Source organism: Anguilla anguilla, chromosome 7 (assembly GCF_013347855.1).
Source record: "Anguilla anguilla isolate fAngAng1 chromosome 7, fAngAng1.pri, whole genome shotgun sequence".
NCBI classification, from domain to species: Eukaryota; Metazoa; Chordata; class Actinopteri; order Anguilliformes; family Anguillidae; genus Anguilla; species Anguilla anguilla.
In genome coordinates this window covers 27,789,660-27,933,838 of record NC_049207.1, presented here as the reverse complement: position 1 = coordinate 27,933,838, position 144,179 = coordinate 27,789,660, and the positions used below count along the sequence as shown (strand labels likewise).

General features: G+C 40.9%; 1 protein-coding gene and 3 long non-coding RNA genes across 11 annotated transcripts; 2 read left to right on the top strand and 2 right to left on the bottom strand.

The window, feature by feature from the left end:
* Window positions 1-6,889: 6,889 nt before the first annotated feature.
* On the top strand, window positions 6,890-8,504 carry LOC118231340. The gene is made up of 2 exons (XR_004766041.1): window positions 6,890-7,303; window positions 8,309-8,504. It is a non-coding gene; the product is annotated as an uncharacterized LOC118231340 (long non-coding RNA).
* Window positions 8,505-58,318: 49,814 nt separating this feature from the next.
* On the bottom strand, window positions 58,319-69,577 carry LOC118231421. 4 transcript variants are annotated; one of them, XR_004766058.1, is made up of 4 exons: window positions 69,036-69,577; window positions 59,885-61,421; window positions 59,343-59,435; window positions 58,319-59,027 (listed from the first exon to the last, which is right to left on the bottom strand). It is a non-coding gene; the product is annotated as an uncharacterized LOC118231421 (long non-coding RNA). The 4 variants fall into 4 exon arrangements; XR_004766057.1 differs by lacking the exon at window positions 69,036-69,577 and having other exon boundaries at window positions 59,885-60,040; window positions 60,147-61,751; XR_004766059.1 differs by lacking the exon at window positions 69,036-69,577 and having other exon boundaries at window positions 59,885-60,884; window positions 60,984-61,751.
* Window positions 69,578-81,885: 12,308 nt separating this feature from the next.
* Window positions 81,886-85,453, bottom strand: LOC118232598. Its single transcript, XR_004766347.1, has 3 exons — window positions 85,327-85,453; window positions 82,610-83,184; window positions 81,886-82,388 (listed from the first exon to the last, which is right to left on the bottom strand). It is a non-coding gene; the product is annotated as an uncharacterized LOC118232598 (long non-coding RNA).
* A 1,647-nt stretch (window positions 85,454-87,100) lies between these two features.
* On the top strand, window positions 87,101-129,531 carry adad1 (adenosine deaminase domain containing 1 (testis-specific)). 5 transcript variants are annotated; one of them, XM_035424586.1, is made up of 12 exons: window positions 87,101-87,176; window positions 93,412-93,589; window positions 93,994-94,131; window positions 99,697-99,864; window positions 101,649-101,723; window positions 102,637-102,762; window positions 106,559-106,682; window positions 106,819-106,989; window positions 107,366-107,598; window positions 108,274-108,523; window positions 121,200-121,332; window positions 128,896-129,531. In XM_035424586.1, exons 2-12 carry the CDS (start codon window positions 93,412-93,414, stop codon window positions 129,007-129,009), a joined length of 1,710 nt encoding a protein of 569 aa, XP_035280477.1. In that variant the 5' UTR covers window positions 87,101-87,176; the 3' UTR covers window positions 129,010-129,531. The 5 variants fall into 5 exon arrangements, with proteins under 5 accessions (XP_035280477.1, XP_035280478.1, XP_035280475.1 ...); XM_035424587.1 differs by lacking the exon at window positions 87,101-87,176 and adding an exon at window positions 87,296-87,314; XM_035424584.1 differs by lacking the exon at window positions 87,101-87,176 and adding an exon at window positions 88,036-89,072.
* The last annotated feature ends 14,648 nt before the right edge of the window (window positions 129,532-144,179 follow it).

Below are 144,179 nucleotides of genomic sequence, written 5' to 3'. Positions count from 1 at the left end.
CATGCTTTTCATTACTGATGTACTGATTTCTACACATTTTATTGGTTGACTTATGTTTTTTGGACCAATAAATTACTTTTCTTAGCAGGCCGCTCGTGTCGTCTCATCGCAGCCTTTGAGCTGGGTAGTGAATAGTTTTTGGAGTAGCCAGCCAGGCTACTCAGGGAACTCAAAAAAATGTCCCCTAGCGGACTCGGATTTTGGACCTCGGTATTTCTAAAACCCTGGGTACAGGGTGCACCATGAGTGCAAGTGTATACCGAAGGTCGTTGGAAAAACTACAGAACATAGGTCCGACAAGGTCCAATTCTCATAAAGTATCAGCTACCCCGAGCCATGAACATAGCTCATTCAAACAGTAAGCATAAAGACCAATATCCATTGCGATGCCTTGCATCACAGTCACGTCAGGCACAGAAGATTTGACTAGGAATAATTCAAATTCAGATATCTGAAAATGCCATTTTCACTAGTCAAAACGAAATTCCAGATATCTTTAATTACTATTCGGAATGTGTGACGAGTCGAATGGCGATTCTTGTGACATTGTAGATATCTTTAAAGGTATTTTGACTCGTCAAATATATATTTGCAGATATCTTAAATTATCGTTCTTACTAGTCACATTGTAATTATTTTAGAGATATCTAAAATGTAATTATGGATAGTCAAGCGAGGCCATTAAATGTTAAGAGGGCTTGCCATAATCATCTGTACTAATTAGTATCAGCTAAACGGTTAATCTTAGAATTAACCATTTAGTTACGCCTTGGCGGGGGCATGCCCCATACCTATACAGCACCGAGAGTTTGGCACTTTTCAGGGTTCCCCACAGAAATAAACGCAACAGCCTCAGCCCTTAAAAACGTTAAATTCTGTACATTCTGACCCCATTTCAACAGACAGATTTCATAAACAACTTCACATGTCCACACAATAAAGCCCCAAACTAAGGGGATTTTGTGTTTTCTCCTCCTTCTTTCTTATTTTTCCTGCCGCCTATCCCACTAACAACATGTCTCCCCTTTGGACATTTTACCGACACCAGCCAAATCTTCACCTACACAACCCAATCAAAAACTTGCATACACACGCAAAATACCCATATACCTTTTTGCTCATTTCCAATTTAAACAGCTAGTCTGCCTGTGGCCTAGTGGGAAAGGTTACAGTCTTGGGAACATGGGGTCCTAGGTTCAAGCCCAGCTAGGAACACGTTTCTTTAACCTGCTTTTACCCTCACTAATAATTGTCTACTACTTCTCAATTATTGCTTTTGCACCATATCTACCAGCCGTTCACCGAAGGTATACACTGCATTATGACGTACCGCCTGCACGTTCAGTTATTAACCGGCTACAATATTGCAAAGCCATATGGGTTCAACGGGAGCTCTTCTGTGCTTACTGGCCTCTGTTCTTCTTTAAAACCACGGACAGGTTTGCTAATGACATTTCACGCATTGCATAGCTATATCATGGTGCTGCACTAACAAAGTCACAGACTGGTAAACCTCCGGTTGAAGGATTGAATTAACGTTTTCTTATGCTTATATTTGCTTTACCAAAACTCACTCACGGCCACCCATATGCATTTCATGGCGGCAAATGTATTCCTTTTATTTAAAAGTTACACCAGTTCACCACTGTGCCATTTCTACTAACTATATTTCTTCACTTGGCTACGATACAAAACCTTATCAGCAAACGCCACGTTTCTACATTCATGTTACCTCGCCCTCGTCTCCATCTAGCCACATATAAACAATTACTACGCATGTACGTTCTGCAACTCCCCATTAAAACATTACATTTAAAATCATGACTCACTCATAATTATAACCACTACTACTCGACATGAGAAAATCACCTGAGTGCAATGGATTTCACACGTTACTTAACCCTCCACTTCAATGACTATGGCTTTATACAGACTGTTATATATACCGCTCAGTAAGGAAACTAAGCTCGCTCATGGTCACTTCATTTACTTCGCACTATAGTCTGTGATCATGTCAACCTTCACCTACATGCCCATTGTTTCAACTACGCAATTTCATCATTTCTCCTAATTTCTCTCACACTGTTGTTAGTTTCTCATATGCAAAGCCTGCTGGGACATATGCGTCCGCTCCTATTCTCCACTATCAAGTTTTCCGGTTCTAGCTTAGCAAAACAGCGAAGAGGATTCCTACCTGCAAATAAGCCTATCAAAATGCCTTATAAACCTTACAAACACTAAAAGTGCATCTGCACGAATTAACAGACAACGGAGCAGGACAGAGTACACAATTTGCGACCTAGGGAGCTCTAATTCTACGGGCTTGCTCATTCTTTTATCAATCAAGGCTCGTTGGATGGCCCTCAGATCCGTGAGTACATACACTAGCTATTTCTCAACTGCGCTTCTGTTGTGTTTACACTTACGCCACCGCACCCTTTGTCACAGCCACTGTTTAACATATATAGCAAACCGAAACTGCTAAACGGTACAGGCTCATCAGACTGTACAAATTCACACAAGGATAGCCATAATCCACAACCGTTTCCTACAGGAACATGCTGTCTGCACTCTGTTTTCAAAAAGTAGCAAGGTCAATATTTGCTCAATAGCAATTTATTTGCAGAATCACACGAGGGAAAATCTGTGAAAAGTTTGAAGCTCATTTTTAATGCATGAAGCATTCTTTTTCCCATATGCGAGTCTGCAAATAAATTTTTCCATTTTTTGAAAATGGTTTGCGGAGAGCATGTTCCTCTATTTTGAATTTTTTCTCACTCACTTTTTTTCAACACGTACCTGTTGCTCAAGATAGTTTCATTATGTTTGTATAGCGTGACAAATTCTCTCCTCTTTAGAAAAGTTTTTCAAACCATTTCAAAAAAGACTACACTGCTGACTTCAGTCTGAAATGCAGTTGAAATTAAGAAAATAAGTAAATAAATAAAAGACAAGTAAATGGTAAACATGTTGTCATGCACCTCCAACTTCCTTTGGCTGGGAGACAATTACTTTATGCCTAACGCTGGTTTAACTGAAATGAGTGAATTCTACGCTGATGTGTTGGTTTTTATACTTTTTTGCATTCGCAAATGGACCAAAAATATTTCTCTATGATTTTTGACAAAAATAAATTAATTAAATGTAGAAATTGTTGTGCTGACATTGACTTGCTTTCCCCGTTGGTCAGGTTTTCAGTGGGTGGGCTAGCTGGTGTCCAGAGGACCCTAAGAACAATAAAAATTATTCCTATGTGTAATGATGCTCTTTCCACTTGCACATTGTTTTTAATGTCATAGACTGGACTTAATTATTTATTTTTTTAATATGCACATTGACTGCTGGGTCGCATGTATACCTAAGTCCCTACTACTTAAATTGCTTGCATTTCGCTTAATTGTGCTATTTATACATTTCAGATTATTGTTCATTGTTAAGCTTTATAAATGCCTGCGCTGACAAACAGCATTGATGTAACTGTCTGCACATTAAGCGTACTAATGTGCTTATGCTAATTCAGTAACGTCAACACTAAATAGGCAATGTTGAAGTGCTGCAAATTATTTTTAAATTGTAATGACAAAACACAGGTATTGACAATGCCGAGATAACTACACTAACCCCTGGTTAAACCGCACGTCTAGCTTGTAACAAGTAAAATTGTGCCACATTAGCTAAGGTGACTTAAAGTAATAATCTTGAAGATTTTCATTAAAACAAATGTCTGTTAAGTCACTATCTATCGCCGAATTAGGTAACACAATGGTGATTGAGCCTATTATTATTAATAATTAATAAAATTATTAATATAATATTAATTATTATAATATTAATAATTCATGATTAAAGAACTGGGTGTCTGTGGCGACATTCCCGGGAAAAAATCACAAGCGGCGCATAGTTAGTGACGCGTTTTCCACCACCCATCAGTGGTTGGTCCGCCTGAGAGGGTAGGCGGAAACAGGCTCGCTCTTCAACTCACTTGTGTGTGAGCGGCGTACTGTTTTTTCCGGTATCTGCATGTGTTACAATAACAGAGAAAGCGGGGGTTGGGGGAGTTATGGAACCCTAAAAAGTTTTTGTGTAACATGAGAGATCATATTATTTGTTGATGTAGATTTCATATTACATTTAATGACAATGTAACTTTACTAAATTACAGCTACTAAATTAGCTAGTTGCATAGCTAACGCTAGCTACCGGACCATGTCAAGAAAGACAACATTAGTTTAGACAATGTTGCGCACAGTATCCATCTCTCATATCAGGTAAAGTTGTGTTAGCTAGCTAGCTAATTGTGTAATTAACACAATCTAATGTCAGCTAACAATTAGAAAAAACGCTAGCTAACGCTAGCCGACCTCGCAAACCGTCTCTCGAATGCAATGCTACCTTGTTGCAACGTTGCAGTGTAGCTAACTTAAGGCCAGTTCATATCAATGATTCGCAACGAGACTGGATGCAACTTGCAAAATTCCAAGTCGTCTGATTGTAAAGGTTCTAAAACTGCACTTGGCGATTTGACAAGGTCGGTCTTTTAAAACCTCAGGGCAGGCAACGGCTCTGCTACCAGCCAGTTCACACCGCTGCAATTTTCTCTGCGACATTCTAAAACCGTTTCGCCTCATTGCGAATCATTGATCTGAACTGGCCTTAACGTTACCGTTATTTACATTGCCATCGAGTTCATCAATGTATTATAATGATCGGAATAAAGCCGAGGTATGGGGAGCAGAGCCGGGTCTGATTTGTGAAGACTTCACGAGAAAACGAAATAAAAACATACAGCAGTATGGATTAGCATTGTTATTATTTTATCACGCTTCCCCGTATGTTCCTTCAGCCTTTATGCCCTTTTTGATGAAATCTCCTTTGTTTTTGTTTTATTCTTCTTGTTCTGATTGCTAATTTAACACCCAGCTCAGCTTTATTCTCGAACAGTTTAGTTAGCAAAACCAGAAACACCAGGGGTAACATTTTGCAAGGCAGTTGTTTCAAAAATACCGCACAACAATCATTCACGAGAAAGAAAATGTTTATTGTGCACAAGATACATAATTGCACACGCCACAGTGAATCCCGTGGATTCTTCTCTGCAGTGCTAAGATTTTTGTTGTAGCCAGGAACTCACACACATTGATTCAACTAATCAACAGCCTGTTGATTAGTTCAGTAGTTGAATCAGGTGTGTGAATTCCTGGCTACAACAAAAAGCTTCTGTTAGGTGGGTCCTGAGGCCTGGAGTTGAGAACCACTGTCTTAAGTGACTCAAAACTCAAAAGCTCATCATTATTTATCTTCATTTGGAATACTCAAAATACGGTGTTTACATGACCCAATTGAAGTTAACTTCAGTTTTGATTACAACCAATGTGATTCACATTACTCTTTATTGGTTTGAAGTAATAAACAGGCTAGGAATTAACCAATAATAATAATAAAAATAACAATGCATTAACAATTAATGAACACAGCATATGAATAGATATTTGATATAGTGCAATAAGGTGCAATAGACTTAGACTTTTTATTGCTTTGAAGTAATAAACGGGCTAGGATCAACTGTAGACAATAGACAATAACAATAATAATGGATGAACACAGCATATGAATGGATAATTGATTTAGTGCAAACAGGTAGTAGGATCAATTCTAGACAATAACCATAATAATGAATGAACACAGCATACGAATGGATAGTGCAATAAGGTGCAATACAGTTTGGGGGGGAGGGCATTGGGGGGGGGGGGGGGGGGGCAATTCATGTTGATTTAACAACACTGAGATATTTAGAACACAACTCTACAGGGTTCATACACTTTTTCACCAATGATTTTCAATGACTTTACCATGACTTCTCCACAACCTTTAACTGAATTTCCATGACCAAAACAAATGACTTTCTCAGTGGGACGATTTAAAATTATTTATTGTAACACTAAGTAAAATTAGGTCTGCATCTGAAACATATGGCGCCTCTCTAAAACAAATAAACACCAGACAGACACACTTAGATACATTCTCTCATATTTTAATTCGAATAGTTTAACATTTTTGTCAAGGTCTCAAACAGAGCTTGAAATTGCGACCATTTCGGTCGCATATGCTCCCGATATTTAATCTGTGCGACCTCAAAATATAATTGGGAGCATTTGTGCGAGTGCAAATAATTGTTCTGGTGCGACCTTTTTTTTCTTTCTTTTTCCAGTCGAACGGCTCTTTCTCTGTACATTCACTAGTTAGTACACTCAGTATGTGCCTTGTGAGCTGACAGTGACCCTTCTAACCAGTCGTGAGCTTGACATTCTTACCTTTAATGCTGATTTTAAATTGGTTAATATTAGCCTTCAATCACTCCCTTTCGCTGCACTCCACTGTCACGCGACACAGAGAGCTAACGCATTAACTAATGTTACCTGAAGACAAAAGTTCATGTTCAATTTATTAGCGTTATCGAAAGCTGAAAAGTTGAAGCGAACGATTACGGCATTTTTTTTGAAACGTTAGTGTTTTGTGTAGTGACAAAATCGTCAACAATTTTCGGGACCATGTGGGCAAAGTAGAAGGTGCGCAGCCTTGTGATATGCTGCTGAACAAAGGCTTGGTTGAAGGGTACTTGGAGTTGTAGGTGTTCCAGATCACCAACATGGAGTGGTTAAGCCCCGTGCAGTGCATGTCCAGTCATAGGCAACCTGGTACTCTCCGTTGGCCATTTGTGTTTCGCTGTTCCTTGCAGCCAGTGCTTCGGTGAGCGACTTGTTCTTTCCCGTCACTGGTGATTTGATCTCCAGCAGCGTGTCGGCGTTAATGACTCCATCAGGACTTGCTGCAAGCCATGGCTCCCCTGGGCACACCACCAAACATTTGGTTTCAATGCTGTAGCCCTGGTCCTGCAAGAACTGCATGGCAAGTTCCTCACCCTCCGCTCCATGAGGTGTTGCAGCATTACCATGGAAGGTTGGGTGTAGTTGCTCTGACAGAAACTTGTCAGGTGTTGTGGTGGGGTGAATTGGCACCTTTTTAACTGTGCTTGCTGTAATGTGTACCGTCCGCATATCACACCAGAGCTGTTCTTGGCTCTGTGCTTTGGTACGCTGCTCAGTCTCCGTCAGCTGGGTTGTAGGCATGTGGATGTATTCATTGTAAAATGTTCTGCATTTTAAACAAGCCAGTGGTGTGTGATGCTCATCATGGGGTAGGAGCAATGGAGATGGTGTTTTTTCCACAGATTGAGCAGAGGGATCAGCATTGAAGCAGAACTGCAGGAGGCCATTGCCCGGGAAGGTAAAAAATGCTCCCATAGGTGAGACAAGTGCACTCTTCCTCCAGCCTTCATGAGTATTGAAGAGTGTGACTTCATGAGAAGGTTTGGTAATGGCAAAAGATGATGATAATGATGATGATGTTGAGGGCCGGTAGAATTTATTTCTGTTGTGTCGTTTGAAGCACATGTCCTTAATTTTGCGCTGACCAGCATTTGTTTTGGCCCCAGTGTTCCACTGATTCTGTCCATCTGTACAGGCAAGCCCTGTTTTCCCGTCTCACAGCATTTTCTACCTAGAGAAAGAGAAAGACACTAAGCATACTGCAAAAAAGCACAACATCCAATTCTAGAAACGTATTGATAACACTTCTGATTCATAATAGCTTATTTCATATCTTTCAACACAAATGTTACAGTGGCCATCACACTTTTAAAGAAAAACAAAACAAAAAAACAAAACAAATTGATGGCTAGTTACATGGGCAGAGGAGGGGTTTCAAGGAAGGCTATTTTGTTTTTGCAAAAAACATCTTTTGATGAGAGGCTAATTAAATTTGAAAACCGTAACATAGAGCTCCATCAACACTAACGTTAGACTGGCCACCACACTATTAAATTAAAAAGAGAATTAAAACAACTCATACAGCTATAAAGCTAATGTCAGTAGGCAAAGCTCCTGGTCAAGATGGTTTAACCTCAAACTTTTATACATTTTTTTGGGAAGTGTGGCATGGATCGGGGCATGCCCCCACAGTGCCCCTCTCAGCCTTATAGGCCTCAGCTAAAACCTGCCACCAGGCCAGCTCTTCGGGACCCGGGACAGCGCCACACTATGAAGCCCAGCCACAGGACCCTGGAGAGCGGCAGACTGGAAATTCCCCAACTCCCTCCTTTGCACTCAACACACTTGCAATCAATGAGGCAACACAGCTGCCGCCACTCCAGGGAAATGGCTGGGGGCTTAAAATGAGGCCTTTTGAGGAGAGGGGTTTTGGGCTGCAGGAGAACTGTTGAAAACTTTGTAACTTTCTCCCTACTTTTCAGAATCCGGTGGAGACGCAGGACCTTCCTGCTTTGGAGAGGGATCCCCCCAGCGCTCTCCCGGACGCGTTACTCCTAATTTTGGTTGCTTTACTTTAATTTAATTCTGACAAGAGACTTTAGTGGTTGAGTTTGGTTTTGGGTTTTTGTATATAGTTTTTGTTAAATAAAAGGCCCTGTTGGGCTATTTTTCCCCAAACCTCCAGTCTGTGTATTTCTGTGCCGCCCCGCCTGCACCGTCACGCCCAGTGCGGTGCCACAGAAGATATAAAAGAATTGTTATTTAATGCCCTAAAAGAATGTAATAAAAACAAGTTAATGTCGACCATGAAACAAGGTATTATTACTTTACCTAAACCTGGTAAGGATAAAAGATATATTGATAACCTGAGACCAATAACTTTATTGAATGTGGATTACAAACTACTTACGCATATTATGGCCAATCGGTTGAAAGAGTTTCACTTATTATCTGTCCTATACTCACTATCAGGGTTTCTTAAAGAAAGGTCTATTGGGATGGCAGGTATGCCATCCCGCCAAGTTACGCCTTGGCGGGGGCATGCCCCATATATACCTAATACAGCACCGAGAGTTTGGCACTTTCCAGGGTTCCCCACAGAAATAACCACAACAGCCACAGACACTCAGCCCTTAAAAACATTAAATTCTGTACATTCTGACCCCATTTCAATAGACAGATTTCATAAACAACTTCACACAATAAAGCCCCAAACTAAGGGGATTTTGCGTTTTCTCCTTCTTCTTCTCTTTCTTCTTCTTCTTCTTCTCATTCTTATTTTTCCTGCCGCCTATCCCACTAATAACATGTCTCTCTATTGGACATTTTACCGACACCCGCCAAATCTTCACCTACACGACCCAATGAAAAACTCGCATACACGCGCAAAATACCCATATCTTTTCACTCTGAAACATTCTCAGGACAAACAGCTAGTCAGCCTGTGGCTTAGTAGGTAAGGTTACAGTCTTGGGATCACAGGGTCCGGGGTTCAAGCCCAGCTAAGAACGCGTTTCTTTAACCTGCTTTTACCCTCTACAATAATTGTCTACTACTTCTCAATTATTGCTTTTGCACCATATCTACCAGCCGTTCCCCGAACGTATACACTGTATTATGACGTACCGTCTGCACGTTCAATTGTTAACCGGCTACAATATTGCAAAGCCATATGGATTCAACGGGAGCTCTTCTGTGCTTACTCGCCTGTGTTCTTCTTTAAAACCACGGACAGGTTTGCTAATGATATTTCACGCATTGCATAGCTATGTCATGGTGCTGCCCTAACAAAGTGACAGACTGGTAAACCTCCGGTTGACCGACTGAATCCCGCCTCGTCCTCAGGCAGATAATTTCCTCTTTTACACTAACGTTCTCTTACGCTTATATTTGCTTTACCAAAACTCACTCACGGCCACCCATATGCATTTCATGACGGCAAATGTATTCCTTTTATTAAAAAAGTTACACCAGTTCACCACCCAATCAAAAACTCGCATACACAGGCAAAATACCCATACCTTCTTACTCTGAAACATTTCCAGTTTAAATAGGTAATCTGTTTGTGGCCTAGTGGGTAAGGTTACAGTCTTGGGATCACGGAGTCTTAGGTTCAAGCCCAGCTAGAAACACATTTCTTTAACCTGCTTTTACCCTCACTAATAATTGTCTACTGCTTCTCAATTATTGCTTTTGCACCATATCTACCCGCCGTTCACCGAAAGTATACACTGAATTATGACATACCGTCTGCACGTTCAGTTATTAACCGGCTACAATATTGCAAAGCCATATGGATTCAACGGGAGCTCTTCTGTGCTTACTGGCCTGTGTTCTTTAAAACCACGGACAGGTTTGCTAATGATATTTCACCCATTGCATAGCTATATCATGGTGCTGCATTAACAAAGTCACAGACTGGTAAACCTCCGGTTGAAGGATCGAATCCCGCCTCGCTCTCAGGCAGATAATTTCCTCTTTTACACTAATGTTTTCTTACGCTTTTACATTTTCTTTACCAAAACTCACTCACGGCCACCCATATGCATTTCATGACGGCAAATGTATTCCTTTTATTAAAAAGTTACACCAGTTCACCGCTGTGCCATTTCTACTAACTATATTTCTTCACTTGGCTACCGTACAAAACCTTCTTATCAGCAAACGCCACGTTTCTACATTCATGTTACCTCGCCCTGTTCTCTATCTAGCCACATACAAACAATTACTACGTATGTACGTTCTGCAACTCCCCATTAAAACATTACATTTAAAATCATGACTCACCAATAAGTATAACTACTAGTGCTGAACATGAGAAAAGCACAACAGTGCAATTGATTTCACTCGTTACTTAACCCTCCACTTTAACGATTAATGCTTTACACCGACTATTATATATAGCGTTCCATAAGGAAACTAAGTTCGCTCATGGTCACTTTATTTACTCCGCACTATATTCTGTGATCATGTCAACCTTCACCTACATGCCCATTCTGCTAAAAACATATTGTTTCAACTACGCAATTTCATCATTTCGTCCTAATTTCTCTCACACTGTTGTTATTTTCTCATATGCAAAGCCTGCTGGGACATATGCGTCTGCTCCTATTCTCCACTATCAACTTTTCCGGTTCTAGTTTAGCAAAACAGCGAAGAGGATTCCTACCTGCAGATAAGCCTATTGAAATGCCTTATAAACCTTACAAACACTAAAAGTGCATCTCCACGAAATAACAGACAACGGAGCAGGACAGAAGGGTATACAAGTTGCGATCTAGGGAGCTCTAATTCTACGCGCTTGCTCATTCTTTTATCAATCAAGGCTCGTTGGATGGCCCTCAGATCCGTGAGTACATACACTAGCTATTTCTCAACTGCGCTTCTGTTGTGTTTACGCTTACGCCACCGCACGCTTTGTCACAGCCACTGTTTTACATATATAGCAAACCGACACTGCTATAAACCGTATACGCTCATCAGACTGTACAAATTCACACAAGGATAGCCATAATCCACAACCGTTTTTTACAGGGTCACTTCGCATTTCTCACTCTCATAATAAAACGCTTTGCAAAAAGAAATGATATCTCATAAAAAACACGTTTTCAACGTACAAAAATGCCAAGTTACTCAAAAGTATTGATACCAAAATGACGCCAAGTTACTGTACTACAAACAATATAGGCTATCTTGCCTCACCGAAATTACATAAGATGTATTTCAAAGCAGTGCTACCCAATATTTCCTCAATTCTTTCAAGTCACTTGGCCCTGTGTTTTGTAATCTTACCATTTTACAATGTCATGCAAACTTTGTGTCAGATCAAAGAGTCAAATATTTCGAATTGCCTCATGGAACACATAGAATTCATGTAGAAAACTGCTGCTGAGTAACTGCAGGAAGCATATTTCTCCAGAAAACATGTTTATACTTGCTTCTGAACTGAATTTGAGTACATGTACAAGTTATTGTATATTTGCTACGTACAATAAATACTGCATGTAAAACACATATTGTACATACATACATAGAGTACTTCTTTATCCGCATGGGGACATTTCCCTGGCAGCATCTTACATTCACATTCACGAACACACACTTATACCAAGAAACATACTATCATTCACGCAACAGAAAGCCTGGGCAGCGAAATACATACATACCAATACAAATTGGACATATACACGCCTATTCAATCAATCTTGACTGTGAGAGAGCCATCCACACATATGTTTGGCCTGTCCATGTAGTGCATGCTTATACACACAGGGCCAAGTGACTTGAAAGAATTGAGGAAATATTGGGTAGCACTGCTTTGAAATACATCTTATGTAATTTCGGTGAGGCAAGATAGCCTATATTGTTTGTAGTACCGTAACTTGGTGTCATTTTGATATCAATACTTTTGAGTAACTTGGCATTTTTGTACGTTGAAAACGTGTTTTTTATGAGATACACAATAACATTAGGCTGGTTTTTGATTTACTCGATTATAATTATCTGATTGAAGACAATGGTTTCATATTGTTTTTAGATTTTTACAAAGCCTTTGATTCAGTTGAACATCCATTTATAATGAAATCTCTAGAATATTTTGGTTTTGGTTCAAAATTTATTAAGGTAATTAATATGATGTATAATGACATCAACAGTTCAGTTTCTCTCCCTAAAGGAACATCTAAAAGATTTGAGGTTAAACGAGGGATACGAAAGGGTTGTTCTTGTTCTCCTTTATTGTAATAGATTGATCTTAAGGGGTTAATGTTCTAGCTTAACACAGACAGATGTGATTGGTTAGTGAGGTCACATGTTGTTTTAGGGAAGTTCAGTGAAAAGACTAGCCTAGCACGTAAGAGAGACTTGTGTGTACCGCCTAAAAGTTTTTCAGTAAAATTACGTTACTTAAAGAGATTATAATCAGAATTAGAACCAGATACCTCAATCTCCCTATTTCACCAAAAGCTAAAGAAACTCATTTTAAAATGATAAATTATATTTATCCTTGTAATGAGTTTCTGAAAGATTCAACATTGATAATGGACTTCATTTATATAGTGCTTTTATCCAAAGCGCTTTACAATTAATGCCTCTCATTCACCAGAGCAGTTAGGGGTTAGGTGTCTTGCTCAGGGACACTTCGACACGCCCAGGGCGGGGATCAAACTGCCAACCCTCCGACTTCCAGACAACCGCTCTTACTCCTGAGCTATGTCACCCCCCCAAAAACAAACATATGTTTTGTAATGCTGATATCGAATCTTTAGAACATTTGTTTTTTACCTGTAATTTTACCAGATCTTTTTGGGAATTGTTTCAAAATTGGATAATTGAAAAGGACCCTAAATCACACAAATTAGAATATAAGGATATTAAATTTGGAATTATAATGGAGGACAAAAAATAGGAAATTATGTATAATACCCTGGTAATTATGGCCAAACAATTCATCCATATATGTCGATTTTTTAATTCCAAACTACGGTTTCCATGAATGAATTAATAAATGTTAAGAAAGCTTTGCCTTGGATGTTTACAATAACTTACATATATTGATTTCTGATTAGACCTCTTTTTTTTCTTATTTCTTTTTGCTTTGTGAAATACTAGGCCTACAATAATATATAGCTCAGTCTGTATGTTACACTCTTTGTATCACCTCAGTAACTTGGGTTTGTCATGGCCAGATTTTGTTTAAATAATAAAGTAAAAAAAAAAAAAAACATGGGATGAAATATGTCGTGACAGTGCCGCCATGTCGTCCATTTGGAGCCAGAACCATAGAGTTCTATGGTCTGAACACAGTGTGATTGACAGTCCATTGACCATCAAGCTTGCTTCACTTACCCTAAAGTGGTTGCTGAACTAACTTGAGGTAAGCCAACTGTCTGTCGTTATGTTTTATAACATATTATCAAATGTTTACAGAGTTTAATATCCATCCGTGACTGTACTGTTATTTCATCGCATTATATGTATGAAATGAATAATGTAATTATGTTCAGTTATCTTCAATTTATATCTATCAATTTCAGTAAAACACCAGCGAATATGCTTAGCTAGCACACCAGCTTGCCAGAGCTAGGTAGGCTAACCATGGTTAGCACATGGGGCGACATAGCTCAGGAGGTAAGACCGATTTGGCAGTCGGAGGGTTGCCGGTTCAAACCCCGCCCTGGGCGTGTCGAAGTGTCCTTGAGCAAGACACCTAACCCCTAACTGCTCTGGCGAATGAGAGGCATCAATTGTAAAGCGCTTTGGATAAAAGCGCTATATAAATGCAGTCCATTTACCATTTATTTACCACATGCATTAGCAATAAATGTCCCATATAACTGCTGTTAACCTAGCAAGTTCTCACCGAAGCTTTTCACCAGTCAGTTAGTCTAATGAGCCAATAACTGTTATACCAGTGCCGTTTGTGGTGTTCACTCGCTGGGTGACACTAGCTAACCTTTCACAAGTCATGTTAAACAAGTAGAAATGAAAACCGTCAGCGGTGGTTAACACATCTACCAAGTATTTTTATAATCGATTTGTAGGCGTGAATTTTGAATTATTTGTATTTTCTTGTTGACCATTAAAAGCAATGGAGAAGAGCCAACGTCCTAATTGTGAAATTGTGTGTACCCACCGTTTACAGCAAAGTTAAAATGGTCATGGCAAAGATCTGGAATAGTACTCAGATTTAGTCCTTTGAACGAGCACAGGTTAGATAGCCTTTTTGAGTTTATAATTTATTTTGAATTTATTTGATCTTCATAGCATGGTGTGATGAAGGAAACTGTGTTTATCTATAAATGGATTATTCAGATCGTGGGCAGACTTTTTAATCAAGGAAAATGATTGAAAGTCAAGACCAATAATCAGCTTAAGGTGAAGTTTTCTGCCTCCTCAGCCACCACTGCTGTGCCTTCAGTTAAACTAGTTAGTACTAGTCAGTTAAATAATGTGTGTAATAGAACACAACGTGCCACACCATATTGCCACTATAAAAATGGTTATGTCTAGATTGTGGATGTCTTTAAAATCTTACATCCAGAGTACATATGAGTGCATTTAGCACGGTTCCTTTTGAATGAGAAGTAGGGAATGAGGGAAGAGAGAGCACAGAAGACCATAGGGACCATGTCTGATCTGTCAACAGTTTTCTGTTTTCTAAGTTTTGCATTTCCTCTACATAGACTTTACAGTGGACTGTGGAGCTGCACCACTGTTAAACCATGGCAATGACATGCCAGTGAAGTTCTTTTGACCCCAAGTACCACTGCTGGAAACAAATGACAGGGAAACATTTCAACTAATAAATTGTTGTAATTAATGATTTTACTTGTTTTTTTGATTGAAGGGTCACTATTTGCCTAAGAGTTATACAGTAGGCATAAAGTGAATTTGTTAATTTTTTTTTTTTTTTTAATGTAAAGGATTAAAGGATCCAAAGTAAACCATTCAAAATGATGAATCATGAATAAGGTCAACTGGTACGACAACTATCCTCTACATTTTTACATGTCGTACAGCAACTGAAGTTCTGAAATAGTACTTGCTCTGTAGTAGAGACTCAGTCCTTTTATACAAATGCTTTTGTCTTTTAAAATAATTTAAACAGTCACTCACACTTGGTAAAACAATGAGTAAATGTGTAAGGCAAACCCCCAGAAGTAAATAAATAACTGAAGAGACATCATCCTATAATTGTCAGGCGAGGGTGCGGGAGTGGACCCAAACGCAGAGTAAAAATCGAAAATCCAAAAAATGGGGAAAACAAGACTTTAATAAACAGAGAACAGGGAACAAAGGGACTTGCAGGGCGAAACTTGCAAACAACGAAAAACTTCAAAAATTCACAAGAAAAAACAAAAAAATACAAAAACCCAAAAACGAGGGAAAACAGGGCAGGCAGGGCACAGGCAGACAAGCAACAGGTGAACAGGAATCAGGCAGGAACAGGTACAAACAGGTCGCAAGGCAAACAAACCAAACCAAAGCAAAAGATTCCAGCGCCTGAGTCGGGGAGAGGGAGACTTAAATAGAAAGACGCAGACGAGACACAGGAGGGCACGATGAACAATCAAGCCACAGAGAGGGAGGGGAACACGAGACAGAACGCAACTAATAATTGGATAATGGGAACCAATAAAACAATTAACAGAACACAAAACCGAGGTGCCGCCATCTGGCGGCCCAACAGAGAAACAACACAGGGGGAAGACACAGAACCCTGACAGTACCCCCCCCCCCCCAAGGGACGGCTCCTGACGTCCCAGGAGGCCGACCCTGGGAGGGGGTGAACTGGAGGGCGGGGACAGGGAAACAGAACACAGGAAAACTTGGGACAAAACTCAGGAACTGGGAAACAGGAGACACAGGGCTGGGCAGGACCCGGGCGACACGGGGAGACTCAGGGCTGGGCAGGACCCGGGCGACACGGGGAGACTCAGGGCTGGGCAGGACCCGGGCGACACGGGGAGACTCAGGGCTGGGCAGGACCCGGGCGAAACTCAGGGCCCGCACTCGGGCGACACGGGGGAAACTCAGGGCCCGCACTCGGGCGACTCGGGGGAAACTCAGGGCCCGCACATCGGGCGACTCGGGGGAAACTCAGGGCCCGCACTCGGGCGACACGGGGGAAACTCAGGGCCCGCACTCGGGCGACTCGGGGGAAACTCAGGGCCCGCACATCGGGCGACTCGGGGGAAACTCAGGGCCCGCACATCGGGCGACTCGGGGGAAACTCAGGGCCCGCACATCGGGCGACTCGGGGGAAACTCAGGGCCCGCACATCGGGCGACTCGGGGGAAACTCAGGGCCCGCACATCGGGCGACTCGGGGGAAACTCAGGGCCCGCACATCGGGCGACTCGGGGGAAACTCAGGGCCCGCACATCGGGCGACTCGGGGGAAACTCAGGGCCCGCACATCGGGCGACTCGGGGGAAACTCAGGGCCCGCACATCGGGCGACTCGGGGGAAACTCAGGGCCCGCACATCGGGCGACTCGGGGGAAACTCAGGGCCCGCACATCGGGCGACTCGGGGGAAACTCAGGGCCCGCACATCGGGCGACTCGGGGGAAACTCAGGGCCCGCACATCGGGCGACTCGGGGGAAACTCAGGGCCCGCACATCGGGCGACACGGGGGAAACTCAGGGCCCGCACATCGGGCGACACGGGGGAAACTCAGGGCCCGCACATCGGGCGACACGGGGGAAACTCAGGGCCCGCACATCGGGCGACACGGGGAAACTCAGGGCCCGCACATTGGGCGACACGGGGAAACTCAGGGCCCGCACATTGGGCGACACGGGGAAACTCAGGGCCCGCACATCGGGCGACACGGGGAAACTCAGGGCCCGCACATCGGGCGACTCGGGGACTCAGGAAACCAGGGGGACTCAGGAAACCAGGGGGACTCAGACAGGGGCAAGGCAGACATACAGGACTGGACTGGGGCGAGGTAGACACAGGACTGGACTGGGGCCAGGTAGACAAAGGACAGCAACGAGACGGGGCACGACAACACTGGACTGGGTAGGGCAAGACTGAGAGGGAAACAACGGACTGACAGACACCGGCACAATAGGGAGACCTACAAAGACAGACACAGGGACAAGCAGGCGGGGAGGCACACGGCGACACCGACGGACACACAAAGGGACAGGCAGACAGGGAAGGCGAGGGGGGAGCCCAAAAACTGACACAGGGACAGACACACAGGCAAACAAGACAAAACACACGCGGAACGGCACACAGACAGACAGGCAGACAGGCGGGCAACCACGTTTGCCGATGGGCTGACGGCCTGGGGGGCAGACAAACAGGCCAACAAACTGGCTGACACACATGCGGGTAGACTAACAGACAAACAGGCGGGCAGACAATTAGACAGGGGGGCCGGGGAACACACGGACACACGGTTGGGAGGACGGACACCAAAGGGAGAATGGACACCAGGCGGAGTGACGAGACCGGGGGAGGGACGACCACTGGGGGGAGCGACGACACCGGGGGAGGGACGACCACTGGGGGGAGCGACGACACCGGGGGAGGGACGACCACTGGGGGGAGCGACGACACCGGGGGAGGGACGACCACTGGGGGGAGCGACGACACCGGGGGAGGGGCGACCACTGGGGGGAGCGACGACACCGGGGGAGGGGCGACCACTGGGGGGAGCGACGACACCGGGGGAGGGGCGACCACTGGGGGGAGCGACGACACCGGGTGAGGGGCGACCACTGGGGGGAGCGACGACACCGGGTGAGGGGCGACCACTGGGGGGAGCGACGACACCGGGTGAGGGGCGACCACTGGGGGGAGCGACGACACCGGGTGAGGGGCGACCACTGGGGGGAGCGACGACACCGGGGGAGGGGCGACCACTGGGGGGAGCGACGACACCGGGGAAGAGACAAACACTGGAGGACGAGGGAACACTAGAGCACGAGGGAACACTGGAGCACGAGGGAACACTGGAGCACGAGGGAACACTGGAGCACGAGGGAACACTGGAGCACGAGGGAACACTGGAGCACGAGGGAACACTAGGGGGCGCCGGAGCTACAGGGGGCGCCGGAGCTACAGGGGGCGCCGGAGAACCGGGCAGGGCAGGAGACAGGGTCACAGACCCCAGCTGCAGGGAACCCGGCTGGGCCGGAGACAGGGACACAGACCCTAGCCGTAGGGAACCCAGCTGGGCAGGAGAACTCTCCTGGGCGCGGGGCGAAGCGGGAGGCTTCTCCAGGGCGCGGGCCGAAGCTGGAAACTGCTCCCGGGGAGCGGCGGACCGAACAGGCGGCGATGGCCCCTGCTGAAAGACAGGCAGGGCAGGGGGCCCGGGCAGGGCAGGAGACAGGGACACAGACCCCAGCTGCAGGGAACCCGGCTGGGCCGGAGACAGGAACGTGGACCCCAGCCGTAGGGAACCCAGCTGGGCAGGAGAACTCTCCTGGGCGCGGGGAGAAGCGTGAGGCTTCTCCGGGACGCGGGGCTGAGCAGACAACTCCTGCGGAGGGACAACTGGCAGGGCGGGCGGCTCCGGCGGGACGGCGGACTCCGGTTCGCTAGGCGACGAGTTCCTCTCTACCAGAGGGGGCATTTCTGCAACCCCCCGGAGGTACTCGTCCCAGTGCAGGGCCGTAGCGAACAGAAGTTCGAAGTCCCCGCACTTGTCCACGCCAGAGTACATGAGCCCGCCGTGGAGGGGGTCCCTCATGTTGTCCTTGAATAGCTGGCACACGATAGACTGGGGCAGGTTGGCCTTAGTGGCCACGGTGCGGAACTCACCCACGTAGTCCAGGAAGGGGCGCGACCCCTGGCACGTATCGTGCAGTTTGTCCGCCCACTGGCTACTGGACAGGGGAGCCTGCCCAACGGCAGGACCCGGGCCGGAGGCCTCCCCAGCCACCACCGGCTTGCTCAACACCGGTGGCATGACCAGCACAAAACAAAAAACCCCAAGGAGAGAAAAAAAAAGGGGGGAAGAAAAAAAAAAAAAAACTCTGCTGGGTCCAGATCTGGCTGGAATCTTCTGTCAGGCGAGGGTGCGGGAGTGGACCCAAACGCAGAGTAAAAATCTAAAATCCAAAAAATGGGGAAAACAAGACTTTAATAAACAGGGAACAAAGGGACTTGCAGGGCGAAACTTACAAACAACGAAAAACTTCAAAAATTCACAAGAAAAAACAAAAAATACAAAAACCCAAAAACGAGGGAAAACAGGGCAGGCAGGGCACAGGCAGACAAGCAACAGGTGAACAGGAATCAGGCAGGAACAGGTAAAAACAGGTCGCAAGGCAAACAAACCAAACCAAAGCAAAGCAAAAGATTCCAGCGCCTGAGTCGGGGAGAGGGAGACTTAAATAGAAAGACGCAGACGAGACACAGGAGGGCACGATGAACAATCAAGCCACAGAGAAGGAGGGGAACACGAGACAGAACGCAACTAATAATTGGATAATGGGAACCAATAAAACAATTAACAGAACACAAAACCGAGGTGCCGCCATCTGGCGGCCCAACAGAGAAACAACACAGGGGGAAGACACAGAACCCTGACAATAATCTCACTGAGAAAGACTAAGAAGGACCAGTTTGTGATGCGGCTTTAAAAAAATGAAAGAAGTGAAAAATATTGTTCCTTTCTCACAAAGCAACATGAAGTACAGACTACTACAAAGCCTTTTTTATATATGCTAAAAAAGACAAGTCATGTGTCCTTCAGAGGTGATGTAGCGGGTTGCCTTTGCGTTGTGTTTTCTTATAGAGATGACACAACAACTGCTGCACTGGATCTGCATTTATTACGCTGTACAGAGCGATAAAAAGATTTTTGGAAACAGGTTCACTACTTTGCTCTCAATGGCGCGATAAATGGATATTGTTGGAAACAGGCTCGCTCTCAACGACGCCTTGCTCTCATGGGTCATCAGTCAAAGAGAGAGATCGCATGGTGCACACGTGCACCGATATACAGAACATACTGTATAACAAGATTTTTAAAAACAAAATACAGCACAAATATTATATAGGAAAATAAAATGACATGGAAAATGTACATGCATTATGCACAAAACACCTGTACAGAGCGATAAAAAGATTGTTGGAAACAGGTTCACTACTTCGCTCTCAATGGCGTAATAAATGGATATTGTTGGAAACAGGCTTGCTGTCAATGGCACCTGTTAAAATATCCAAAATGTTTTTCAATGTACGTATGTAGAGCATTTGTACTTTTCCTATGCGGTACAAAATTAAATAAAATATACATTCTTCCGAGAATGGCATGGTATTATCACTTTGGCCAAGGCTGTAGTTGGCTAGCACCATATAGCAACATTTTAGCAAATAGCTATCATAAAAACAAGCACGAAACCGTCCAGACCCACGGCGCACCTGTACTAACTAGTGTTGTGTCATTTGCGAACAATTCGTTCAAAAGAACAAATCTTTTGGGTGAAGGAACTGAACTGAATCACTTCCTGAAACGATCTGTTCATTTCTCGTTCAGTTGAGCTCTCAGTCAGTTGCGAGTGAACGTGAACTGGTCGTTCACTGACTGACTATTGTTCACAGACGGATCAGTTCAGTAATTCGTTCACTGAACGTACTAGGGATGTGACGGTACACTGAACTGACGGTACGGTTTGTATCACGATACAGAGCTCACGGTATAGTACAATCTCGTCCCCAGAGGGCGTGGCTTCGTTCCTCTTGCTGGTAGCGAATGCAAGGAGCGAGGAGTCTCTGGGGAGGAGAATGGGTACGGTATGGAATAATGGATAATAAATGGATAATAATCGAACATCACTTTTAAGTGTGCTGTTTATTTTCAATGAAATAACAAGACTTTTTTTTAATGTCTCAAAGAAGTACCATTTTATCGACTACATTTTATGAGAAAACGATGTAGCCTGTCTACTAGCCAACGTATATCAGATAGCACTTACTCTTTCAAGCAGCCATTAGAACAAGTCACGGTAAAGAAATCAGCATCCAGGGCTAAAACAACCCATTTTGGGAAATTTAGTCAAATAAAATGGCCTTATCAAACACATTCTTTCAAACTAAATTGTTTAGAATAAACAATTAATATAAAAAATAAAGAATAAACAAACGAAAACATTTTATTAAAAACAGGGAAAGAAAGTGCTTGTTTCTTTGGCTATAAAAATATTCTGTGAGAAAATGCTCTATCTATACTTTTTAAATGGGAAAACTAAATTTAATTAAAATAATATAATGTGCTAATATAGGAACCGCGGTTTGCCTGTTTTCATTTTCGGTACTAACCGTCAGCTGTTTTTGGTACACTGGATTTCTTCACACCCCTAATCTTTATCCAACTAAATTCTCAGCTCACTGGCTTATCCTTCACGAACGACCGTTCTCAGTTCAGTAGTTAGCGAGCTGAACTGAACGTTCGTCTATGTTTCAGTTCACTGAGTGGGACTACACAGTCGGAGCTCTGGTCAAGCACTGAACGATTCGCTGAATGAATCTTTTTAATTAACTGATTCTAATGATTCAGTACACTGAAAAGAACTGCTTTGCCCATCACTAGTACTAACTATATAGCTAGCTAGAGTGAGAGCACCTATTATCGACCACCTGAGGCGAGAGACAGGTATCGACCACCTTAACCGGTAGTGTATTTACTTCATATTTATTAGAGAGAACTGGACATTGTTACCTATTAAAATGTAAGTCCTGTAAAAATACACATAATAAACTGTCTAAATATAAAAAACCATATTCATACATGTAGTTATATTAATACAGTCTTATGTACAATATCAACTTTAAGACAAGCAACACACTCTGAATTATCTCATCGCAACCCATTAAAAGCAATGGCGCATACGTTGCTTAATAAATTAAAACTGCTTTCCTAACGGCTATTTTGCGTACTGCAACTTGGCTTACAACTGTGAATATGTACGGATTCCTAGATGTGCTGATAGCGACCACCCTTTCTCATATTAATTTCAAATACGCAAGATATGACACTTATACAGTATGGTAGCAAATTTATGTCAAGTTCCATTCATTTATATGGGGTGATCGATACACATCCCCTTAGCAACCAAAAGCTAGCACTGGACCACCTCTGACTTATTTGCCGGCACAGAAAAAAATCGCGAAAGTACTGAAAAAATAATCACTGGAGGATAACAAGACATTTTTTTCTACGTAACTAGGTACAGATTGTTACCGATATTTTGCCTATTTGCAAATTTGTTTACGTTTTCCTGTCTGTCGAATGAAGGTGGTCGATAATAGGTGCTCTCACTCTAGCTATGGCATGTCCTCACATCTGTAACGTTATTTGTTGTCCTCCGTGTGTCCATACATCTGTATCGGTGGTTGTAGCTGTGTGTCCTTAGCTCCTACTCATGCGTGCAGGATAGCATCCATACGTGCTAACTAGGTTAACTAAAGTAGGCAATCTGTATGCGTTAACTAGGTTAACTAAAGTAGGCGAAACGCTAACATGTTAGGGTTAGCTAAAGTAACATTAGGCGATAAAGCTGTGCTTAAAAATCTCATGCTGTACCACCTGCACATGCGTCCTACTAAACGAAGCACCACCTGCGCATGCGTCCCACAAAACGGCCCTCATCAGGTCGCCCATGAATGAGTGAGTGAGTGACCACAATTTTCCATGCATAGCCCACAGTGGCAGTTCCTGCGCGCCGTGGGAAAAACACATGACAGAATGCAACTTAAAAATACATGGACGGACTATGGGAAGGCTAAACACACTGTCATTGCAAGATGAACTAGAATTGCATGCTTATGTACGAGTTTTAATAAAAATATTTCGGAGGACAAAATGGCGTTACCTTGCTCTCATGGGTCATCAGTCAAAGAGACTGCATGGTGCCAGAGGAATTCTATTTGACCCGGTTCCGGAGCATACCATTATTAACTTAGAATTCTTCACTCATAATTAATACACAAATAATTTACATCACTTGACAATTAATAAAGAAAATACATAATGACGTTGTTGTGGTCTCGTAAGCAATTATAGTGATTATTAAACAGAATGTTAATAATATTTGAGCCCCTTTTAGTAAACGTTCACTTGGTGTATTACAATCCCAGAACACCTTACCCATCAGGAAGCAACCAAGGGAAGTGTGTCTTAATCAAAGACTATATGACGACAAGGCTTTTGGAGTTAAATCTAGTGAAACACAATCAACTCTACACTAGACTCAGTACAACAGGTTAAAATACAGCCTGAAGTCATTTGGCTCAGACCTGGCTCACACTTATCTGACAAACCAAGGAATACAAATTGAAATTATTCATTTGAATAATAACCAACATTTAAAGATCAATGACAAATAAAGCTTTTAAAAAGGTATTTTTAAAAAGTCTTTTCAAAATGGATGTAATTTTTTAAATTATAACATTTTTTGAGTCACATTTTTTGGAACAATGTGTTTAAATAAGTCTCATTTGTTAAATAACATTTCAAAGTGTTTAAATTCATTTTTTGACTGTATTTTTAACTTCACCGCCCAAAAAATATCAGGTGGCGCAACCAAATATTTGTAAAAATATATATATTTTCCTACTATTTATTCTAAGTGAAATATTTGGCAAGTATCCCTTGGAGTGTCTACAGTGCCTAACACATTATTATTTTGTGGTTGTGTTTTGAATTTACAATAATTTCAGATTATTGCATTCTAGTGGCCAGGTATTTAGTATTTTTAGCATCTTACATTTAAAGACAGAAAAATAATTATACAAATATACAAATGAATGCATTCAATACAATAGCTATTCACATCATAGTTATCAACCATTTGTTCACTTTAACCTATTATTTATTGCATTAAATTAATATTTTACCTGGTCGCACCACCTGACAATTATCAGTTGTGCCACCTGACAACATTAGTAATGACTAGAGCCCGACCGATGCCAGATTTTTGGGTCCGATGCCGATCCCGATTTTGGAGAGTCCTAGCCCACCGATTACCGATGTTTTGACCAATATTTTGTCAAAAAATGCAACATTTTCAAATCAATTTGAAAAACTTATATTTTATCAAAGTTTCTATATTTGAGAACATTTAACTTATAAGCAAACAAATAAATAAAAATAAACACACAAATAACTTTTTGATAGATAAAAAAATGTAAAAGATGATATTAAATTAAATATATATATTAACACCATCTTCAAGTGGTGTGAATTCAAAATAATTCCACACGTTGCTTTTACTACTTTCTTTTCCAGCCATCTATAAAAAATTAATTTAAAAAAATCAGTTTTCCAGTTTCAAACATGTATTTTTATGAATATTACTATTATTGTTGTTGTTGTTGTTGTTATTAATTTGTTATTATTATTTCTTAGTATCTATTCTCGGTAAATGAATTATATTTTCTTATTTTATTCCTACTACATGATCTCAAAGAGTAAGACTTTATCTAGCGAGCTTCCCTGTCCATAAGAATTTGGTGGTGAAAAAAACTACAATGCGCTCTGATGCGTGACTAGATGACACACACTCACTTACTAACTTAACTCACGCATTAGCTGTTGACATAGCCTCATTATTTCTTATTATTTATTCTCAGTGAGTTAAATGAATTATATTTTCTTATTTTATTCCTACTACATGATCTCAAAGAGTAAGACTTTATCTAGCGGAGCTAATGAGTGAATCAAGTGTAACGTTAGATGAAACTAAATTGACTGGATGAAATACATAACGTGAGGCTTGTCCATAAGAATTTGGTGGTGAAAAAAACTACAATGCGCTTTTGTGCAGGTTACGCGCGCTAAGTGTTGGTTGATTCACTTCTCCAACAACAATCCTTCTCTCATGTTATCACGACAAAGCTACATAACATGGCTTAAAATGATCCACGTTAGAAGTGTTTTATCAGCGTTTTTACTGTCTGGTTAGCTTGCTACGATGACGCGTGACTAGATGACACCCTCGCTTGCAATAACGCGCTGGGTAGTTGACACAGCATCATATAGTAGCTAATATCGTTATCTCAGATAAAAAAACAAATGTGTGATGCATTCAATCACCATTTTATTTTGGCTGGTTATTTATTTGAGAATACAGCGATGTCCTCTGGAAATGCAGATCCTACGCTGCTTATGTGCTCACTGCCATGTGCTCACTGCCACTTCATAAAGGCTTGCTAGCCAGCTAGCTTGCTAAAGTGAACCAAATATGTTAGCTAGCTCGCTCGATTGATAATGAGGATTGATAAACATAGTGGTCGTATAAACGCATTTAATTAAAAACTTTCACTAAATATACATACCTTTATTGCGGCAATCGAATCTGTGCAGACAAGTCTTGCAGTGGAGAATATTGGATGAAGCACGAGTGACAAACGTCTTATTACAGAAGTAGCGCGTCAACTGCTGCAGTTCACACTTGTATTAGAGCTCCCTCTACTGCACAATTCTAGTAAATAGCAATTACAACGTTAGAACAGACAAGTACAGATAAATAATCAATGTTTTTTTTGTCTATTATACTTATTTAAAAATCGGGACACATCGGCTGCATAACTGCCGATCCCGATGTCGTCAAAAAAGTCAAATAATGGCCGATATATCGGCCAAACCGATATATCGGCCAAACCGATATATCGGTCGGGCTCTAGTAATGACAGGAAATATGCTGAATAATTGCATTTTTATTTCAAATACAAAAAAGTGTTTTAGTCAACAGTCTCTATTGAAGTAAAAGTAGTAAACTGATCAAAAACAGGATACATCACGAGATCACATTCGGTACATAGCAACTGAAAGAGGCTACAGTGCAATAGATTTATTAGATACACTGTACTGGATTGTGACTGAACAACAACAACAAAGTCATGTTTTAGTTTGATACATTTAAAAAGAAACATCAGCTTAAGTCCATTGAAAAAAATAATTTCAAATATCCAAATGCAATTCATCAAAAGTATTCCAAGATTTTAAAACATTAAATGCATAGCAACTGGAATGCAACACTATATAATAACTACATACTAAATAAAAATGGATTGTGATTTAACAACAATGAAGTCATGTTTGACAAAATATTTCAAAACATTTTGAAATGTTAGTTCCACACTGGTAGAGGGCTAATATCCCATTTCAGGTGTGCGTACTAAAGCAGTCCCAGTCTGCATGAGTTAGCTGTGTGTGCCGTGAATTAAGAGGCTCTGGCTTTGAGATCCCTTTGAGCACATCAGTTGTATAGTAAAAAATGATGTCAGCGGGATGGGGCCAAGTGAACTTATTTTTTCTTCCAACTGCTGCTTGCAGCTCACCTCAATCTCATCACCAATTACCTGAAGAACCTGTCCCACTATAACTGTTAAATAAACTGTTATCCAGACTTGCATTATAGTTTATCAAGATGTATTACCTCTCTTTTCTTTTTGCAAGATATTCTTCTCTCGCAGCCAGATCATTTTTAATGTGCTCCCTGTGTCGTGCTGATTTTTCTTTACTTGATAGTGGCATCTAAAATTATTAAAATCTATAATCATGAAAAAGGTTTGAAAATGTATAACATCTTTAACATCTTAAACATTTTATAAATGTAATAGATAATCTTAGAGCTTTAAATAACATTATTTATTTCACATTGTGACATTCCTTGCAGTTGCGCCACCTGACTTACTGGTTGCGCCACCTGACTTTTGCAACTAATTTCAAATTAAACAGGCTTCTACTTAGACGCCTATATTTTGTCTTTGCTATCAAGTTCATACATCAGGGCTCCAGACAAAAAATTTACCCAAGGAGCCACTTAGGAGCCAAATCATTTTTTTAGGAGCCAAAATTTAATTTCCATGTTAAACACAAAATAAATACAAAATAATTATAAACACATCGCATACTTACTTTTTGTCTGCTTCACTCTTCTCCTAAGGCTCCCTCACGCTGTCTGCTCTGTTTTATACAGTCTGTTCTGTGTTCCACACTGTCTGCTCTGTGTGTCCACACTGTCTGCTGTGTTCAGTGCAGTCTGTTCTATTCCACACTGTCTACTCAGTCTTCCACATGTTAACTATGTACAGTGAGTGATTAGTGCTTGATATTTATTCATCAGACTCAGCATCAGTGTCACCAACCATTAAAATGTCCGTGTATCCGATGACGGGTATCCGAAATACTCCGAAATCTTTCGTTTTGCCATAGCTAGCTGCCTATCTCGTTAGCTAATCGACTAGATAACTAAGCATGAATGACCTTGTGCTAGATAGCACAAGACGTTGGGCGATAACGTATGCTACGGCCGTTGTCCAAATTAAAACAAAAAAGAACAGCTGGTAGGCTATTACTGTTAGAATATTTGGTTAACAACACTTTAAATTGTAGCGCTGTGTTCAGTTCAGTTAACCATTTCAATCGAAACGTCGGCTCGTCCATTTCTCTCAGTACCAGAGTTTTTTTTTATTTTCGTGCACGCAGCGCACTTCAATTTCACAGACAGGCTTATAAAGGCATGTCACATAAATCTTGTTCTGTTGAATGGTAGAGGTGAGATGAGTACAGAGCGAGCTGAACAAGCACCTGCTGCGCAATTGCCTATGTCGTCGCTAACGTTTACAAACAAACATAAGATTCTGTTATTACAATTTTTATTTATTTTTTTTTATTTTTTAAGACGTAGTCGCCAAATATATTTAGCAGTGTGAAGCTAGCGACAGTAAGGACTTTCGCGCGGGTCTGAAAATTTCAAAATAAAAGTCCAACGATTAAAAACCACTATTACGTTCTGCAAAATGAAATTAATTCAAGAAAAATCGGACTGCAGTTGTTCTAAAATATGAACTATTCGTTTTCTATTTGTACAATATTAAAACAACTTCGATTTTGAACACAGACATTATAAAACTATTCACAACACTGATATGAATTACAAACAAATATGTCTTACTTTTTTCTATTTTTTCCCCTACATTTTTAACAATGACAATGCAAAATTTTAAATGGAGAATTAAAGACGAAATACACCCATTACTTTTAATTATTATTGTAATATCCAATACAACATTACATCAGTGCATGAGTTTAACTGAATGGTAAGGGAAGAATTAGAGTAATTTAAAATGCATTACTTCAACATTCTGTGCTACCTTGTAACATCAACTATGCAACTTAAAACAAATAAATATGAAAATGTGGCTGGATATTGCACTAGTATGGGAAGGAGAATAGGACAGTATTAACACTTGTTTGTAAAGGTGAAAACATCACACACAGAATATCATGGCTGGGGTATAAGCATGCAGTACATAGGCAAATTTCATTAAATTAAATCGTAATTGCTTTCTGATAGCATAACATATATAATGCGCTGCTGCCTCCCCTGGACATGTTGTCTCAATGATATCGGGGTGTTTTGAAAACCTTGGACCCTCCACTCTTCAGATATGGTGTCACTTATATCAAATAAGTGTCATAGAAAATGTGGCTGAGGTTTGAACATGCAGTACATAGGTGAATTTAATTCAATTAAATCCCAATTGCTTTCTGATACTATAACAGATAACATGCTCTGCTGCCTCCCCTGGACATGTTGTCTCAATGATATCGGGGTGTTTTGAAAACCTTGGACCCTCCACTCTTCAGATATGGTGTCACTTATATCAAATACGTGTCATAGAAAATGTGGCTGGGGTTTGAACATGCAGTACATAGGGCGAATTTCATTAAATTAAGTCCCAATTGCTTTATGATACCATACCAGATAACATGCTCTGCTGCCTCCCCTGGACATGTTGTCTCAATGATATGGGGGTGATTTGAAAACCTTGGACCCTCCACTCTTCAGATATGGTGTCAATTATATCAAATAAGCGTCACAGAAAATGTGCCTGGGGTTTGAACATGCAGCACATAGGGCAAATTTCATTCAATTAAGTTCCAATTGCTTTATGATACCATAACAGATATCATGCTCTGCTGCCTCCCCTGAACATGTTGTCTCAATGATATGGGGGTGTTCTGCTACCTCCAGGGGAGGTAGTTTAGTTGAACCACAACATTTTCTATCAAATTTTTCTGTCATGTTTATTTGATATCTTTGTCATCATATCAATTTAGTGAAGGGCTGTATGCAGTAAATGTTCATTGATAATTCAAGTCTGAACAGATAACTTTTGGTCTGACTCTGGAATGTGGGTCCAAATGTTATCTATTTAGAGTTGAATTAGCACTGGACATTTTATTGTGTACTAACAAACCCATGCCACATAGCTTACTGGCTAATTGTTATAGGATAAACTATCATCTAGAGTTGTTAGAACACCTCAGTGGTAACATGACCTATTAATTATGACAAATATGCTGGAATCAGTTTTATATTCTCCTAAAAAAGCAAGATCATGGTGTTTCATATTTAGACTTACTGCACTTCCAAGAATCAACATGGCAGAAATATAAAAAAAAAGCTTTATAAAAATACACTGCCTTTTTAATCGCTAGTTTAGAAAATAAACTTTGAGATACGCGTTTCTTGCTTTCGCGCAGGCAGACTTTTATTTTGGACGATTTCCGACGAATCTGCCGTATTACTGTCGCTCACTGTCGCTCATTTCACGGTACTAATATATTTTCTGGTCGCATTGGCGACCATTTTAGTGGCCATCTGGAGCCCTGTGCATATCATTTTTAAACAGAACAAAGAGTTTTATGATAAAATAACATTTTCCTTGTTTTACATTGGTTGTACCACCTGACATGGAAAGTGTACCAGCCTACCTACGATTTGAAAGTAGCTACTTTTATCAATATTTGAGAGAGATCTACAGACCTTTTCACTCAGCCATAAAGGTCACATGGGGTTCTCTTGATGATGCAATATCCTGTTTACTGTTATTACCTCTTCACTTCATAATAAAAGTCCCATGTTTACAGCTGTGCCACTCTGACATTTGTGAACATACAAATTGCTGGACAGAAGTTTTTTTAATCATCTCAACAGCTTTAAAACTATTGGTATTTGTAAAATTTGGTTTATTAGAAAGGTTTCAAACATAAAATCATGCCATAGTATTTTATTTTGAATTTATTATCATTAAAATACAATTTTTAATAGTTTTCTTAGTCTGTTCATTTTCACGAACGGTTGCGCCACCTAACATTTTGGAAGTCGACTAGCTAGTTATAGCAAGCAATCTTTGGCTATTTCAGGGGGTTAAGAATGCAAATACCACAGTGAATTGAATGCTGCAGTAGTATAGTTATCAAAAAATGTCTGTGTTTTACATATTTAGCAGTGGTTCACTTTTGGCTGTATTGTGTTAAATTTCTTACAGTTCATGCCGGATTTCCTCGACTTGATCATCTGAAATAATAAGATGTCCATGTGGACCTTCCTGGAGTTTACACTGCATGTTCATTTCTTTGAGCCATTGCTCTCATTTATTATCTGCCTTGTCTGTCCCTCGCTGAAATAACTACAATATAAATTGGTTGCTTACTTGTCATTCAACTCGAGCCACAAATGACATTGAGCTGAATAGCCCGCATTCAGGATCTGAACTATTCGGTTTATAATTGGGCCATTGTTTGGTAATTTGTTTGGTAATTTGTGTGCGTTGTGTGTGCGTAAGCAGAAGGTTCAGAAGCCTAGATCAGAATATTTTGTCCACTGATTCCTGCCTAGAAATTGAGAAAATAAGATGTTGGCATGAAACATAGCCAGCCAGGTCATCCTACAGTAGAGTGCACAGGCAATAGCATGTTCCATAGAATTTGAAGTAGGGGGATTCATGGGCAGTTTCCCCCTGAGATATTTTTTAATCTGGGCCTTAGACTAAAGTATGCATGTGATTATTGTAGTGGAATTTATGAGACAAGCACAGTATGCTGTGACCCAGACATAAGACAACCATGACAGAAATAATGTGATCTATCAGGATTGCATCTAGCCTCCAGCAACCTGTGTAGATACCATTGGGGGTAATTATTAAGAACCAGTACCTTAATGGTAGCAGCTCCTGTATAGCTAGAACCAGTAAGTAGCAGCAGAATGCTGTCCTGCTGCCAGTTTAGATAATGCCAACTAAAATAGAGCTTGTTCACGCAAGGAACAAAAATGTCAGCTATAACTGTACATTCAAATGATACCAGAAATGAGATGCAGAAAAACTACTTAAAGTAAAAGATCAGGAAAAGAAAATGGTCATATCTGGTCTTTAGCCTGTGTTTAGAAAAGGATGGGAAACTTGAAGCAGACTCTTTAGTCGAAAGAAGTGGCTTTCATGTTGCTGTAAAACACAAGGGATTGGTTGTATAGATAACTGGGATAGTCTCTGAGATAGGCCATGATTTTTCATGAAGGACGGGTTACACATAAATAGAAGGAGCTCAGCTATCCTATCAGAAACTACATGGAAAGCATGAAACATTCCCTGACCATGCTGTCCAGTGCCTTGTAATAAATTAGTTTATACTAATAAACTCCACAATTCTGGTCATCCCAAAGTCCCTAGCATAGGGAGGAAGAAATGTATTAATAATACTCTTAAGATTACTGTATGCCAAATATGGCGAATCCTCACCCACTCAGGGGTATTCTATTTTAGTCTTTATAACTCCAGATGTGACCATCACAGAGACTTGGAAAATGGATTAAATAAAGCAAGACACTTTTTAAAATACCATTTACAATACTAACTTAGATTAGTTAAGTTAATATTCATAATTTAAGTAAAATAATGTGGCACAAATGCAATTACATTGGCAAATATGCTAAAATGTAGTTGTTCTCCTGTAATTTGAAATGAAATACCAAGAGATCATATATAAAACTGGTGAAATTATGCAGTACATATCCTGACCACAAGTGTGCAAAATCTGAGGGTAATATGCAGAACTAAAGATCAAAAAGTAAGCAGTGTACCCTAGTGTCCCAAAATGGCAAAATTGTGCAGTGCTATAAATCTTAACATAATCATATATTTCAGGGCTGTATTGGCATAACTTTGTGCTATTGTTGGTTTAATCTTGTTGCTATGACCCAATACAAATTTTGGTGGTAAATAAATATAGTTATGAATTCCCAGGTGGACACTATTGTTCAGTGTGTGTAATGCTTGCAACAATGGTGGCACTTAAAAACTCTATTTATTGTTGTTGTAGTCTATGATGTACTAATAAGCGAAAGGCAGGGTTTGTTGTTTCCACTCATACTGTAGTTTGGTTGCAGGAGCAATGACTGTCTGAGTTGAGGAATCTCTTATGTAAGTTAGTTCAAAGTTGCTCTAGAAGCATCAAACATTGGCAAGCACTTCATGGGCTGATGTTACTTTTTTTCAGTAGTAATATTATTCCAACAACTATTTGGTAGCTAAAGGCATTACATTACATTACATTACATTCATTTAGCAGACGTTTTTATCCAAAGCGACGTACAAAAAGGGCATTTTCATGATCGTAGACAACTGCTGGACACGGGCAGATAATCTTTTTCAGTAGTTACTTCATCAATGGAAAACCAAAAGGTAGCCTACCTTTTTGATGTTATTTCCTGAAACTGTGTTTCAAACTAGCAGACCAATGCTGTAAAAAAAGAAAGTTGTACAGCAGGCTAGAATGAATCTGTTTTAATTATAAATAATAGTGCAAAAAAGATTTGTTGCTTACTTCAAACATCCTCAGTTAACTTTGGCTATTTAAGAACATAGAAATCAGTTTTTTGTATAGACGTCCATTTTTCTTTGTACACCAGACAGTGTCTTGTTTTAATAGACAACAGCCTAATTCAGTATTTTGAATAAAGGCATTTTCATGCTTGAAAAACATTTCGTTGTATTAGGCTACTGTGGTATGAAGAATATAACCAGGTTATCGGAACAGTAATAAACTGATTTTGCATTATGCGGGTGGGAATTATTAAGGCTATGGGTGGACATTAGATAATGCGGCACAGGCGCCGGCTGGAGAAGAACTTAATGTTGCGGTTGTGGGAAGGAGCAGGATGTTGAGTATACAGTATACTGAAGCAATGCAGGTTAAGTTCCTTGCTCAAGGGTACAATGGCAGTGTCCTATGCCGGAATCTAACCCGTGACCATTCATTTTTCCTGTAATTGCTGGGCTTAAATAACTGAGTTGTTAGAATTTTAAAAAATATGTTTAAAATCATTAAAGAAATACAGGCATTTCGTTCAATTTTCTTCACAAAACCTGCATGCCAGAGAGTAGGCAAAAGGTGCTGATACCCAGGCATGAATGGGTTACTCTCACCTCCGCTATTCAGAAATTTAATGACTTTGATATGAATTGATGGGTCAAGCGCTATCGAAACTAATTTCACACATATAATCACACAAAACGAATTCACTGCGATCGTTTGATGAAGATGATTTACTGTGATTAGCCTATTGACTTCAGCATGGGGATCAATAATTGTGGGAATTGGGTTTAGGAGATAATGTGGCGATAACGCCTCTGACATACTTTCAGTTTTTCACTGAAATGGCGACTTTGGGTAAACTCTGAATAGACTACAGGATGGCAAAATCACGCACTTGAATAGAACCAAAGGAAGACCTGGAATTACAAAGACAGAGTCGAAGACAGAGGCAGCAGCCGCCAAAGCATCCACAATCGCAGCATCACCTCGTACACCCATCACTCCTAGGAAGACACAAAAAACACAGTGCCAGGTCGCCAAATGCAGTCAGAATAAGACTAAAGACAACTGCATGAATGCAATCCCTGCTCACACAAACAACCAAAGCTGTGCGTTCCCTGCAGAATTGATGAGTAAGAGCGGGTGCAAGGAGAAGCGTTTTCAAAATTTGTTTTAAAATATTGCACTTGAATTTTGAATTTCATGTTTAATTTCTTTAACTACTTTCTCTATTTTTTGTTTTGCACGTTTTATGTTAAGGTGTACTGTTCAGATGGACCCAAACGCAGGACTCAGACACAGGTATTTCTTAGTGACAAGGAACCAAGCGGGAGGACTGGGGAATATGATGCAGGTTCGGAATGGGAGGAGCTGGGTCGCTGGAACGGAGCAGGGTGCAGGCACTGGTCTTGAAGGGGTAGGGAGCTGGCGCAGGTCGAGTAGCAGCACAGAGCTGGTGCAGGACTTGCCTGGACGAGGGACTGCCACCGGACTGACAGGACGGGGAGCAGATGAGCGGTTGGCGCCGGGCTGGACTTGGCGAGGATGGCCACCGGACTGGACTAGACCGAGAGGCCGGCAAAAGGCGGACTGGAACCGGCAGGCTGGAGAGGGGAGAAACATAGACGAGAAGGAGGACGAGACAAAAAACGAGACCCTGAAGACTGGGAGAGCTGGGACGACAAAAAGACAGGTAACAATTAAACAGAAAACATGAGGAACGTGAGGGATATGACATTTTAGCTCCTTTTTCAATGTGCCTGTAGCCTAATATGCATTGGTTCATTTTCCCTTACCTATATAACAAACCCGATATAAATTAGAAATAAAAATGTTGAAATTGATAAAGTCGTGTCTTTTATTTCAAGAAAATACTTTTGCAACATAATGTTTCATAATGTTTATGAAATTAGGGCACTGAAATCGATGCTGTAATGGTGGATGAGCGGTTGGCGGTTTAAGGTACTAAAAATGCAACCTTTCTAGTGTTAATGAAATTATTTAAACAACAACAAAAGACCGTAGACACCGTAGGTAAAGCCACAGCAGGGTGAATAACATGCGCTATAAGCTGCAAAGAAAATTCAAAGGCCTACACTGCAGTTGGTCCACCTTGCAATTTGGCGCACAAATCGGCGCATCACTTTCATATTCAGATGGTAAATTTATCTGTTGCAGAGCCCTGTGGTCAGAGCTCCGCCTGCCCTCTGGACAATAGGGAGAAGGTGTTTATTGGTATCGAGGTAGTAATGTGTCTGGCAACAGAATGACCGGCGCATTGAGAAAAATTACTCAACACACTATCAAACTAATTTCACACATACACTGTAATTATTTAAAATTCACTTACCTTTTAGTGTTTTTCTCAATGTGCCTGTAGCCTAAATGCCATGGCAAACTTTTAAGTCTTAAATGAGTTTTAAACAATCTATTTGAAAAGAAAATATTTTAGCAACAGCTCTGACATGACAGTAGTCATTAGCTATTTCAGGTACATTCATAATTTGATCAAGTCGGGTACAAATTAAAACCAAAATATACGCAATTACGTTAATAGCATCTAGTCGGTATGATTCTAACAGAGGAAGGGAATAATTGTAACAGTAAATGAAAATGCCCTATAATGTGCGTACACAGGCTTTTTTTCTGCACATACTAATTTTAATCAATGCAACATATTTCCAGTGGTAACGTGAGACCAACCACATCCTTAGGTCATGAAGCACAGGGTCTTATTCATGAAAAAATCATTAACATTAACGTGTAAACGTTAACACACAAGCAACTTTATAACTTATCATGAAGTAAGTTAAGGTAATGTCCACATGAATTAGTTAAGTTGTTTTTGTTTGTTTCTTAACACCCAAGTAAGCTTTGACAAAGCAAACAGTCTACAACACAGATCAATCCTTTGCTTATTATAAATGCCTATGGTCAGGTGGCTGTTTTTCTATTAATAATGTCAGGGTGCGTGGGGGGTTAGGACCCAAACGCAGAGTGAGGGGGAAAAAAAAAAACTCAAAACTCCAAATGGTAGGAACAACGACTTTACTTAGGAAATCCAGGACAAAAGGGAACAAAAGGTCTCGCAGGGCAACTCTTCAAAAAAAAACAAAGTAACTCTACAAAACTCAGGAAACAAAGAAAATCCAAAAATCTGTTTTACCAAAAAAATGGAAAACAGAACATGGGCAGAAACACACGGGGAGCTACTCTCAGGAGGAAACACGCGGGGCAGAAGCATGACCAGAAGCACACACAACCAAGGATCCAGCACCTGAGTCAGGGAGAAGGGAACTTAAATAGACACGACACTGACGAGACACAGGAGGGCACAATGAACAATCAGGCCACAGAGAGGGAAGGGAAAACGAGACAACCCAAAAACAATAATAGAATAATTGAAAACAATAATACAATTAAACAGGGTAAAAGGACAGAACTAAAAACTGAAGTTCCACCACCTGGCGGCCCAAAAAGGGAAACACAGACAAACCACAGAACATGAACATTCAGAAGAATTCAGAAGATATGGCTAACACAGCAAGCTAATTTGATGAACACATTTAACATTAAACACTGAACTAACAAACACAATGCTGAGTAAAATAAATTTCTTCAACAAATAATCAAACACCATTTAAAATGCCTAAGGTCTCTCAAAAGGATATTACATGTAGATGGTTTTCAACACCATGTAGTGTCCCTACTCTCCAAATCTGAAGCCTTTTCCATGACCTCCCTGGGTACAAACCCTCTCTTTTTCTCTTTAGAAGGCATTCTGTTAACATATAACAGCAAAAAAGCATGTTTTTTGTTATAGTATCTCAGAGGCAGCATAACTGCAACAGCTGTTACATTTACTCAGGAGGGGACATCATGTTTTTTTGGTCACCTAGCCTGCAGTTCCGGCTAGAATACAATCCGAAAACCATACTAACTTTTTAAGGATAGGTAACTTTATTAAATGATGTATGATTTGCTTTCAAAAAAAAAAAAAAAAAAGAAAAGAAATATAAAAATATTAATAATAATATCGCCATATAAAAAATTAACAATTATTTACCGTTTTGAAAATGACTTCAAGAACAGATTTTTACTTATAGCTCGCTCAACAGTTTTTTGGAAATATTTCCCGCAAAGATTATCACATTGCTCCATGCCTTTGGGAGGTACTAGAGGACTTAACTGCACATGTACAAACCTGAAATGGCTACCGTTGGTGTACTGTACATTAACCCCTTAGCGCACAAGCCAAATCTTGCCAATCCTTGCCCATTTAGGGGTACCCTATTTAAAGCTTTATAACTCCAGATGTGAACACCACAAAGACTTTTAAAATGGCTTAAATGAAGCAACACATTTGTACAATTTACAATACTAATGCAGATTCATTTATATTAATAATTTTGGAAGACAAAAAGTGCCACAAATGCAATTGTCTAGACAAAAAATCAAAAATGAATTTGCACCTTTTGAGTTTGCAATGAAATACTGAGATTGCATATATACAACAGGTTAAACTATACATGTGCTGGATCAAAAACGTCTTGAACACAAGTTCATAAAATATAAGGGTGGATATGTAGAACTACTATGGATGTATGAAGCAAAAACTAAGCAGTGTACCCAGCATCTCCAAATCTATCCAAAATGTCTGAATTATGCACAGCTGTAAATCACAACATATTCACGTATTTCACTACAAATCAACTGTTTGACTCAAGAAACTCACTGTTGCATCATTTTCAAGTGGGAATTACAAGCTTTCAGTCAGTACAGTGGTCTAAAATATCTAAATATCCAGAAAAATATCCAAAATCTCTCCAAAATTGAATAAAATGCTTTTTGTCCATTATAAAGAATATAAATGAGCCCCTTATGAAGGTTTAAGATGAAACGTTGCTATCAGATTTAAAAAATAATGCAAAAATTTTGTCACACAACGCGGTATAGTACCTAAATGTGTAATAATTCACTGTTGTATGTATTTCTATAGTCTGTACTCATATGTTTTCTTGTATGGGGATGAGACAACGTGAAAACAATTTTCAACTGTCCACCACGTTTTGGCAATGTTCCAACTTTAACATCATCATTGTTGCATGCTTCACAAAAACTATTACACTACTAACTAACGCTAACATTAGTGTAAAATATTATATATTTAATATATTTAAAGACACTCAATTTCAAAAATAACGTATATAACCAAAATATTTTGAGCAGTAATACTTACATAGCAATGATCAGAGGCGGACTTTACCATTAGGCAAAGGTCAGCAATTGCCTTATAGTAGAGGGAATTAAGCTCAAAAAATGGCCAACTCATTATGTGGTGGAAAAGACCCAAGATTCCTAAAATGTGATATAATTTAGACATTTTGGCTTATTATGCTAATGTTAACTTTTACATTTATAGTAAATAGACAAGTATTAAAGGATTTGTCCAAAACAACCCAGAAAATGTTCTTAAATACATTTTAAACAGCTTTAAACACCAAACATAGGCTTAAAAAGCAGTCGGAATGAGATGACCTTCCAAATGAATCCTTTTCTGAGTGGTATATTTTCAATGGCATGTATACATAATTGTTTTAAAAAAACTTTTAAAAGACCCAATGAATGATAATCTATAGATAATTTATTGTTAAAATCTTCATATGACCAGAGATCAAGCTCTCTATTGGGGCAAAACTCATGAGCATTTTAATGCCAAAAAATTGGCTAATTTCTTATGTTGTGGATAGATGCACACATTTGGGTGTAGATGCTATTGGGAATGCATAGAAATGTCTTATCATTGCAAACAAGACCCTGGACCGACCCTGCCCTGACCCTTGGGGAAGGGGGGGGGGGTATGAGGGGGCGGGGCTTAACTAATCAATAAAGGCAGTATATCAGAACAGTGCTCGGTGACTCGATTAGCCATGTATTTTGTGCTGGAAAAAACATTCCCCCTGGATTATGAAGTTCACATTTAGCATGTAACTATCTTAGGTTAGTTTCCCATTGGCACCGAATAAACTTGAGCTGCCATAATTTTTTACAGTTTACAATTTAGGTATTTAGCAGACGCTTTTATACCAAATCATGTTGAACAAGGTATCAGCAATCTGTGAACACTGGGAAAAACAACTGTTAGCTCCTCACTGATAATAACACAGAAGGGTGCTGTTTACAAACTGCAAACAAGTTCTAGCTTCTCCATGGTTTCTTGCTATTCGTTGCATATGTTGTTTAATCTGGTTATCCAACTTATCTATTGCCTGTCTTGCTAGATAACTGTACAACGTGCAGGTATTTTACAGTTGATTATGGTTTGCTTTCATCACCATCAAAAATATAGCATGCCATGTCTTGCATTAGCATTTGTGCAAGCCAATCTGTTTGAATAGGGGTTTGACTGAGTAACGTTAGCACGTTAGCGTGCTATTAGCGAATTGTGAGACAGTGAGTCTTAGGAAAATGGCACCTTTTTGCTGATGGGATACCGTATGCATAGGGACGTGGGGTACATGGGGGTGGGAGGCATGAGGACCTCATGACAATTTTGACAATCCAGTGCAGATGTTTCAGGGGCTGTCCATGTAGGAATTTCCATCTATCGGAATAACTAGGGATGACACCTGTGACACATTGGCTATGTGTCTGTGATTTTGAAAAAATCCGATATTTAAGTTATAATCAATCATGTCATCCATACTGCCCCTGTCTGTCAATGTTTTGAACGGATACCAGCTCTCGACATTGAACTGAATCGGTTTCCCTGCTGAATTGATTAATACTCTGAGATGCAGACAGTCGTAAATGCATGCTGTCAAAGTGTCATGGGTATCAGTTAAAACCTGGTCTCCCGATTCTAGATCCAACTTTGTTTCTGTTTTCTTTGTTTCACCTTTAAACATAGATTATGAGTTGGAGATTCAAAAATACTAATGGATTGGAATTCAGTTTTTAGATTCAGATTTTTATTGTGAATTGTTCAAATATTCACATCATGGTTAGATAAAAACATATCTAAATTATTGTATTTATTTCTAACTTTTCTTTTAGATAAAAAATAGGTCAGAAACATTTTTTTCCAGCATGTACATATTGTTTTTGGAATAATTAATTCAAAAAACAATATTTTGACAAAAGCCTCTGACCAGCCCTAACTATTGAGTTATTGATCACATTAAAAAAAATTAAAAAATCAGTTCAGATTTTATCTGTTGAGCTTAAATATTGAATACCTTATATGCAAATTAGCACATATTTAATGTAAAACAATGAAAACGTCATAATACAAAAAACCTTGTATTTAGACTTTATTCAACTGGTAAAATTTCATTTTGATATGAGTAAAGGAATTTTTTTTTTTCCTATTAAGGGGTGGTGCCTCCCCTTAAACAGAAGGGGGTGTGTCTTCTTACTAATATTTGCTGTGCTTCTCATTTTCTGTTCAGTTGTCATTAGATTTATCTAGAGTAGAGACCTAACTAATTTTGAGTAGCAGTAATATCAAAGTAGCTTAATTCAACAAACAGCCTTTTTAAAGGCTTTCAAACATGGTGTGTGTGATTTGCTCAGAGGGAGGAGGGGGTCTGAGGTGTCCAGCAGATTCTCTGCAAAGAAACGGTGCAGAGGTGTACAGTACTTTCCTTAAGTTAGTCAAAGAATTTAGGGAATTGGATCGGATGCCGGTGGAGATTGATTTCAAAGGTTGTGGTACAGTTGAAGCTTTTGAGGAAAATAAAGCTAAGTGGCACAAGTCATGCCATCTGAAATTTTTATTCACCAAGTTGGAGAAATTACGAATGCGTCTCAGAGACTGAATAAAAGAAAACAAGACTCCGTTCATGAAGACTTCCGGCGATCAAAGTGCCATTCAATTTTAAATGTCCATGTCCAAGTGAGTGCCTGTTCTGCTCTTTGAAGACAGGAAAACTCTGTCTGTTCAACAATGAATCTTGATGACAGTCTACGGAAAATGGCCACTGAAATGCAGGACACAGCTCTATTAGCAAAAATTTCAGGGGGGCACCTAATTGCAATCGAAGCTAAATATCATCTTGAATGTTTTGTTAACTACAAAAAACATACAGGAGTATTCAAAGGTCTGAGAAAAAAAGAGATTTAAATGAAACTGAAAAATGTGTTGAAGCTTTGCTGTTTTGCAAAACAGTTTTTGCTGAATTGGTATCATACATTGAAAGTAGTTTGGCAGGGGGAACATACATTTTCAAACTCTTAGAACTCCATGGTTTATATGAAAGTCGGATAAGTGAGCTTGGTATCAACAAAACAATCAACAAAACCAAACTTAAATTAAAAAATGATGGTTCATTTTGATGAATGTCAGGACCAATCTTGCAGTAATACAACATTAATTGTTTTCAAAGATGGAATGCAGACCATGCTGAAAGAAAGCACCATGGTTTGTGACTATGATAAAGAGGCACTTGCAATGGCGAAACTAGTCAGATCAATTCGCAATGATATGTTTGACTATACAGGGTTTGAATTTGATGGTCAATTCCCACATAGCTGTCAGAATGATTCCGTCCCACCCAGTTTGAAGGTGCTGGTTTCCATGCTACTGAATGGCCCTAATATCACTAATCAAGATAGCAATGTTTCTCAGGCATGCCTAACCATTTCTCAGCTGATACTTTTCAATACGAAGAAAAAATCTGCTAATGCAGCAGGACCATCAGGGTCTTCCAAACTTCACGAGCCGCCTCTTCCTCTTTATATTGATCTTCAAGTTCACACTCAAACGAGAAGCAAGAACATGGTCAATTCCTTCAACACATTGGGAATCAGTGTTAACTACAAACGTGTCCTTGAGGTTGAAACCCAGCTTTCATCTGCTGTGTGTCCAAAGTACATGGCACAGGACCTGGTCTGCCCTGCTATCCTAAGGAAAGGTCTTTTCACTGTTGGGGCACTTGATAACATAGACTATAATCCTTCATCAACCACAGCTCAGGGGTCATTCCATGGGACTGGAATAAGTGTGTTCCAATTTCCAACCTTTTCAAACACTGGTGTCTGTAGAGGGCAAATTACCATTGAACCAAAGGAAAAGGATACCCTCCCTCTTCCTGAGAGGTACACAACAGTTCCCACGGTTACTTGCAATCGAAAGGCTATCTCAGTGCCGAAAGCAAAGCAAACCAGTATCAAGGGTAAACTTGACAATGCAAAAACAGAAGAGGAAAAATGGGCTGACCATGCAACCCTGCTCCTGCAAAGTGATATAATCGATAGAGGAAACTTTATCTCTCGGGCAGCATACTGTGCCTCACTTCAGCCAGACCCACCTGCTATAAACTCACTTTTTGATGAAAAAGCAGCCAGTTTTGCTATGGTCAGACATGGCATGGATGTGCTAAAACAGATTACAGAACACCTCAATCCTGGTCAAGCCACAGTAATGGCATTTAACCAACCACTGTACACCCTTGCAAAAATGGTTCAGTGGAGCTTTCCAGACTCTTACGGAGAGAAGAGTTTGTGATTATGTTTGGTTGGTTACACATAGAGATGGCTCTGTGGCACACAATTGGAGAACTTTTAGAAGGAAGTGGTTGGACAACTGCATTATGTGATGCTGGGGTGGCCACCTCTGGGACAGCAGACTCCTTCTTGAAGGCAGCGCACTTGACCAAAACCAGGCACAGTCATCAAGTATCGCTGCTAACCTTGTCAAAGCTTCAGAAGGATGCATGGCTATTGGAATATACAAGTACTTTCTTTGAGGTATGGAGAGCAGACATGGTGAAAAAGTACCCAACTTTCCAATTCTGTAACATTGTTCTTGAATTTGAGAGACTTGTGATGATTTTTGTCCGTGCTCACAGAATCAGAGATTTTGATCTTTACGTGGAAGTTCTGGAGGCATTGGTCCCTTGGTTTTTTGCACTGGACAGAACCAACTATGCAAGATAGATCCCTATCCACATATGTGATATGAAAGCTCTGACATCAATAAGGAACTGAGTAACTTCTGGTTTTTGGTACCATTCCAAAAAACAGGTTCTCATGCATGCCGATTGATCAAGCCCATGAGCAAAATAATGAGTTGGTGAAAGGTACAGGAGGTGCCACTGGTCTAACAGAGAACCCCACCGCCTTCCGACGATGGATGGTAGTAGGACCAGAGCAGGCTGGACTACTTGTTGATTTTGAATCACAGTACATGCATTCAGATTTAACGTCTTTGCATCTACAGCATGAGCAGAGCTCTTCATACCAGAAAACATATCAAAAACAAGTTTCAAACTTGTGCCGCACAATCTCTGGCATGGGCAATCCATTCCAAGATACATGTCAAGAGTTACTTGTACTGGACACCCGCAACTGTGTAAATGAAGATGTTTTCAACACTGTACGTACCATTGAGAAGTTGGCCACTGCCCAATATCACAAATATGTGAAGGAAGTCATTGTTGATGGGAAAACATCCATTCATCAGAGTATTAAGAGGAATAACCTTCCTCTTTTCAAGAATGCAAAAGCAAAGCCAAGATCCAAGGAGAAAGCTAAACTTTCAGCTTTGAAAAGTGACTGTAACCTCTTCAGTCAACTTTACATTGCTAGTAAGTTTAGAGATGGCAACCTGGATGAGTTCTTTTCTCATGAGAATGCTATTTATCCTCCGGCCCTTTCCAAAGAGGGTAAACTCAATTTGCCATCCCAGAAACTGATCTGTTGGGTCTAATAGCTGCTGATACTTACCCACCAGTACCATCCTCTGTTGATGCTAAAATCATTGATGGAGCTGCTATCGCACACTCCCTGCCTGTTAATAAAGTATCTACCTTTGGTGAATATGCCAGTGATGTCTTCCTGCCGTGGATAGAGCTTCAGTTGAAGGCTTGACATGCTTGACATGGTTTGGGATGTATACAAAAATAATAGCCTCAAAGAATCAACACGAGAAAACAGAGGACATGACCTCCGAAAAAAATGTTGGTGAGATGACTAAGCTTCCCCGCAAGTTCTCTGATTTTCTAAAGAACCGATTGAACAAGGAAGAGCTCTTTGAAATGCTAGCCGAGAAAGTTAACTCCACCACATTTGAACCAGGAAAGCAAGTATATATCACTAAAGATAGGCATGTGCTTTCATTAGGTCCTCTAGCCCCAATGCCAGAGTGTGACCATGAGGAGGCAGACAGTAGAGTATGCATCCATCTAAAAGATTCTCTACAAAAGGGTGCACAGTCAGTCATAATTCGAACAGTGGATATGGACATCATAGTGATCCTTGTTAGTCTGTTTGGACAGCTTGCCAAAGACTACCCAAATATAGGCCTCTGGGTTGCTTTTGCTATGGGGCAAAACTACCAGCAAATATGCATCAATACTATTTTCAAAAAGCTGGGGAGGAAAATGAGTTTGGCTCTACTGGGATTCCACTCATTCACAGGCTGTGATACAACTTCACAGTTCCAGGGCAAAGGCAAAAAAGACAGCCTGGGCTGCATGGAAATCATTTCCGGAGGTGACAAATGCCTTTATTGCTATGACAGCTAATCCTTTTCAACTGCTTAGCACAGGAATCAAACAGTTTTGCATTGCTGGAAAGATACACCTGTGTTCTGTATGACAAGACAACTGACATTGAAAAGGTCAATGATCTAAGGAAGGACCTGTTTTCTCAAAAATGTCTCTCAATGGAAAACATTCCTCCCACACAGGCTGCACTGCTACAACATTCAAATCGAGCTGGGTACCAAGCTAGGATTTGGTCCAAAAGTCTGAAAGCTATCCAGTCTGTACCTTCTCCTGAAAAATATGGATGGACCAAAGTAGCTGATTCCTGGACACCTTTATGGACACTCTTGCCAGAGGCTGCCAGATTTGTAGAGAACTCCTAAAGTGTGGCTGCAAGAACTCTGTTCTCGAAAGTGTCGATGCCGGGATGCTGGGTTACCTTGGAACATGTGAATTGGCACACATTTGAGTCACTATTAGATTATGTCCCTCAAATGAGATCTTATACTGCATGTTAGAAGCTTTTTATTTGTTATTACCTCGTAAAAAGGCTTAAAAACAACCAAGTAAAACAAGACTTTAAAAAGACGAGTAATTTATTTTAAAAACACCAGCAGTACAAATGATCGTTGTGGCTCACCTTCTTCCCCTACTGACAGTCCTTAAATAGCTTGAGCCAATCAATTGCATCTGGTTTCAGTTGCCACAAATTAACAAATTACATTCAATTGGACAATTAAATTAAATCAATTAAACAATAAATACAATCAATTAAATAATTAACAGGCTAGTGAAGGGCCACTCCTTCACATACCTGATGACAAATGTTAGCAACCTTGAGATTGAAATGAGTCCACTTGGGTGCATCATAGGTCAATTGCCAACTGTTTAGACAGCCATTTTGAATTCCTTCAATAGCTCACTTCCTGTTTAAGAGTTTTTGGGGGCACCCAAGGGACATATGTACCAAATTTCATGCTTCTATCCGCTGCATAACGACGTTTCACATAATTCCCCCTACTATTAGGCCCCAAGCTACCAAGGGCCCCATAAAACGCCCCATAAACTTATGGTTAAGAAAGTTTTTTTTTAACTTTTTGCTAATGAATTATGTATAAAATCCATACGCTAAAATGGCATCAGAATGCCCAATTCATGAGTGTCTCAGGGCCTCCTCTCAGTCCCCACTACATTGGACTATTCCATGATCTTACGCATCTGCAGAAATGATTCAGAAAGACAGTAGCCAACTCATGTAGACTGATGAAAAATTAAGCGAAGCTACCACAGCGGTGCTGAAAAAAGGAGGAAGCAGGAGGAAAGTAGAAAGTTTGTAGCAAAACTTCCAAAGGTAACAACCTTTTTCACGGCGGCTACTGATAACACTAACATTACTAAAGAGCAGCAAGAAGCCGCTGCTTGTGCTAACGCTAGTGTTAGCATTGCTAATACTAGTAGCGAAGAGGAGCTACCCGTTGCTGCCGGCAGTGCAAGCCCAGGTTGCTCAAGCGATGCTGCTGCTACATGCTGCCAGACAACCTTACAGGATCCTTCGACTTCAACTGGAGATGGTAACGTAACTGACGAAGATGGCAATACAGATAATAATCAACAACTAGTAAGTAGCAGTCACCCTACTAACCAATGTGTTACACTTGAAGATGACCCAGCACTCTGGCCAAAACAGCTGTCAGACAAAGAGCGCTGCTCAATAGTGCAGAGAGGACCAGTTCAGGTCGAGGACAGAATTTTTCCAAGAAATCAAGAGGGGCACAGATTTACAAGCTAACTATTACATGCAAATGAAGAATGGTGAAAAGATAAGCAGGTCCTGGCTCGTGTACAGTGAAAAAAATGACTGTGTTATGTGCTTTTGTTTCCGCCTGTTTGGAAACCAAGAAAAGAGCACTCAGCTAAGTGGGGATGGGTTCAATAACTGGAAAATTCTTTCAGCCCACTTGAGACAGCATGAGAAGTCTGCTGAACACATCACAAACATCAGAAACTACAAACAAACACAGCTATAGATCAGGTGAACCAAGATCTAATTGCTCTTGAAGAGATTTTAAGAAGATTAATTGCAATTGTGAACCATCTGGCAGTGCGTAATCTTGCATTTCGTGGCCACTCAGACAGGTTGTTTGAGTCTGGCAATGGAAATTTCCTAGAACTGATGGCTCAGTTTGACCCAGTCATGCGAGAGCATTTGAGGAGAATTCAGGCAAAAGAGCTAGGTGACACTTATTTAAGCAAGCATATTCAAAATGAACTAATTTGCCTTGTGGCAAAGTGTACAACTGATGTAATTGTAAAGAAAGCCAAATATTATGCAGTAATCATGGACTGCACTCCAGACCTCAGTCACAATGAGCAGCTATCAGTAGTACTACGAATTGTAAATTGTGAGACCTCAAAAGGTGTCTCCATTCATGAGCACTTTGTTGGCTTTCTTCAGGCATTTGACACAACAGGAAAAGGCTTATGTGAGTCATTTTAGGGCACCTAGAAACACTAGGTTTGGATCTTTCCAACTGTCGAGGCCAGTCGTATGATAATGGGAGTAACATGCAGGGTAAAAAGCTGGGGGTCCAAAAGAGAGTGCTGGAACTGAACAGCAAGTTAGTGTTATGTGTTCCTTGTGGAAGTCACACACTGAACCTTGTTGTTGGTGACGCAGCCAAGTCATCTGTGACATCTATCAGCTTCTTTGGTCTGTTACAGCGACTTCTACACTCTGTTTAGCTCCTCAGTTCACCGCTGGACCATTCTCACAGGACATGTCAAGAACTTTACACTGAAGGCATTGTCAACAACCAGGTGGGAGTGTCGAGTTGAAGCTGTTAAAGCTGTTCGCTACCAGCTGCCTGAAATCGTGAAGGCATTGACTGCTCTAAAGGAGTACGCCACAGAGAAACGGGATGCAGATGTTTTCTCAACAGCTGGAAGCATCTGCCAGGAGATGCAGAGATGGCCTTTTGTGGTAAGTACCATTGTGTGGTACAATGTGTTGTTCCAGATAAATAAAGTGAGCAAGATCCTGCAGAGCCCCAAAGTTTCAGTCGAGACAGTGAGGAAAGAAATCAGGGCAGTGACAGAATTCCTTCAGGAATTTTGAGATCAGAGAGGCTTGAGGTGGAGATGAGCTGGCCAGAGGTGCGCCAGAGAAGAACAACTAGACAGTTTGAGTATGAAAGAAGAGAGCAAACTCAGTCAACTGCAGAAGAGCTCTTCAAAAGAGAGTTTTTCCTGCCTCTTATAGATACAACCCTTGTCACATCAGAGGAGAGATTTTCACACATGGAAACCTTCTATGAGCTGTATGGATTTCTCTACTCCATTGACATAATGAGAAGCACTGAGAAGGGAGGGAAGCTGGATGAATGCTGCCACAGATTGGAGCAGAGAATGGATGATATGCAGAGGACCTATATATAAGGAGAATATCCTTGACATATATCCAAATCTCAGACTTCTTTTCACTCTCCGTGTGACAGTAGCTTCAGGTATGAGAAGTTTCTCATCACTGAAACTCATTAAAACATACCTCAGGTCAACTATGTCACAGGACAGGCTGTCTTCACTTGCTGTTCTCTCTATTGAGCATGAAGTCAGGAAGTCACTGTATTTGGAATTAGTGATAGCAAGATTTGCTGAGGCCAAGGCTCGTAAGGTCAAATATTAGTATGACCATCTAAACTGTGCCTCCCAGCCATACACAATATAGCCTCATGGCATATGACGTAACACAACTTCTGAGAATCCATGAAAGAGATCCATCACTGTTCTGATTACTCTTGACGCAACAATACAGCCCAAGATTCCCTTCACATGTTCCCCACCCACTAAAGCTGAGTTGATTAGGGAGAGAAAGCAAGACAAACTCAACCAATGTAAATAAATAAAAAAATACATTCAAGGGAGAGGAAGAGAAAGACAGGGACAAAGAGAAAAGGTAAACATTTTTAACAGTATATTATGTTTATTATTTTTGTGTCTCCATAATTGACCTCTTATTGTCTTGTGTTTTATCTTCTCACATTAGTAACACAAAATAGAAGACAGAAGACCATAAACAACTTCTATCAGAGAACTTGCTGGAAAACCAAGGTAAATGATGACAACCAATGACAGATCTCCCATGTGAATGGACAATAAAATACAATCTTATCGTACAGAGATCATATTGTTTATGAAAATAAGATTTTACAGTGGGTGCATTTGTTAACCCATTTAGACCTAAAGTGCCCTCTAAAAAAACATTCTAAAACCTAAGGCATTGTTGTAAACAACCTCCTAAAACCTGAGGGTTTTCTGAAAAACTTTTGTTTTTGACAGAATTGTCAACGTTAACTGAAACCTTTATTTCTCAGCCTCTGTTGCAGATAGAAACATGAAATAAAAACTTCTTCTTAAGAACGGTTGGTGAATGAGGCCCATTGTTTTTTTTTCACAGTCTGGACACAAAGTTTTATGAAGATTTCTATGAATTTGACTGAAGTACACACAATGGTATGGGTAACAAGAATAGCCTACCCCTATATACAGCCCGTCACTATGATGTACTTTCCTCAATTTTCCTGTTAAAATAAGACCAGCGGTCATTTGACTGCAAGTTGCTGTTCTAGGTTTGCGTGTCTCGCGGCCCACAGTGATTTGAGTGCTCACATTTGCTACCTGTTGGTACAACAATTAGTTCCTGTGGAAAAAAACTCTCTTGCAAAGACAGTGCCAAATGAAACCATAAACCACTGTAAGTACTACCATTCCTGAGTATTCCAGGGTAAACTTTGGGATACCTCAAGGATCTGTTTTGGGTCCTTTGTACATGCTCCCCCTTGGGGATATTGTGTTAACTACAACTGCTATGCAGATGATATGCAGCTTTATATATCTTTTAAACTAGGCAAAGTTAATCAGCTAATAGGTCTGTATTGAAGACGTCAAGGTTTGGATGACCCAAACTTTCCTCTTGTTGAATTCTGATAGGACTGATATATTGGTTGTAGGTCCCAAAAGATAAATTCCAACAGTTTTCTTTAAATATGGATCGCTTCTCTGTCTCCACCAAAGCAGTTGTTAAAAACCTTGGCGTGACTATTGATTCAGATCTCTCCTTTCAGGCCTACATTAAGAATGTGGTAGCGGCAGCTGGCATGTCTTGTGTGTAGTTGATGTATATGTACAACACTTCCTTATGTGTAACACTTCCTTGTGATGAAAAGCTATTCTAGGATTGGGCTGAAGAATAGCCAGAGTTTGCTGTGATTTGTGTCAGTGATTTGCATAAAAGGCCTCACGGAAGGAATAAAAGCACGTTATATGCACACGTGGCCAGTTCTCTAATCCTATGTTTATGCTCAGGGTTAGAATTATAATCTGGCTTTCTAGAGGGTCTCTCTAAAAATCAATAAATAAATAAAAGGGTGGGGGGGGGTTGGAGGGTGTGACTACAACTGTATTTGTAAGCACTTGTTTTTGTTTCGCCTCTGCTATTTTGACAGCTCGTTTATGAGCGGTGCTGTCGCGGTGTGGCTAGATCTTGTGCAACTGTTTTTGAACCGCGCAATTTACAGTCCCATTGATCCATACCTCCCCCAAATGCACACCAGTTGTCTTTTCAGAGAGTAAGAGAGTCTTCACCTCCTTACAGATGAGGCATCCAATATTGCCTCCTTTGCAAACAACGAGGGGTTTCGTTCTTTCCAAGTTCTCCATTGATTATGTCCCCAGTTCTGTCATACTAGCAGCTGCTGCCTCATCCACACCAACCTGGTCCTCCTCATCTGAACAGTCATCTGTGGTTTCAAGTTCTGTAGATCCAGCAACTTGGGCAGGTGGGGGGGTCGAAGTAGGCATGGTCGAGCTAGTAGTTGCCACGCTAGCACTGTTAGCTGCAGCAGGTGCATTAAAATTCAATTTGGTGTCGATGACAATAAATTTCTGTTTTTTTGTCAAACCAAACCTAGTCAGACTTGAACTGGACTGTGGCAATGGCTTCTTTTTAGGCATTGTTGACGCTAAGCTATTGATTGCAAAAATTTTATAAGAATTTGGAAATCTGTTGACCTACACCCGCTGACTACAGCCAGTTACACATACTCAAGCCATGAGGCAGCAATGTTCGTGCAATTCTACATTCCAGTTCACTGTTATTCTAGTGACCTCTGTGGCTTGGTGAAGTGCAGCCAGGGTAGAATGTCAATCAAGCGTGTGTGACTGGATTCATTGCACCACTGTTCTTTTGGAGACCAGTTTTATTGAATCTTGTTTAAATATTAATCATTACATAAAATTGCATTATTGGTCATTCAAATAATGGTTGTTGACTATATTATAGCAACCCCCACACATTTATTGCTTTCAAGGGAGCTCCGATTTCTTTCAACAGATCTGAGCATAATTTTAACCCTGTTTATGCTTGAAGCTGCATTTACTTAGCGTGTTAATAAATGAGTGCAACGACTCAGAGTTAATCCACCTGGTCTGTCCTTTGCTAAAATTGTAAAATTGCTGTCAGAAGTAGGTCTTCAAATTGAACTTTCATGCCTTAGTGAGAAATGGCCAGAGGGGATGAGTGAGCGGAAGAGGGCAGCAGCACAGACACAGCAAGAAAGGGCTAGTGGCGAAGTGGCCATGATGGGTCTGTAGCAGGGCAATACTGGGAAAAAGTTCCATGAGCAGAAAATTCCATTCCTGCCAGCTGAAACCTACCACCCGCACATTCACTCTCACATGGTGCCAGCAGAGCCTGCCGCCTGCTTGCTGGGGACTGCAGGAACACTCCGTTTAGCCTACCAGTCCCTACTAATGAGTCGGCATAGCCACGGGAAGTAGGGGTGCTGAGGGTGCTGCAGCACCCCCGCCCCCAGGTGCCAGGGTGGGATGTGGAAGCAAAAAAACACATTGCATATTTAAGAGAAATAAATATATTTATATTTATATAAAATAACTGACAATTCTTTTTTTAAAATTTTTTTTATTATTATCATGAGCAGCAAGTGTGACTGTTTCCGGTCATTGGCTATGGCTAGCATCAAGGTGAAGGAACTCTCGCAAAAAACTTACACGAGCTTGCTGCTGTTACAGTGGACCTGTGCTAAGCTTCTGTAATTCATCCATGGTGCTACCGTCGATAATACATCCATGGGTGCTACGCACGCAGTTTAGCTAACGTTAGTTACTCTTATACTTGATGGCAAAACGCCCAAAATTCACTGAACATTTATTTATAAAAAAACAAAACAAAAAGGTGAAACCAGGAACCCCCGTCGGTGATGCAGTAGCAGCTGGTATGAGTAACTTTACATCTACTTCGGTCCAATGAATTAGCAACAATACAATGCCATTGTCGATGCTACTTGAAGCACAGAGGATAGCAGCACAGCCAATGTTAGCTGCAATGATTCTGCAGACTAAAATGACAGACACACGTCTCAAACCTGGTGGCAATCCTTCAGATTGAAAAGGCCCATATACGATCAACATCAAAAGTAATTCAAAAGTATGCAGCAACCAAGAAGGAAACTCCAGTTTACCATCTAAACGTAGGGCTAAGGTTGATTTATTATTTTGCTTGCTTGGATGTTTTGTTATTCCTTGGGTTTGAGTTGTTTCTATTTAGTCATATTTTAGACCTGCGATAATATTGTACATGGTGGACATAGTAGCTACGCTGACAGTGACATGCACTGGAGCCCGTGATATTGCTGTTATTGTGGGATCTACAGCGACGTTGAGTATGCCAGTGTGTTCATCCTGATTATTAAAGTGCATTCTTAACTATGCCGTTTTCATATTGTCCTACTGTTTGGCTGACATGGGACTGTCAAGATGTGATTTACAATGTTGTATGGAGCCTCCTACAGTACAGCCTCTGACCCTTTACTGCGCTGTTATGCTAATATTTTTCGTGGTGATGATCTGACTTCAGACTTGGCCACCCCTGACTGATTTGTCTAAAATCGCCTACGATTATAGTCACTGTATGCAGTCAGCTAGCTATCTAGCTAATGTTGTGGTCTGGTGACAGTTTTGCATGACAAGTGGAGCAGAGAAGGAAAGGAGGGTGATACTATGGGGGGGGCGGGGGGGGTGTTGGTCGAGTCGACAGCGCAGCACCCCCTACTCAAAACTGTTGGGGGAAGACCTGGGGAGAAACTGGGTGATACGCTCGCCTGTCTAGGGCCTCTGACTGTGTTCCAAAGCTGGCTGAAGGATTGAAATGACCCAAACAAACATAAATCTATTGGGAAACACTTACCAACATATGCCACCTGCTCAAGCTCAACCAATCCAAGCAGCTGCTCAGTAGCGAAAAGCTCCATTATTCGTTTTGGTAAAATTTTGGTTTTGGATTGGTTAGCCTCATTTGTCAGTTTTGTTAAATTCGGTGTCATGAAGTATGGTTGCGTGCAAACGGAGAAAGATGGAAACCAAGGAAACGGTTGATGTGATGAGATAATAAGAAAGCCTGTTAAGTGGGCCCAAGAGAGGTGCAACACCCAGTGGCAGCCAGCCTTCAATGGTTCGAGAGCCATGCCATCATCTTCCGCACTCCGTAAAAATTAATATTCTTTCCCGGGACACGAATTGTCCCGGTTTTTTGTGAAAATGCACTTCTAATTTAGAATTTCTTAGTTTCAAATAAAATATAATTGGTTTTCCTTCTACTGCAATACTGTTTTTTTTCCTAGTTATGTTTATACGTGCAATGTCCGTAAATGGGTAAAAACGGGTAAAACACAGCGACGATTGGCCATGTCTATACTTTTATTTGATTGGTAGCAGAAATACGAAAGCTTACCTTATTGCCTAGCAACTGCCCGGGCTGTCGGTCTGCCGCGCGCATCCACATCCATGACCCTACCGTGAGTTCAGTTGCTAGCTAGAGGTAACGTTAGTTTTTTTTTTTTTTTACTTTCTATTTTGTCGGTTTTGTGAAATGGGGGGAAAGACGGACGAGGAGGACAACAAAACAAAATCGGACAAGCCACCAGCGTTAAAGAAAAAACGATTTACAATGTACAACTCAGACTGGGCGAAAAGAATGGGTAAGGCCCACCCAAGGAGACCCGTTCTCTGCCACCTGTGTTTTGTGTCCAGCCAAAATTTCAGTTAAATATGAAGGAAAAATAGCACTGGAAAATCATGCAAAAACAAAGAAGTACCAGAGTTTATCTATTCTAATACATCTAATCATGTTTTAATTGCTAAAGGGAGTATACCTTTGGACATATAATTAGATTTTATAATAGATTATAATTAGACAGTATATGTTTACATGTTAAAGTACAAAAATCTGTATTTAATGTAGAAAGGGACAGCAGCACACAAAGGAGTCCAGAGTGAGTGCAACTGCGTCAGGGAGTGCATCTGCGTCAGGACAAATATACGTAGGACAGGCAGTAGGGAGTCCTACAATGTTAACATAAGCCGCGTTTCCACCAAAATTACCCGGAACTTTCAGTCCCAGGAACTACTTTACCAGGAACTAAAAGGTTCCTTCAGCCAATGGTTGTCTGCGTTTCCACCGGGGTATAAAGCACCGCGAAGATTAGGCAAATTAGCCCACTGACGTATGAAAAAGCGACGTTGTCGTCGGTCCATCTGTCATATGATTTCTTCTGTAACCCCATACTACCACCGAAGTAGCCTACATTATTTTCTAATAACCGGGACAGCCCGGAGGGGTTTATTCCACTTAAGCCGCGTTTCCACCGCAGGAACTATACCCCGGAACTAGGAACCTTTTGAGGAACTCAGTGCGTTTCCACCGCAGGAACTAGGGTCTAAATTTAGTTCTGGGGGCTTTGTTTTACCCCCCAAAACGTTCCTGCTCGGGGGGTAGTACTTTCCAAAAGTACAGGAACCTTTTGGGTGGAGCTTGCAGCGCTGAACATTTCTGATTGGTCGAGTACTCGTAGCATTTGTGTTGTATTTATTTTCCGCCATTACCCGCCATGTTTGAAAATATGCAGCGGCAGACCAATTTATTTTCATAATAACTTCAAATCAAACTTGCATGTTATGCGGCGCAGTAGCCTACTTTTGGTTATAACCTGTCAACGTCTTGGAATTATAACGTGTGCTCTTCTGTTCTTTTCTTGCTTTAGTATTCGTTTTATAAAATGCTAAGCATTCGTGCTGGGACAGCATATTACGTAGGCTACCAAAATATTCAAACGGATTAATTTGGTTGCTGAATATTTTCTTCCGGATTTTCTTTGTTAGCCCGTTGTAATTGACTCAAAACGTTTGATACAGTTATATGAGGTATGCGGTAGTTCTGCATAATTAACATTGGTGATACAGTACAAGCAAACTGGAAATCATCTTCCGCACTTTTTATCCGGGTAAAATAACAGGTTAATTCTAGTAATCTTCGCTTTAGCTTTTTCAGACTGCCGTAATTTTACTCAATTTTACTGCCATTTTTCAATTCCACGAAAAGACCAGGAAGACTATGGACTCATTTATGGTGCATGGTTCGCATCTGGAGGGCACACTTCGCTGCTCGGCTAGCAGTAACTTCGAAGGAAAGCAAACGGTGGCTGTACCACTACTAATTTACATTTTCACGCAAGTCCGAGTTTTCGTTCTATTCTTGTCATTTTGCGATTAGCCTATATGGAATTGACGACGAGAAAGTAATAAAACAGCAAATTGTTTACAACTTGTGCATGTTTTCTGCTGTTAATGAATGTGTTTGAGAGGATATATGAAAATCAATAAATACAAAAGTAACCATATATAGTCATTGTTGGTAACCCGTTGTATATAAGTGGAATAAACCCCTCCGGGCTGTCCCGGTTATTAGAAAATAATGTAGGCTACTTCGGTGGTAGTATGGGGTTACAGAAGAAATCATATGACAGATGGACCGACGACAACGTCAGTGGGCTAATTTGCCTAATCTTCGCGGTACTTTAGACCCCGGTGGAAACGCAGACAACCATTGGCTGAAGGAACCTTTTAGTTCCTGGTAAAGTAGTTCCTGGGACTGAAAGTTCCGGGTAATTTTGGTGGAAACGCGGCTTTATATACAACGGGTTACCAACAATGACTATATATGGTTACTTTTGTATTTATTGATTTTCATATATCCTCTCAAACACATTCATTATGTTTTTATGCGAACATTCGCTTTCATGTCTTGACATCCGAAGCGACAGAATGCATTCACATTTATATGTATAACTGGCAACAACAGCAGAAAACATGCACACGTTGTAAACAATTTACTGTTTGATTACTTTCTCGTCGTCAATTCCATATAGGCTAATCGCAAAATGACAAGAATAGAACGAAAACTCGGACTTGGGTGAAAATGTAAATTAGTAGTGGTACAGCCACCGTTTGCTTTCCTTCGAAGTTACTGCTAAGCCGAGCAGCGAAGTGTGCCCTCCAGATGCGAACCATGCACCATAAATTAGTCCATAGTCTTCCTGGTCTTTTTGTGGAATTGAAAAATGGCAGTAAAATTGAGTAAAATTACGGCAGCCTGAAAAAGCTAAAGGGACAATTACTAGAATTAACCTGTTATTTTACCCTGACAAAAAGTGCGGAAGATGATTTCCAGTTTGCTTGTACTGTATCACCAATGTTAATTACGCAGAACTACCGCATACCTCACATAACTGTATCAAATGTTTTGAGTCAATTACAACGGGCTAACAAAGAAAATCCGGAAGAAAATATTCAGCAACCGAATTAATCCGTTTGAATGTTTTAGTACGTAATATGCTGTCCCAGCACGAATGCTTAGCATTTTATAAAACGAATACTAAAGCAAGAAAAGAGCAGAAGAGCACATGTTATAATTCCAAGACGTTGGCAGGCTATAACCAAAAGTAGGCTACTGCGCCGCATAACATGCAAGTTTGATTTGAAGTTATTTTGAAAATAAATTGGTTTGCGCCTGCATATTTTTAAACATGGCGCCTGAAAACAAAAAACACAAAAAAATGCTGCGAGTACTCGACCAATCAGAAATGTTCAGCGCTGCAAGCTCCACCCAAAAGGTTCCTGTACTTTCGGAAAGTACTACCCTCCGAGCAGGAACCTTTTGGGGGGTAAAATAAAGCCCCAGGAACTAAATTTAGACCCTAGTTCCTGCGGTGGAAACGCACTGAGTTCCTCAAAAGGTTCCTAGTTCCGGGCTATAGTATATTTGCAAATATGGTTTAATACCGCACCCCCCCCCCCCTTAAGAAAAAAAAAGAATTGTCAGAGTGTCCCGGTTTTTCACAAATCAAAGGTGGCAACCCTAGTTCACTCAACCCACGTAGTGGTTGCAAGTATGTCCCCCTCACTGTCGCTACATGCCCTAAGATGGCCTTTACTACACGGAGTAGACTGGGAATTTAACATGATGTCGTTTGGGCTTACAAATAGCCTTGCCATGTTTGAGCGGCTAATGGAGCGAGTGTTGCAAGACGTGCCAGATGCAGCATGCATAGTCAGTTTAGGTGATATACTGGTGCATTCCAGTATATCATGCACCAGTATCTGGCTACTGACCCAGCAAAAGTATAGGCGGAAAGGAAATGGCCAACTCCTAGGTTGCAACAAGAGGTCCACACCTTTCTGTGCCGAGCCTTGTTCTACAGATGCTTCAAAGACTTTGCTAGCACTGCCGTTCCGCTGTATGCCATTACTGGGAAGTCAAAGAGGTTTCAGTGGTCTCCGGCCTGATAAACGGCCTTTTGCTGCCTTGACACTGCTAGGTCACTTCTCCGATCTTAACCATGTTGGACCCTGACAAACAGTTTGTTCTAGACACTGATGATAGCATTGTAGGTACTGAGAGGGTGCTGTCACAACTCACAAAGGAAGGGAAGAAAGTGGTGGCATATTTCAGTCATATGCTTAGAAAAAAAGAGCACAACTATTGTGTCAGCAGGTGGGAGCTGTTGGCAGTGGTATTTCAAAGCATATCTACAGGGCAACGAGTTCAAGATCAGCATGGACTATGCTACACTACAATGTTTATTGAAGTTCAGGGAGCTGGAAGGGCAGATAACTTGCTAGATTGAGCTATTACAGAATTACCACTATACCCTTGAACACTGTCCGCGTTTAAAAAAAAAAAACCACAGTAACGCTGACAGTCTGTTGCACACTTATGCCAGTGACCAGTGCTGCCACTGAGTGTATGCAAAAGCAGGACCGGAACAGTGAGCAGGAGACCACCCCAGATCCCGAGACTCTTCCTGAGCCTTAGTCTGCCCCCAAGCCTGAGACCACTCCCGAACAAGTAGGGGCAGCCAGCGCCACCTTCGCTCTGGAAGAGATGCAGCCTGCTGTTTCTGCAGGCTCAGAGAGAAGACTGTAGGGCAGTTGTAAGTTGTTTCTTTGCAGTCCTCTCTCTGAGGGCTCAAATGCTTTATTTCTGGATAAGCTCCCAAATGAGTTTATGCACTGAAAAAAAAATTGTTACATCTACTTAATTTAATTGTGGAAAGTATTTCCACAAAAATAAATCATGTTCTTTCAAAGTTAAGTAATTTTGTTGATCTAACAAAATTAAGACAGATTAAATGAATGTAATTTACTGTGGTAACTTCAATCTAATGTGATCAAGTTGGATGAACTTGATTTATTTGAGTAGGTCAAACTAATTTCATCCATGTTGTTCCAAATTATTTTACAAGGGTTTATTTGACTCATTGAAGAAATGTTAATGTAACTTAATGTAGTGGTGTTACTTTGTTACTACAGCTTTCAGTGAACCAATTTGATTATGTGGATTAAACAAATAAATCTAATCTAGCATTACCTCAAAACTGCTAAAACTGAAGACTTAACTGAAACCATTTACAACCTACTTGGTCTAGGTTAGGAAAGCACATGACAACCAGTGTTTGCTGCAGAAAACATGTATTTTAAAAAATCACAGAATAAATGGACACGTTTCAAAAGTGCTTCTGTCCACACAGCAGAATGAGGTACATCACACACAAGTGGCACAAGTGCACAGAGTCATAAGGCATAAGTGGTTCATTCAATAAACATGTAACTATAAACCTAATGACAGATTCTGTCATTTAAATGGAAAACATTCTCTGTAAACATGGAATTTTAAACATTTTAAAGCAAAACTAAATATCAATCTGCTTCACATTAAATTAAACAAAGTGCATTGCATGTCCTTTAACATTTCACAGAATAAAATGCACATATTTGGAAAGTGTCTCTCTTTCACATCAATATTCCAAAATTTTACAAGTTTAAAAAGTGAAAGAAAAAAAAATGCTTCTCACTAATGTGAAGCTTGTTTTTTTTAGTGTTTGCACTTTTGTCGATAGTTTTTTGTCATCTGTTTGCATAACAATCTTTTGAAGAGCTTCAAAAGTGTATCTGTGCACTGATGGGTAGCTCAGGTTAAGTGTATATGTGAGACCCAGAAACATGGCTACTGCCAAAGGCACGCTGCTCAACTCACTAAGGACCTCCACCCCCTCCATGAAGATTCCAATGTTTGATGGGTTCTCTGGGCTCTACACCCTTGTGTGTAATGACAAAAATGGCCATGGCCATTTCTGCCATCTCCCCTGGAAAGTCTTCTTCACCAGTAGCCTGAAGCAAAACATAATTGTTTTGTTTAAGATAGGCTATGTGATGCAGTTTTTAGCAACACTTGGACAATTAGGTGGACTTTAATATTTAGTAAATATCACTAAATAATATATTTTCCTTATTTTCTACCATCTGACTATTTGAGACTAGCACAATTCTTCCCTTGATACAGGAAACTCCATTTCTACAAAGACCATTGCGTGTTAGATTGCATGTTAGAAAATGACAACCAATGTAATGTGAAAATGGTTATATTATTGTGGAAATGGATGCATTAAGTTAGAGAATTATTTAAAATAAATTTGGTAAACACACCTTGTATTCTTTCACAAGGTGTTCTGGATCCTCATTCAAGTAAACACAAAGACTACGGAGGAGGCATTCACATTTGATGTTAATGGTTTCATTCTAGGAAAGAGCAGTGCAAAGACAACATGAAACAAACATCAGGGACACCATGTCAATCAAGCCAACAATTGGTTTCATCTCACGATATTCCTAATGCTTTTTACAAATACAAGATTCTGGGCAGAAGGATTTGAGCAGACACATCCTTGGATTTTCATTTCAACTTCTTCAGTTTATTTTTGAGATTCAGTAAGATAAAAACCAACATAACTAGGAGAGAATCCAGTGAAATCCTCGTGCAAACTTACTGAACTTAAACGAAAACAGCAGTGTTCTGTAATGTACAGCAACCAACTATGTACATTATGATTATCAGGATTAGCAAAAACATCTTTTACATTCTTTTTCTTAATTTCAATTGGATTATTTCTCATGTTGACAGTCACTGATTCTTTAAGCAAACACAAGGAAAATGTTAGTTTAGTTTTGCAACCGTTTCATAGCCATACCTGGGACATGCGTGCCATAATGGATCTTATTTTTCTTCCGGCAACACCACCTTTCTTAGCATACACCCCCATCAGGTTCTCGGCAAGCAAGTCCAGCCTCGAAAAGAATTGGGACTGCAGATGGACTGCGGTTATTCATTTGAACTCCGCCTCCAGCTACAAGCACATATTTAAAGAAAGACAATTACACAAAATGTATTTTGATTCAATCTTTTTCAGTAATTAAAAACATGGGATGGTCCTATACTTATGTTCCACTGACCTCATTCACTTGAAATAGAGCTGGCCACCTCAATTTAAAATTCACAATCAGAGGAGAGTCTTGAACAATCTCCCATCTTCTCAGAGCAAATGTCTTGTCTATCATTTTTTTGACATTCTCCTCATTGTGTCTTTTCTTCACTTCTGCAAGCAGAAGCACTCTCATCTGCTCCAGTGTCTCCGTTGTTTCACCTGATTGGTAATTGGGGTAGTAATTGACTTCAGCCTGTCTTAGTTTTTCTGTAGGCAGGACTGCATTTGCCATTAGGTTTGTTTTTGAGGGCATTGACAGTAACCTCTGGAGTTTCAAGCTCCCGAAGTTGCCTCCTGAAGTTTCCAAGCTTAAACTGTAGGCTCACCTTCCATCCATCATAACCACAGACTGACCCTGGCTCTCTTAAACAAGGATGGGGTTTTACAAGGGCTGAGGCGGCATTGGCTAAGTCAGAGGTATATTTTAAACTTTATGATCTCCTCTATTAAGCCATCAAGGATGGCACATTTAAGTTTATGCCTAGGATTATGCAATGTACCATCCTTCTGGAAAGCAGCATTCGCCTTTTCCAGCTCCAGCTCTGTATCATAAGAAAACCGAGGCACTGGGAAGATGCCACTAGGCCGTCCAGCGGACCTTGAGGACGTGGAGTGCGATAGGTGGTGGATTCAGGAGATGACAGTATATTTGTGTCACACTGAGACACCGACAGGGAGCTGTTCAAAAAATGGGATGTGGTGCTTGCTTGGGAAGGAGGCAACAGGGTTAAGGTTACAATGTCATCAGGCATTCCAAGTGCAACAGGACTATCAGAGCTGGTGGTAGAAGTAAGGATTACTTTACCTTCACATCTGATGTTGAGAGCAAGTTGATGAATTAATTCCCGAAATCACCATCCATATATTTAAGCCTGAAGTCCCCATCTACTCCACACTATTTCTTTACTTGGTCTGAAAGTTCACCAACAGACGCAGGCATCCCATTGGGAAGGACCCAATTTTGGGAGTTGTTTGGTCCCAGAATCACCCTGCGCTTCATTGGAGCAGCCATTTTATAATGGGTGTGTCTGTCAAAATGAAGGAAATAGACAGTGTAATACAGCAAGGTGCAATCTGAAATTATTCTCAACAATGGTAAAGGAGAACTCTGGCACTAAATTGGAGCAAGGAAAGCCTAATGTCTGATAAATGGAACTTGTTCCATAGGGTCTTGGAGATGTTGGTAGATGCAGGCACGCGGACAGCACAGCCTTTGAGACAGTGGGCAGCACACAGTCCATTTCTGTAGAAAAAAGTCATATTAGCCTACACCTTCATACAGCAAAATGAACGTTAATTACAAATGCCATACTTGTCCTGTCCATGTGATAATTAATGGTTGTCTGACGTTGTATTAAAATGTGAAATTTGAATAGGCTAGTTTACGCCAAAACACAGATAAACACATTTTCCAATTTACTAACGCTTTGTTCAGTTCATATACTACTGCATTAATTAACCCCTTAGCGCACATACCAAACCTTGCCATCCTTGCCCATTTAGGGGGTACCTTATTTAAAGCTTTATAACTCCAGATGTGAACACCAGAGACTTGAAAAATGGCTTAAATGAAGCAAGACATTTGTAGCAAGACAATTTACAATACTAACGCAGATTAATTTATATTCATAATTTTGAAGAAGAAATGTGCCACAAATGCAATTGTTTAGACAAAATCAAAAATGAATTTGCACTTTTTTAGTTTGCAATGAAATACTGAGAGATTTCATATATACAGCAGGTTAAACTACACATGTGCTGGATCAAAAACTTCTTGACCACAAGTTCATAAAATATAAGGAAGAACTACTATAGATTTATGAAGCAAAAACTAAGCAGTGTACCCAGTGTCTCCAAATCTATCCAAAATGTCTAAATTATGCATTGCTGTACATCACAACATATTTACGTATTTCACTACAAATCAACTGTTTTGACTCAAGAAACTCACTGTTGCATCATTTATAAGTGGGAATTACAAGCTTTCCGTCAGTACAGTGGTCTAAAATATCTAGGGGTCCAGAAACTTATCGAAAAAGAATAAAATGCTTTTTGTCCATTATTGGGATGGCAGGTATGCCATCCCGCCAAGTTACGCCTTGGCGGGGGCATGCCCCATACCTATACAGCACCGAGAGTTTGCCACTTTTCAGGGTTCCCCACAGAAATAACCACAACAGCCACAGACACTCAGCCCTTAAAAACATTACATTCTGTACATTCTGACCCCATTTCAGACAGATTTCATAAACAACTTCATGTCCACACAATAAAGCCCCAAACTAAGGGGATTTTGCGTTTTCTCCTTCTTCTTCTCTTATTTTTCCTGCCGCCTATCCCAGTAACAACTGTCTCCCCATTGGACATTTCACCGACACCAGCCAAATCTTCACCTACACGACCCAATCAAAAACGTGCATACACACGCAAAATACCCATACCTTTTTACTCTGAAACATTTCCAGTTTAAACAGCTAGTCCGCCTGTGGCCTAGTGGGCAAGGTTACAGTCTTGGGAATACAGGGTTCTAGCTTCAAGCCCAGCTAGGAACACGTTTCTTCAACCTGCTTTTACCCTTACTAATAATTGTCTACTTCTTCTCAATTATTGCTTTTGCACCATATCTACCCGCCGTTCACCGAACGTATACACTGCATTATGAGAAGTATTATGACGTACCGTCTGCACGTTCAGTTATTAACCGGCTACAATATTGCAGAGCCATATGGATTCAACAGGAGCTCTTCTGTGCTTACTCGCCTGTGTTCTTTAAAACCACGGACAGGTTTGCTAATGATATTTCACACATTGAACAGCTATGTCATGGTGCTGCACTAACAAAGTCACACACTGGTAAACCTCCGGTTGAAGGATTGAATCCCGCCTCGCCCGCAGGCAGATATTTTCCTCTTTTAAACTAACGTTTTCTTACGCTTATATTTGCTTTACCAAAACTCACTCACGGCCACCCATATGCATTTCATGACGGCAAATGTATTCCTTTTATTTAAAAAGTTACACCAGTTCACCACTGTGCCATTTCTACTAACTATATTTCTTCACTTGGCTACCCTACAAAACCTTCTTATCAGCAAACGCCACGTTTCTACATTCATGTTACCTCGCCCTGTTCTCTATCTAGCCACATACAAACAATTACTACGTATGTTCTGCAACTCCCCATTAAAACATTACATTTAAATTCACGACTCACTCATAATTATAACTACTAGTACTGAACATGAAAAAAGCATATCAGTGCAATAGATTTCACACGTTACTTAACCCTCCACTTTAACAATCAATACTTTTTACAGACTGTTATATATACCGTTCGATAAGGAAACTAAGCTCGCTCATGGTCACTTCATTTACTTCGCACTATAGTCTGTGATCATGTCAACCTTCACTTACATGCCCATTCTGCTAAAAACATATTGTTTCAACTACGCAATTTCATAATTTCATCCTAATTTCTCTCACACTGTTGTTATTTTCTCATATGCAAAGCCTGCTGGGACATATGCGTCTGCTCCTATTCTCCACTATCAACTTTTCCGGTTCTAGCTTAGCAAAACAGCGAAGAGGATTCCTACCTGCAAATAAGCCTATCAAAATTAGAGCCCGACCGATGCCAGATTTTTTGGTCCGATGCCGATCCCGATTTTGGAGAGTCCTAGCCCACCGATTATCAATGTTTTGACCAATATTTTGTCAAAAAGTGCAACATTTTCAAATCAATTTGAAAAACTTATTTTATTAAAGTTTCTATATTTAAGAACATTTAACTTAAGCAAACAAATAAAAATAAACACACAAAGATATTAAATTAAATATATATTTTAACACCATCTTTAAGTGTGTGAAATCAAAATAACTCCACACCTTGCTTTTACTCCTTTCTTTTCCAGCCATCTATAAAAAATTAATTTAAAAAAATCAGTTTTCCAGTTTCAAACATGTATTTTTATGAATATTATTATTGTTGTTGTTGTTATTAATTTGTTATTATTATTTCTTAGTATCTATTCTCAGTACATTAATTATATTTTCTTATTTTATTCCTACTACATGATCTCAAAGAGTAAGACGTTATCTAGCAGAGCTTAAGAGTGAATCAAGTGTAACGTTAGATGAAATTAAATTGACCGGATGAAATACGTGAAAAAAACTACAATGCGCTTTCGTGCAGGTTACCCGCGCTAACTGTTGCTTGATTCACTTCTCCAACAGCAATCCTTCTCATGTTATCACGACAAAGCTAGATAACATGGCTTAAAATGATCCACGTTAGAAGTGTTTTATCTGCGTTTTTACATGACTAGATGACACACTCGCTTGCAATCACGCGTTGGCTATTTACACAGCATCATATAGTAGCTAATATCATTATCTCAGATAAAAAAAACAAATGTGTGATACAATCAATCACCATTTTATTTTTATTTATTTGAGATTACAGCAATGTCCTCTGGAAATGTAGATCCTACGCTGCTTATGTGCTCACTGCCACTTCATAAAGGCTTGCTAGCCAGCTAGCTTGCTAAAGTGAACCAAATATGTTAGCTAGCTCGCTCGCTTGATAATGAGGATTGATAAACAGTGGTCGTATAAACGCATTTAATTAAAAACTTTCACTAAATATACATACCTTTATTGCGGCAATCGAATCTGTGCAGACAAGTATTGCAGTGGAGAATATTGGATGAGACACAAGTGACAAACGTCTTATTAGAGAAGTAGCGCGTCAGCTGCTGCAGTTCACACTTGTATTAGAGCTCACTCTACTGGATAATTCTAGTAAATAGCAATTACAACATTCGAACAGACAAGTACAGATAAATAATCATTGTTTTTTTGTTTATTATACTTATTTAAAAAATCGGGGCACATCGGCGGCATAACTGCCGATCCCGATGTCGTCAAAAAAGTCAAATAAATATCGGTCGGGCTGTAATCAAAATGCCTTATAAACCTTACAAACACTAAAAGTGCATCTCCACGAAATAACAGACCATGGAGCAGGACAGAAGGGTATACAAGTTGCGACTTAGGGAGCTCTAATTCTACGGGCTTGCTGATTCTTTTGTCAATCAAGGCTCGTTAGATGGCCGTCAAATCCGTGAGTACATACACTAACCATATTTCACCTGCGCTTCTTATGCGTTTACACTTACGCCACCGCACCCTTTGTCACAGCCACTGTTTTACATATATAGCAAACCGAAACTGCTAAACGGTATGATCTCATAAAAAACACGTTTTCAACGTACAAAAATGCCAAGTTACTCACACATACAAGACATACACCGTCTATAACTCATTCAGTCAGACTGTCAAAATCCAGGCCTGCCATTAAAAGTATTGATATCAAAATGACGCCAAGTTACGGTACTACAAACAATATAGGCTATCTTGCCTCGCCAAAATTAAATCAAATGTATTCCAAAGCAATGCTACCCAATATTTCCTCAATCCTGGGGCTTTATTTTACCCCCAAAAGGTTCCTGCTCGGGGGGTAGTACTTTCCGAAAGTACAGGAACCTTTTGGGTGGAGCTTGCAGCGCTGAACATTTCTGATTGGTCGAGTACTCGCAGCATTTTTTTGTGTTTTTTGTTTTCAGGCGCCATGTTTAAAAATATGCAGGCGCAAACCGATTTATTTTCATAATAACTTCAAATCAAACTTGTATGTTATGCGGCGCAGTAGCCTACTTTTGGTTATAGCCTGCCAACGTCTTGGAATTATAACGTGTGCTCTTCTGCTCTTTTCTTGCTTTAGTATTCGTTTTATAAAATGCTAAGCATTCGTGCTGGGACAGCATATTACGTACTAAAACATTCAAACGGATTAATTTGGTTGCTGAATATTTTCTTCCGGGTTTTCTTTGTTAGCCCGTTGTAATTGACTCAAAACGTTTGATACAGTTATGTGAGGTATGCGGTAGTTCTGCGTAATTAACATTGGTGATACAGTACAAGCAAACTGGAAATCACCTTCCGCACTTTTTGTCAGGGTAAAATAACAGGCTAATTCTAGTAATCGTCCCTTTACCTTTTTCAGACTGCCGTAATTTTACTCAATTTTACTGCCATTTTTCAATTCCACGAAAAGATCAAGAAGACTATGGACTAATTTATGGTGCATGGTTCGCATCTGGAGGGCACACTTCGCTGCTCGGCTAGCAGTAACTTCGAAGGAAAGCAAACGGTGGCTGTACCACTACTAATTTACATTTTCACGCAAGTCCGAGTTTTCGTTCTATTCTTGTCATTTTGCGATTAGCTTATATGGAATTGACGACGAGAAAGTAATCAAACAGCAAATTGTTTACAACGTGTGCATGTTTTCTGCTGTTGTTGCCAGTTATACATATAAATGCGAATGCATTCTGTCGCTTCGGATGTCAAGACATGAAAGCGAATGTTCGCATAAAAACATAATGAATGTGTTTGAGAGGATATATGAAAATCAATAAATACAAAAGTAACCATATATAGTCATTGTTGGTAACCCGTTGTATATAAGTGGAATAAACCTCTCCGGGCTGTCCCGGTTATTAGAAAATAATGTAGGCTACTTCGGTGGTAGTATGGGGTTACAGAAGAAATCATATGACAGATGGACCGACGACAACGTCGCTTTTTCATACGTCAGTGGGCTAATTTGCCTAATCTTCGCGGTACTTTAGACCCCGGTGGAAACGCAGACAACCATTGGCTGAAGGAACCTTTTAGTTCCTGGTAAAGTAGTTCCTGGGACTGAAAGTTCCGGGTAATTTTGGTGGAAACGCGGCTTAACCTATTTAAAGTGGCAATCTCAAAGATTTTCATTAAAATAAATGTCTGTTAAGTCACTATATATCGCTGAATTAGGTAACACAATGGTGATTGAGCCTATTAATTCATATTGTTATTATTATAATTTATGATTAAATAACTGGGTGTCTGTGGCGACATTCCCGGGGGGGGAAAAAAAGTCACAAGCGGCGCACATTTAGGGACGCGTTTTCCATCACCCATCAGTGGTTGGTCCGCCAGAGATGGTAGGCGAAGCTAACGCAACAGGCTCGCTGTTCAACTCACTTGTGAGTGTGAGCGGCGTAGGTGTCTGCTAGCGTTATGGAACCCTAAAAAGTTTTTTGTGTAACATGAGGTCATTATTTGTTGATGTAGATTTCGTATTACATTTGATGGCAATGTAACGTTACTAAATTACATAGCTATTTGCACAGCTAATGCTAGCTACCGGACCATGTCAAGAAAGGCAACATTATTAGATTAGACAAGGTTGTGCACAGTAGCCATCTCTCAGAGCAGGTAACGTTGCGTTAGCTAGCTAGCTAATGTAATTAACATAATCTAATGTCAGCTAACAATTAGAAAAAACGGTAGCTAACGCTACCGACCGGTACCGACCTCCCAAACGTCTCTCGAATGCAACACTTGTTGCAACATTGCAATGTGGCTAACTAAAGACCAGTTCAGATCAATGATTCGCAACGAGACTGGATGCAACTTCCAAGACGTCTGATTGTAAACGTTCTAAAAACTGCACTTGGCGATTTGACAAGGTGGGTCTTTTGAGACCCCAGGCAAAGGCTTCAGACGCTCTGCAACTAACCAGTTCACACTGCTGCAATTTTCTCTGCAACATTCTAAAACCGTTTCGTCTCCTTGTGAATCATTGATCTGAACTGGCCTTAATGTTACTGTTATTTACATGGACATCAAGTTCATCAATATTATAATAATCGGAATAAAGCCGTCTTTACACAGAGCATTAACCCCGGGGTATAGGTGGAGCAGAGATGGGTCTGATTTCTGTGTTAAGATATCAAGCCGGAGAAAACTAAATAAAAAAATACGGCAGTATGGATTAGCGTTGTTATTATTTTATTACGCTTCCTCATTATGTTCCTTCAGCCTTGCTGCCCTTTTTTGATGATCTATTTGTTTTTTGTTTCATTCTTCTTGTTCTGGTTGCTAATTTAACACCCAGCTCAGCTTTATTCTCAAAAAGTTTAGCTAGCAGAACCAGAAACACCAGGGGTAACATTTTGCAAGGCAGTTGTTTCAAAAATATCACAATCATTCACGAGAAAGACAATGTTTATTGTGCACGAGATACATACTTGCACGAGCCACAGCGAATCCCGCGGATTCTTCTCTGCAGTGTAAAGATGTTCATACCGGGCAAAAGGTGGACAAAGAAGGTCTGTGGAAATTGACTATCACTAATTCTACCCCAGGTCTGCTACAACATTTTAACCCGGCTTGGCAGTGTAAAGACAGCTTACGTTAGCCTAATGTTAGACAATGAATGAGTGTGTATATAACGTTACTTTTATAATACTATTTACTGCATTAAAAATGGTTAAGTGTTATAGTTAAGGTGGTCCAGGTGCCAACTGACTGACGTCACACACAGGTGATACTGTTTGGAAGTTGGGAAGTGAGGTACAAAAACACACCCGCAATTACCGCTTCTCGCCATTGGTACCGCCAAAGAGAACGAAACGGAAATCTTTGAGATTGCCACTTTAACTAAATAAAAGAAACATTGATTTTCAATGCAGATATTCTCAGGTCCTCACAAATTATTGCCAAACGGAAGAAAAAACTAGCACATTGCTATCGTTAGCTGATAGCATAGGATTGCATGAGCTGAAAGCTTATAAAATCGTTAAACTTTTCACAGTGTATAAAATACTCAATTACGTACACATAAACGCTTACTAACAATATTAGATTCAGTAAGAATACGCACTTTTACCAAGACAAGTTTTTCAGAACCAAAATGAAATGTTATGGAGCCAAAAACGAACATTTTCTTTCATCTAAAACAACAGCTTACCGCGGTGCAGCCATCTAGCTCATCACGGCACAAAGGAAACCCGTATTTTCTGTACTCGGTCACAAAATTACAGAAGTACTTTTACCCTTACCAAATCGACCTCACTGGGAATTAACCTTTTAAATAACATGTATATGTAGTTATATAAGTTAAGACTTCACAACCCTGTAATACAGAAGAAAGAAGGCGACAAGTGCTTCTCTTTCATGTAGCCTCGGCGTCACATGCAAATAACTAGCTTGCTAGCCTGCCAATGCCGTTGACATAACATATCAGTTTGAACATTTCAGCAAGTAAAGATTTTCCTAATGCCAACATCCTTTTCAAACTACCTGAAAAACAACAACAAACCAAGTATTATAAGCATGCACTAATGATTCATAACCTAGTCTCAGCTGCACACTATTGGAACAAGCTCTGACGGTGAAGCCACACTATACGCAGCGACTGCCGTCTGTCGCCGCGCCGCGTCCCCACAATCGGCTGTTTGTGGGCGTGTCCCCTATTTTTTACAGACAGTTGTGTTCGTTAAATGTTGACCGGGTTTAATACTTTTTACAGTCTCTGGTTTAATATCGTGTTTCATATTCATTGTCCTGTCTGAATAAAAATCATTTTGCAGTAACCTAGATCTGAAAGATGTTAGTCAGCTGCCTAGCTAGGCTGTTTAATATCTAGCTAGTGAGTAACAACCAACAACAAAAACATTGTCTGGCTAATTAGCTAGATAACGCCTTCAGAGTTACATCTGGTCAGCTAGCTAGGTGGCTGGTAGAAACGAACAACTTGCAACTAATACATTAGGAAGATGTTTTTGTTTGTTATTGTTTGTTGTTACTCACTATAGCTAGACATTAGACAGCATAGCTAAGCAGCTTATTAACATTTTTCAGAGCTAGGTTACTGCAAAAATGATTTTTATTCAGACTGGACGGTGATAGTAGCTAACGGCGATAACTACGTTGCAGAGCCACCGACAATTTCAGAGACTTTTCTCCACGCTGCGTTCCTCTTAATAAAATCTCCTACAGAGACATTTATTAAGTCGGGAAACCCGATGCGGAAATTACGAGTTAGGTCCTCCATTGTGGAACGATAGAATGTGGAACTAAAATTAGAAAAAAATAGGGACAATTTACTTGACGGATCATTAGATCAAATCAGATTGGTTACCGCGACGCGGCGAGGGGGTCAAAGTTGAATTTTTGCCATCTCCCCCGCGGCTCGCCGCCTCTCGCCGCGCCGCCGGCAATCCCAAAATGCCTTGCGGGCTCTGGCCGCCACCTCTCATTCAAAATGAATGGAGGCGGAGCCGCCGCGCGGCGGGGCCTCCTATAGTGTGGCTTCAGCCCAAGCGGCCAAAACCAGACTTCGTTTTTGAAGCTCATTTCCTGGTGTTGTAGTTCCTGGTTGCTCACTAGCGCCACTACGGATGGCTCCAGTATAGGTGTTTTCATATCCGGTTTCCATGTAAGTCTACGGTACAAATGCGATCAAAATACAAAGTCAATAATTTTTTCTCAAAAGAACAAATAGTCATAATAGGTGTATTTTATTGGTCTTATGACTGTCCATGGGTCGATTTCATGATTTATTGCGTCATTTGGGCACAGTGCCAATATTTGTTCTGGACCAATGAGGTACAGCTTGCGTCACTTCCGGATTACTGCGGAGGACTCAGCTACAGTAGGGGCTACAGTCTATAGTCACTGGGGTGGGCGGTGGCGCTTCTTGGCCTTGCCATTGCGGCTCCGGCTACGGTCCGCCTGTGCTAAGTCTGAAAATGCAGGCATCCCATTTCGTGGTGATTTCATTATGGCGTGTGCTATTTACAGCTGCTCTAGACGACCATAAAATAATCCTCCTCTTAAGTTTTTCGGTATCCGAGTCATTTTTACTATTTCCTTTAGCCTACTTAACCAAATAATTACTTGGCAGAAAGCGTAATCAGCTTGCTATATTTGGTAGTCCAGTAGTAGCCTGTGCTAAAACAGTTCGCAACTTCGGCTACCAAGCCATTTGACTAGCTAGCTAACCTTAACCGGCAAACATTCAATCTGTCAAACGTGTTTGGCGGCTTGTCAGTCGTGTACATTCCGTAAATGTCTACCTGGGCCATGCTTCACGCATGTGACAAAGCTACTATATTCCCGATTTTGGGATAAACACTTTTTCAGTTTCACGAAGCGAATTAAGAGTTTCAAGGTTCATTTGCTGAATATACAACACACGATGAAATCACACACACAGAATTTAACGAAATTAACCACCTTGGCATTTAGAAAGGAACATGTTTTTAGCATTTAAGAGACCGACAAGCTAGGCATTTAAGACAGTGGTTCTCAGAATCGGTTCTGGGGGCTCCTTGCGTATATTGGCTTTTCTCCATTGGTTTTGATGATTTACAAGAAAAAAATTATAGCCTAATAATAATTAGAAATTCAACGTAGGCTACATTATTTTTGTCTTCATGCACCAGGTGGAAAACTTGCCGTACAAAGTGCGTTGTCATATTTACACGCCTGCAGATCAGTTATTAAAATACTTGGTAGATTTGTTAATCACTGCTGAGTGTTAATTTTTGTTCGGTAGAAAGTGATTTGCGAACGATCGGTCAGCTAGCGTCACCCAGCAAGTGAACACCACAAACGGCGATGGAGTAGCTAGTAGTAGCAGGCTCATTATCTGACTGGCGAAAACCTACGACGATAACTTGCTCGGTTAACAGCAGATCTACCAGACAGTTATACGAAAATTTGCCTAGTCAAATCACCAGTAGCCTACTCATCTCCGATTGATTGACCATCAGTGTAGTCAATGTTCTTCCCCTGTGGTTCATATTGCTAACGCGTGAGCTAACCACGGACAGCCTACCTAGCTCACTGGCAAGCTGATATGCTAGCTAAGCATATTCGTTTTGCTGAGAAACATAAATTGAAGATAACTGAACATAGCCTAATTGTATTTTTAATGTCATACATAACGTGATTACATGACACAGTACAGTCACGGATGGAAATTAAACCCCGTAAACATCTGATAATATATTTTAAAACATAACGGCAGACAGTCAGCTAGCCTCGTTCAGGTTGAGGGGCTTTTCCGCACCGGACTGTCAATCAAATTGTAAAAATCACAAGACCGCTTAACTCTATGGTTTTGGCTCCAAATCGAGAAAATGGCCGCGCCCGCCATTGAGCTTCAAAACGTGTTTTAGAGACCCACGGAGAGTCAATGGGTGACGTCACAGTAGCTGTGTCCATATTTTTTACAGTCTCTGCTTCAGCCTTATGCTGAAACCACACTATACGCGGCCCCGCCGCGCGGCAGAGCCGCCTCCATTCATTTTGAATGAGGGGTGGCGGCCAGCCCCCGCAAGGCATTTTGGGATTGCCGGCGGCGCGGCGGGAGCGGCGAGGCCGCAGTGGAGATGGCAAAAATTCAACTTTGACCCCCTCGCCGCGTCGCGGTAACCAATCTGATGTGATATAATGATCCGTCAAGTAAATTGTCCCTATTTTTTTCTAATTTTAGTTCCACATTCTATCGTTCCACAATGGAGGACCTAACTCGTAATTTCCACATCGGGTTTCCCGACTTAATAAAATCTCCTACAGAGACACTGATAAGAGGAAATAGCGTGGAGAAAAGTCTCTGAAATTGTCGGTGGCTCTGCAATGTAGTTATCGCCGTTAGCTACTATCACTGTCCAGTCTGAATAAAAATCTTTAGGATTTGCATTTTTGCAGTAATCTAGCTCTGAAAATGTTAATAAGCTGCCTAGCTAGGCTAACTAATGTGTAGTAACAACAAACAATAACAAACAAAAAAAATCTTCCTAATGTATTAGTTGCTAGTTGTTCGTTTCTACCAGCCACCTAGCTAGCTAATCAGATACAACTTTAAAGGAATTATCTGGCTAATTCGTCAGACAATGTTTTTGTTGTTGGTTGTAGATATTAAACAGCCTAGCTAGGCAGCTGACTAACATCTTTCAGATCTAGGTTACTGCAAAAATGATTTTTATACAGACATGACAATGAATATGAAACACGATATTAAACCCGGTCAACATTTAACGAACACAACTGTCTGTCAAATATAGGTGACACGCCCACAAACAGCCGACTGTGGGGACGCGGCGCGGCGACAAGCGGCCGTTGCCGCGTATAGTGTGGTTTCAGCATTACTGTTTCTTTCCATCCATCCAGTGTTTTTCGCGCGATAGCTGCAGCTGCAATCTCGCGATGGTAGGGACATCCGCGTGAGACTTGGATAAACACAGTTCATTATTGTTAATTTTATGTAATTGGTTTTAGTTGGGTGAACTATTGGCTTATTTATTATCTTTTGACTATAACATTTCAAGTGAAACATGGTAATTCACGAATTGAAGTTATTTCAACTTGATTTATTTTCTTTAAATATACAAACATCACTTTTCATTTTTTTTGAGTGTGTGTTACTTTTAACATTCCAACTCTACCTTCCTCTTCCCTTCAGGATTCCCAGACCCCTCATGCCAGATACTCATAATTCTAAAATCAATGCTGTAGATGACACTGGGGGGGATTACCAACCTCCTTGCACATAGTAGAGGCATAATAACAAATGTTCATTCGCTGTTAACCACGCTCGCGGTGTGAACCCTCACGGTGTGATAGCTTTGGGCTGCGCCAACTCGGCGCCTAGATAATTGCTGCATATGCATGTAGAGCACCACCGGCAACTAGCGGGCACTGTCAGTAGTTCAAGGCCGCTCCATTCACACCAGTGAATGGAGGAAAGTCTAATTGAATAATTGACAAATACAAGTACAATATCCAACAGGTCTGAAAAACTCAAAGTGAGTGCAGGCTGTTCGAATATTACAGTATCGCATTTCTGAGTTCCCTAGCCTGCACGACTTAGAAATAATTATTTTTCTCGTAACCTGAACCAAAAGTAATCCTTGTTTGGTATTGGGTATATTTTAATACTCATAACAAAGGTTGGGGTACAAAGTATATCAATCTTTCTTGCATTGCTAAATAATTATCCAACTACATCAAAATTTAATAAATATTTACCAAAGTTATTGAAACCCACCCCACAATGGGAAAGGCAGACGTGATATGAAGTTGTGCCCTCCAAACAGCCAATTACAGCTCAGACCGCTCTCTCCTGGCCAGGTTTTTAAGTCAATGACCACCGAGGTCAAGGGTGCGGATGAATAGTCAAAAAAATGACATCCTAAGTCTTTTCCTAACCACTTTTCCTTGACCTCGATGGAAAACGTCATGAGGTCAAGGAAAGATGTGGAGAGGAGGAGAATTCATAAGGACTTAGGAAAAGACAACCGGGGTGCTAAGTGAATCCGACTGCACTTACACTAGGCTACGTAATTATGCGACGGCGGATGTTATTGACGTGGGTCTGCCGTGGTGAAACTACAATGTTCCAAAGATGGACTACTAAAAGCACATCTTAGATATTTCGCATTGTGCATTCTTACCGTGTTGTTTCATGCAGGCTATATAAACGTGGACAACCCGGTGAAAAATATAACTTCATTACCATGGTTTGAATTAAAAAAGGAAATAAAAAAGGAATATAGGCTACCAGTCACAAAAGTGAAATGAAATGGTTGTCACATTGAGAACGGTTGCTCACGCTCACCCTCCTGTCCACTCATATTTATAGACATGAATCCCAATTAGTATGATTGTATGAAAATAATTGTTATATTTATGCAAGATAGGTATAACATGTTAGGCCTACAAATCTACTACTGTACACATCATCATTCTTAAGTTTCAAACATGTTGAATTAAAAACATCATCTGGCTAAAAACGTCTCATATCCCTTTTTCTTGAAAGACAGACTTCTGTGTTATGGTTAATATGCTGATTATGATCTGATTATAAGCCTATGCATATAATAGCTTAAGAACCACCACACAACCCAGTAAACACCTTTAAATGTTGACTTAATTGTGCTTTGAAGTTGTTATGGCTGATACAGGCACTACTGCACTCAATAAATGGCCAATAACCCATCTACCCAGCTGAGTAGTATGTATCCCGGTGAACCTATCTGCAATTAGTGGCCTATAAAAGGGCAGCTGGCGAGTATCAGAACTATAGAGCAAAATGGGAGATATGGAGCTTGCTGCTGCGGTGTGGCTCACCTTACAGCGAAACCGGAGACATTCACAGGAGGAGGGTACGACTGCAGAGGCTCATGGTGTTGTGTTCACAAATTGTAAGAGGATGCTGATATGGGTTTTGAACATAGATCACAGAGCATGCCTAAATTGAACATACCATCAAAGCATAACTGAAATTGTTCCTGCATATCTGATGTGTTCCTATGTACAATATAGCTGTTATGTTTTGCCTTACACAAGGATAATGCATCATTAGGTTTAAAAATGAAAACAAGACAGGAAAAAACAGCACACTAGTTATGTATTTACACTTTATTATTTTTACACTATTTTGTCTTTTACAGGAGAGGAGCAAACTATGTGCCACCCCCAACACCCATGACCCTCTTGTACAGATCTATTTAGATCTATCGAAAGACATGCGCTTTGACTACCGCCTGTCTAGGCCATCGATTGAGGCACTGATGGCCCTTCTCAGGAGGGAGAAGACCCATGGCTGGGTGCACTATATGGAGGTCCTCCTGGTGGTCTACTGGCTGGCACATGGATTGTCTTACACCGTTGTCTCCCCAGTCTTTGATGTGCCAAAGACAACCGTGTTTGCCATTGCACATCGGATGTGTGACGCAATCCTGTCTCTCCTGGACAAAGTGGTCCACTTCCCCACACTGGCACAGTGTGCTGAAGTTGGCCATGGCTTCCAACACCTTGCCAACAGCCCAGCCTTCAGCCACTGTGTGGGAGCTATTGATGGATGCCACGTCCACATCAAGGCTCCCCATGGTCCACATGCACAAGATTACCTGAACAGGAACCTCTTCCACTCTGTCCAGCTTCAGGCAATCTGTGACAGCACTGGCCAATTTCTGGACATCTGTTGGTTACCCTGGTTCAGTCCACGACACCAGGGTGCTAAGAAATAGTCCAGTGTTTGTCAGGGGCTGTTACCCACCAGCTGGTTACTTCATTCTGGGGGATGGGGGATACCCATGTCTGACTGCACCAGTCAACCTCATTCTACATTTTTGTTTGCACATTAATAAATCAAGAACTTGCCTTTTCTTTCACACGTTTGTCATATTTATTACAGTGGATATTTCTGTGAGAGATGCAAAGACCATGGGCTGCCTAAGAAACACTAAAATCATTAGCTCTCTGTAAAACCAGTGGTAAAGAGGCTTCCAACTGGTCAAACTATTGTAAATAATCAATGAAGAGTGTCTGAATGTAAATGGAAGTATTTAGCAAATAGGACAACATGGTGGCTATGTCCTGCATTTATAGCCTACATGTGTTCCATTACTGCTAGACTCCTTTTTCATCTGTGTGGTCATTATATTTAGCTTGTATATTTCACAGGAGTAGGTTGGTCACTTTGCATTCGGGTACTTTTACCTTTACTCACCAGGTACGCCCAGGTGTTGAGAAAATTTCAATGCGCATCACAGCAAAGAACTTACATTATGTTGCCTGTACAGCAGAAATCTCATGTGTTTGAGGTAACAGTTCTGAAAAAGGGGCTCCTGACATCTATTACTATTGGCCATCTTGTAAGAGGTGAGAGGAAGGGGCTTGCGCAGTACAGTGAGTTAGGCAGTGGTGAGAACAGTGGTTGGGGACAGTTCTGACTGGTGGGCTAGGTTTTTGTTTGTGGATTGAAGCAATGTGTTGCTCAATACTATTCCATTCATTCAGCAACTGAAGAGCTTTGTATTGGACTTCTTTCAATTAACACAACAGGACTCCATCAGCCATACCTCCATGCACTCTGCTCCTGCCGAATGGCTGAAGTTAAGCAGGTGTGGGCTTGGTTAGTATTTGGATGGGAGACCACCAGGGAATACTGAGTTGCTGCTGGAAGTGGTGTTGGTGGGCCTGCAGGGGGCAATCTTCCCTCTGATCAAATAAACCCCAATGCCCCAGTGCAGTGACGGGGACGCTGTGCTGTAGGAGATGCCGTCTTTCGGATGAGACGTTAAACTGAGGTCCTGACTCACTGTGGTCATTAAAGATCCCATGACACTATTCGCAAAGAGTAGGGGGTTCCCCGGTGTCCTGGCTAAATCCCAGATCTGACTCTCACAAACTTGCCGCCAAAACCATCCCCAGATTTAAGTGGCTAAGTCAGCTTTCTGGCGCAAAATGGCTGCCGTGCACCACCCAGGTGGGTGCTACACATTGCACATTGGTGGTGGGCGAGGTGAGTTCCCCTTCACTGTAAAGCACTTTGAGCATTCGGAAAAGTGCTATATAAATGTAAGGATACATATATATATATACGTTTCTTTTTTTTTTTTAACAAGTTCAGCAAAAAGGCCAAGGAATCGTTCATTTTGGTTGTATAGAGCAGCATCCCATGCTTTCTCCTTTTCAGCCTGCTTTTTGAGGAAGGGCAACATGCCCCCACCCCTCTTTGGCCTTTTAGTGGGTGGCTGGGAGCAGGTGGAAGGCATGGACTCCTCCTCACTATCTGTGCCAGGCAGGAGGGACATTTGTGAAGGCTCTTCACATCCAGAGGATGAGGCTTCAGCAGCAGTCTGGCTGGTTTGGCACCGAGCATGAGGCAATGAGGGTGGAAGGCTGAATGGACGGCCTTTCCCCAAGTGCCTCATGCATCGCATCAAACCACGGCCAAGTAGCTGCTGTTGCCTCACCACTGTTCGTGCCTGTGCCGGTGGGGGGATTCTTCAACTCCTATTAACACCATGGATAACAGAATGTTACTGAAAGGGCAGTTGGGGCAGAATGCACAGTGACTAATAATGGAATAGTCTAACTGTTACTAGCCATTCAACTTTGTGGCTACTCATAATTGCTTTTGCCTCAAATGTTTAAAAGTTAATCAGATGTGTAGATAATTAATTAATAGCCACATTACAGGTTGGGGTAGCCAATGTAAGCCTGTTTTAATTGTACAACATAATATCCACAAACATTAGCCCACCACAGTGCCCGGCCATATGATTTGCTTTACCTTGTATTTGGTTTTTAAGTTTTCCCACTTTTTGGAGGCCTGCATGGCAGTCACCTGCCCCTCCAGCCCCATTTCTTTCACAACCTGCCTGTAGGTCAGAATTAGCTTAATTCGCCATACCCATTTATAATAACATTTTAACCCACAAATATACTTACTCCCAGCCTGATTTGGCTGCATTTCTCTTCCCGCTGAAGAGATGATCCACTTTAACCCTTGCCGTTATTTATCTGTGACTGAAGTAAAATTAATGAATGATATTCCTAAAGGTTGGCAATACAACAACGCTCAAAATGAAGAAATAACTAATGCAAACTGATCATAGGTTACGCTACAACGTTAACTTCACTTTGATCATTTTACAACAGTAGCGTAACGTTCATAGTTCGCCTATGGGTTTAACATATTGTTGAAAGTTCAAAACATATAGGGAGCATATTAGCAAGTTATGGCATAGAAAATGCTTAATAAGCAACGGTAACTTACATGATGATCTGCATCCCTTGTTGGTCATGTTGATGGTTTGTTTTCGTGAACGGCCGAATGCTGCTGCCACAAGGAATTGTAAGATAAGATAAGATATATTTTTATTGAACACCATGGGGTAATTTGTCCTCTGCATTTGACCCATCCTACTTACTTAGGGGCAGTGGGCAGCCACAGTGCAGCGCCTGGGGACCAACTCCAGTTCTGAGGCCAGTGCCTTAGTCAAGGGCAACTGCAGGAGTGCACCTAACATGCATGTCTTTGAGTGTGGGAGGAAACCGGAGTACCCGGAGGAAACCCACACGAACACGCAAACTCCACGTAGAGAGGATCTGGTCGGACCCGGATTCGAACCTGGAACCTCCTTCTTGCGAGGCAACAGTGCTAACCACTATGCCACTGTACCGTGTGGGACAGCATTGTCTCCTTTCCTTTTGCAAAGGATGGTCCAGTGTACCCTATGCTAAAGGAGATAAGAAGTATTGAAGCACCTTTCCTTAGCATTTAGAGAATTCGACCAGCTCTTATCTTGGCTGCCACTTAAATATTTCCGGGTCATTTCACTCAGTTAGGAACCTTCCTAAGCAAAAAAGACTATTCGACCGCAGTCCAAGTCTCTTCTTTTTTTCCTTTTTCACATTGATTTTTAGGAAGCTACCCTAGCCTTGGTGTCCCCGCCGAATAACCCTGGGTTGCTGTACTGTTGGACTTAACAGTGTTTGCACTGCTTTGGAACCGTGTGTCTACACCTTGAAGTACTGACGGGCTCGTGTTGGGAGTCCGATGTCGCTGATCAAGATGGCCTGTCCCAAGCTGCATTTTCCAGCTTTGAACTTAGCGCATGCTGCTTCAGCTGGGTCTCGGGAATCACTTTCTCCTCCCTCTTTCTTCTCTTCCTCTCCTCTCCACACTCCGACTTGTAAGTAACACCATAATTCGAAGTTAAACCTACCATTAGCTATTTACGCATACATCCGTACGGAGCCAGCAGTAGCAAGACAGCGGCTAGACTGTAATCCTAATTGTATGGTTAAAGAACTTTGTGTTATGAGTCGAGTGTAACTGATTGTTGTCTGTCTCATACTAATCATAGGCCACGTGTGTAGAATTGTCATAGTTCATAGTAAGCTTCTGTGTAGCAGTACCCAGCAACTTGAGATAGCGTATCACTTATGAACCATAATACTAATACTGTAATGCCTGACTCGTCGCTACATTCTACATTATATGGACGGAGTTGTATTGTGCTATACTATGCCAGTATCATATCCCATAATTCAACCAAACAGCTTAATTTTCAGAATGATTTGTCATTATAGCTTATATTTTTGTATATCTCTGATTGTGTTCCTCTCTCATACTGATGGAATGATCCACCAACAAAGTCAAATAGAGACGTCTAAATTAATAAGTGCCGAAGGTCAATTCCCTCTAAATAATTTTAAGTGTTGAGGTTGATAAAGGGTGATCTCCAGTTATTCTGGGTTCAGTATTCAGAGTGCTGGGCTACTAACAGGGTAGCTGAGGGTGACCCCCTAAACAGTGATCCTTGAACACTGAACTGCAATTAAATTTGAGATAATACAATAAATTAATTTAAATTTAATAACTCAGTACTATCAACCTTATGACAAGACCCAAAAGTGGGAGGGGCAGTGGCCTGTTGTGTCTTGTCTCTCTGGTTTCTCTACAGGGTTGGTCTGCCAGTGGGACTATCTTTTGTCATTGACTACGCTTACATGCACAAATATTCCGGTTTTTGCCCTTATTCCGAAAAAGACAATATACCTACTAAGCTGTTTACACGGCTAATGAAAATGAATATTCCACTAATATTCCCGTTTACATGCAACCGTGCATACTCCGATTAACGTAATGACATACGTCCTACGACTACGCCCTATGGAGGGATTTCCCTCCTTTTCGAACTGCAGTCATGTTGCTCCCGTGGTGTACCCTCGTTGTCACCTTTCTGCAAGTTTTGCGAAACTGTGTTCTTCAAGCTATTCTTTTTACGGCTATGCACGAGAACAGACTAAAGGTCGGCGTTGTGATATCTGTGCATATCCAAAAAACCTGTTGATATCCAAGTCTTTCATAATGTTTAAAAGTAGGTGTGTTTCTCCTTCCGACCAGAAATGTGGGGTTTTCTTTTGTGCATGCATGGGGCTAGTTGGTTTGTTTACAACACACAGAGCTGACCATAAACAGGCAAGAGGCCGTGTGTCGCAAACTGTGGTAAAAACCCCAATTGAGACGCATATTCCGAATGCACTGTATACATGTCCAAAGAATGCTCCTAAAACCTGAATAATAGCAGCATATCCCACTTAATCGGAAAATGCTACATTCAGAATAAGGCCTAATTCGGAATATCCAAACGGAACATGCTGTTTACATGACCCGTATCAAATTCAGAATATTGTCACATTCCGAATAATAGTGGAAATTAGTGTGCATGTAACCGTAGTCAGTGAATTGGTTAAAGGGCTGCATGTGAGGAATAAGAACAGCATTTTGTAAATGCATGTGACCAGTTCTCTAATCCCATGTGTATGCTTGAAGCTGAATTTACTTTGCATGTAAATAAATGAGCGCAATGGCTTAAAGAGTTGATCCATTTGGTCTATTCTTTGCTGAAATCTCTACGATATCATGAGTGCCCTTCTTCCACCTGAAGAATGTATCACCTGAAAAAATGGTTTAAGCGTTTCTGTCCTGTTAGATTGATTAATGTAATGTTTTATTGTCGGGCTGCACCAATTTGGCCCTGAAATGTCTCCAACTTGTACAGAATGCAGCTGCTAGGCTTCTTACTATAACTAAGACATTTGAACATATCACTGCAGTGCTCAAAACTCTTCATTGGCTGCTTGTTAAATTTAGAATTGACTATAAGATCGTACTATTAACCTTTAATTGTTTTGCTCGAGAATATCTTTATGAGTTACTTATTCCTTACTCTTCGCCAAGATTGCCTTGTTTTCCATCCATCCATTATCTATACCCGCTTATCCTGGGCACGGTCGTAGAGGGTGCTGAAGGGCACACACACCATTCCCCATTCACTCACACACATATTTATGGGCAATTTAGAGTTGCCAATTAGGCTACCTGCATGTCTTTCGACTATGGGAGGAAACTGGAGTACCTGGAGGAAACCCACACGCACAAGGGGAGAACATGCAAACTCTGCACAGAAAGGCCCAAGTCGAGATTCGAACCCACAACCTTCCTGCTGTGAGGTGACAGTGCTACCCACTTTTGTCCAGATGCTGGCTATTTGCAAATTTCAAGCATGTATAAAATTATAATTGGAGGTAGAGCCTTCTCATACAGAGTTCCCTCTGTAGCCAAGTTCCTCCCATTGGACATTTTTTTCTCGCTACCGCCTGAGGGCTTTTTCCCCACTGGGGGCTTTTCTACATCATGATTTGATTCCCTGTCTGCCCAAAAATCAATCGAGGTCCACCATCTTTATGGACATTCCAATCCAATAAATGCTCCTTAGAGGAGTTAGGAGTGTGCATCCTTTGTGGAAGTCATTTTTTCAAAATGTGTGATGTATAAACAATCCATCTGTGGATCCACCTCTCCCCATCTGTCGCGTCTGTCGTTGACATGCCTTCAAACTGATGCTTGACAGAGCAAGGATGATCCATTTGTGTAATACATGTTGCCTTGATTCCTCCATCCTCATATCTTTTCCTTGCATCCTTTCCTTGTATCCTCCATTGGTTAGAGCTAAGGAGCAAGAAAAGGATGAAAGGAATGAAAATAAGCAATTAGAATGAGCCCACAATCATTGAGATTGCCACATCATCCTTTGAAAAGAGAAATACAGTATACAGCCAGCAGGGGGTGCCATAACAGTGGTAGATATCCCTGCCAAATATCTACAGTAATCTGATCTCTGTATTTGGGCCTGTTGAAATATATATATATATTCCCTGAAAAAATCTTACCAAATAAGTAAGTCAATGACTGTGCTGAGAAAATTCAGAGTGCAGATGGCCAATAGGCGGAGGGTTCAGGCAGCGCTGCGTAGCTCTTCTGCACAGCAAACGTTTCCAGAAAAGAGGGAGTTTCAGTTTGAGGTTCTTTTTTCCATTCTGATGATTAAACCCTTTTCAGTCCATCTTATTCAAACAGGCTCACGTTCTATTTCATTAATGCTGAAGATCTGCACTGTAGGTGGATTTGGATTGCACTGTTCACAGAAGTATTGTTCAAAAATGGGCAAAAAAATGTCCTGCTGTGATTTAAAAACAATGACAATTAGAAACAACAAGAATGGGAGATGGAATTTTTTGAGAAGTGGGCTGAATCCGAGGAGTCACATGTGCGGCAGTGCAGGGACCCCGTCTGTAGAGAGACAGGGCTCATTTCTGGTAAAGATCCTGTATTTGGAAATGAGTAATAACGCTGTACATCTCAGCACTTCTATCCTCACTTTACCACGGGGGTGTCAGGCTCATTTCCCCGTCATCAGACCATTGTTTTTCATCTGTGTGTGTTTTTTTCCAATGCTCAACTGATCCTGTTGAGAAAGAATAAAGATAATAAAAAAGTTAATCAATTAATTAATTAATGCAAACTGTGCAACACTGAAGATGCTGTTCTCTCAGGGAAAGAAGAGGTGCTTTCTGGGTCACCTGGTCTACTCCACTCCTGCTGCAGCTGGGTAGCATTTGGTGTTGGTTTTAAACAAAGAGCATTTGTGAATTTCAACAGTAGGCGCTGTATGCAATATTGTTGAGTTGGAAAAGTTAGTTGTCCTATTTATTTGTTTTTATTTACACTTTAACTACATTTCCTAGCTGTCCACATGTTTTGTCTCATGTTTCTGATTGAAATCCTGCTATCTGCAGTGAATATCTTTGTCCAAGGAGAGCTTCAACTGGAAGGGTTCCAGGCAGGAAATCCTGGTTCAGAATGTAGTAGTCTTCCCCAGTATTCAATCAATACTTGATTCAATAATTCAATCACATAGATTTTCTAACTTCAGACGTTATGTGTGCTCCTGTGCGTCTGTCTCTCTCTCTCTTGCTCTTTTTCCCCTCTTTCCAGAAACCGCTGCCGTTTGCCATTTCTGCCGCCCTTCACAAGCATCCTGCTGGTCCCTGCCTACCTTACACCAATCCAATGACGACGCCAGATATAAATTATCCACTGGCCATCCCGTATTTGGTTGTTTCCATTTCCCTCCGCTATTCTTCCAGTTACTGTGTTTGTTGGTTGTCTGTATCATTACTTCATGTTAATCCTTGGTTGTGCACCTTAAACAGTGTATCAATTTCCCTTTGTTTTACCCTGTAGCCGTCACATTTGTCCACCACACTGAGGCATTGGGACAGGTAAGACAGAGGCCTATGTACACTTGCGTATAGGATTAAAAGATTTTACAGTATAAGCACACAAGGCTAGGACTGGTTTCCACCCTCTGTATTTATGTTTGTTTGCTAGAGTAGTTAGGTAGGCTATTGTTTTGAAAGTATCTAGGTAGGTTGTCTTCTACTTTTTGGTTGTAGCGAGCTTTGTACAGTTTTGTTACTTTATTTGGCAACATTTGGGGTCCCAATCCTTGGTTGTGTGTGTTTGTAAATATTATACACACTATTTATAGCCTGTCACTTACCTGCAGTGTTGTCACTAGTTGTCAGTATTATTTAGAAAACACTTTTTTTCACTGTACTTTTATGTGAATTGTTGTTATTCTTGTCTTGCTGCTCATCGGAATTCACCATTCTTCCCCTTCCCCGGTTGTTCGCTTTTTCTATTTAATATTGCACACTCCATCTATCATACCCCTGGACAGCTGGGTCGTAACACAGGAAATAGAAATAACTAGTGAAATCAGCTGGATGAGTTCATGGGTGGAAGAAACACTTGGCAGGAATGTCACCTCTGGTTGCAGAACATTGATTCCCAGTCCACACACCTCTGAAAAAGATGGCCCAAAACCTGCATGTCTCCACCCATTGAGGAGACTCTGCCTCTAAATGCATAGCTTTGACAGTTCATGTGCCACAAAAATATATATATATACATATATGTATGTGTATATATATATATATATTTATGTATGTGTATATATATATATATATATGCAGGCGAGCGACAAATTAAAAGAAAAACCTGAATAAATGTGTGGAGAAACATGCAGATGCTTCCATACATGTCTTTTCCTGCATGATACAATTGAGCAATTAACATCCTATCATGCTCTGTGGCATGTATAAAAATGCTCAGCAGGCCCATAAAATGTAATACAATATTACATTGTTATATTCCTGAGGTATAGAGATAGAAATAAAAAATTATATTCCTGAGGTATAGAGATAAGAAATAAATTCAGGCGAACTACAGATGCCTAGGCAGTTATGCTGTGTTTTATAATCAGTAATCCCTAATGAGGACGGGAGGCTTTGTTTGCTACTTTGTTGTTTTTGAAGTTGGCAACAGGGAGCTATATGGCATGCATACTATATTAATTCAGTTCCCAATTGAAATAAATGCTGGTGAATTACCAAACTAGATAAATTGCAACTATAAACAGTAACAGCAATTCCCATGGTGTGAAGACATCTCGATGAGAGAACAGAATTCAATACAAAAGCTCCCCAACCTTGGGCATCAAGCTGCCTAACATTACTAGCTAGCTAAAAGCGAGGTTACTTACAGGTCCAACAGAAAACAGGCTAACTCCGTGTTATCTTTCATCCTCGTGGTGAACTTCAGCTGACGCCACCAAGGAAAAGCAATTCCAAGGTTGACTCTGATGACTGAACGAGGCCTTTCAGCTTGTATTTCTGCTTCACTGTGTCTAGGCTTCTTAGCATCTGCTATTTCAGCAAACTAGCAACAAACACTTCCTTGGAATCTGATCCCAAACCACAGGCTCTGTAGACACACCCACCCCTCCCCACTGCGCCATGCCCAGAAATTTCCCGAACACATTTTAGAATTACAAATACAAGTAAAAGGCTAAGAACAAATTTGGCTAATGTGTTTAAAAACTGAGATGACCAGTGCATCATAGATATGGCTTAGCATAGTTTTTTTATTATATTTCCCAAAAAAAATCCTGCGTAGTCTGCCTTTAAAGACTTTGCTAGCATCGCTGCTCCACTGCATGCCATTGCTAGAAGTCAAAGAATTTCAGTGATCTCTAGCCTGCCACCAGGCCTTTCACCGCCTTTGTGCTGCGTGGTCACCTCTCCGATCTTAGCCATGGTGGGCCCTGACAAACAATTCATTCTAGCCACTGATTCCAGCAATGTAGGCATTGGGAGGGTGCTGTCACTGCTCACAGGGGAAGAGGAAAAAGCGGTGGCATATTTCAGTTGTGTGTGTAGCTAAGAAGAGTGCAACTATTATGTCAGCAGGTGGGAGCTGTTGGCAGTGGTAGCAGCAGTGCAGCATTTCAAAGCATATCTACAGGACAGCAAGTTAAAGGTCCGCATGGACTATGCTGAACTGCAATGGCTGTTGAGGTTTAAAGAGCTGGAGGGGCAAATAGCACGGTTTATTGAGCTACTACAGTACTACCACTTTACCCTTGAGCAAAGCCTGGGTAAGTACAACAATGTTGATAGCCTGTCATACTGTCAGTAGTCAGTGCCAACAATGTGAGAGCGCGGAGCGGAAGAAGGATTGGAGAAGAGAACACTACATTGCATTACATTTATTTGGCAAATGCTTTTATTCATTACATTACATTACATTACATTACATTACAGGCATTTAGCAGACGCTCTTATCCAGAGCAACGTACAACAAGTGCATTGGTTCACGATGTAGAGGTGCAAAAGAAATACTAGAGTGAAGTAAGGATCGTAGTGCCAGAAGTGACCACATCGATCAGGACTCCAACCCTGTAGAGTAAGCTGTTCAGCAAACAAGAATCCTACCAAGTACAAACTAGCACTGGAATCACAAAGCAAACATACAATAAGTGCATACCGAAGGTCATTTGAACAACTACAAAACACAGGTCTGATGAGGTACAATACTTATTATGTAACAGTTATTCATAGCCATGAACACATTAAGTCCAGTTCACACAATAAGCATAGGCTAGGTCAGAGAGTAATGTTAAGTCAAACTAGGAGGCATGACAACGAGCTACCACATCAAGATAACGATACAAGTGTAATATAAGTGTTGGATGGAAGTACATGTAGTATGAAAGTGCTACAGGAACAAAGTGGAAGGATATAAGTGATAAGAGGGATCCTAGATTGGGAGTGCCGTACAGAGTGGTGATAGTCCAGGTATAGTCTGAAAAGATGTGTCTTCAGACCACGGCGGAAGATGGGCAATGACTGAGTGGCCCGTAGAGGAACAGGGAAGAGAACAAGAGACTTCTCTGGGGTCCGAGACCGCAGTTGAGCCTGAGCCCACCCCAAACCTGAAGCCACCCGAGAGCCTGAGACCGCCCCAGAAGGAGTAGCTGCGGAAAGCGCACTTTCACTCTGGAAGAGATACAGCCTTATCAGCTTTCTGCAGGCTCAGAGGGAGGATCCAGAAGTGAGTCTGTGCTGCAGTGGGTGCGGGAGGGGTGGAGGCCTGTTGTGTCTTGCCTGCTTGCTTTTTATACAGGGGTGAATGCGTTGGTGAGAAGTGGGACTGCCTGACACTGTACCAGGGCCTGCTGCACAGGAAGAGGTGGGACCCTAGGGCGAGCGCTGACTGGCTGCAGTTAGTGGTGCTGCAGAGCCTCCAGTCCAGAGCGATGCAGTGTGTTCATGGGGCACCTGGGTTCGATCACTTCAGGGCAAACAAGACCCTGCACAGGCTCTGCCAGCTGTTCTACTGGGCCGGTGCAGAAGAGATATGGAAAGCTCTTGCCACCGCCGTAACGCCTGCAGCGAAGAAGGAACCAGGGGACAGGGTGATGGTGCCACTCCAGCAGCCCTCTCACCCCAGTGGCAGTAGCAGCCTGCAGTTGCTGTCCCTCTGCGGCAATTAACTGTCGTCCGCGCTCCCCAACAGCAGCTGTGACCACCAGTCACTACACTCCAGCTGCAGTCCACAGTCATCGCCTCCCTGCAGTAGTCTGCAGTGATCAACGTCCCCCAGCAGCAGCTATTAGTCACAAGGAGTGGGGATGGACCAGGACTCACGGCCACGCCGTCTGGCTAGCTGAGGGACTTTTGTGAGAGTGGGGACAGCAGTAAAACGGGCCTATAATGGGACAACCCCGCCCTGGGCATGTCGAAGTGTCCTTGAGCAAGACACCTAACCCCTAACCCCTAACTGCTCTGGCGAATGAGAGGCATCAATTGTAAAGCGCTTTGGATAAAAGCGCTATATAAATGCAGTCCATTTACCATTTACCAAGCTTTTATAAGAATGGGTGGTTTATTGGCAGCTGGCTGGCTGTCTAGCTAGCCGCCGCATCCTGTGTATAGTTTGTGTGTATGTATAATACTTCCTGGTTTTATGCACAGTTATTGTAGGACTGGACTGTGAGACAGCCAGTTAGACTTTAGCTGTTACATGTGTTTGGCAGATTGAAATATGGGCGACAGCCCACACTTCATCATCAGCTCTCTAGATCCTGTGCTTGTTGTAAAACACCACCTGCATCAGCTACAGTGCTCATGCAGTTGTTTTGTCCCAAATTGCATTCATGGCTCAGAACAAAATTGAAATTTCCGGATCGGGACAGGGAATTTTCAACTGGCTTACCATGCTGGCTCTGCAAGTGGAGCCTAAATTTCGCACAAACCTTTTTTTTTTTGCACGAACATTTTGCACGATTTTTTAAATTTATTTTTGCATCTGTTTGCATTATTTGTAATGAGCCTGCAAACTATTACCTAATAGTAAATGTTTTTTTGTATTCATTTTTGTTCGTTGTGTGCCTAAGAAAATTTTGTTGAGTAGGCCTACAGACTTTCGAATTTTAACAACTTCCGGTTTCTCTCATAAAAAAACATTTTTGGATTAGCAATTAATAACGTTAACTCTGTAATCTGGTCACATCCTTCCCCCGTAAAATCATAATGTACTTCATAATATCATGAAGAATGAATTATAGACCTACGTTTAAATGTTCACTTCAGAGGCTACTTAGTTGGGTATTTAATCTGTTTGTTAATTTAACTTTGACAAGCTTCGTCATATCTGAATGCTTTTTTTTCTTCTTCTTCTTTTGTAAATGTAGCCTTATTACTTGTTTAAGCTCAAAATGATCTGCTGTTCGGTGACTAATAATTCGTTTATTCGGCTAGGCAAGTCACGGGTCACAGAAATCCGCCTCTGACTTCTGCAATTCCTTCCTTCTCATCCTGACCTGACTATAGCTAGTGACTGCAAGTTTGCTGTTGGCAATCCAATAAGGTAACGCTGTTGGCTACAGTATTTCTCAATTATTTAAACAGAATGCTTGGATGTTGTCAAAAGTATTTGTGTGTACAAGTAAGTAAATTTTATTTTTATTTATAACAAGTGAAAATTAAAACAGTTATAACAACTGTTTTTTTTTCTCCACCAACCGATGTCTAGCTATCAGTAGTAACGTTGGAGAGTAAGGATGGCGTGTTGGTTAGCTCTTCGACGATTAGGCTACATTGATTTCCCCCCTAATTTATAAAACACACGGCGAATCTATGAAAATACTGGTTCAGATGCAAATTAGCTGTATATTGCTTCAAGTTAACTACAGACTATTTAACATAAGTGAACTAAATGGTAACGACATTGCGTTCGAGAATTATCTGTCGACTGGGCTTGGAGGAACGTGTATCGACCACCACCTCAAACGCTTAGCTAGCCACGTATTTATTTAATATTTATTCGAGAGGACTGAACACCATTGCCGATTAAAATGTCTTAATATTTTCGTTTCACAGTGTTTCGAACCACTTTGTTAGTGCAGGCAGTGCAAACTAGCTTGTCAGGACACGGAGTCTCCCCCCCCCCCCATTTTCATGCATGGGTGCGGTTTGTGCAGGTGGGGAGAGGATACTTCACTGGAGCTTCAAACGCGGTAGTTTGTGGTGGGCATTTTAGGAAGGAGTAATATATAACTAGGGATATGATGGAGGTGTTCGCTCGGCACCTTCAGTTCTATGGACAATTGCATTGAATAAGCAGCCTCTGCCACAGATGCCAGTGGTCTAGTGTTTTCAGAGCCAGGGCAAGAGTTCATCAATTCTCTTCCAAGAATGTAAAAGCGTTCAGAGGAACTAGTGGCCGTTTTGAGGAAAGCTCCTAAAAACGCCTTTTTTTCCTCAACGTTGCGTCATATTAGCGCAATGTGCAGTAGTAGTGAGTCTTAGCGGTAGTGATATAGTGAGTTGGTTTTTTTTCAGTAGTTTTAGGCTATATTGCATTTCACCATGTATCATCATGGTAAATTATTGTGAACTCCAGCCTGTCAGGACATCGAGCACACAATTTTCCTAACAGGAAAAGGAACGGTGCTAGCTTTCGTGCCTGGGTGCGTTTGGGCAGGTGAAGAGAGGGCACTTCACTGCTGCATTTGTTACAAAATACTGTTTTGTTATAGCCTGATACATGATAGCATTACAATGTTGGGATGTGAACACAGCGTTAATATCGTTATTAACGCCCATAGATACATGTTCATTCTACAGTCAATATCTGTGACTAAATATTGAATAAACATACAACCTTACCAACCGTACATTACGCGTAGAGATGTCGCTTTTGAAACTGAGTGGTCATATATTGTATTGGACAATCCGTTTGTGAAATATATGGGCATTTATGACGCTTGGGTGCCTTCCAAAATATCTGTGCCTAATGCCACACATGTTGATTACGGCGTTGTCGCCCTTTTTAGTACGGTCTGGCTTGACTGACAATTCATTTATTCAGTAGGCGAGAGCATAAGCTTTCTAACGATGTATAACATGTCTATTTTTGCTTTTGGAATAGCGTTTTATAGGTCAGCCTAACCAATTTTTTTCTCATCATCACATTCACTTACGCACACTCTGTGGTAGCATTAAAAGACGCTGCACCTAACGAAACGTTGTCAACCATTTTTCGTAATTTTTTGGAAAATACTATTATTATTGAGGACGTCTGGGCATAGCTAAGCCATTTGTTTGCTGATAGCCTAGCTGACATAGTTTTCTGGAGCGAAACAGAAGCGGATAGGACAGTGTCACTGATTTACTGTCTCTGTCTCTATCTACTGAACACAGATAAAATGTTATATTGCTATGTAAATATTACTGCTCAAAATATTTCGGTTATATACGTTATTTTGGATATTGAGTGTCTTTAAATAGGTTAGTGGTATTATATAATGTAGATATATCTATAAGCTAACGTTATTCCTTGTAACCCTGGTCTGTGCCTGTTCTCTTGGAGGCCTCGCAGGCTCATAATGGTAAGGCTGTGGTCCGTCATATCCGTTTGCATAAACATTTACAACCTCTTGTATTAAAACTAGCGTTGAGGTCCATTCTTCTTATTGTTCAACACGACTCTCCCTTCTGTTACGTCACTTCCGGGTTGGCGTTTTTTAGATGCCGACGTAAAATTCTCTCACAAAAAAAACGACTCCAGAAGTCACTAGTGTGTATATATAAGTATATTTTTATGAACATCTAGTTCCTACATCATTTTCCTACACATTGATTCACTGGGGTCTCCAACCTGCAATATGCTCTTTAATACCGCTAATTAAATCAACTGGCAGTACACTGCATCAGAGAAACTAGCTGTTTCAACCCGTGGCTGCCCACCCAATCAGAAGTTAGAAACGGTACTGGTATTTTCTGTGCTATTTTCCATTGGCTGTAGAAAAAAAATTTTTTTTTACTTTTTTTTTCTTAACTTTTGATTGGGTGGGCAAGACGCCCGTTTGGGTGGGCTGAGCCCTCCCATGCCCATAGCTACCGCTGGCTGTGGTTCATTTACAAAACCAATAGCCAACGTTAAATATGCGGCGCATGTGTACTGTGGGTAGTTTCTCTGAAGATCCTGGCTATATATTTTTGTTACACGCACTGTCCCATACTGAGAGAACCTCTCTTTTATAAGCTTTGACTGTAGCATGAGAGTCTCTATTTGTGTTGTGTGCAGCAATCACAAACGGGCTGATCATATACTTGTGCAGCATGCGCAGGCCACATATGCCTAATTAGAATTAGTGACCTTTATAGTTCTAGAGAAAGCGATTAGCTTGTGTCTACGTATCCAATAAACCAGAATAATTCAAGACGGCTAACCAGAGGTTGTGTCTAAAAGCTTATGTTTAGCTAGCAGCATCCAAGTTAGCTAGTAGGAGAGCTACCTAACATTAGCTAGGCCAACTAACCCTGGTTTTCTGATTAGGCCAGTACAGATGTCGTCCGCACCAGACAATAATGTCCGGGCTGAGTTTAACTGACTGAAAAAATACTGTTAATTTGTATTGAATTCACGTGTCAGTTACCCTCCCGTGGTATTATTTAGCTAGCTGGCTACAACCTACCAACTGGTAATTCTGCAACAGTACAGTAATTGTGTGGGCATGCTCATTAGCATCATCAGGAGCATTTGCTAACAATTTTGACAGTTTAGGTATAAGGTAAATGTTTTATTCTTCTGCGTAGTCTGCATAGTTCCGTAATTTATTTAAATAAAAGGGTTTATTTTGTATTATTGTATTAGTGCCCCAGTACAATTAATTAACTGGGATGTTGATAGTGTTACATCCCCTGCCTCTGCGTGTCTGGGTAGCGCAGGTGAGGCTAATTGCTTGATTGCCTCCACCTGCCTGTGGCCAACATAAGCCCTGCAGTATGAGGCTCTATTGGCATGCCCCATTGTTTTGTCATCCTTGCCTGTTCCAGTCCCTTTCAAGCTCAAATTTATACAGCTGTGTCCCATCACTACTATTGGCAAGAGAATTTTATACCTCAAGACTCCATAATGTAGAGATTGGGATTCATCTTTCTGTTAATATTGCTTACTTTGCCATTGATCATAGCTCTTGCTCTGTTCTGACAACCCCTATGTGACGTCACGTTCGATTTCCCCAGATTTGAGGTCGGCGTGGCCGATCAAATTACAAAAGTAAGCACAGATGTAATTCTAAGTGCCTTTTTTACATTTAACTTTAAAATCCCATTGCTACATAATTTCCCCACATATTAAATCACTGGGTAGGTCAACTTACAAGTTGCCCTTTAAATCAATTAATAAATCTCATGCGCAGCAGTGGGAAACGGTTGAAATAACATATGCTACTATAGTAACACTACATGCTTGAAGTAAAAAAAAACAGTTTTTATTTCTTTAAAGTTTGTTTTGGTACAGTAAGCTGTACATTGCGAGGTTTGAATCTTTGATGGAGCTTTTTTCACCATGTTACCATAATGGGGGGAGGATCGCTGGGCAACACTGTTGAAAAGGGAAGTCAAACTATATATATGCTACATTAAGGTTGACTACTATCTGAACATACCGAAAACCACAGAAAACTTCCATGACAAACAACCAACCTTACTGATCGGTAGCATACTGTATGTCCCAATCACATCATGAAAATCCCAACTTCATTATTCCCATCTTGAAATGATTTTTCTCATCATCATGCTATATTATTGTGGTGGGTTTATTTGGCCTGTTTTGTAATATTTTGTATTCCCCCTTGAGTTACGCCCTTGACACCATGTAACGTCATCAATGTGCATGATTTCAGTAGGGTAAATTCTATGATACATCTGAAAAGGCATCTCCCAGTCTCAAAAATTATTAGTAAATATCGAGACATTATTTCAATTTTGTTTTGAAGATGATGGGTCGAGGGGTACCATACCGTGATTCCAGGGGAGCAAGTTTTTCCGAGATCCTGAAGAAGAACGCTGCTTCCCTGCCCGGTGTGAACCTGTCCTACCTGCCCATGTCCACGGAGGACGTCAACAACAACCTGCTGCTGCATCCTGCAAACAGCAGCCCCAAACCTAAAACAGGTGTGCTCAAACTTAAAAATGCCGCAATGTAGGGTCCACAGTCCACTCACCTCATTTCCGAGGCCTAAATTGGCTGCTTATTGAAAACCCCTTGGACTCAGCTGTCCAGCCGCACTTGAGCTTGATCTCTGGTATAAAGGCTAGAATTTGAATCAAATAGTGGATTTAGTAAAACATGACAAACCTACCAAATCTTATGATCTGTGCTGTGCTTACTTAGCATTGATAAATAATTATTTCCCCCATAAACATTAGTCAAGCAAAATTTGCATTCCACTCTGCTCTTTAGATAAACTAATGGATTGCATGGTACCCAACCCCTGATGTGCTTGAATTGCTATGAAGAGTGTAGGTACTTGCATGCTTTCCCGCACATTAATGTTTTAACCCCTTTTTTTAAACAGGTTGTAAATCTACTAAGAGCATCCCATCCGAACTGATCAAAAGATATCAGCGGGGCGAGACTCACGCTGTGTCAGCCCTCTATCAGCTTTCTCAGGTACTGCAATTTCAGCTAGAGTTGAAGGAAACTGTGACCACAGGTACGTAGTATATAATTCTTTTTTAATATATTGATGTGTAGAAATTTGTTAAAATTGGCACCTTTGAGTGCGACTGGCATGTGTGCAGACGAGATGCCAGCAACAAGCGAGCGAGGGGATTGTGAAACCTGACGCCATGATATTTTGAATAAAAATTAGTTGTTAGATTTTGTATTTAGCGGTTTTTACTGGTAGAGGTCATAGAATATATGTGCCTTAACGTGTGCAATGATTAAAAAATAAATCAATTATTATGTCTTTATTTACTTTAAGGGAGACAAATGACCCCACCTATGGGCACAAGCGACCTCGAGGGGAGGTTGTTCCTTTGAACATATTCTAAGTCAAAATGTGTCTTTCACATTAGCAATTGAATTAAATCATCACCAAAAGTTAATGGACTATAAAGTTCTTAATGCTGTCATTGTTGGGGCACAACTGACCTTGGTTTCTGCTCTCAGATAGCAAATACTGTAAAAAAATAAAAAACACTAGTAAGGCCAGAGGCGATGCCATTGGGCATTTAGTTTTTTAAATTATAATGATTTCATCACTGTAAATGCAATAGCTCCTCCCCCACTAGACAATAGACAGCATGTTTCGGTTCCCAGCCGGGTGTGAATGTGTTGCTCTCTCCTCGGGCACGCTAAAATTAATTCATTGCAATCGTGTGATGAAGTTCATAAAAATGTAGGGTGGGGAACTCCACAGAGCTAATGCCTCCGATATATTTTCAGTTTTTCGCTGAAATTGAGATTTAAAGTGAATAAACTTAATAGACAACTACGTGACAACTGTTGAAATATAACTGATTTGTGTGCGGTCCATGTTTGTTATGACCGAAGAAATTACTTAAAAAATAAATAAATTAAAAAAATAAAACATTTTTTAAAATAAACTGCACTTAGTATTTCTTTTCACTATATTTTCCATTTGGGCTTTGTTGGATTTTGCACATTTTAGCGCTTTTCTCAGTGTGCTGGTAACATGCGTCAATATGTTTTTCTCTTAGACTAATATTTATGCAGTGAGGTTGCTGTGGGTGCAAATTAATGCGGCAACATTGGATGGTAATAAGAACACACATTTCTAGTGTTAAATATTTGTGTAAAAATATTTAACACTTTTTTTATTTTTAAACAAGGTTCTATTGGCTCCAAAACTTACAAGAAAGCAAATTAAATCTTAACTAAATTTCTTTGGAGATCTCCATTCACCCTGCATCATGCAGGTTCCTTTTGTTTTGCAAATGAGCAATTGAGGCATAAATCGTACTGTCTGCCATCAAAGAAGCTGATGAAGACTGTTACAGTAGGTTTCTGATATGAATCCAATTGAGCTGGTTTGGCATGCAATGAAGGAGTAGGCTATGTGAACTAAGAAGCCAAACTGTTATCGTCCATCAAGACATTCTGGACTTACAAGCTGACCACAGAGCTCTGCAACAGATAGGCTACGTTTCCCATCTGGACAAAGTGTTGCACCCAGTCATGGAATTGAAAGGTGGACCAACTAGTTTGTAGGAATGTAGGCCTTTGTAATTTCACTGGATCAAATTTAATTGGATTTCTGTCATTCTGCTGTGGAAATGCATTAACTACAGAATCTGTGGTCTTTTCTTGTTGCTGTTTTAATATAATTAAAACCCTTTTCCTCAAATATATTAGCTTGTGTGAATTTATCATCAGTTTATCCACGGTAGAACAATAGCCTACAGTTTCTGCAATGTGAATATAGTTAATTCCGTAGATAAAGTTTTATGTTCAGAGAATAAGAATATAAGAATATCCCTCCTCCCCTCCTCCTCATTCATTTGCTAAACAGCGGGCCAGAGTGAGAGAGACACGTTCGCACTTGCGTATTTCTGGCAGTGTGGAATGTGAAGAAAATGGCACAGACATCCTGTATTTATTTACTGAGTCAAAGTTAGTAAACTGTCCTAGATTTGAACTCGTTCTATAAGACTTATTCAGTCCTACATTATTGACTTTATTGCATATTATAGTAAGAAAGAAGGGAGGGAACAGGTGCCATATGCAGAATATAGTAAAGATAAATGTAATCACTGTAATACACATTACACACCCCAAGTATGCTTAGATTGTCTTCAGTTTCCCCTTATGCAGTCTGTTTCAACAGTCACAAAGTTCCTTGAAAAAATAAATCAGAAAATCCAAAAATGCAACAACAAAAAAAGTCCCCACAAAATTATCTGCTTCAACAATGAATGAGCACCAAAAAATTCAGTCTCAACAAACTCAAAAGTACTGCTCCGTTCCTGTAACAAAAATTCAAAGAACCTTGAGTCAATTGGTTCTTGAATTTTGCTTGCCAGTCCTTCTGGAATATTAAGTCCAAAGCTCAAGCTCAAAGCTTTATTTCCTTTCTAAACTAGTCATAAAAACACTTCTTTTTCTAGTTTCCCCCCCTTTTTTTCTTTTAAAACAAGGTTTCTTTTACTTTTTAAAGCTATTTAACAAACAATGACTTAAATGTTATGTAGCCATTACAGGCTTTTATAACAACAAGGTAAACAAACAGCCAAATCAAGTTTCAACAAAGGCTAAATGCTTTTTAAATCCTTACTCTGTACTGCATAGTATAAACTGCATGAACTCCACCACCACTGAGGGACACTACAGTCAATTATAAACTGCTTTTATAATTGTGTATATATATATATATATATATATATATATATATATATATATATATATATATATATATATATATATATCTTTTTATAATTAAAAAAAAAGTTCCTCATCTTCATTATGAACTTGAAATGAACGCCTAATGAAATAAAAAACTACATAATTTAAGACTAAAATGTTTTGATGGTTTTTGCTTGTTAATGCATTTTCTTCCCTCTTTCTTGAAGCCTCACTTTACCTGTATGTTTGATTTGCATAACATTAGGTAAATTAAAGAAAAAACTGAAAATCTTCCATGGGTGTAATACATCTTCAGCTATTGTCCTTTACTCAAACTTCCCCAAGTTGTATTTTGTAAATACACATGAGCTGGGAGCAGTCTGTGATGCTGAGACACAGCATCCCTTGCTGTACTGAAAATTTGCTTGAAATACTTGTTGGGGGGGCAGGTCAGATATTTCAGATCCTCACAAGCCAGTGCTGGGTGTGTCATTATTCAAAAACCTGTATCTGTAATGTTTTAACTCTAGAAAGACTGCGTATTTGCACCAGCTGCGACCTCATTTCATAAACATTATGGAACCATATATCGCAAAACTAGTTTCTTGAAATGAAGGTAACAACTGAATCAATTTTAATGTTTGTATTTCTAAATTATAGCGGTTTTGTTATATTGGCAAAGGGAAAATATATTGAGGCATATTACAGGAATACTGAGAAAAGCACTACAAAACATGCATGACAAAACAAATTGGAACAGTATCTGAAGAAATACGAAGTGCAATATTTTTTTAATTCATTTTTTTGGTCATTCAGCACATTTCTCTCTCCCTTCTCCTGAGTGTGCTTTTACAAAGCCTATGCACCGTCACTCTCCTCTTATCAATTCCACAGAGAACGCGCAGCTTTGGTGGTTTGCACACAAATCAGTTATTTCATGCAGTTGTCATGTAGCTATTCTGTTCAGTTTTTGTGTGATTGTATGTGTGAAATTAGTTTTGATACCGCTTTATTGGGAAATTCATATCAAAGTACCAAGTCATTCAATTGTTGAACAGCATGCTGGAGTAGACAACGACACATTCACACCTAGGTAAAAGCACTTGTTGTTTTTGTCTGGAGGGGGTTTACTGAAGAAAATGACACAGACTGATGTGTTTCTTTACTGAGTCAAATGTCTTTTTAAGCCCAAATATTTTGGAAAGTCATGGAAGGAGGAGGATATAGCATTTGAGGCATTGGAGTAATTTTAATTTTAAAGTCCCCAAAGCCCCATAGCGTTGCTCTGGCCTATCTAGTGTTAAGGGAAACGCCACTAGTTGTCTCTCTGCAGGTGTGTGTGCCTAATTGAGAAACTTAGTGCTGAGTTCTGATTGAATGGCATCAAAGAGGTGCGAAGAAAAGATTTGGTATATGTAATTGGCACCATCCCTACTGGGTAGTGTATTTTTATGCTTGACTGTCTTGGTGATTCTCTGAACCTTTGCATTTTTAAAAAGGACATCAAACTGGATTGCCATTTTTGATTGAACATTCTGCCCGCAATGTAATCAGAATGGCTATTCTACACATAAACAAAACAAATTGGCACCTGAGCTCATTTTAAGTGGTCATTTAACACGGAAATAAACAAAATTAGAGTAGACAAAGCTGTTCAATTCAGAAGTGCACTGACAGTTAAACAATATAACTTTTTCACTTTTTCACAATCAGAAAATATTATGCTAATTGGACCAAGATCAGTGGGGTCATTATAAAAAATGTAATTGCATTGAAGGCATTATTACATATTTTATTGCAAGATAAACTTGCTGCAAATTGTTTTGCATGTAAATTGGTTATTTACATTTTTTTGCATATTTAAAAACCTAATAATAACAAGATTTTTACATGTCGATTTCCACCAAGATCTTGTCTACAGTATGGTGTTAAGCATTTAAATTTTGCAAGTTGGTGTTTTTTAAAATTACATTTATATTCCTCCAATAAGAGTGATTATATTGAAGTGGTTAATTTTAAAAATCGTATTAAAGCAAACAGCCATTTATTTCTGGCAAGTTAGAGATGTATGTGTTGTTATTTGACTATGTTATAACATTAATGACATTACACGTGAAAAATAAACTGTCTAACTGTCATGTTTTATGTAAAATTGCCAAAATGGATTTGACCTCCCTATTGGGGTCTTACACAGGTCTTACATTGCAGACTGTTATAATAAGCTATGACAAGCGAGTTACTGGATTCAAATAAATATTGGAATGGTGGCTACGCTGACCAATATTTTAAAGTATGTCAGCCGATTCCAGCCCAATGGAGCTTTATTTTGCTAAAATATTAATATCTCCAAATCACAAAGCTAAGTGTTTCTCTAAAGATGGTGATCACCCCAAAATGCAATGCAGTGTGATGTCAACTACAATCTCTCAATGCAGAATGATGAAAGCTGTCCTTATGAGGAAAAATTTCCCTCTGTTGCCCTCTACTGACAGAACCCCACAAGTATTTCCCTCTGGCCAGCAGAACCTTGGCCATTGAGGCAAATGCGTCAGATGAAATCATAAACCACTGTAACAGTAAAATTATTGGAATTAAAATATCTGTAATGGGTGAAAACAACTTCATGTGCACTGTATATTATGTGTGTAAAGACGGTAGTCATTCAGTTGAATGGTGTGAATGCCAACAGGGAAAAAACAGTTTTTTACATGGTGGGTCATCAGGGGTCTTTCACAATCCACTGTTTGAGAACCACTGTCTTGACTTTATATTTATAATTTCATGTTTTAGAGTCACATTCATAGTGTTCACATTCATCATAAGTGTGAATGGTCAGCTACATCTCTTCACCATTCTTTTCCCATCTTTGTCACACTCTTTGCCTGTGTTTGCCAAACGGCGGGCTGTTCAGGTAACATCCAGGGGTTCTATTTCGCATTCTGCGCTGTGATCGATGGCGTGGAGTACAAGACCGGGATGGGACAGACCAAGAAGGAGGCCCGTGCCAAAGCGGCGCAGCTCGCCCTGGAGGACCTGCTACCCACCCTGGGGTCGCAGACTATGCTACCTGACGCGTCAGGTACGACCCGAGGTTACCGCAGTAGCGGGTAAGGGAGGAAGTGAGGCAGACATACAGTGCTGTGAATAACTATTTGCCCCTTTCCTGATATCCTCTAGTATTGCATATTTGACACTGAATGGTTTCAGATCTTTACACAAAAATGTAATATCAAACAAACGGAAGCTGGGTAAACACAAAACACTTCTAAAAAATTATTTAATTTATTTAATGAAATAAATTATAAAACCCCCATATCACACACGTGAAAAAATAATTGCCCCCTTAGTTACTCAGCCAACCAATGAACCAGCTTTAATTGATTATTAGATTCAGCTGATTGAACACAGCCAGTCTTGATTGCAGTCAGCCATGTTGAATTTAAACCTCACTCATATTGAACCTTACTATGAGAGTGAAGTAGACACAACAAGGTTTCTACAAGCACACAATGTCAGGTCAAAGGAAATTGCTGAAGAGATGAGAAAAAGGTTAGAAAGAAATATGTCAGTCAGGAAAGGGTTACAAAGCCATTTCTAAGGCTCTGGGACTCCACTGAACCACAGTGAGAGCCATTATCTTCAAATGAAGAATACTTGGAACAGTGGTGAATCTTCCCAGGAGTGGCCAGCCTGACAGAATTTCTCCACGGGTGCAGTAACAACTCATGGATGTCACAGGAGAACATTGCAGCCCTCTCTAACCTCAGCTAAGGTCATTGTTCATGACTCAATAAGAAAGAAACTGTGCAAATGTGGGATTCATATGAGAGTAGCAGGGTAGAAACCACTTGCTGGAACTTCTTGAATGACATGGTCCCATTATGTCTGGTGTAAAGAAAATGTGATATTTCACAGTAAGAACATCACATCAACAGTCTAACATGGTGGTGGTAGTGTGATGGTGTGGGGGTGCTTAGCTGCCTCGGGACCTGGGAAACTTGCCATGATTGAAGGAACCATGAATTCTGCTCTGTACCAGAAAATTCTTAAGGAGAATGTCTGGTCATCTGTCCGTGAGCTGGAGCGTAATTGGGTTATGCAGCAAGAAAATTATCCAAAACACAGAAGCAACCCCACATCTGAATGGCTGAAAAGAAGTAAAATCAAAGTTTTGGCGTGGCCTAGTCAAAGTCCTGACTTGAACCCAATAGAGATGCTGTGGCAGGACCTGACACAAGCAGTTAATGCTCAAAGACCTACCAATTTGTCTGAATTATAGCAGTTCTGCAAAGAGTGGGCTAAAATTCCTCCACAGTAATGTGAAAGACTGATGAAATTATAGGAAGTGTTGGGGTGCAGTTATTGCTGCTGAAGGTGGTGCAACCAGCTTAAGGGATCAATTTTTCATGTGGGTGATATGGGTGTTTTATAACTTTTTCATTAAATGAGAATGATTTAAAAGATGTGTTTTGTGTTTACTCTGGTTCTGTTTGTCTAATATTACCTTTTGTTTAAAGATCTGAAACCATTCAGTGTGACAAATATGCAATAATAGAGGAAATCAAGAATAGTTATTTTACCTCACTGCCCTGTGCATGCAGGTGATATAATTGTAATGGGTGGGTGAGTTGGAGCAATTGTGGAATGCAGTAATGGGGGGGTGAGGTTATTGGTAGGTGATTTAATTTGGGAGTTGAGGTAATGTGGGGGTGAGGATTTGATGATGAGGTTATTAGGTATTATTTTAATGGGGGATGATTAATGGGGTGTGATTTAATTGTGGATTAGGTTAATGGAGGGGGTGATATAATTGGTGAATTGAACTGTCCCCAGCTGATCTCTGGTCCCTTTTCTCTGCTTTAGAGGGTCCTCCTCCACTGCCTGCGAAAGAGAAGGAATGTGCCGTGGCAGACTTCCACCCTGGGAGAGCAACCTGTGGTACTCAGCCCTCTTTCTGTTACCATAACTGGGGTTCCTGGGTGGCCCGTCCTGTTCAGGCACTGTACCAGTGTGTGGATGGGCCCTACCTTCTGCTATCTATTAAGGCACTGTACCAGTGTGTGGATGGACCCTACCGTCTGGTATCTATTAAGGCACTGTACCAGTGTGTGGATGGGCCCTACCGTCTGGTATCTATTAAGGCACTGTACCAGTGTGTGGATGGACCCTACCGTCTGGTATCTATTAAGGCACTGTACCTTTGTGTGGGTGGACCCTACCGTCTGGTATCTATTAAGGCACTGTACCAGTGTGTGGGTGGACCCTACCGTCTGGTATCTATTAAGGCACTGTACCTTTGTGTGGATGGACCCTACCGTCTGGTATCTATTAAGGCACTGTACCAGTGTGTGGATGGGCCCTACCGTCTGGTATCTATTAAGGCACTGTACCAGTGTGTGGATGGACCCTACCGTATGGTATCTATTAAGGCACTGTACCTTTGTGTGGGTGGACCCTACCGTCTGGTATCTATTAAGGCACTGTACCAGTGTGTCGTTGGGCCCCATAGTCTGGTATAAAATTGATTAATTTAGCTGCTTTTTTACATTCCCAGACTAAAACTTAAGTTGAGAGTTGAAATAAAATGAATCAAAAGTTTGTTTTGTATTGATCTTTGTTTGCATTTCCCTTTAAATGCAAGAATTTAATTTAATCTTTAAATTGACTTGAAATTAAATCTAAACATTTTTCTTTGGCTCTTTGTATGTTGTTTTTTTGGCTACTTTTAAATTGGATGGAGACATATTGACCAAAGTTCTATATCACTGCAGAACGATTATTAAATTCCCTTTGCAATAACTGATTAATAATAAAATAACTGTATTATTCCCTTCCCTGTGGATGAACCAAGAGAGGAAGAGTACCTTCAACACACAGATCCCAAAGGCTGTGAAGGAAGCTTACAGCAAGCTATTGGAAGTGTGCCCCGAATTCTTCTCCAGTGGGGGTACTTTGGCGGCTTTTGTCACTCAATCACGTAAGTCCCCCCCTGCGCCAGCTAGGTGCTTGTGCTCAATATTCACAGTGGAATCGGGGAGGCCTTTCAGCACCAGCTGTGATTTTGCAGGCTTGTTTGGCTGAGATTTCATTTGCGGTTTTGGTTCTGATTTCACTGCCTCATTTGGCTCTGATTTCAGTGTGTTGCTTATTGTCACTTAGTTGCCCCCATCCTGAAGTATTTTAAATATTTATTTTAAAAGGCACATTCTCAAAAAAAAATTAAAGGATTGTGAGCGCTTTGTGCATGTGTGTGTGTGCGTGCGGATGTATCCGAATCCGAATACTGTATTCAGGAAAGCACGAATAATGCGATGGAAACAGATATTTCTTCTACCCGAAGTTGCTCGTTATTATTCGGATTCGGATTCGGAAAAAAAAAGTCAGCTCCATGTCGAGTTCTCATAGCCTCTATCTAACGTTACAGGGAGGGAGGGGGGAGGGGGGTTACGCACGGCTGCTAGCTGTATCTGGAGCTCCGGCACACACACCAACAAACTTTGAGCCCCTGCGCCACAAAACGTTTAATAAATAAGTTCTGTGCGTCAGCCATTATGTTTCTTCAAATCGATTCACACATTTGTGGATGGCCATAAGATAAAAATGCCCATTCTGTTTGCAACATAGGACTTTGATTTCACTAACTAGTCGTTTCATTTACTACACATTATTGAAAAGTGTTCGCTATATTCTGTAGTCGCCCCCAACGAGGCAGCGCACAGCAGGCAGCGGGCTGAGAGCTGACCATTGCCGGCTATCTCTCGGGGAAACTCTCGCATTGAGGAGGAGGAGACGTCAGGTGCTGGAGCTAGCGAGACAAAAACCTGGTGTGGCAGTTGGATTTCTTTCAAACCCCTGCAACCTATACGTCAAAATGAAGCTTAGAACCTGTAGTTTTAGCTGTATGTGTTACTTTATTCCATTTTTAAAAATCCAGTCGAAATTTTTTACAAAACGTTTTACCTTGTATTTCAGTCAGTATTCATCCGTTTAAGATGCTGTATGTATCAGCCATAGGTCTTGGCTATCAAATGAACAAGAAATCCAGTCCAGATTTTCATGGTAGACTAACAGTTGCTGCCGAGGGAAAATATGAGGACATCAGATGGTTTGCAGTCTATCCAAACTTAGTTCAGTAGGGGGAAAAAAAATAAAACAGGCAAAAAAAGTTCATGTATTACTGTTATGTAATTACTATTGTAAAGTAGTAATTCACGTTTCCCAAGCGAACTGCAGTAACGTTAATACATCAAGAAACGCGAACGCAACATCATTGGAATTTAAGAATATTCCCTTCAACTGAAGGACATTTTTCTATATATCTTTACTGTAAATAGTTTCTATTTCCAATGCAAAACAGAATCTTTCGATATATATTTTTCAGTTTCTGATTGTTCAATGTCCCCCCAGTTAAAGGGGGGGGGGGAGTTCAGACAGTTCATAAAACTTAGTTTAGTTAAAAATAAAAAAATTAAAAAGGAGAGAGATGAACAGTACAGTATGAGGATGTGGAAATATATTTCATTATGTATATGCCAATATTGAATCAATGTGATGCTTTGAAGGCACAACAATTGCATTGCCAATGAATATTAGGTTAGAAAATACAACGTTTGTCCGATTTAACATGACTTCTGGTATAAACCACGCCCACTTTGTGTTTTCTATCCGAATACAGATACAGATAATTTTGTTGGTTGAACAGATACAGATACAGATAATGACGTCTCTGCACACCCCTAGTGCACATACATGTGTGTGTCTGTGTGTTTTTGTGTGTCTGCACACATGTGTGCGTGTCTGTGTGTGTGTGTACAGAATTGGATCATAGGGTCAACATACCTCCCCATGCAGTCTGGTCTCCAACCTGCGGTCAGCCTATGGCAGCTGTGCATGAAGTGTGCTCCTCCAGTACAGTGACTGCTCAGTGAAAAAAAGCAGCCATTGGCTGAGTGTGCATTTGAAAGGGTTGTTTACTTGTCTGAAATTTTCGCCTGAATCAAGGATGGGAGAAGATCACTTAGCACTGTGCTAACCAAGTACTGAAATGAGGAAACTACTGGATAGAATGCCTGTGTGGGCCCTTTGCACAAACTGCATGATACTGAGCACACTGCTGTATTGCACGATACTAAGCGTACTACATTACCATGAGATGCTGAATGCACTGCATTAGTGAGATGCTGAGAGCACTGCTTTAGAATGAGATGCTGAGAGCACTGCTTTAGAATGAGATGCTGAGAGCACTGCAGTAGTGAGATGATTAGTGCACCATTAGTGCAATACTGAGCACACTGCAATATTGCGCGATACTGAGCATAATACATTACCGTGAGATGCTTAGCGCACTGCATTAGAGATACTGAACACACTGCACTAGAGTGAGATGCTTAGCGCACTGCATAAGGCTGAGATGCTGAACACACTGCATTAGAGTGAGCCACTTAGTACACTGCATTAGAGTGAGATGCTTAGCGCACTGCATTAGTGAGATGCTGAACACTCTGAATTACAGTGAGATGCTGAGCGCTCTGCATTAGAGTGGGATTAGTAAATGCATTACATTAGAGCAAGATGTTGAGTGCACTGCATTAGAGATGCTGAGCACTGAATTACAGTGAGATGCTGAGCGCTCTGCATTAGAGTGGGATTAGTAAATACACTGCATTGGAGCAAGATGTTGAGTGCACTGCATTAGAGATGCTGAGCACTGAATTACAGTGAGATGCTGAGCGCTCTGCATTAGAGTGGGATTAGTAAGTGCACTTCATTAGAGCAAGATGTTGAGTGCACTGCATTAGAGATGCTGAGCGCACTGCATTAAAGTGGGATTAGTAAGTGCACTGCATTAGAGCAAGATGTTGAGTGCACTTCATTAGAGCAAGATGTTGAGTGCACTTCATTAGAGCAAGATGTTGAGTACACTGCATTAAAGTGGGATAAGTAAGTGCACTGCATTAGAGCAAGATGTTGAGTGCACTTCATTAGAGCAAGATGTTGAGTGCACTGCATTAGAGATGCTGAGCGCACTGCATTAAAGTGGGATTAGTAAGTGCACTGCATTAGAGCAAGATGTTGAGTGCACTTCATTAGAGCAAGATGTTGAGTGCACTGCATTAGAGCAAGATGTTGAGTACACTGCATTAAAGTGGGATAAGTAAGTGCACTGCATTAGAGCAAGATGTTGAGTGCACTGCATTAGAGCAAGATGTTGAGTCCACTGCATTAACATGGTATTAGTAAGTGCACTGCATTAGAGCAAGATGTTGAGTGCACTGCATTAGAAATGCTGAGCACTCTGAATTACAGTGAGATGCTGAGCGCTCTGCATTAAAGTGGGATTAGTAAATACACTGCATTGGAGCAAGATGTTGAGTGCACTGCATTAGAGATGCTGAGCACTCTGAATTACAGTGAGATGCTGAGCGCTCTGCATTAGAGTGGGATTAGTAAATGCACTGCATTAGAGCAAAATGTTGAGTGCACTGCATTAGAGCAAGATGTTGAGTGCACTGCATTAGAGATGCTGAGCGCACTGCATTAAAGTGGGATTAGTAAGTGCACTGCATTAGAGCAAAATGTTGAGTGCACTGCATTAGAGATGCTGAGCGGACTGCATTAAAGTGGGATTAGTAAGTGCACTGCATTAGAGCAAAATATTGAGTGCACTGCAATAGAGATGCTGAGTGCACAGCATTAGAGTGAGAGATACTGAGCGCTCTGCATTAGTTGAGTTGCTGTGCTGTTTGTACAGCCCTGTATTTTTGCCCCACCAGCTGCGGGGTGCGAAGTGGTTGCCATGGGAACAGGGGATTTCAATACCAAAGAGACTGTCACATCCAACGGACGGACCCTCCATGATTCCCATGCTGTGGTGACTGCACGCCGATCCCTGATGCGGTAGGTAGAGGGTGCTCTGGGACACCTGTTTAGCAGCACTTTAAACCTGTAACATCCACACCTGTAGAGCAGAGTTTTGAACTTGTAATATTCATACCTGTGTAGCAATGCTTTTGCTAACACGCATACCCCCCAGGTACCTGTTCAGACACCTCCTGCTGTTCTTCAGTAAGAATCGCGCCCTGGTAGAGAAGTCAATTTTCCAACAGGATGAGACCACCAAACTACTGAGCCTGAAGAGTCACATTTCACTTCACCTATACCTGAACCAACTTCCTAAAGGTGCCGCCCAGATCCCCTCTCACCTGTGAGTACCCCTGCACCTGCATAAACCACAGGTCTCCTCCCTGTATACTCTCACTTAAAAATGTTTATTTTTTATTTACCAATGTTGCGAAGACAAGCGTTCCATTTTATCTAATTTATATTGTGTTTCAAGGTTTTAATCACTGGAAAATGTGACTTAGTTCCATTTAATGGTTGAATTTACCACCAGCGATAGCAAGAAACTGTTTGCTTATGCTTTCTCTTCTTTCACACACTGTTTGACTGGTCAGTCTGTAACTTTGAGGTTTTTTGAGTTTGTGTGTGTGTGTGTGCGTACGCATGCACGTTCGTGCATGCGTGCATGTGTAACAGGCTGGTTTGTTAAACTTCCGTTGCTGTTTCTCCCTCCCCCGCAGCCGGCTGAACCCTCTGTCCATCGCGGCCTGGGAGGTGAACAACCAGATCGGCTTGCACGTCACCATCCAGGGCAAGGTCTTCTCCGTCTTCTCCTCGACCTTTGATCAGACCGCCACCAAAGTGGTGAGCATGTCGGCCAGCGACAAGCTGACCCAGTGGCAGGTGCTGGGCTTCCAGGGAGCCCTCCTCAGCCATTTCATCGAGCCCATTTACGTCAGCACCATTCTCGTAGGTCAGTGGGACACCTTTGCCCATCCATAGGCCTTTTGGGTGCACCTGGGTTGACCTTTGAACTCTGAACTTCTGTGCCTGCGTTTGATCGCAACTTGGAACTCCTCAGCCGCTAAATTGGGCGTGTGGGAGAAATGCATGGTTGAGAAAATGTTTGGATCATTTTGCAGAGCATTTTATGGTGGTGTTCTACAGGAGACATACCCAAGATCTACAGGAAGTACCCCCCCCCCCCCCAGTGTGTTTGTGTACGCGCGCGCAAAACGCGTGCATGTGTACATGTTTTGTATGCATGCTGTGTGTATTATTACGTGTGTTTGCTTGTTGCATGTGCATGCTGTGTGTATTGTGCGTGTTTGTGTGTTTCATGTGCATGTGTTTGTTTGGCAATTGCATGTGCGTGCATTGCACGTCTGTTGGTGTGTTGCTTGTGTGTTGTGTGGATTGTGTGTGTTCTGTATGCACTGTGCATATATTTGCATGTGTGTGTTGCTTGTGTGTGTGTGTTGCATATGTGGGTATTTGCATTGCGCTGCATGTTTGTATGTCGCATCTGTACATTCTGTGTGTGTATACATGCTGTGTGTGTGCCTTGTGTGTATTGCACGTGTATGTTTAAATGCTGCAGGTGTGCTTTGTGTGCATTGCACGTGTTTGTGTGTGTTGTGTGTTTCAGGCGATGCGTCCTGTAGTGACGTGCGTGGGGTGGAGATTGCAGTAAGTCAGCGTGTGGAAGGCATCACGTCCCGCCTGCCTATTTTCTACTGCGTGTACCGGCCACTGATCAGCCTGGTGCCCGCTGTCTGCCCCGAGAGCTCCACCTCGTCCTCCACAGGTTCTGCCCACCGCGCCCTCGCCATCAACTGGTGCCAAGGAGACGTGTCCCTGGAGGCCGTGGATGGGCTGGAGGGCCGGTCCGTCGAGGAGTAAGTTCAGAGTTTTGGGGATCTGATGAGGGCTCTTTAACCACTTAGCGCAAACCCTCTAGTGGTCGGCACGCTGACGTGCCTAGATTGTTCAACTGAGCTGACGTTCATTGCTCCTGGCAACCAAAGTATGAGTTGAAAACAGAAACGCTTTGTTTTAGTTTCGTTAGTAGACTATACACGACAACTATGCCGAATACGGAGTTTCGCAGCGCCACCATTGTCGCTCTGGTCGTTCATTTAACAAGCACCCCCTCCCTGCAGTCTCATCTCCAACTACACCCCCCACCCATGACGTAATGGACAATATTGTCTATCTGGGCATTCATACAAATATTCTTTCACCACTCAAAAATCATATTCCGTCATAGCAACAAGATAAACCCAACAATAGCCCTAAGATATGCCTATACAGCAGTGAAAACGCTACTCACTGAATAATGAAATAAACAAGACAAAGGTTTCAAAAATTATATCATGTCATACTACAGTCTGGGACTAAATATTGAAAAAATATACAACCTTACCATAGGTTTTACGCGTAGAGAAGTCCCTTTTGAGACTGAATGGTCATATATTGTCTTGGACAATCCATTTGTAAAATATACGTGCATTTGCGACGCCTGGGTACCTTCCAAAATAGCTGTGCGTAATACCACACGTGTTGTTTACGGCCTTGTTGCCATTTTTAGTACAGTCTGGCTTGATTGACAATTCATTTATTCAGTAGGTGACAGTATACCCTTTCTAACGATGTATAACGTGTAAGTTTACTTTTGGAACAGCGTTAAATAGCTCAGTGTAACCAAAAGTTTTCTCATCATAGCATTCACTTACGCATTCACTCTGTGGTAGCAGTAAAAGACACCTCACCCAACAAAACGTTATCAATGATTTTCATAATTTCTTTGAAAATTATTATTATTGAGGACTTCTGAGCATAGCTAAGCCATATGTTTGCTGATAGCCCTAGCTGACATCGTTTTCTGGAGTAAGACAGAAGAGGAGGGAATCACAGCATTGATTTACTGTCTCAGTCTCTATCTACTGAACACAGATAGCATTTCATCACTGCTATGTAAGTATTACTGCTCAAAATATTTCGGTTATATACATTCTTTTTGAAACTGAGTGTCTTTAAATAGGTTAGTGGTATTTTATAATGGATATTTCACACTGCAATATAAGCATTCGTTGGTAGCTTAGTAGTTTTTGTGTTGCATGCACCATTTATGATGTAAGAGTTGGAACATTGCCAAAACGTGGTGGACAGTTGAATATTGTTTTCATGTCATCCATCCCCATACAAGAAAATATACTGTAGAGTACAGAAATACATACGAGACTTCATTATATAATGTTATATAATGTGGATATTTCACACTGTAATGTAAGCGTTAGATGGCAGGTTAATAGTTTTTGTGAAGCATGCAACAGTGATGACGTGAGAGTTGGAACATTGCCAAAACGTGGTGGACGGTTGAAAATTGTTTTCATGTTGTCTCATCCCCATACAAGAAAACATACGAGAGTACAGGGTATAGAAATACACACGAGTTAATTATTACACATTTAGGTACTGTACCGCATTGTGTGACGATATTTTTGCATTATTTTTTCAATCTGATAGCAATGTTTCATCTTAAACCTTCATAAGGGGCTCATTTATATGCTTTATAATGGACAAAAAGCATTTTATTCAATTTTGGAGAGATTCTGGATATGTTTCTGCAGCCCTGGATATTTTGGACCACTGTACTGATGAAAAGCTTGTAATACCCACTTGAAAATGATGCAACAGCGAGTTTCTTGAGTCAAAACAGTTGATTTGTTGTGAAATACGTGAACATGTTGTGATTTACAGCAATGCATAATTTAGACATTTTGGATAGATTTGGAGGCGCAGGGTACACTGCTTAGTTTTTGCTTCATAGATCTTTAGTAGTTTTACAAATCCACCCTCAGATTTTATGAACTTTTGATCAAGGACATGTATAGTTTAACCTGCTGTATATATGGGATCTCTCAGTATTTCATTGCATACTAAAAAAGAGCTAATTCATTTCATTCATTCATTCATTCATTCATTCATTCATTCATTCATTGCTTTTTTGCCTGAACAATTGCATTTGTGGAACTTTATTTCTTCTTAAATTATGAATATAATACTAATATCACAATACTAGTATTGTAAATGGTACAAATGTCTTGCTTCATTTAAACCATTTTTCAAGTCTCTGTAGCTGGGTTTCATGGAGCCTAATATTCAGATTAAAATCGGTTTAAAAGCCCAAGCAGAATGAAAATGCTCCATATAAACACCTCAATCAGAATAAACAGGCCCAAACCGATTGAAATTTCAATCGGTTGCAGAGGGGTAGTTTAAACCTTTTCATAAACCGATGAAAAGAAAAATTGTACCATGTAAACGATGAAACTGATTATTTTCTGGCTGCGTTCTTCCTGCGCATGCCCACCATCTTTACGTAAATGCGTGTTGGCGGCTTCCAAGCAGAACTGGACCACAGTGGAGAGTTTGTTTTTAATCTGAACTCTGATAGAATTGAACATTATTGGACGCCTAGACGTAGGGGTGGGCGACATGGCAAAAATATCATAGCACTTTTTTCATGCATGATCACGATTCTTTTTCATGTTGGTATTTAAGACTATTTTGCAAGTGAATGAACAGTGCAATCAAACTAATATCCCAATTTAAGAAAATATTGCCTTTCAAGGGAACAAAACTGAAAAGAAAAAGAATAACAGAGACCATTTGGGCCAAAGTACCAGATTTTAATCAAGTGCAATTCTGCAAAGTATTAACATTCAACAATGCTTTCTCTTGAGGTGATTAAAAAGGTTCGTCGTGTTTCCATCCGATGTGTGAGCATTTTCTTTGCAAATAATGGTGTTTTGCACTGTGTTGGTTTTGGAAAACCCAAACCAGTTCCATATCACAGACGTCGATTTTTTTTAGGGACTAACTCCTCTGTAGTGTCAGCCATGCCGCTATGTTTTCAAATAAACAAGCACAAAACCGTCCAGACCCACGGCGCACCTGTACTAACTACATAGCTAGCTAGAGTGAGAGCACATATTATCGACCACCCGAGGGGGGGGGGGGGGGGGGGGGGGGGACGTGTATCGACCACCTTAATTGGTAGTGTATTTACTTCATATTTATTAGAGAACTGGACATTGTTACCTATTAAAATGTAAGTCGTAAAAATACACATAATAAACTTTCTAAATGTAAAAAACCAACTTCATACATATACATGTAGTTATATTAATACAGTCTTATTTACAGTATCAACTTTAAGACAAACAACACACTCGGAATTATCTCATCGCGACTCATTAAAAGCAATGGCGCAGACGTCACTTAATAATTTCAAACTATTTTCCTAACGGCTATTTTGCGTCCTGCGACTTGGTGAATATGTACGGATTACTAGACGTGCTGATAGCGACGTCATATTAATCTCAAATACGGAAGATAGGACACTTTTATGTCAAGTTCCATTCATTTATATAGGGTTGTGGATACACGTCCCCTTAGCAACCAAAAGCTAGCGCTGGACCACCTCTGACTTATTTGCCGGCACAGAAGAAATTGTGAAAGTACTGAAAACATAGATTTTAGTTTTGGCTGAGAAAACAACGTTGGATGCCTTGTATGAGCGTTGTCAGTGCAACTGATAGAATGTGAAGTTTCACTGTAGCCCGATACTCCCGATCTCTCTGGAAATAATGACCTATACAAACAAGTCCACGAAAATATGAACAAAGCCGGGATAGACCGAAGCCTTGAACAAATTAAAAACCGCGGAAAACTTTGAAAACCACCTATTACAAGGCTAAATCCCACAACAACAAAAGTGGATCAGACCCACCAACTTCCCTTTTTACGATGTATTCATCACTTTTGCGCATGTCACACAGCTGTTCCGATTAAATGCGTCGGCGCATGTAAACACCAGACCGTATTAGATCACATCCCATGTAAACAGTTGACACGAAATCTTCAATCGGAATGATTTCAATCAGAATGAAAAAGTGTGCATGTAACCGCAGCTTGTGATGCTCACATCTAGAGTTATAAAGCTCTAAATAGAGTACCAACCTAAATGGGCAAGGATTGGCCAGATTTGGCATGTGTGCAAGGGGTTGTGTGCAAAGTACTCTGAAGAAAGGGTGGGCTAAACAGTTCAAAACTCTTATCAAAGCATTTGTATTCGTAGATTACATTTGTGCCCATTCAATGAGGATACATTAGAGGCTTACTATGTAGGACTTTTTACTTGAAAATGTTGTTAAATAACTAGGCTAAGACATCTATGATGCACTGACAATCTCATACTTTTGCCAAATTTGTGCAAATTTTATCTGTGTTTGTTATTCTACAATGTGTTCGGGATGTTGCGGGGCGTGGCACTCTTTTCTGTGTGGGGAGGGGTGCGCCTGGCTACAGAGCCTGTAGTTTGGGATAGTTATTTGCTGCAGTGGCAGATAAGTCTAGGTACCACAAAGCAAAAAGACAAGCCAACAGGGCTCGTTCAAAAACTAGAGTCATCCTTGGAATTGCTTGTGCTCTGTGGCGTCACTAAGGGGATGAAAAGCGACACAGAGTTGGCCTGTTTTCTGTTGGACCTGTAATTATCGTTACTTTTAGATAGTTACGTTACGCAGCTAGATACCAAGGTTGAGTAGCTTTCGTATTGAATTCTGCTCTCCCGTCAAGATGTCCTTCCCCCCATGGGAACTGCTGTTACTGTTTATAGTTACAACTAGCTCGGTAATTCACCTGCATTTATATCAATCAGGGGAACTGAATTCGATACAGCATGCATGCTATTTAACTACATATAGTCAACTTCACTAACAAAGCTAAAAAAAAATTCTAATCAATGGCTTAGTAAACATTCTATTCATAAGTTGTTACTTTCATTGTGGTATTGAAAATTATGCTAAATCAATATTTGCTAAACGTTCAACGTATTATTTATAACTATACATCAGAAATTTAACAGTGTAATATGAGATTAGATTACATTTTATTTGGCAGACATTTTTATCTAAAGTGACACACAATAACCGCATACTTTTGCTGGAACAACTACAGAACACAGGTCAGATAAGGTAGCTACAATAGCGTTCCACGGCGGCAACGTCACTGGTGACATCATATTTCTACTAGCGGAACGGAAGTCAGACGTGGAAATGCGCTTTTTTGTTTAGCGCCTATTGTCATAATGGCTGTACTACCAACTTCCAACCTAAATGCTAATATAAATATAAATTAAAATGATTTTAACACCCGATGAGGTACCAGGGCCACAATGTACTGCTGAGTTTCATAGTGTTGTGCCATCCTGAAGCAACACTTTGGTGACCTGTCGTATTCTTGCATGCCTCCAGCTGACTTATATAACACTCTGCCTAAAGCCCATGAAAGTCCTGTTGATTACTGGGTGCGCCCGAATAAAGCGGCTGACATAGCGGACCAGTGCCTTCAACGTCAGGGGAGGAGAATGGAAAACCTGAACAAGGAAGTAGCGTACACCAGATGTAACCCCTCGTTCCCGACCGACGCTACTCTGGCAGAAATCACAGGCAGACAGGATGGAATGGGTTCACAGCGCGTGTTTTATTAGCACTGGCAATAAAACAGCTTAAGTAGGTTGTCAATATATACAGTACAATAATGTAGCACGTCTCCGGCTCCTGTGCATGAAAATAGAACACAGTCACTGTATTGTCTAACTTTCTTGCGACGGCCATTTCACGCCTCATTAACTGCAAGGGAGAATTCTCGTGCCATGTCTGGCTTTCTTTTTCTTGAGAAACGCTGCACCTGGAAATAAGGGAACAATCTATCAGTGATCAGATACAGGATGGCATCAGCCCCTCAGTTTTTCCTGATTATATAATATCCTCTGATTACACAAATTTCCCCTCAAAACACATCCCACTTGAAGACGGATATAAATAGGCTTGTATACAGCGGTAACAGCCAGAATCCTCAACTTCACGTCAGTTTAGATATGTTAAATATTCTCTAACACTTCCCATTGAATCTCAAAATTATATTCCCTATTTTTTATTGAAAAAAAATTTGGGCACATTTTCATCTGTACAATGACAGTCAACACCATACAAAACAAAAAATCCATATTTTTACATAATTTGACATCATTAAAAATGTAATTTATGTAGGCTTGATATGTTGGGGAGTAAAGTAAATGTGGCTTATTAACACATTGGCATGATTGTTGGATACTGTGTACTGATAGATCTGTGGAACCAGAGGCTATTTTGTACACCTCTAGGCTCCTCTTACGCTACTCATGCATAAACTGTGCTAGCTAACAATATCATTCTTTAGGCCTACTAGAAGATCTTTGTCTAATAAAACAGTAGGTGTAAGATTAACTTACCTGCTCTGAATGATATCTTGCAGGGATGGAATCAGGGTGATCATCAGTTGGTCCATTGCCTCCAACAAAATGTTTTGTGCAAATGAACATGCTTTTATTCACCTTTTCCACACTCAGTTGCACTTTTGGACGGCCACAAGCCCTAATCCAACGCTGACACTTCTCCAGTTGCATCTTGGGTTTAGGGAAGCTTATAAATCCTACACCCGCCATAAATGGTCGGTCTGTGTACCGAATGTCGCTATTGCATGTCGCATAACAGCAATGTTTAATATAAACCATGATTTCTTACAAAATTTCTTACTGAAAGTCTGTAACTTTACCGATTCTGACACCTTCTCCATAGACGTGTGTACTAATGTGACTGCTTTGTTGTCTGACTTCCGGTTATTGAGCGTCACCGGAAGTTACGCTGAAGAGCTGAAAATGAGCTCTGCCGCGGAGCGCTATTCACATAAACTACCAGTTATCCGTTGGCATGAACGTACTTATTATGGTGCATTTGAAAAAATAAAGAAGCTAATATTTGTATAGGCTACGGATAACTTCATGACAAAGTCATTCACTTTACAAGTGTATTAGCTAGCTATGATAGACCTATGGCCTGCTAATGTTACTTATTCCACACAGGATTTCGTGTTTACATCCCAATTGTAACTAAATGTCCGGAATAGCTAAATTCCAAAGGAGGACACACATAATAGCTTCAGCACAGCACTACGGATTATCTACCTTATGATTTTCTCACACACTGATGGGTGCACTCAACACAGCCTATTTACTGTTGACCGTCTATATGGAATCATTCGTGTTGCAAAAAATTCTTTAAAAATCTGACCACCTCACCTCTTTGCTTTACATTTTGCTTGTAGCGCTCAAGGGTGTGTCCTCAACGGAGGTGTGGGTGGGGTTGAGGAGACTTATTTGATGACGAACACAGTCTTGAAGGGCTGCCGAATCCTACATAGTATACCTTTAAACACATATGTGGACATACACATCAATCACTCAATAAGTCACTTAATTTTAATATGGCATAATGCCACATGCATAGATATCCTTAAAATCATGTACAAAATTGAACTTGACAACAGGGTATACACAATATATCGCCCACCCATAGTTAGGGCAGACATTTATTTTAGCAGCTGGTTTTATGAGCTTTTTCCTGCCCTAAGGAACTGTACAAAGAACCAAATGTTGAACATTTTGAGGGGATGTAGTGGGTTTCACTTAGAGGGGATGTAGTTTGATTCACTGAGTAGATTTAGTGAGATTAACTTTGAGTGGATTTAGTGAGATTCCCTTTGAGGTGATGCAGTTTGGTTCACTCTGACAGGATGTGGTTTGGTTCACTTAGTTTTGTTATGGAGATTATGTTGCGTTTGTGTCTCCAGCTGACTTTTGCAGAGCTCTCAGTTGCATGTAAAGGCTTTGCTTGTGGCTTGCTTGCTTACTATCATGGCACAGGAAGTGAGTCTGTTTCCTGCTCTGTTCAGAAAGTACAGTCACTATATTTTTCAAAGCTAACAGCTAAGTGCAAAGTGCAACCTTATCTCACCACACATACACATAAACACGCACACATAACACATGCATGCACGTCATAGTTTTGATGTCGTTGTTTTGATTATTGCCTTTGAGAGACGGACTATATATTTTGATCTGCCTCCTCTCTAGCCCTGTTTTCCCTTCCTCAAACATTAAAGAAACATCCTTGGGCCAATTAGAATCATGCTGAGGGTCTTGAAAATGTATACAGACCTGGGGTGTCCTGGAGTTTTTCTCTCTTTTGAAATTTTTAGTACTTTATTACTTGAGAGGGCACAAACTGTTGGGGGTCAGAGACCCAGCGTGACCACAGAATGCCAAAAGGATCATTTTCTTTTTGATTTTAAATTTGAAAGCAATCTGTAACATTTAATTGAAATCATTGTTTGAAAATTTGAATGTCTATATACATAATGGTTATTGAGGCCTGATAGATGAAATCTACATTCTCTGAAGTAGTTCCAGTATCAAGCGGAAATCAATGCATAAATGAGAAAGTCTGTCAGCAGGTCACTTTAAAATGTGAATTACCGAAATGAAAACATAGGCGAGAATGTCCTGTCGGAAGTGGCGGAAGCTGAGTAGGCTCAACCAATCACAGTAAACAGAACACATGGAAAACACCACATGGGTACTGATGGCGTAGTCGTACTTTGACAGACTCCAGGGTGTTTCCTGCATTAAAATATCTTGGACGGGCCGCCTCAGAATTTTCTCAAGCCACCTAAGCCATCTGTAGGAGAAATTGCGCAAAAAACACCCATAAAACAATTAGAAATTCTCTGTGCATTTTTTGGTGCAATGAACGATACTTTTAGGTTTTGACTGCCTTTAAGTTACAGTTGAGGCCAAAAGTTTACATACACCTAGGTTAAAGATATTCAAACTCACTTTTTCACAACTCTGCACATTTCATGTTACCATACCCTAATTGACTTGCCAAAAGAAATGTATCTACTTTGTTCACATCAAAAGTTTACATACACCAAGTTGACTGTCTCTTTAAACAGTCTGGAAGATTCCAGAAATTGATGTAATGACTTTTTAGAAGCTTCTGATTGGCCAATTGTCATAATTAGGAGTTAGTTGGGAGTTAATTGGCACCTGCAGCTGTATTTAAGGGCCTACCTTTAGAGCCACTGCCTTTTTGCCCTTGATACCATGGGGAAATCCAAGCGACTCAGCCAAGACCTCAGAAAGAAAATTGTGGACCTCCACAAGTCCTTAGGAGCCATTTACAAACAACAGAAGGTACCATGAGCATCTGTACAAGCAATTGTGTGTAGATATAAAAATCTTGGGACAACACATACTAGGGCTGGGCGATATATCGTAGCGATAATTATCGCATGCAATAGCGGTCATCGCCACTGTATGGTGTATCACCTTTCTTTTGTCTTCTTCTTTTTAATTATACCTGAAGCGTTACTAAACAACTAAAGAGGCTGTGTAAAATGCTTCCGGAGAAAAACGGAACCGCTGTTACCTACTGGGTGTTGACAGCCAATCAGCAGCAAGGTCGCACTGCAGCTTGGTGGGGCGCAAAACTTCCCTTTAAACTAATCATTGATCTCAACCTGTTTTCATTAATTTTCCTTTATTTTCAAGCGTGCCAACGATCGGATTAATCAAATGGCAAGTAACCTAACACACAGCGTCTTCATACCGTGTTAGGGGGATTAAATCATCAATTCAATTTATCCGTTAAAAATCCATTTTAATCTCCAAATATTCTACACTTAACAAACTAGATACACCAGTCTGTTATCTACCGTGTTAGCTTTCAGAATAACCAGCAAAAACAAAACCTGCACTTCAAAATTGTTTACAATCTACGCATTGCAAATATTTGCCATGAATACGAGTGCGGAGATAGAAGTGCATGTATCCACAAATAATGTTGATTAAAAATGTGCACAATTTCGTACTGCAAATGAAAATAAATGTAGGCCATAAGTCCTAGGCTACTCGCTAAAACTGCTTATTTGGGGAGAGCTGGCTATATATGATAGTATTGAGTAGCCTATTTTGTGGATTAATTGCATTGATACTCAAGGAAAATCAGGGGAAGTTTCCGTTACTGCTAATGATTAAAACTGTTTTTTTTTTTAAATCGCATGTATCATTTAATCTCCCTAACACAATGCAAAGAAGCTGTGTGTCACTTTCCAATTGATTAGTCAGATGGACTGCTTGCATGCTTGCTAATCACTGAAAATTAATTAAAGCAGTTTGAGATCATTAGTTTAATGATTAGTTTTAATGATTAGTGAGAATGATTAGTTTAAAGAAAAGTTTTGCGCCCCACCAACTTTCAGCTCACCACTCGCCACGCAATAGGTGACGTTTTTTCTCTGGAAAGCGTTTCACGCAGCCTCCAAAAGCGTGGTTGTTTGCTATCGCTTCAGGTATAATTAATATAAGATAAAAAGACAAAAAGAAAGGTGGTATGCCACACGGTGGCGGCGACCATTATTGCATGCAATAATTACATTACATTACATTACATTACATTCATTTGGCAGACGCTTTTATCCAAAGCGACGTACAAAAAGTGAATTTCATGGTCGTAATTATCACTGCGATATATCGTTCAACCCTAACACAGACACTGCATCGTTCAGAAATGAGGCACAAATTCACTCCCAGGGCTGAACGAACTGTGGTCCAAGAGGTTCAACTGAACCTCAAGACAACAACAAAAGAACTGGTCAAGGAGTTGGAGGCATCAGGTACCAAAGTATCTACATCGACCATTAAGAGAATCCTACATCACCATGACCTGAAAGTCCATCGCGCATGGAAGAAGCCCCTACTCCAAGACCGGGATAAAAAAAGCCAGAATGAAGTTTGCAGGTGATCACCTGGACAAAGACCTAGCCTTTTGGAGGAGTGTTCTCTGGTCTGATGAAACAAAAATCTAACTTTGGCCATAATGATCAGCTCTATATATGGTGGAAAAAGGGTGAGGCTTTTAATCCAAAGGACACCATCCCAGCTGTGAAGCTTGGGGTTGGCAGCATCATGTTGTGGGGGTGTTTTGCTGGAATAGGGACTGGTGCTCTTCAGAAAATAGATGGCATCATGAGGAAAAATGATTATCTAGAAATACTGAAGCAACACCTCAAGACATCAGCTAGAAAGTTCAAACTTGGCCCAACTGACGGGATAGGGAAGTTACAAAACAGGCCAAATAACCCCCAAATTAATATAGCTTGATGATCAGAAATAATTTCATATAATAAAGATGATTTCATGATGTGATCAGGAAATAGCCAACTGGCTGGGTGTTTGTCACTCAAGTTGCAGGTACCATGGATCCCATGACATTCCTCATTTTTTCTTTTGCCATTTTCACAGTTTTTTCCGTTTTTAGTGTTTTCCGTGATTTTTCTGCAGTTTTGGATGGTAACTGTCAACCTTAACATAGCCTACAGTATTTTTGTATAGGCGTACGCATTTTAACAATAGCCTATTGTCAAATGCTGGGAGATACAAAGTGCAACAATAAATACTGACTTTGGAATGTGCTGGAATCAAGGATATTGTCCTTGTCAGTTGTTGTATTCAGAGGTTTGATATGTAAATGATGCCCTTTCCACTGTTTTGTGCGGGTAAAGTGAGCCTAAGCATTTCCCCTTCTCTTGATGCAAAGAAAGCAATATTCTTTTTTCTATTACAAAAAATTAAGAAACTCACAAAAAATGGGTTTTATTTCTGGAGCCTGGAGGCGCTACAATACTGCAACAACTCTTACAGTTAGTATTTGCTGTGCCCATTTTCTCCCAGAACTTGTCGCAGAACAGGATTACTAAGTAGGCCTACCGTTAGCTATTGATCATGAAATAGCTCTCAAGCTTAGACGTGAAATCAAAGCATTTCTTTATTCGGGTGCAATACCCAGAGTTTCAGACTGCTGTAGAGTCTAATGTTAGTGTACAGTAGCGCATTGTTACAACGTTATTACACATTGAATGATCTTCAGGTTTAATGGTAAAGCCTAGGCTATGTTGCTTTTTTTGTTTTGTTTGGTGGTGTAATGTTACGACATGGCACAATCTGTTCTAACCGCCTCTAATCTAGCAGCAAGAAATGGTTTACATATGATGTACCTTACAGATATGAATTTTAGTCTGGTTGTGAGTTGTACATTTTGATAAATGTTGATCGAACAGGTTGCTCTGCCTATCAACCAATTTGGCGACTGATAGTTGATATCTTTGATAATAATTGCTGAATTAAGTCAAATATATATATATTTTATATATTGGATAAGTCAGATGTTTAAACTGTTGATGGACTTGTGTTCCGTATTCAGAGTGCCGAATGGTGAACAAGGCTGTTAAGGCCACTGGATTCAGAACATTAAGGCATTTTATTTAATCCTCACTGTCCTGACACCACAGACATGCACAGACACACGCAAACACATACACACACACACCCGCACACGCACCCACACACACACAGGAATGTACACACTCAAACACTGCAGTCATGCACACTGCCATTGTGCTGGTCCACAGAGTCATGCTGTACTTTAGGTTCACACTGGGCTGTTGTTTGAGGAAGCACGGTGGTCATGTTGGGTGGGCTACTGGGGTAGGGGTTGCTGTCGGGGTGGGGAAGGTTTGGACCCTCGCTCTGTGGTGTTTCCTAATGGAGCGTTTGGTATTTTCCAGCTCTCCGTTTAAGAGTGGCCCCGCCTTGGCCAGCCGTCTGTGCAAAGCCGCTATGCTGAGCCGCTTCAACCTGGTAGCACAAGAAGCTCAGAGGCCCGACCTGCTGGCTGCTGTGTCTTACAGAGAGGCTAAGGTACCTGTGCACTGTAACTGTGTCTTTCAGAGAGGCTAAGGTACCGGTGCATTGTAACTGTGTCTTACAGAGAGGCTAAGGTACCGGTGCATTGTAACTGTGTCTTACAGAGAGGCTAAGGTACCGGTGCACTGTAACTGTCTTACAGAGAGGCTAAGGTACCGGTGCATTGTAACTGTCTTACAGAGAGGCTAAGGTGCCTGTGCACTGTTAGTGTGTCTTACAGAGAGGCTAAGGTACCGGTGCACTGTAACTGTCTTACAGAGAGGTTATGGTACTGGTGTACTGTAACTGTGTGTTATAGAAGGTCTAAAATACCTGTGTGGCTTAACTTTGTCATACAGGATGACTAAGGTACCTATGCACTTTAACTTTTTCTTACTGAGAGGCTAAGGTGCCTGTAAACTGCTATTGTGTCTTAGAGGCAGGCTAAGGTCCCTGTGCACTGAAACTGTGCCTTACAGTGAGGCTGAAGTCCCTGTGCACTGTAACTGTGTCTTAGAAGGAGGCTAAGGTCCCTGTGCGCTGTAACTGGGTCTTACAGTGAGACTAAGGTCCCTGTGCACTGTAACTGTGTCTTAGAGGGAGCCTAAGGTCCCTGTGCACTGTAACTGTGTCTTAAGCCGCGTTTCCACCAGAGACTGTAAAAAATATGGACAAAGCTACTGTGACGTCACCCATTGACTCTCCGTGGGTCTCTAAAACACGTTTTGAAGCTCAATGGCGGGCGCGGCCATGTTGTCGATTTGGAGCCAAAACCATAGAGTTAAGCGGTTCTGTGATTTTTACAATGTGATTGACAGTCCGGTGCGGAAAAACCCATCAACCTGAACGAACGATTGCAGAACGAACTTGAGGCTAGCTGACTGTCTGCCGTTATGTTTTAAAATATATTATCAAATGTTTACGGAGTTTAATTTCCATCTGTGACTGTACTGTGTCATGTAATCACGTTATATGTATGACATTAATAATACAATTATGTTCAGTTATCTTCAATTCATGTTTCTCAGCAAAACGAATATGCTTAGCTAGCATATCAGCTTGCCAGTGAGCTAGGTAGGCTATCTGTGGTTAGCTCACGCATTAGCAATATGAACCACAGGGGAAGAACATCAACTACACTGATGGTCAATCAATCAGAGATGTGTAGGCTACTGGTGATTTGACTATGCTAATTTTCGTAACTGTCTGGTAGACCTGCTGTTAACCGAGGAAGTTATCGTCGTAGGTTTTCGCCACAGTCAGTTAATGAGCCAGTAACTGCTACTAGCTACTCCATCGCCATTTGTGGTGTTCACTTGCTGGGTGACGCTAGCTGACCAATCGTTTGCAAGTCACTTTCTACCAAATAAAAATTAACACTATCAGCGGTGATTAACATCTACCAAGTATTTTAATAACTGATCTGCAGGCGGGTAAATATGACAACGCACTTTGTACAGCAAGTTTTCCACCTGGAGCATGAAGACAAAAATAATGTACATTGAATTTCTAATTATTATTAGGCTATTATATTTTTTTTCTTGTAAATCATCAAAACCAATGGAGGAAAGCCAATATACGCAAGGAGCCCCCAGGACCGATTCTGAGAACCACTGTCTTAAATGCTCTTGTCGGTCTCTTAAATGCTAAAAACATGTTCCTTTCTAAATGCCAGTCTTACAAAAATGGTTAATTTCGTTAAATTCTGTGTGTGTGATTTCATCGTGTGTTGTATGTTATTCAGCAAATAAACCTTAAGACTCTTAATTCGCTTTGTGAAACTGAAAATTTTGCAGTGTTTATCCCAAAATCGGGATTATAGGAGCTTTGTCACATGCGTGAAGCATGGCCCAGGTAGACATTTACGGAATGTACACGACTGACAAGCCGTCAAACACATTTGACAGATTGAATATTTGCCGGTTAGGGTTAGCTAGCTAGTCAAATGGCTTGGTAGCCAAAGTTGCGAACTGTTTTAGCATAGGCTACTGGACTACCAAATATAGCAAGCTGATTACGCTTTCTGCCAACTAATTATTTGGTTAAGTAGGCTAAAGGAAATAGTAAATGACTCGGCTACTGAAAAACTTCAGAGGAGGATTATTTTATGGTCGTCTAGTGCAGCTGTAAATAGCAGACGCCATAATGAAATCACTACGAAATGGGATGCCTGCATTTTCTGACTTTGCACAGGTGGACCGTAGTCGGAGCCGCAATGTCAAGGCCAAGAGGCGCCACCTCCCACCCAGTGACCATAGCCTGTAGCCCCTACTGTAGCTTAGTCCTCCGCAGTAATCAGGAAGTGACGCAAACTGTACCTCATTGGTCCACAACAAATATTATAACAGTGCCCAAATGACACAATAAATCATGAAATCGACCCATGGACAGTCATAAGACGAATAAAATACACATATTGTGACTATTTGTTCTCATGAGAAAAAATTATTGACTTTGTATTTTGACCGCATTTGTACCGTAGACTTACATGGAAACCGGATATGAAAACACCTATACTGGAGCCAACCGTAGTGGCGCTAGTGAGCAACCAGGAACAACAAGACCAGGAAATGAGCTTCAAAAACGAAGTCTGGTTTTGGCCGCTTGGTTTCCACCACTAAAAATACTTTTAGTCCCAGGAACTACTTTTCAAGGAACTAAAAGGTTCCTTTAGCCCACTGTGTTTCCACCGCGGTCTAAAGTCCCGCAAAGATTAGGCAAATTAGCCCACTGACATATGAAAAAGCGACGTTGTCATCGGTCCATCTGTCCTATGATTTCTTCTGTAACCCCATACTACCACCGAAGTAGCCTACATTATTTTCTAATAACCGGGGCAGCCCGGAGGGGTTTATTCCACTTATATACAACGGGTTACCAACAATGACTATATATGGTTACTTTTGTATTTATTGATTTTTTAATCGATTTAATCACCTGAAATTGAAATATTCTTCCGCGGCCGTTAGGGCATATTTTACCGTTGTCAAGCAAAATTGTCGTTGGTAGTTGGACTTGGACCGTTGTTATGCAACAAATAGGATATAACAGGCCAACAGATTGTAACTGTTTTATATATCCTCTCAGACGCATTCATTATGTTTTTATGCGAACATTCACTTTCATGTCTTGACATCTTAGGTGACAGAATGCATTCACATTCCACAAATAACTGGCAACAACAGCAGAAAACATGCACACGTCGTAAACAATTTGCTGTTGAATTGATTACTTTTTCATTGTCAATTCCATATAGGCTAATCGCAAAATGACGAATAGAACGTAAACTCGGACTTGCGTGAAAATTTAAATTAGCAGTCGTACAGCCACCGTTTGCTTTCCTTCAAAGTTACTGCTAGCCGAGCAGCGAAGTGTGCCCTCCAGATGCGAACCATGCACCATAAATTAGTCCATAGTCTTCCTGGTATTTTTGTGGAATTGAAGAATGGCAGAGTAAAATTATGTCAGTCTGAAAAAGCAAAAGGGACGATTACTAGAATTAACCTGTTATTTTACCCTGACAAAAAGTGCGGAAGGTGATTTCCAGTTCGCTGTTACTGTATCACCAGTGTAAATTACGCAGAACTACCGCATACCTCACATAACTGTATCAAACGTTTTGAGTCAATTACAACGGGCTAACAAAGAAAATCCGGAAGAAAATATTCAGCAACCAAATTAAACCGTTTTGGTACGTGCTGTCCCAGCACGAATGCTTAACATTTCATAAAACGAATACTAAAGCAAGAAAAGAACAAAAGAGCATACACGTTATAATTCCAAGACGTTGGCAGGCTATAACCAAAAGTAGGCTACTGCGCCGCATAACATACAAGTTTGATTTCAAGTTATTATGAAAATAAATCGGTTTGCGGCGGCATATTTTTAAAAATGGCGGTTGAAATAAAACACTGCGAGTAGCCTAGTCGACCAATCAGAAATTTTCAGCGCTTGCGCCCCACCCCAAAAGTTCAGGTACTTTTGGAAAGTACTACCCCCCGAGCAGGGACATCATAATAAAGTCCCCGGTACTTAATTTAGACCCTAGTTCCTGCGGTCGAAACGCACTGAGTTCCTCAAAAGGTTCCTAGTTCCGGGGTAAAGTTCCTGCGGTGGAAACGCGGTTTTAGAGGGAGGCTAAGGTCCCAGTGCACTGTAACTGGGTCTTACAGTGAGGCTAAGGTCTCTGTGCACTGTAACTGTGTCTTAGAGGGAGGCTAAGGTCTCTGTGCACTGTAAATGTGTCTTACAGAGAAGCTAGGTTTCCTGTGCACTGTACCTGTTTATTATAACAAGGCTAAGGTACCTGTACCCTCTTACAGAGTGGCTAACATAGTTGTGAACTGTAGCTGTATAGTACTAATAATAAAACTAAAAAAAAAAAATAATAATCATATACTTTAAAAAAGTACTTTTTATTTGTATCGTGAATTGCCTACCAATCGTTATCATTCACCTAAGAAATGTGTACCTTTTCCAAGCACAAAATTTGTAACATGCTACAAAGTGTGTGTGCATCAGAATCAGAATCAGAATCAGGTTTTATTGCCAAGTAGATTTACACATACAAGGAATTTGTTTTGGTCTGGTGATGCATAACAGTGAACATAAAATAAATAAAATGAAATAAAATAAAATAAAACATGCAATAACATAAATATAACATAAACACAGTGCAAACGGTAAACAGTAAACAATAAACAATAGTGCAAGGGGACAAAGTGTTAGAATAAGTACAGGTGCTTTCTGTTTGGTGTCCGTGGGGGTCAGGATAACAGACAGTGTCAGTGGGGGTCCCGGGCCTTGTTGATGAGGCCAGCTGCAGTCGGGAAAAAACTGTTCTTGTGTCGTGAGGTTTTGGTCCTGATGGACCGCAGCCTCCTGCCGGAGGGGAGTGTTTGAAAGAGTTTGTGTCCAGGGTGGGAGGGGTTGGCCACAATCTTTTCTGCCCGCCTCAGGGCCCTGGAGGTGTGCAGGTCCTGGAGGGATGGCAGGTTGCAGCCAATCACCCTCTCAGCAGCGCGAATGATACGCTGCAGTCTGCCCTTGTCCTTGGCAGTGGCAGCAGCGTACCAGATGGTGATGGAGGAGGTGAGGATGGACTCAATGATGGCAGTGTAGAAGTGCACCATCATTGGCATTGGCAGGTTGAACTTCTTCAGCTGCCGCAGGAAGTACATCCTCTGCTGAGCCTTCTTGGTGAGGGAGCTGATGTTCAGCTCCCACTTGAGGTCCTGGGTGATGATGGTGCCCAGGAAGCGGAAGGACTCCACAGTGTCGACTGGAGAGTCACACAGGGTGATGGGGGAGGGTGGGGCTGGGTTCCTTCTGAAGTCCACAACCATCTCCACTGTCTTTAGGGCGTTGAGCTCCAGGTTGTTATGGCTGCACCAGGACACCAGATGTTCAATCTCTCTCCTGTAGGCGGACTCATCTCCACCAGAGATGAGTCCAATGAGAGTGGAGTCGTCTGCAAACTTCAGGAGCTTGACTGACTGATGACTGGAGGTGCAGCTGTTTGTATACAGGGAGAAGAGTAGAGGGGAAAGGACGCAGCCTTGAGGGGAGCCGGTGCTGATGGTCCGGGAGTCGGGAGACGTGTTTCCCCAGCTTCACGTGCTGCTTCCTGTCAGACAGGAAGTCGGTGATCCACCTGCAGGTGCAGTCAGGCACGTGCAGCTGGGAGAGCTTGTCCTGTAGTAGAGCCGGGATGATGGTATTGAAGGTGGAGCTGAAGTCCACAAACAGGATCCTGGCGTAGGTTCCTGCAGTGTCCAGGTGCTGGAGGATGAAGTGGAGGGCCATGTTTACGGCATCGTCCACAGACCTGTTGGCTCTGTATGCGAACTGCAGGGGGTCCAAGAGTGAGTCCATAATGGTATTAAGGTGGGACAGTACAAGGCGCTCAAAAGACTTCATTACCACAGAGGTCAGGGCGACGGGTCTGTAGTCATTGAGTCCTGTGGTCCTTGTTTTTTTAGGGACGGGGATAATGGTGGAGGTCTTGAAGCAGCCTGGTACGTGGCATGTCTCCAGTGAGGTGTTAAAAATGTCTGTGAACACCAGAGACAGCTGATCGGCACAGTGCTTCAGGGTGGAGGGAGAGACAGAGTCTGGTCCAGCTGAGTTGTTTTCTGAGAACTGCTGTTGAAGTTTCTCAGAGTACAGTCGTTTAGCATCTCTCACTGCCTTGCTAAACCTGTATTTAGACTCTTTAAACCGGTCCTTGTCCCCACTCCTAAATGCTTCCTCCTTTGCCAGCCTTAGCTGTCTGTCATTGTTGTAACTAACCCTGGTGCGTGATGGTACACAGCTGTCCTCACAGAAGCTGATGAATGTACACAGCCTTTGTGTACTCATCCAGACTGTTGGTAGCAGTCCTGAAAACATCTCAGTCAGTACAGTCCAAGCACGTGCGAAGATCCTCTATAGCTTCACTGGTCCACTTCTTAGATGTCCTCACAACAGTTTTGCAGAGTTTTAATTTCTGCCTGTATGCAGGAATCAGGTGGACTATGACGTGGTCAGAGTGTCCCAGTGCAGCGCGGGGGACGGCGTGATAGACACGGTTGATTGTAGTGTAACAGTGATCTAAAGTGTTCTCCTCTCTGGTCGGGCATTTAATCAGCTGGCGGTATTTAGGCAGTTCGTGGCTGAGATTCCCTTTGTTAAAGTTGCCGAGGACAATAACGAAAGAGTCTGGGTTTGTCCGCTCCACACACAGTATCTGGTCGGCGAGCATACGCTGTGCCTCCTACACGAGGGCTTGCGGTGGAATGTAAACACCGACCGGAATGAATGAAGCGAACTCGCGGGGGGAGTAGAAGGGTTTACAGTTAATGAAAAAAGTTTCCAGAACAGGAGAACAGTGCTGCATAATCACTGTAACATCTTTACACCAGCCACTGTTAGTATAAAAACAAATACCTCCACCTTTCATTTTGCCGGAGCGCTCTGTGTCGCGATCCGCTATGAATAGCTGAAAGCCTGCTAGCTGCAGCGCAGAGTCCGGTATCGATCCACACAGCCAAGTTTCCGTGAAGCACAAAACGGAAGATGAAGAAAAGTCTCTGTTCTTCTCCACCAGTAGCTGAAGTTCGTCCAGTTTATTGCACAGTGATCGCACTTTAGAGAGAAATATTCCCGGTAACGGAGTGCGTAGACCGCGTCTGCGGAGACGCACGAGCGCACCGGCATGTTTCCCTCTCCTCCGGCGTTTCACTGCGTGAACAAGGGTGTGACCAAAATGACCAGTAATTCCGCAGTTGGGATGAGAAACTTGGGAAATAAATCCACAGGAGTTGTTTCCCTGATATTCATGAGCTCTTCTCTGGTGAAAGAGTTCTGGATGCTATCGCAAAACACTGAATTTATAAACAAAACAAGGCAAAACAATGCACACCAACACACCGAGGCAGCCATCCGCGGCGCCATCTGGACCCTGTAGAATCTATGTATCCCTGACTGCTGTGCTGAAATAAATCCCTCAATGTTCTGCCTTCATTGTTAAATCACCACTGGAAAAAGGCTTCAAAGCATGAAACTTACACAAGTGAAACCCTGTGTTTTCTTTTTCAGATGATGGCAAAGCCATACCAGGAGGCCAAGAACGTGCTCAAGTCCTACCTCTCACAGAAGGGCTATGGCTCTTGGCCAGTCAAATCCCCAGTCAGTGACCACTTCTGCATGTGAGGGGATCGCAACTACAGAGTGCCTGCTGTCTTGTTAGACTGGTCAGATCAGCAGAAACGTTAAACCTGCAGACGCTGCAGCCCCATCTGGGCTGGAGTTGGATAAACGCAATTTGTAACAGTCCTGTCATTTAACAAAAATTTGTGACTCTGGCATGTGACCAGCTTATGTATTGCATGTGAACTGAATTGCTGTTGGAATCACACCTGGATCAAGTATTTGTTTGAAATAATTTAACTCTGGTTTAAAAACACCATTGAATGATAACGAGTTTTGGTGTGATTATTGGGGAAAATAGATGTTTTCTTTTAAAATGGTCAGTAATCCTCTGAAATTGTTTCCATTGGTTAAAGTATTTCAGATATGCATTTGATCCAGGTGTGGTTTTGATAGACTCGAGATTCTTCTGTTCTGTTCGGTCCGTGTCAGTCCCCGACAGAGACCGCTGTGAGAGAAGCCAAAAATCAAGGTTATGAAACTGTGTTCTGAGTTCATGCTGTTATTTTTATAAAACGCTTATGTCAAAATTTCCTGGCTTGTAAGCAATTGACTCTGTCATGATTAGTAATTACCACACAAGTTGCTTCTGCTCAGTTTGTTAGTGTGAAAAGATAAGTTTAGTTATTTAGAAAAATTTTGTTATTTGCAGTTCTTTGTGGCCTCCCTCAGTCTTTGAATTAGCACTTCAATATAAACGTACAATAAATCATATATTATAATTAAAATAAAATTTAGAAAAGCATTGTTTTCCTGTAAAGTTTGCCTTCTTGAAGCATTAAATGAAAAATATTGTGAAACACACTGCAGAATGATTGTCTTGTTTCAGTTATTCTGGTTTAAGAAAGAACTGTTTGTTTTGTATTATTTAACTGCAGTTGAGGCCAAAGGTTTACATACACCTAGTCTATTCAAACTCAGTTTTTCACAACTCTGCATATTTCATGTTACCATACATTTCTTTTGGCAAGTCAATTAAGGAATCTACTTTGCTCACATCAGAAGTAATTTTTAAACAATCGATTAGAGACAGATTTATTTCAGCTTTAATTCACTATATCAGAATTCCAGTAGGTCAAAAGTTTACATACACCAAGTTGACTGTCTCTGTAAACAGTCTGGAAGATTCAAGAAATTGATGTAATGACCTTTTAGGAGCTTCTGATTGGCCAATTGTCATAATTAGGAGTTAATTGGGAGTTAATTGGCAACTATGGCTGTATTTAAGGGCCTACCTTTAGAACCACTGCCTTTTTGCCCTTGCTACCACAGGAAAATCCAAGCAACTCAGCCAAGACCTCAGAAAAACAAATTGTGGACCTCCACAAGTCCGGTTCCTCATTAGGAGCAATTTCCAAAAAACTTAAGGTACCACGAGCATCTGTACAAACAATTGTATGCAAATATAAAAATCTTGGGACCACGCAGACACTGCATCATTCAGGAAGGAGACACAAATGAACTCCCAGGGCTGAACAAACTTTTGGTCTGAAAGGTTCAACTGAACCCCAAGGCAACAGCAAAGGAACTGGTCATGGAGTTAGAGGCACCAGGTACAGTGCCGACTGTGGCGTCCAATCCCGTGGAACAATGTACAATTGGCCCTAGCATCTCTCAGAAGCCGGAGGGTTTTGGTCGACCCGGGGAGACAGTGTCTCATCTTGCACCACTGACCCCTGCTGGTTGATTTGGTGCTTGTGGTTCCCCTGCTGAACTGCACAGGAGCTGTATTCCTACCCAACTTCCTGACCGTTGTGTGAAAACAAGTGGCAACATCATGTGCTTTGAAGGAAAACATGTTTAATGTGCTGTGCTGAACCTATAGTGGCAGTTGTGATAAGTGTAGTAGTCTGAGCACGATTGGAAATTGCACATTGGTCTCTCAGCGGTATGCACTTTTGAAGCACAGTGAAGGTTTTGGCCCAGAAATCTTTGCATTCCAATAGTGCAAATAGGATCTTCTCTCAATGGGCATGATGTTTGTCTCAGTTCGTGTTTTCATGAGAGATTTGTTGATGAAGTGATCACTGTGGTGCTTTCATGTTGCTGAAACTATTGCTTGTGACCCGAGTTTGCCTGGTTACAGGAAACGTTGGTTTCCTGTGCAAGTTATTTTGCAGTTCTTGCCTGATGGTGTGCTTGATTTAACTAGCTTTTGTGCTTTTATGTAGATCCACTCAGGCTACAGCTGGACTCCAGCGTTATGGAGACCCCCGCGTGGATATCGGCACCTGTTCCGATGATTGGTGGAGAGGAATCCCTCCCATGGTCACGTATGTGTGCTTGTGTGTACACACGTGTGTGTTCCTCAGGCTGGTTTTGTTGCTGTTTGGTTCAGTAATTGCATGTTTTGTGTTGTATTGAAAATGTGTATACATTTGCTAATGAACTTTAAAACAGCATAATTTTCACCAGTGGTCCTCAAACTCGGTCCTGGGGTAACGCTGTGTATGCTGGTTTTCATTCCAACTTCAACTGCAATTCCAGAATTTTGTGTTTATTTTTCTTAATTAGGTGCTTTTCATGTATTAGAGCTGGGGTCCCCTGTCTTATCCAGAAAGGGCCAGTGTGGGTGCACACATCTTCATAAGAAAAATAAACAGCTTGCTAAAATTCTGGGAATCCAGTTGAGGTTGATATGAAAACCAGCATACATAGTGGTGCCACAGGACTGTGTTTGAGAACCACTGATTTACACTGATGTGGGTTTCAGGGCCTTTCCTGAAGCTTTTGTGCATCCTGATGATGTCATTGCTCATATTGGTGATGTCATTGCTCATACTGGTGAATAAATTATTCCCATGCAAACTGCGCCTGACCTGATTCTGATGAGCAGTTCTTGTGGTTCGTGCATGCGTGTGTGTGTGTGTGTGTACACACGTGCACTTGTGTTTGCATTAATGTGTGTGTGCATGCATGCATGCATATGTGAGTGCGTTGATTATTGTGTTGCCCCTTTACAAAAGCCAATGAAAGAAAAAAAATAATGTTCCTGTAATATCCTCTAAAGCCCCTTTCCCACTGTTGTGATTATTGGTTTTAATGTAGCCTATAAAAATATTTCTAGCTAAAAATTGACAGATTATTTTTTTCAAAAAATGTAGTAATACAAGTGACCGTTCAATGAGTGCTTGGACTTCACTTTAAAAATTACAAAATAATTTCCATAAAACACCCATTCCCAAAGGGTTCAGATCTCTGAGGCTGTACTGAAATAAAATATATTAAAAATGTTGTTCTTGGTAAATAAAAAAATTAATTAAAATCTTTTTAAATGGTCTGTGCTTGGTAAAGCGTCCAGGTGACTCATCAAAGTTTCTGCCTGGAATGAAACTCTGAACCTGCCCTGCAGTGTGATTTCTTTCTGATATTTTAAAAATTTGTATAATGAAAATGAGGACTTGGAGAGGGTTAGTCATGTCCTAATATGTAAAAACCATAGAACTGAAAGAGGGTGTACTTCTCATCAATGTATAATGTCTTTAGCAGCAGACATGGTATACATGTAGTTTCTAAAGATTGTTAATAAAAGTTAAGGACAAAGTTGTGTGATGGTATTTTGTAGCAAGTCATGATAGTGCATCCAGACTGGAATAAATTTTTCATCGTTTGTGGGGGTGCGTATTAATACCAAAACCTTCCTCCATCACTCATCTGCCCCAATCTGAGGGCTGTGGTCATTACTGGGGAATACCCCTGTAGAGCATGCTCAGATTTCACCCGTGTAAAAGTTTACACAGCAATCATCTTCAAATGCTTATCACACTCACATCCAAAAAAGGAGGTTTGCAATATAAACATTTGACTGTTATGGTTTCCGTAACATCCTTAATGTAAAAAGCAAGAACACCCAATTATGAATTCTTAACATGTTTTTATTCCAGTGCTTCATCCCTGTCAATCTTGTCACAGTCAAAAGCAATGGTAAATAGGTTATAAATAAATAAATAAATAAATAAATAAACAGTTAATTATTTTGGTACTAGTAGAGCTTATGTTAAAACACATTCAAGGAGTAGCTTTCAGGAAAGAGTATTTCAAGAGAATATTTGGGGCATGTGTTGTCTCACAAGATAAAAACAAGCATTCCAACACTGCAGAACTCAACCCTGGAATTTTACTTTATCAATACAAAGCTAAAGTACTTAAAGTTCAGGAATAACAACAAAATAAAAACCAGTTATAAAAAATAAATACAAATTTTTAAAGACAGTGCAGTTAAAATCAACGGGGGCACATGTTATCCAGCCAGCAGTTTGGCATTTCCCTGTCAGTATCATGAATATGAACTCAAAATAAAAGTTAAAGTATTTCAAACAATCATTTGACCCAGGTGTTGTGTGTGTGCCTGTGTGCGTGCGTGTATGTGTATGTGTGTGCAGAACATTGATGTCCAAGGGAATGCTCTTTTCTGGTGATGAAATCAATGGTCCATAACTTCCTGAGATTAGGTTCTGGTTCTGGTTCTAGTGGAATGGACCTCTTTACTGGCTGTTCACCTGCTGTATCAGGCGTATGAGTTGCTCCCTGAAGTCCTGGAAGGGCATCTTTCGGTTCACCTCACAGGCAGACCTACCCGTAGGCTTGCTCGTCTGCTAGAGAGAGAAAGAGATGGAGAGACATGTGTTGGTTACTACAGTAACTGGTTGAGAGGAAGCTCATGAAAGGTTGTTTTTGTGCTGTGGCTTTTTGAGGGCTGTAGGTTTGCAGAAACAAATTTGCACACACTGACAGTAAGCAAGTCTATTACTGCAACAAGGCCTGATTCTATTAATCTTGAGTGTAGTTTGCAAATAATTAAAAAATATGTGTTCTGACCTTTTTTGAAATATAAAACACACATACACACACACTTTTTATAGTGTGAAGATGTACATGGTTTACCCCCTTCAGTCATCGAAATATACACTGTAGTGGGGGGGGGGGGCATTTATACACACCATTGGTCCTGCCTCCAAAAACATGTAGAGGGCTTCGATGGTTTTCATGCCATCTCCCTGCTTCAGATCCTCACTGCATTTGTATGAGAGTGTGCGCAGTCCTTCTCGGAAGCTTTCCATAGCATCCCTGCGGCAGTGTTCCTGCAACGGAGAGAGCAAAAAACGATTCAGCACCACCAGAATGCCAGAATGCTCCTGTTTCCCTCAGAGCGGCCAGTGAGCGCCAGCACGTGCACCAGAGAGAAGTCGTGGGCCTTGAGGTTTTTCTCTCTTAGACTGAGATACGCATGGTATGTTTCCTGCGGCACTCTTCTGTTCCACAGAGTTTGCACGTGTGCTGGGCTGAACCAGCCTGTTTGCTGCTGCCGCCGCATGGTTGAAGTTACACCGTAACTGACTTTTTATAATGAACATATACACAAGAAAGAAAAGCAAAGCATACCTCTACATTTACAGGAGTGTACAGCTCCACAGCTTCTTTCTGAAATGAATAAGGAAATAAGTAAAAAATGTGGACACAAAAAAGTATATTTATACACACACACACACACACACAGGCAAGGGTATTACTTACGCAGCTTATGTCATTTAATTTCTTAAACCATATGGAGAGCTCTTTGATTGGCTTCCCTTGCAGGCAGGTTGACAGGGTGAGCAGCAAAATGGCAATCCCTGTGAGGCTCTTCATGGTGTATTCTGGAAGACTAGCTGTTCTCTTCTAGGCGTTGGGAGGGTCACCACTTGGTATTTGTGTTTCTAGAAGGGGAGCAGCCTGTATTTATACACCTGACAGTGGAAAAACAGTGGGATGGGCAGAACTAAAAGTTTAGGTATTACCTAACTGTTAGGTAGGGAGGAGCAAGAAATTTTTGAGGATGGTAAAATCCCTCTTCTGGCCGACTCAGATAGGGCTGTGAGGTTAAAGCGCTCACAGCGTCATCTTCCTGATTTCTCATAGGGAGGGGGGTGGGGGAAACTTTCCGCTCGGCCCAACATTGTCCCACTCTCATTGCACAGAATGCACACATTGTGAAAAAAACATGTGGTTGGTGTTCATCATGAACATTATGAAGCATTCCACTTTCTGACCTGGATGGTTTTTTAATGCATGTGAAATGCTTTTTTCATAGTGGTGAAAGGGCAACCACAGTGGTTCACTTTCGGACCCCGGACTGCTGTGTATCTTCCCCCCCCAAATCACAAAGTTCCTCTCTGTTACTGTTGGGCAGTTTACAGAAGTGTGCCACTTATCAGACCCCAAAAGGAAAACATAGGCTACTCTTTACAGTGCTGAAAGGCAGTCCTCAGGTTTTGATAAAGAGAGAGTTCTCTGTTACAAAATGGTGTTGTCACGATACCAAAATTTTGACTTCGATACCGATACCAGGTTTAGAATCACGATACTCGATACTGAAACAATACTTGAAACTTAAACGATACTGATTCGATACTTGGTACGTAACGATACTGAAATTACCTTAAAGAGCATCTTGCAGGTTAAATTTTTTACGAAATGTATACTTAACCTTGTCTGAAAATGACCATTTGACAAGTTAATGCAGGATTGAATCATTTTTACAAAACATAGGCTAAGGGCACAAATTCAGAGGAACTAGTGGCCGTTTTGAGCAACGCCTTTTTTTTCCTCAACATCGCGTCATATTACGTAACAGAAGGGAGTGGCTCACTGGCTCTGCCTTAGCCCAATGTGCAGAAGTAGGTGGTAGTGAGTCTGAGCGGTCGTGATATAGTGAGTTGGTCTTTTTTTCAGTAGTTTTATATTGCATTTCACCGTGTATCATCATGGTAAATGATTGTGTTTGTGCAGGTTGCACAAACTCCATGTCACGGTACGGGGGTTAGGACCCAGGCGCAAAAAGTGGGGTGGGAGTGGGAAAAAACATGAAACTCAAAATTGTTGATACAAATAAAGACTTCACTAACAAAAAATAGAACAAACAAAGAGCCACGAGGGGCATATAACGAAAACAAAAAAAACAGAACTTCACAAGTACAGAAAACAAACAGCAGAAGCACAAGCGGAGACAAAGGCAGAAACGCACAAGCAGGTCAAAAACACGGGCAGGTACATACGGTCAGAAACAAACACAAGGAACCAGCACCCGAGTCAAGGGGACAAAGAACTTAAATAGACAGGGGTAACAAGACACAGGTGAACTCAAAGAACAATCAAACCAGAAAAGGAGAGGATAACAAGACACAGGTGGGAACAATGATAGAATAACGAGACAATAATGGAAAACAATAATATTGATAATAATTGATATACTGTTTTGTTATGAATTTATCTTTATTTGATGACTTGAGGTTTCTTTTTTCACTTTTCGTCCCTGTCCAAATATACTTTTGTTTTTTTTTTTCAATTTTAAGCATTATCTTTCCCAGAAAACACAAGCCCAGTTAACGTGCATATCCAATACAGTTTAAAGTCACAACTGTTAGTTTACACTCGTATTCACTTGTTTACATTCACCTACAATAGTTTATACCCATATACGATGGTTTACACTCATATCTGATAGTTTACACCCATATACGATGGTTTACACCTATATCTGATAGTTTACAACCATGTCCACAAGTGTGCCCTCACATCAGATATTATGCTGACACGCTAGGTTGCTCAGCCTCAGCATAATAGTGGCATTACATACACATAAATTCACTGTGTGTTGACAATCTTTATAGTGTCTAACATTTCTTCTCTGTTTCTCTTTCCATGGGGCTCCCATCCCTTACCTCGCCCTCACCCTGAGTCCATGGGATTGCTCCAGCCCTGTCCCTCACTCCATGGTCATGGACTGCTTCAGCCCTGTTCCTCTCCTGCCCATTCCTTGACACAGCCTGGAGTTCCAGATCTATCACCCGGCTCCTCTAAACTGCATTATACTGAACGTAACAATTTGGTCTTCGAATATTCCTGTTGGCTATCACCTCAACTGTAAACCTGCTTAATTCATTTTATTTGCTTTGATACATCCCATGTAGCATTTCTGCTACATTCCATTCTCCATGCCAGTGGAGAATGGGCTCCCCCTCTATAGCTGGGTTCCTCTCAAGATTTCTTCCCAACGGGGAGTTTTTTCACACCACTCTTTAAGGGTTTCTCCCAACTGGGAGTTTTTTTTTTACCTCATGTACTTTCTAGTTGGGGGTTCAGGCCTGGTGTTTGCTCTGTTTGCTCTTTTTGCTCTGTCTCTTGTCTTGCTACTTTGTAAAGTGTCTTTGTGACAGTACTCTGTAAAAAGCTCTATACAAATAAAAATGAATTGAATTGAATATTACCCATTGCGTCACCCAGAATATGGAAGAGCTCATTTGGTCAGGGATCTGTGTTCCTTGCTATCCAGTGACCCCCTCAAGCTGCATATGAAAGGTCTCCATGTGACTCCACAGCTGGCGACGCCACGTGTTTCGGAGGGGAGGCGCAGACGTCTACGCAGTCCAGAATTGGCAGTAGGGTTCGCAGCATGAATGCAGCTGTGGTTCAAACGCCTGGCCATTCCAAACTGGGCTGGGAACTGAAGATTCCCAGCCCCATTTTGGGTACCAAATTTAAAGAAAAAATGAAAAGTAGAGCCTGGCAATCTGTGAACATGTTGCTTTATTTTTCCTCAAGTTAAAAAAAGGTGTTTCACCCCACACTTGGCCTTCATCAGATTTGATACAATGAAGAGAGCCTTAGTCTGCATAGGTAAAATAAAAAGGTAAAACAGGGTGGCGTTTTCATCTTGAGTTCACCTATACAAATTTAATATAGTGCCCAAAAGGAAAAGGTCTGGAGCACACAAATGCAAAATGAGCCCTTTATTGGTGCAATCCCAGGGTTCAACCATATTGAGGGTATAAATCCGAAATGGTTTTCTACGGAAAAGATGATTCACAATGTGTCCTCTAAAGGACAGGCTGATTTTTTCATTGCCTCAAAAAAGCAAAGAGGCAACAGAGCTATGATTTGCTTGAACATAATGATGTGCGATGGCATAATCAAAGTTTTTTGTTCCAATGGTTTGTGCTCTGAAATGAAAAACTTTCAGAGATCGTTTGAGTTCTATTACAGTTTTAAAAAATATTTTATTATATACTTTTTACCAGTGTGTGGATACGTGAAATGTTTTGTGTTTGTAAAATTGGAGCATTGTGCACAATGACCACAAGGATTAAAAACCAAGGGGTTGGTTCAATAACCATGAGGAACTCATGGACAAGGCAATCACTCAAGTAATGAGAGTGCCTAATTTCAATTAGAGGAGGGATTAAGATAATTTTCTGCAAGGCTGAATCACTTTTAAGTACACTACATGGCCAAAAGTATGTGGACGCCTGACATCCATCATCTCATTCAAAATCATGGGCATTAATATGCAGTTGGTCCACCTTTTGCTGCTAGAACAATCTCCACTTAGGGCTGGCTCGCAGTTGGCTTTCCAATTGGATGTGGTTGAGGTCAGGGCTCTGTGCAGACCAGTGAAGTTCTTCCACCTTGTTCTCAAAAACCATATCTATATGTACCTTGCTATGTGCCCAAGGGGCATTGTCAAACTGTTGGGGAAGCACAGAATCGTCATGAAAGTGATTGTATGGTGCAGCATTATGATTTGTCTTCACTGGAACTAGGGGGCCTAGCCCAAAGCATGAAAAACTGCTCCAGACTAAGGGATGTCCAGATAATTTTGGTCATATAGTGTATATTCCCATGTTTTAAAATAATACACTTGGTATGTGAGAATTCTGTTGAAAAGAATTCAGTGGGTTTGAACTTTATACTGTCTGGCTAATTGGGATTTCCTATCTGTCTGCCTTTCTCTCTGACGACTGTGGAGATGTGTGTCATTGAAATGTTCGAAATGTTCCATTAATTATGTAGATTTAGACTGGAATTCTTTGTTGGTGCTGTAATTTCTGTGCGTTCTTGAAAATTGCTCTACAGGGATATTGCTGTTCAAATCCTTAGGGTGATTACTATTAGCCCTTAACAAGGTATTGCTATTCAACAGTTTACGATAGGTTGTGGTCTCAAGAGACTGGATGCTGTTGCTGTAATCTAGTGAAGGAGAGGTAATTGGTTGTACTGTAGCATTTAGGTAGTCATAAAAGTCTTTCAGTTCACTTGTAGTACCTTTCAATGTACATAGAATATAATTTGTGGATCTTTTCCATAAGTCAGTTTTACAATGAAAAGGATTTACAGAATGATTTGCAAGTTTATCCTCCCAGAGGCCCATCAAAAGGCATGCACATGAAGGAGCAAAAGCACTACCCATAGCTGTGCCCTTAGATTGAAGGCAGTAGGCATCAGAACATTTGAAAAATTTATTTGAAAGAATAAATTCAGTAAGTGTTATTAAAAACTCTTTGGAAATTCTACACCAAGATAATGTGAGAGCGCTAATGTCATGGGGCATACAAGTCTGCCAAATAAATGTCTGCTAAATAAATGTAATGTAATGTAGTATATACATTTTATACATCCAACGTGACCAATAACTCATCTTGTTCTCAGCAACTATCTTTTAGATAAGATGAAAGATTCAAAACAAATTTTCTGATTAAAAAGACCTGAGTCAGGCTATGCTCAAGGTTTCTCCCCATTACCAGCTGAGGAATTTTTCCTTGCCACTGTCGCCCTAGGTGTGCTCAGGCTTGGATCTCTGCAAAGTCTGTAAAGCTGCTTTGTGGCAATGCCCTTTGTAAAAAGTGCAATACAAATAAAATTGAATTGAATTAAATAAATGTTAATAAATGTAATCTGTTCATATGTACAGGCTTTGGAAATATATCATCACTGTACAAACTGCATTGGAGTTATGTGAAGTGAAACTTATTGCTTTAGATCAGGAACCCAGAGAGCAGGACTGCAGTGCACCCAAAATTTTTGAGGGAGCACAAACTCAAACGAGCAATATACAGGTGGTTTATGTCCACATTGCAAAAATTATTATTATTTGTTTTGACTTTGTTACTCGAGTGACAGTACTACACTTCCACCAGTAACAATACATGGTCAAATGGGAAAGGGGGGCATGGTTGTTGAGTTGCCAGAAGCAATTGCCGATCAGGAGCGGGGTCAAACAATTTGGAGGGGAGACCCAAGAGTACGCAATATCCTCCATTTCACACATAAACTGTCTGGGCCAATGGAAAACATACACTGAAGCTAAAATAAAATAAACTCCAGAATGTGATCAGTCCATTAATGGAAACTGTCGGAGGCTTGGAAATGGGACAAGTCAGACTTGCTCAGTTTAGTGAAGATGGAGATTTGAGCTCTGTGGCTTTGACAGGACCCCCAGCAGTCAGGTGATCAGTCTTACTATCCCTGGATTCCTGCATGCCAAACACGCTAGGCTTGAGCCTTTGGCATATTTTACTTAGAGCTTGTGGCTGAATTTCAATACTTCAGTATTGAACTCTCCTGCCAAAAGAAAATTTTTAGAAACAAAATCCCAGTTTGCATATCTGCACTGGCATTTAAAAAAAATGCTTTACTTAACCAAGGAACGTTCATTGACAACACGTTTATCTTTTCCAAGGATGCCCATGGAGAAAAAACAGGGGTAAAGCCTCTGGAGCAGCCTTTTGGGTTAAGGGCCTTGCTCAAGGGCCCAATGGCAATTTAGGATATTTTAGTGATCATCCCAGCTGAATTTCCCTAAATTCCAGTTGGCTAATTCTGTGCAGTGGACCACAATGCTTTTGACTACTATTCTTGTTGTGATTTGTGGCTATCTGTGCTTTTAATTGTCTGATTAATCTGTTTATTCAGTGTTTATGTCTTATTCTGTTTTATATGCGTGTTGTACATTAAATGATATTGATTTTGTCCAGCTGCATGAAAGCACCAGAGGTTTTTCATGAGGCTGGAGTCTGAGTAGTCAGAGTAGCGTGTGATGCTTTTAACTACTGAAGAAAGAAAACAGGAAGTTGGTTTTGGTGGGTTGCACTTACAAAAGGGAAAGGGGTTATGCTTCTTTGACAGTCAGTCAGATACCCCTTCACTCGAATTTAGGTTAGCTTTCCCTCAGACAGTGTTGGTGAAAGCTTTTTTCTTTTTCTGAAATGCTATGTGTGATGGAGCTGAAAGCAATGAGGGAAATAGATAGGAAACAAGTGTGTGTGTGCGTGTGCTTGTATGTGTGCACATGTGCATGAGTGTGTGCTCGCCCACAGCCTGTGGGAAACAGAACAAGTAACAAGAAAATGGGCTTCAGTGGCCTTTTGGATGATGTGATCTGAGTCACAATCCTACTGAACAGGACTGGTCACTCATTGTGTGTGTGGGCAGGTATCTTTTTGTACTTTCTCATAAAGTTCCACTCATAACTGGGGGAGGTTGGTTATTGACAGAAGCCTTCATAAATGCTTATGTCAATAACTGCATATATTCATAAGGTATATTGTGTCACCGCTGATGCATCAAGTGACGTATCACATGTAACACATACCACCTGAATATTTGTGGCTATTGACATAAGAATTATAAAAATTATATATCGTGCAAATGAAAGTGTCATGTTGAGCATACGAAGGAGTCGTATTGGAAGTCATATTGCTTTTAGGAAGGACTGTTCATAGAAAGTGTTACCTAATTGTTGTTAACAATTCTGTTTTATTACAAATAATTAATCTTTACATTACATTACATTACATTACAGGCATTTAGCAGACGCTCTTATCCAGAGTGACATACACAACTTTTACATTATTTTCAGCATTCCCCTGAGCCTTAAGTTACATTACATTACATAAGTTATAGTGGAATTTGCATGTACATGTGCATGCGTGATGATGGTGGTGGCTTTAGGGCCATGTTGCTCAACAGTTGTTTCACCCTGTCTTGCAGCTTGAATGAAGTTTCAGTGAAAACACCCAGTCCTGGAAAAAAAAAACAAGGAAATAAAACAGAATGACCTTACATTCACATAGCAGGTGAATTTGTGAAAAGTGGAAAAAACACATTGAAATGCAGATGGCAGAAATGCACACCGCTAAGTTAGGACTTGGCAGAGGGTATATCTCCTTTTCCTCAGCACTGGGAGTTTGGAGACTGAGTTTAAATGTTTTGTCCTGGCAGTGAAAGTGTGCTTGGGTTTGGCACTGACTGAGCGCTGGTTTTGCCAATTAAATTTCTGAACGCGCTACGCATGTCAAATAAAGAAAAAAAATCACACACTATTGGGAATTCAGCCACATTCAGCTTTTGGTTTAGTCTTGTTCACTAAACCTGTCTTCCATTAGAGACAAAAAACCTACCTGTTTAAACGGTGCTCACCTAGTGCTAATCTCTAAGCCAGTGGTTCTCAAAGTGGGGCCCGCAAAATAATTAGCTATAAATTATAAAATTGTGCTGTATCAAAAGTGCATATCTGCAGATGGGGACCATTTGCGCCAAGCTGCACAATAAAACAAGCATATTGTGTCCATTAAGTTACTCCCACGTTAGCTTTGGGCCAATAGAAACTCTGATGTGATTGTGACACATCACGTCAATCTGTCATGAATCACTCACTTCACTCAGGGCGCAACGAACTGTTCCTGCTGCTGCTTAACTTGGCTTATTAGCTAGCTAGCTAGCTGGCTAGCATGGAGAGATATTTGAGTCAGTCCACATCGTCAAGTGATTCTAAGCCCAAACTAGCTAAATTGAGAAAATATGACGACATATCGAGTTTGGTTTTATTGAGAACAGCGACGGGAGACCAAAATGCGTCATGTGTCTTCAGGTGCTAGCGAACGAAGCTATGAAGCCAGCCAAGTTAAAGCGACATCTGATTACAAAGCACCCTGAATATCAGGGCAAAACTAGTTAAAATACCAATTTCTGATATCATGAATTCAATTTTAACTAGTCAAAATTCCAATTGTTGATATCAGAAATAAAATTTTAACTAGTTGAAAATCCATTTGTTGATATCATTAAATTAAATTTTGATATCCGTAATTAAATTTAAATTCTTGATATCAAAAATTGTATGTATGGGCTGTATGTCTTAGCAGTTGGTCAGCACTTGGAATTGGAACACCAGTGGGCATAAACTAAGCAAGGGGACCCCAGCCTTAGTCCTGGAGAACCACTGGCTGCATTTAATTTTTAACTTAAATACTATAATAAACCGATTTAATTGACCAATTGAGTGATGAATTTTAATTCTTTACTTCTTTCGTATGTCATTTTCTTTAGCGTTTATTTGCATTAGTTCATTTTCATTGAGTGCTTCAGTGATATATTTAGTCACATATACACGTTTGTCTGTGAATGTTGTTATTATCTCTGTATAAGAGCATCTGCTGAATTAATATATGATGTGATGCATAGCATAGGGGGACCCTGCTGCTTTACAATCAGTGTCTAATGTCATTATTAACAACAGATATAGTGTGCACACTTTTGGCATCAAACAAAAGAACATTATTGTGTTCATAGTCAGTTCAACTGTAGCTACTATACACTTTTAAACATAATGCTAAATTTTAAAAAAATCTATTGTGTTTTCACTTGCTAAAAACTGTTGAAAATGAAATCACTTCGTTTTCAAAAGAATTGAAATATACAGTATATTCATTGGTTCTTCAGTGTAGGCTGCTCGAGTCTATCACTACCTCTTGCCCAAACTTGCTCTAGCAACAGCATCCGTCAGCTTCCTCCTGGGAGGGGTACAAGTTGAAGGTCTCTGATTTGCTCAGTTTCTGGTTAGGCCGCCCATGGTGTGGAAAAAGCAATCGCAGTGGTTATATGTGAAAGCGACCTAATTTTCCATGAGGGTATGTGGGAATCGTGACCTGCGGCAAATTGCCACGAAACGGAAACGGTCCAAACCGTCACAATGGCTTTTCTTGAGCATGGAAGAGGAGGGGAGGGTGCCGTTCCGGGCATCAGGTTGAAATGCAAATACCACCTCCTGTTAGAAAAGAAGCGTACTCATTGCTTTGACCAGCAGGCTTATCAGTTAATTAATAAATTTATTAAATAAATGTTGGTAGGCTAATATCATGTATACACAGGAAAGCTTGTAAATTTAGGCAGGAGAATGGTTGGAGGTTGTTGGGTTGCTTTCCAATGAAGAGGTAGGACACCTGTTACGCAACTCTCTCTGCCAGTGAATCTGGGGATTCCCCCTGATGTGTGCCGTGTGATCTGGGAACCCCGTTCACTACCTTCTTATCTGTAATGCTGAAACGGATTCAGTGACGTGAGCTGCTATTCATACGAGC

What these genes read in the sequence shown, in the direction of transcription:
- adad1 (XM_035424584.1), top strand. Translation starts at nt 89,037, where the DNA reads ATGCTTGGATGTTGTCAAAAGTATTTGTGTGTACAA. An exon ending in TATGCTACCTGACGCGTCAG is followed by an intron (nt 99,865 to 101,648) that starts GTACGACCCGAG and finishes TCTCTGCTTTAG; the next exon opens with AGGGTCCTCCTCCACTGCCT. An exon ending in GCCCAGATCCCCTCTCACCT is followed by an intron (nt 106,990 to 107,365) that starts GTGAGTACCCCT and finishes CCTCCCCCGCAG; the next exon opens with CCGGCTGAACCCTCTGTCCA.